General features: G+C 45.4%; 1 protein-coding gene across 3 annotated transcripts; it reads left to right on the forward strand.

The window, feature by feature from the left end:
• The first annotated feature begins 42,662 nt into the window (after positions 1 to 42,662).
• On the forward strand, positions 42,663 to 100,212 carry FMOD (fibromodulin). Of its 3 annotated transcripts, none has more exons than XM_044286774.1 (3): positions 42,663 to 42,740; positions 56,932 to 57,874; positions 98,484 to 100,212. In XM_044286774.1, the coding sequence occupies exons 2-3, from the start codon at positions 56,941 to 56,943 to the stop codon at positions 98,633 to 98,635; spliced, it is 1,086 nt and encodes a 361-aa protein (XP_044142709.1). In that variant the 5' UTR covers positions 42,663 to 42,740; positions 56,932 to 56,940; the 3' UTR covers positions 98,636 to 100,212. The 3 variants fall into 3 exon arrangements, with proteins under 3 accessions (XP_044142709.1, XP_044142710.1, XP_044142708.1); XM_044286775.1 differs by lacking the exon at positions 42,663 to 42,740 and adding an exon at positions 56,106 to 56,200; XM_044286773.1 differs by lacking the exon at positions 42,663 to 42,740 and adding an exon at positions 56,152 to 56,470.
• Positions 100,213 to 144,179: the final 43,967 nt, after the last annotated feature.

A 144,179-nucleotide genomic window follows, 5' to 3' on the forward strand; every position in this document is an offset into this window, starting at 1 on the left:
AATGGTAAAATGAAAATAAAAATAGGATTGAATGAGGAAGTTCCCTGGAGTACAATAATATATGTTTAAGGGGAGGTAGTTAATGTCTAATCTGCACAAGGGATGGACAGGTCCTGTGGGATCCATGCCTGGTTCATTTTTATGAACATCAGCTTGTCCACATTGGCTGTAGACAGGCGGCTGCGTTTGTCTGTAATGACGCCCCCTGCCGTGCTGAATACACGTTCAGACAAAACGCTGGCCGCCGGGCAGGCCAGCACCTCCAAGGCATAAAAGGCTAGCTCTGGCCACGTGAACAGTTTGGAGACCCAGAAGTTGAATGAGGCCGAACCATCGGTCAGTACGTGGAGGGGTGTGCACACGTACTGTTCCACCATGTTAGTGAAATGTTGCCTCCTGCTAACACGTTGCGTATCAGGTGGTGGTGCAGTTAGCTGTGGCGTGTTGACAATACTTTTCCACATCTCTGCCATGCTAACCCTGCCCTCAGAGGAGCTGGCCGTGACACAGCTGCCTTGGCGACCTCTTGCTCCTCCTCTGCCTTGGCCTTGGGCTTCGACTTGTTCCCCTGTGACATTTGGGAATGCTCTCAGTAGCGCATCTACCAACGCATCTTCCTATCACGCCCCAGTGCAGGAAGTAAGGTGGGCACATTGTCTTTGTACCGTGGATCCAGCAGGGTGGCAACCCAGTAGTCCGCACATGTTAAAATGTGGGCAACTCTGCTGTCGTTGCGCAGGCACTGCAGCATGTAGTCGCTCATGTGTGCCAGGCTGCCCAGGGGTAAGGACAAGCTGTCCTCTGTGGGAGGCGTATCGTCATCGTCCTGCCTTTCCCCCCAGCCACGCACCAGTGATGGGCCCGAGCTGCGTTGGGTGCCACGCCGCTGTGACCATGCTTCATCCTCATCCTCCTCCACCTCCTCCTCATCCTCGTCCTCCTCGTCCTCCAGTAGTGGGCCCTGGCTGGCCACATTTGTATTTGGCCTCTGCTGTTGCAAAAAACCTCCCTCTGAGTCACTTCGAAGAGACTGGCCTGAAAGTGCTAAAAATGACCCCTCTTCCTCCTCCTCCTGGGCCAGCTCCTCTTCTATCATCGCCCTAAGTGTTTTCTCAAGGAGACATAGAAGTGGTATTGTAACGCTGATAACGGCATCATCGTCACTGGCCATGTTGGTGGAGTACTCAAAACAGCGCAACAGCGCACACAGGTCTCGCATGGAGGCCCAGTCATTGGTGTGAAGTGGTGCTGTTCCGTAGTGCGACTGACCCGTGCGTGCTGCAGCTGAAACTCCACTATGGCCTGCTGCTGCTCGCACAGTCTGTCCGGCATGTGCAAGGTGGAGTTCCACCTGGTGGGCACGTCGCATATGAGGCGGTGAGTGGGAAGGCCGAAGTTACGCTGGAAGCGTGAACAGACGGCCCGCACTTTATGCAGCAGCTCTGACATGTCGGGGTAGTTGTGAATGAACTTCTGCACCACCAAATTCAGCACATGCGCCAAGCAAGGGATGTGCGTCAAACTGGCTAGTCCCAGAGCTGCAACGAGATTTCGCCCATTATCGCACACCACCAGGCCGGGCTTGAGGCTCATCGGCAGCAACCACTCGTCGGTCTGTTGTTCTATACCCCGCCACAACTCCTGTGCGGTGTGGGGCCTGTCCCCCAAACTTATAAGTTTCAGAATGGCCTGCTGACGTTTACCCCGGGCTGTGCTGAAGTTGGTGGTGAAGGTGTGTGGCTGACTGAATGAGCAGGTGGAAGAAGAGGAGGAGGAAGCTGAGTAGGAGGAGGTGGCAACAGGAGGCAAAGAATGCCCTGCGATCCTTGGCGGCAGAAGGACGTGCGCCAAACAGCTCTCCGCCTGGGGCCCAGCTGCCACTACATTTACCCAGTGTGCAGTTAGGGAGATATAGCGTCCCTGGCCGTGCTTACTGGTCCACGTATCTGTGGTTATGTGGACCTTGCCACAGATGGCGTTGCGCAGTGCACACTTGATTTTATCGGATACTTGGTTGTGCAGGGAAGGCACGGCTCTCTTGGAGAAGTAGTGCCGGCTAGGAACAACATACTGTGGGACAGCAAGCGACATGAGCTGTTTGAAGCTGTCTGTGTCCACCAGCCTAAATGACAGCATTTCATAGGCCAGTAGTTTAGAAATGCTGGCATTCAGGGCCAGGGATCGAGGGTGGCTAGGTGGGAATTTACGCTTTCTCTCAAATGTATGTGAGATGGAGAGCTGAACGCTGCCGTGTGACATGGTTGAGATGCTTGGTGACGGAGGTGGTGGTGTTGGTGGTACATCCCCTGTTTGCTGGGCGGCAGGTGCCAACGTTCCTCCAGAGGCGGAGGAAGAGGCCGAGGCGGTAGCAGCAGAAGAGGCCGAGGCGGCAGCAGCAGAAGAGGTAGCAGGGGGAGCCTGAGTGACTTCCTTGTTTTTAAGGTGTTTACTCCACTGCAGTTCATGCTTTGCATGCAGGTGCCTGGTCATGCAGGTTGTGCTAAGGTTCAGAACTTTAATGCCTCGCTTCAGGCTCTGATGGCACAGCATGCAAACCACTCGGGTCTTGTCGTCAGCACATTGTTTGAAGAAGTGCCATGCCAGGGAACTCCTTGAAGCTGCCTTTGGGGTGCTCGGTCCCAGATGGCGGCGGTCAGTAGCAGGCGGAGTCTCTTGGCGGCGGGTGTTCTGCTTTTGCCCACTGCTCCCTCTTTTGCTACGCTGTTTGCTCGGTCTCACCACTGCCTCTTCCTCCGAACTGTGAAAGTCAGTGGCACGACCTTCATTCCATGTGGGGTCTAGGACCTCATCGTCCCCTGCATCGTCTTCCACCCAGTCTTGATCCCTGACCTCCTGTTCAGTCTGCACACTGCAGAAAGACGCAGCAGTTGGCACCTGTGTTTCGTCATCATCAGAGACTTGCTGAGGTGGTATTCCCATGTCCTCATCATCAGGAAACATAATTGGTTGTGCGTCAGTGCATTCTATGTCTTCCACTGCTGGGGAAGGGCTAGGTGGATGCCCTTGGGAAACCCTGCCAGCGGAGTCTTCAAACAGCATAAGAGACTGCTGCATAACTTGAGGCTCAGTTTCCCTGATATGCATGGGGGGGATGTGACAGACTGATGGGGTTGGTTTTCAGGCGCCATCTGTGCGCTTTCTGCAGAAGACTGGGTGGGAGATAATGTGAACGTGCTGGATCCACTGTCGGCCACCCAATTGACTAATGCCTGTACCTGCTCAGGCCTTACCATCCTTAGAACGGCATTGGGCCCCACCATATATCGCTGTAAATTCTGGCGGCTACTGGGACCTGAGGTAGTTGGTACACTAGGACGTGTCGATGTGGCAGAACGGCCACGTCCTCTCCCAGCACCAGCGGGTCCACTAACACCACCACGACCATGTCCACGTCCGCGTCCCTTACTAGATGTTTTGCTCATTGTTATCGTTCACCACAACAACAAAAATATTATTTGGCCCAATGTATTGAATTCAAATTCAGGCCTTTTTTTACAGACACCTAACACTATCTGGCTATCTATTTAGGTACCGTATTACACTAATACAGGCACAGCAGTAACCACAGCTTTAGCTGACTATGAATTTGAGGCCTAGTATTTAGGCGCTGGGTGACAGGTATACGTTTTACGGACAGAATTAGACTGGGATATGCACAGTAGCGTGTGTGTGAAGTTATTCAGAATGACCCTATGTGCACCTTGAATATTATATACCCTTTTATTGATAGATTTCAAATAGCTCTGATACAGCAGAAACAATTAAATTAGGAAATTGCTAAATTGGGAATTGTATTTCAACCCAGAACAAAAAATGTGCTTTGACGGACACTAAATAACTTGACCAGCCACACCAGTAACGACAGATTTAGCTGGATATAAACTTGAGGCCTAGTATTTAGGTGTTGGGTGACAGGTATACGTTTACTCACAGAATTAGACTGGGATATGGCCAACAAATAACCACACTATTGATGGTTAAATGCACTTGGTGTGACAGCTTGACCAACCACACTACTGAGGGTTAAATGCACTTGGTGACAGGCGCAGCTTGCCCCTGATGTAGTATATGGCCAAAACATAAACAGACTATTGCTGGTTAAATGCACTTGGTGTGACAGCTTCACCCTGATGTAGGATTTAGCCAAAAAACAACCACACCATTGAGGGTTACATGCACTTGGTGGCAGCTTGTGCTGGCGCACCACAAGACACAAAATGGCCGCCGATCACCCCAGAAAAAAGTGACTGAAAAACGCTCTGGGCAGCCTAAAAACAGTGAGCAATTCAATAGCAGCAGTTCAATCATCCACAGCTGCAGATCGATCACTGGATGGAGTCCTTTTGGAGGAGTTAATCAGCCTAATCTCGCCCTACTGTCGCAGCTGCAACCTCTCCCTACGCTAATCAGAGCAGAGTGACGGGCGGCGCTATGTGACTCCAGCTTAAATAGAGGCTGGGTCACATGGTGCTCTGGCCAATCACAGCCATGCCAATAGTAGGCATGGCTGTGACGGCCTCTTGGGGCAAGTAGTATGATGCTTGTTGATTGGCTGCTTTGCAGCCTTTCAAAAAGCGCCAAGAAAGCGACGAACACCGAACCCGGACTTTTACGAAAATGTCCGGGTTCGGGTCCGTGTCACGGACACCCCAAAATTCGGTACGAACCCGAACTATACAGTTCGGGTTCGCTTATCCCTATTTATAAGTGGTTATTCCCTTGGTTATCTGGCTTACAAATGAACTACATAATTTATGGTATACAAGCTATGTTAACAGGAGACGGTATACAGAGTATTTAAGACATGAATCGGCACTGTGTTAATTCAACTCGCACAAAAATTTTTTGTCTGTCACACTGAACCGTTTCCTGCGTGCTTTTCTGATTTGTTTCCTGGAACTTCTCTTACTATATCACACCACAATACGGGTATTACTCACAGTCGGGGGTAGTCTGATGAGACCGGACACTGAAGGCGAGCGAGCGAATCAAATGCAAAACCTGCAAGTGGAAAAATTAAGACAAAATTGTAAAATATATGCACACAACCGTTTTTCTTTTAAGGAAGGTCCGCAAAAACGGGGTCCGTAGGTCCGTTATCCGTGTCCATTTTTTCTTCCGTGGGTATTCCTTGATTTTTGGAGGATCCACGAACATGAAGAAAAAATCGTTTTGGTGTCCGCCTGGCCATGCGGACCCAAACGGATCCGTCCTGACTTACAATGCAAGTCAATGGGGACGGATCCGTTTGATGTTGACACAATATGGTGCCATTGCAAACTGATCCGTCCCCCATTGACTTTCAGTGTAAAGTCAGGAGTCCCTTTTATACCATCAGATCTGAGTTTTCTCCAATCCGATGGTATATTTTAACTTGAAGCGTCCCCATCACCATGGGAACGCCTCTATGTTAGAATATACTGTCTGATATGAGTTAGATCATGAAACTCAGATCTGACAGTATATTCTAACACAGAGGTGTTCCCATGGTGATGGTGACGCTTCAAGTTAGAATATACTAAGAACTGTGTACATGACTGCCCCCTGCTGCCTGGCAGCACCCGATCTCTTATAGGGGGCTGTGATCAGCACAATTAACCCCTCAGGTGCTGCACCTGAAGGGGTTAATTGTGCGTATCATAGCCCCCTGTAAGAGATCAGGGGCTGCCAGGCAGCAGGGGGCAAACCCCCCTCCCTCCCCAGTTTGTATTTCATTGGTGGCCAGTGCGGGACCCCCCATTGAAAGTCAATGGGTCCACAGAAAATCACGGAAAACAGAAGAACGGCCACGGATGCACACAATGGTCGTGTGCATGAGGCCTTAATAATGTCACACCACAATACGGGTATTACTCACAGTCGGGGGTAGTCTGATGAGACCGGACACTGAAGGCTGTATCAACATTATATGGGTACAACTTAGGACAGTGTGTTCTATAGTACAATGCAGTAGTATGTTAGGTATAGCAAAATGTTATACATAGCACAGCATATTCACTTTACATATGCAAAACACAGCTGTTTGGGTTAGGCTACTTTCAGACCTACATTTGGGGATCCGTTGGAAGGGTCTCACAAGCGGCCCCAAACTGATCCGTTCAGCCTCAATGCATTCCCAATGGATGTGGATCCATTCAGAATGCATAGGTTTGGCTCTGTACGCCTCCGTTTCCGTTCTAGAGGTGGACACCAGAACGCTGCTTGCAGCGTTCTGGTGTCCGCATGGCAATGTGTTGCCAAACTGATCCGTCCTGACTTACAATATACGTCAATGGGGACGGACCATTTGCATTGACACAAAATGGTGCAATTGCAAACGTATCCGTTCCCCATTGACTTTCAATGTAACTCTGGACTAATTTGTGTTGGGATTTTTTTTTCTCCTAATACAATACGAAGGGATCCGTTGAAAACGGATGCATTTGATTGTATTTTCAGTGCGGATCCGTCTGTACAAATACAGGACGGATCCGCACCAATCACCAGTATGAAAGTAGCCTAACACAATATTATCAAAAGCTAGCCAACATCAGACAGGGAGAAAACAATGAAACCAGATAACAGACTCCGATCTGTCTCCCTAATTATGTACAGAGGATGGAGTCTGTTTACTGGTTTCATTGTTTCCCCCGTCTGGTGTATTATGATGACCATCATGTGATAACAATGTTTAATGATTAAGTACCTGCACTACAGGGCGTAATCTATAAACCACTGTCCCAGTAAAAGTTAAATGCACAAAGCTAAAGATAACGGAATTTAAAAATACAATGCTACTTTATACTAGATCAAACCGAAATGCAATTTATGTCTGCCTAAACACAGCTTATACAAACATCAAAAAGCTGCAAATAACATAGCACACATATGACTAAGGTTTAATGTATTATTTAAACACTCTAATTCAAAAGGGCACGGAATGGGCAGCACTCACCCAATATGCTGCACACACCGCCTGGATGGAGAAATGCCCCCCCAAAATGCTGCACACACCATCTGGATGGAGAAATGCCCCCTAAAATGCTGCACACATTCCCTGGATGAAGCAAAGCCCCCCAAAATGGTGCACACACCGCCTGGATGGAGAGATGCCCCCCAATATGCTGCACACACCGCCTGAATGGAGAAATGCCCCCCAATATTCTGCACACACCGCCTGGATGGAGAAATGCCCCCCAATATGCTGCACACACCGCCTGGATGGAGAAATGCCCCCCAATATGCTACACACACTCCCTGGATGAAGCAAATCCCCCCCAATATGCTGCACACACCATCTGGATGGAGAAATGCCCCCCAATATGCTGTGCACACTCCCTGGATGAAGCAAAGCCCCCCAATATGCTGCATACACCATCTGGATAGAGAAATGCCCCCCAAAATGCGGCACACACTCCCTGGATGAAGCAAAGCCCCCCCAATATGCTGCACACACCATCTGGATGGAGAAATGCCACCCAAAATGCTGCACACACTTCCTGGATGAAGAAAAGCCCCCCAATATGCTGCACACACCGCCTGGATGGAGAAATGCCCCCCAATATGCTGCACACACTCCCTGGATGAAGCAAAGCCCCCCAAAATGCTGCCCACACTCCCTGGATGGAAAAATGCCCCCCAAAGTACTGCACACACCGCCTGGATGGAAAAATGCCCCCCAAAGTACTGCACACACCGCCTGGATGAAGAAATGCCCCCCAAAATGCTGCACACAGCGCCTGGATGGAGAAATGCCCCCCAATATGCTGCACACACCGCCTGGATGGAGAAATGACCCCCAATATGCTGCACACACCATCTGGAAGGAGAAGTGCTCCCCAATATGCTACACACCTGGTGGAGTACACAATGCCCCCCCAAATATGCTGCAACCCCCTTTGAAGCATTGCCCCCCTAAATGCTGGACACAACACCTGAATTAAACATTGCCCCCCAATATGCTGCAACCAACCCCCTTTCCCCCCTAAATGCTGCACACAACACCTGAATTAAACAATGCCCCCCAATATGCTGCAACCAACCCCCTTGCCCCTCTAAATGCTGCACACAACACCTGAATTAAACATTGCCCCCCAATATTCTGCAACCAATCCCCTTCTAGGAGCAGGGAGAGACTGACCTGATCCTGCCAGAAGCCAGCCAGCAATTAATGTAATGCACTCTGTGTAGTGGTATATGTTAGAAAATCTGCGCGTGCACAGTGTCAGGGTAAGGAGATTTTTTACATGTCAAAAGACTGTAAAATCTCCTTAACACTGACGGCGCATGCGCGGCTGGGTGCACGCGCGGTATTCTCGCGCGCACCCAGGAATCAGCGCGCACTGTATCATGAGTTCACTAAGTTCCTGGTCGCCCGTTGTACTGTGCAAGCACAGAGGCGCACACCCCTGACACACCCCCGGAAGTCACGTGGGGTAAGTTTTTTTTTCAAGGTAAGGTTTTTTTTCAGAACACCGGCTGTGGGGAGCTACAGTTCATTGAGGGAATCAAGAGTTACAACATGTACTGTGACATACTGAAGCAGAGCATGATCCCCTTCCTTTGGAAACTATGCTGCAGGGCAGAATTCTAACATGATGACCCCAAAAACACCTCCAAGACAACTGCTGCCTTGCTAAAGAAACTAAGGGTAAAGGTGCTGGACTGGCCAAGCCTGTCTCCAGAACTAAAACCTATTGAGCATCTGTGGGGCACCCTCACACAGAAGGTGGAGGAGCACAAGGTCTCTAACATCCACCAGCTCTGTGATGTCATCATGGAGGAGTGGAAGAGGATTCCTGTGGCAAACTTTGAGACTCTAGTGAAGTCCATGCCCAAGAGAGTTAAGGCACAGCTGGAAAATAACAGTGGCCACACAAAATACTGACACTTTGGGAACATTCTGGCCATTTTCGTTTATGGGTGTACTCACTTTTGTTGCCAGCGCTTTAGACATTAATGGCTGTGTGTTATGTTATTTTGAAGGTATACTGGTATACAAGCTGTACACTGACTGCTTTGCATTGTATCAAAGTGTCATATCTTTAGTGTTGTCCCATGAAAAGATATAATAACATATTTACAAAAATGTGTGGGGTGTACTCACTTTTGTGAGATACTGTATATATTCAGCAGGCTGAATTCAGCCTGCTTTTGTGGGAGGGGCGTAGGGGGCCCCGCCGCCCAGCTCACCTGGTGCTCGTCCTCTCTCGCCTTTCGTTGGTAGGAGGAGTTGCACCAGTCATTTTTTCACTTCCGGCCAAGCTGCCCCCACGTGTGGCGATTCTGTGCACCAGAACCCGCCGCTTCTTAGGTAAGCTGCCCCCTCTGGTTTTTCTTTTCACCCGCCTCCAGGTTCTGTCCTGTCCACGCCGCAGCCGTTACACCGCACCCGGCCGGTCCTCTGCCTCTCCCGCCGCTTCCGCCTGCCGTCATGCGCTCCTGCGTGAAGCGCATGACGTGACCGCCGCGCGGTGAGCCGTAAGTCTTCGGGGGGCCGTCAGCACTGTCCCGCTGTGCTCCCTGTACCTCGGAGCCATTGCAGTTCATTTCCCCGGGTCCCCAGCATTGTCCCCCATAGATCCCCCTCCGACGTGACATGCAGGAGACTGTGATGTTCATGACATACCGCCATGTGGTGATTCCCGGCGGCGCCAGAGCCGCCCCATGCTGGGCCGCCCGCATCGAGCTCCCTCATGAACATCTGGAACCATGTCTCCACAATGCTTCTCCGGTTTCTGTGTGGTAGATTCTCAAACAGAAGCAGCAGCGGGCTCGACACTGGGGTGATGACGCTGGGGGCACCACTTCCCCCGATGTAGCAGAGCTGGGTGTTCCACACACACAGCTCTGCCATGCCCAGCAGCTTAAACTGTTAGCTGCACTAGCCTGCATCCATTTATGGTGCCGCATTTGCCGGGTTGTCTGGGGTCGTGGGTGCCGGCGGCTCCTCGGGGGCCCACGCTCATCCATAACTCGCACTTGTCCTACGGCCGCTCCGCCAGCACCGCATGCAATCCGTGGATGGGCGGGGTGCTGCTCGAGGAGGGCGCCTGTTTCTCACAACCCACGAGAACCCCTTTTGGTGCGACATTGGTTCCGCGGTTGGTAGTTGCGCAAAGGGTCATGGGTGCTACACAGCGTATCTAACTGCCTCAATAAACGGTTGCATTCCTTCCCATTTACCCTGCTGCCAGGTGGCAGTTCAGAGTTGTCAGATCCTCACATCAGCTCCGGACCCTTGCCCGGGCATCCACTGTTGCGGCTAGCATCCTCATTGCTGCTGTCACTCATTCCGGCCGAGTGGTGGCTGCCATGCTTCTGTGATAGGGGAAAGTCTAGCGGCTTGAAGGTTCCGCCACAGCCGCAATAAGTTAAAAAAATAAAAAGTTTTGAAAAAAAATAAAAGAAATCAGGTTTTCAACGCATCCTTCGTCCATACTCTCTTGTCAGCAGGAACGCCCTGCCTTCTTCACATTTCTTTCCTCTCACTTTCTCGTACTTCAATCCCACCCGCCTGCCTCGCTCAGGTACCACCTCCTCCCGCCCTATTTGTCAGTGGTCTTTCCCTCGTTTCACCACAGGTACGCCATGTATTCCCTCCTTTCCATTTGTCGTTTCTATTTCCTGTGTCCTATCCCTCTCTCTTTGTCTTCTCCTCGGGTCACACAACCCATGTCGTTTCACGCTGGTGCGCCGCATCATGCATTCTCACACCAACCTACTGGCCTGGTACGCCCAGGCCCCACGTTTCCCAACAGTCATCCTTACCATGTACGCCCTGGACTATTTCTTGCCCTTGTTCACATATTTCCGGCTCCGGCCCCCAGGATCACTCTGGTACACGTTTCACTCAGCAGACCCTGTGTTGCTAGTCTTTCCAATTTGCGCATTCCCCACGCCGTGGCCGCCTCCGCAGCAGTCACATGTTCATTTCTGTCACCAGCACTATCATACCCCCCCCCCCCCCAGATTTCGGCTCCCCAGATCTTGGATTAGACAGGCACATATCAGTGGCCCAGTCTCTCATCCGCAAGTCTCTGTCCGAGAACTCCAGAACTCCACCAGGAATGAGTGACAGCAGCACATTCAAGGTTTTTTCTCACCTTCATCCTAGGGGCAACCCGAGCGAAGTCACATTCATCATGGCTTTCCTGGCATACTGCCACAAAGACCTACACCTTTCGTACAGCACCATCAGGTTGTATTTGTTGGGGGTCCAGCATCACCTCAGGATCTGTCATCCAGACAGCAACTCCATTTTTTCCTCCAATGCCATAAAAGCCACATTGCGGGGTATTCAGAAGAGCTCAAACAAGTCCGAACCCTCCAGGCAACCCATCTCAGGGGACTTGTTCAAGAAAATCTCATCCTCCCTAGACGGCAGTCCTTTTGGCCCATTCTGAAGCAGCATTCTCAAAGCTGCCCTCTATCTAAGTTTCTACGGCTTTCTCCGGCCCGGGGAATTTACCAGCACCTCACCTCACAATACAGGCCCCGTACTAAGCCAACTCACCCGCAGACATGAGAGTTTAATCTTCACCTTACCCATTTTCCAAAACCTCACAAATAGGGCCCCCTGTATGCATTGAATATTTCCCTACTACCAACCCTTGGTGCCCTGTGATTGTCCTCAACAGGTTACTAACTACCCTGGGGCGAACGGGCTCCAGCCAGCCCTCTCCTTCCTTTCCCTTCACGACCAGTTTCGTCCTTGCAGTTCATCAAACACATGCACAGCCTCGGATCAGGTTTAGGGTTCGACCCCCGGGCCATCTCGGGCCATTTATTCCGGATCGGAGCCGCCTCTGCCGCATCCAAACACGGGGTCCCGGCTCATATCATATGAATGGGTCGATGGAAGTCATCTTGTTTCTCACAATACATCCCGCATTCAAAAGCCGAAATCGCCAGAGCTTTCTCCGACTTAGTACTGTAATGCTACCATCTACAATAAAAGGGTTGTATCATAACCATTTCCTACTTGCATTTTCTGCCCCCTTTATTTGGCCTACTCTCGTCACGTGGCTAAAGGCACACCACTAGCCACCTAGTTAGATTAGGTTCAGACTCACATACCAGGCTTCGCGCCGTAGCCAGGACCACAAATTCAGCAGGCTGAATTCAGCCTGCTTTTGTGGGAGGGGCGTAGGGGGCTTCTTAAGCCCTGCCGCCCAGCTCACCCGGTGCTCGTCCTCTCTCGCCCCTCCCTCCCGGCCCTTCTTCATACATCTCCCTCAGGGTATGCCCCCTTTATTTGGCCTACCCTCGTCACGTGGCTAGCCACCTAGTTAGATTAGGTTCAGACTCATATACCAGGCTTCGCGCCATAGCCAGGACCACAAATATATACTCACCTAAAGAATTATTAGGAACACCATACTAATACAGTGTTGGACCCCTTTTGCTTTCAGAACTGCCTTAATTCTATGTGGCATTGATTCAACAAGGTGCTGATAGCATTCTTTAGAAATGTTGGCCCATATTGATAGGATAGCATCTTGCAGTTGATGGAGATTTGAGGGATGCACATCCAGGGCACAAAGCTCTCGTTCCACCACATCCCAAAGATGCTCTATTGGGTTGAGAAGTAGCCATCAGAGGATGGGTACATGATGGTCATGAGGGATGGCCAAATTCGGACTCTACCATTTGAATGTCTCAACAGAAATCGAGACTCATCAGACCAGGGAACATTTTTCCAGTCAATTTTGGTGAGCTTGTGCAAATTGTAGCCTCTTTTTCCTATTTGTAGTAGAGATGAGTGGTACCCGGTGGGGTCTTTTGCTGTTGTAGCCCATCTGCCTCAAGGTTATGCGTGTTGTGGCTTCACAAATGCTTTGCTGCATACCTTGGTTGTAACGAGTAGTTATTTCAGTCAACGTTGCTCTTCTATCTCCTCTGACCTCTAGCATCAACAAGGCATTTTCGCCCACAGGACTGCCGCATACTGCATGTTATTCCCTTTTCACACCATTCTTTGTAAACCCTAGAAATGGTTGTGCGTGAAAATCCCAGTAACTGAGCAGATTGTGAAATACTCAGACCGGCCCGTCTGGCACCAACAACCATGCCACGCTCAAAATTGCTTAAATCACCTCACTTTTCCATTCTGACATTTGGAGTTCAGGAGATTGTCTTGACCAGGACCACAACCCTACATGCATTGAAGCAACTGCCATGTGATTGGTTGACTAGATAATCGCATTAATGAGAAATAGAACAGGTGTTCCTAATAATTCTTTAGGTGAGTGTGTATATATATATATATATATATATATATATATATAATACCACAAATAGTGCAGCAGCACAGTCAGATGTTGTGCACTGGGTGCAAAATTTCCTCAGAGAGGCTGGCTTCTCCTCCAAGATATATATTCAACGAATGAAGAGGCAGCACTTCCAGTTTTTGGTGACAGGGTGACGACCCCAAACTTTATTCCCAGCAACGTTTCAGCCTTCTCAATGAGGCCTTTGTCAAGCTACAACAGTGCTAAACTGTGGGGTCTATATACCCACAATTCATTACAAATTCAGTGCAATCAGTGAAACCACATGTTAACAATAAAATAAAATCACATGACCATCAAACATCACATTATCACATGACTTTTTGTGTACATTCAATATCTGTATTAAAAGGATAAAACTATCATAAAACCCTTATGACAACAATCAATAGTGTAGATCATACATCCTAGGCATTATACAATTTATACAAAGTGATCTGATGTACTGTGTTCTTGTCCCTTATTATCTGACAACCAATATAACATATCATATGAACATAAAAGTGCTCTATACACTAAGGGTTAAAATCACCAGTTCATAATACAGCTGTATCTTATTACACTTTAAAAACTCATGGGACCAACCGTCATGGAACAGCCGAGTGCGCCTGCTTCAGCGTCTCCCCATCTGCCAAGCTCATGCGCCGCGCAGTGCGTCCCTCGTCCACCTCCCTACGTGGCCGCGTCATCACGCACGCACCCTGGACCGCACCGTCGCCCAGTGGAACGCATCACGAGTACAGCGGCCCCGGGGGAAGGGAAAGAGTAGACACATGCCCGGACAGCATCACCAAGGCGTCAAGGGGGCGTGTGAGTGGCCATGGTAACGCAGTGTGGTATAATAACAAAGGGGAAAGAAGAGGCAACAAAGCAGCCACACATTGCACAATTACCAGACCGACCTCTATCAAGATATGTAAATGTACCCAGGGAACGCACCCACCAGACATCGGTAAAAAACCGAAGTGGTTATGTTAGCGGAAATTGAGACTTTGTGAGAAAAAAATAAAAAAAAATCAATTTCCGCTAACTTATGCCAAAAATGTTTTTTCTATGAACTCGCCATGCCCCTCATTGAATACCTTGGGGTGTCTTCTTTCCAAAATGGGGTCACATGTGGGGTATTTATACTGCCCTGGCTTTTTAGGGGCCCTAAAGCGTGAGAAGAAGTCTGGGATCCAAATGTCTAAAAATGCCCTCCTAAAAGGAATTTGGGCACCTTTGCGCATCTAGGCTGCAAAAAAGTGTCACACATGTGGTATCGCCGTACTCAGGAGAAGTTGGGGAATGTGTTTTGGGGTGTCATTTTACATATACCCATGCTGGGTGAGATAAATATCTTGGTCAAATGCCAACTTTGTATAAAAAAAATGGGAAATGTTGTCTTTTGCCAAGATATTTCTCTCACCCAGCATGGGTATATGTAAAATGACACCCCAAAACACATTCCCCAACTTATCCTGAGTACGGCGATACCAGATGTGTGACACTTTTTTGCAGCCTAGGTGGGCAAAGGGGCACACATTCCAAAGAGCACCTTTCGGATTTCGCAGGCCATTTTTTACAGATTTTGATTTCACACTACTTCTCACGCATATGGTCCCCTAAATTGCCAGGGCAGTATAACTACCCCACAAGTGACCCCATTTTGGAAAGAAGACACCCCAAGGTATTCCGTGAGGGGCATGGCGAGTTCCTAGAATTTTTTATTTTTTGTCACAAGTTAGCGGAAAATGATGATTTTTTTATTTTTATTTTTTTCCTTACAAAGTTTCATAATCCACTAACTTGCGACAAAAAATAAAAAATTCTAGGAACTCGCCATGCCCCTCATGGAGTACCTTGGGGTGTCTTCTTTCCAAAATGGGGTCACTTGTGGCGTAGTTATACTGCCCTGGCAATTTAGGGGCCCATATGCGTGAGAAGTAGTTTGAAATCAAAATCTGTAAAAAATGGCTGGTGAAATCCTAAAGGTGCTCTTTGGAATGTGTGCCCCTTTGCCCACCTAGGCTGCCAAAAAGTGTCACACATCTGGTATCGCCGTACTCAGGAGAAGTTGGGGAATGTGTTTTGGGGTGTCATTTTACATATACCCATGCTGGGTGAGAGAAATATCTTGGCAAAAGACAACATTTTCCATTGTTTTATACAAAGTTGGCATTTGACCAAGATATTTATCTCACCCAGCATGGGTATATGTAAAATGACACACCAAAACACATTCCCCAACTTCTCCCGAGTACGGCGATACCAGATGTGTGACACTTTTTTGCAGCCTAGGTGGGCAAAGGGGCACACATTCCAAAGTGCACCTTTCGGATTTCGCAGGCCGTTTTTTACACATTTTGATTTCACACTACTTCTCACGCATATGGTCCCCTAAATTGCCAGGGCAGTATAACTACGCCACAAGTGACCCCATTTTGGAAAGAAGACACCCCAAGGTATTTCGTGAGGGGCATGGCGAGTTCCTAGAATTTTTTATTTTTTGTCACAAGTTAGTGGAATATGAGACTTTGTAAGAAAAAAATAAAATAAAAAATAAATCATCATTTTCCGCTAACTTGTGACAAAAAATAAAAACTTCTATGAGCTCACTATGCCCATCAGCGAATACCTTAGGGTGTCTACTTTCCGAAATGGGGTTATTTGTGGGGTTTTTATACTGTTTGGGCATTGTAGAACCTCAGGAAACATGACAGGTGCTCAGAAAGTCAGAGCTGTCTCAAAAAGCGGAAATTCACATTTTTGTACCATAGTTTGTAAACGCTATAACTTTTACCCAAACCATTTTTTTTTTACCCAAACATCTTTTTTTATCAAAGACATGTAGAACAATAAATTTTGCGAAAAATTTATATATGGATGTCGTTTTTTTTTGCAAAATTTTACAACTGAAAGTGAAAAATGTCATTTTTTTGCAAAAAAATCGTTAAATTTCAATTAATAACAAAAAAAGTAAAAATGTCAGCAGCAATGAAATACCACCAAATGAAAGCTCTATTAGTGAGAAGAAAAGGAGGTAAAATTCATTTGGGTGGTAAGTTGCATGACTGAGCAATAAACTGCTAAAGTTGTGGAGTGCCGATTTGTAAAAAAGGGCCTGGTCACTAGGGGGGTATAAACCTGTGGTCCTTAAGTGGTTAAATAGCGCTGAAATATTCCACAGTGCTTTACAGACATAAGCATCAACCTGTCCCCAATGGGCTCACAATCTAAGGTCCCTATCAGTATGTCTTTGGAATGTGGGAGGAAACCAACGGAAATACGAAGCTTACTTACATTTAGTGATTACTAAATAAATTAGGCTTTTGCTGTTATTCCAGTGTCCTGCTATATAGAGATGTATCTGTAGATACCAGGTGATACATCAGTACTCTTTACTTGATATACAGCCTATTTGTGTTGGACTTTATGTTGGGGGATAAATGTAAACTTCTGCTCTTTAACTCTCAATATCGGTATGGGTGATATATGCCATCACTGAGTGCCTATACTGTTAAGGAGCACATTTGTTCGCTAAATATTTAAATGAGTGCTAATCATTGTCTATTTGGTACTTACCTGTGGGTCTTTTGTTCCTTTTGCCCTCACACACAAGATACTATTTCATTATGTTGCCTCCTTCTCTGTATTATGCACCATTATTATTATGACTGACTGTATATTGTTGTATATATTATATATTTTAGGCTGTGACCAAGGTACGTGATGGACTGAAACATTGGTGTCACGTCTTAGAGTACCTAAATAAAGAAATACTATTGTCATTTATTTGACACAAGCACCATGGTTTTCCTATCTACCATCTATACTACTTAGGCTACTTTCACACTAGCATTAATATTTTCCGGCATTGAGATCTGTCATAGGGTCTCAATACCGTTAAAAAACGCTTCTGTTTTGTCCCCAATCATTTGTCAATGGGTACGAAACTTAACTGAACAGAACAGAATGCTCCAAAATGCATTCAGTTCCATTCTCATACCGGAGAGCACCCTCAGCATGCTGCGGTTGGCTTTCCATCCTGGCATGCGGAGCAAGACCATGACCCACAATGCAAGTCAATTGCGACGGATCCGTTTTCAATGACACAATCTGACACAATAGAAGATGGATCTGTCTTGTGTATGTTAAAGATAATACATAATCCATACAATACTAAATCTATACTGGCTCACTATTCTGGACAATTTGCAGTCGATTAAACTACCGATATCCTCCTTTTGGGAGGTGAATCTTCCCTCTGCTAATATCAATACAGTATGGGATGCCTTGAAAGCATATTTGAGGGGGGTCTTCATAAGTGAGATTGCCGCAGTAAAGAGAACATTTAGAAAGAAAGAGGAGGAACTGGGTAAGATCGCTGCACTCACAGCTGAGCGATACGCTAGCCATCCCACTGAGCACAATAGGCAAGAGATGCAGAAGGCTAGCTGCTCCTTGGAGAAATACGTAACAGAGAAAGCAAATCATAGGGTATTCTTCAAGGGGCTCAATTATTTCATCGAGTCTGGACGCCCGGGCAAGCTTCTAGCTAGAATAATTTCACAACAAGATAAGAAAAAACAATCTATTATCCCGATCCGTAATGCAGAGGGCGAAACCATAACAGATCCAGAGGGAATTGGGAATATTTTTCTACAATATTTTGCTCAGATATATAGATCCTCCCCTGGACTGTCGTCTGAACTGGTGATGTGGTTCCTGGAGAAAATTCCACTTTCTATGTTAAATGAAGCTCAAAAAGAATATCTGGAGGAGGAGCTCTCTCTTACTGAGCTGCATGAGGCCCTTGGGTCCGTTTCGGGGAACTCATCGCCAGGAGCAGATGGCCTTCCATATGAGGTCTATCGCAAGTACAGTGAGGTGATCCTCCCCCAGCTGCTGGAGGTTTTCTCCCAAGCAGCACAGGGAGGGAGATTACCACACTCTATGATGGAGGCCCTTATTGTTCTAATTCTAAAAAAGGATAAAGACCCGGCAGAATTGAGCTCCTATAGACCAATCTCCTTATTAAATACAGACGCTAAGTTACTATCAAAAGTCCTGGCTAGGAGGCTCTCGCGGGTTATCCCTACAATTATTCATCCGGATCAAAACGGCTTTATGCTAAACAGGGGCACCCATCACAATTTGCACAGGCTATTTATGAATATTCAATCCCCGGGGCGTGGCGCCCGCTCCATCCTGTCGTTGGATGCTACTAAAGCCTTCGACAGGGTGGAGTGGATTTTTCTTTGGGAGGTAATGAAAAAAATGGGTTTTGGCCCAAGATTTATGGCAATGGTCCGGCTACTCTATAACTCCCCAGTTGCCAGGATTAGGATCAATGACTCGATGACAGAGAGCTTTATTCTGGGAAGAGGCACCCGCCAAGGCTGTCCCCTTTCCCCCCTTTTATTCAATATTTATATCGAACTCTTAGCGGCCATGATACGACATGATCCGGAGGTGGCTGGCTTTGGCATAATGGGGAAGCATGACCGCGTGTCCCTTTACGCAGATGATATTCTGGTTTTTATTCATCAAACAAATACCACCCTCCCTCGCATAATGGACCTGGTTGGTCACTTCTCCAACTTATCTGGACTTGAGATTAACTGGGAGAAGACCATACTTCTCCCTATAGACGAGCTGCAAGGTGAATTTAATAATCAGTTAACAATCTCTGACTCAATAAAGTACCTGGGGATAACAGTTTCCGCCAAACCTCAGGAATATTTACAACTTAACCTGATCCCTTTGTTGATGAAGTTAAGACAAAAATTAAGATATCGCAAAAAATCCTGCTAGCAAGAGCGGATAGAATTTCATTAATAAAAATGGTAGTGCTACCCCAGGTTCTTTATGTCCTGCGCAACTCGCCTATATGGATTACAGACAAGCACTTTAGATTGATAGAGTGGATGCTCAATGACTTACTATGGGGGAGGAAGCGTGTGAGACTGAAGGTACTTTATTTCTCCATGCCCTATAGTCGGGGAGGTCTTAATCTTCCATACTTTAGGGGCTATTTTGTGGCCTCCCAACTTCAACTTCACCGTACTGGAATCCGATTACCTATTAAATATACTGAGCGGGTACACACTTTTCTGCAGAATGGCTACAAAGACCTGGTCGGTCATAAGGGGTTGGTGCGGAGTTAAGGCATCGCTTATCTGCACCCCACTATGGCACAACCCGAAACTTCTTAATCTAAACGACTTAAGTTGCCGTCAGTATTGGAGGACTAAAAATGTGCAGTACTTACATCAAGTAGTCAGTAGTGGACAAATTTTGCCCCTTATGGAATTAAGGGCAAATTTAGGTGAGGTGGCCTGGTTTGCATATTTTCAATTGAGGTCAGCACTTTGAATAGCCACCTCTTTATTATAGACACTCCTTTATTTTTACAGGATTTAATCTGTAAGAAAACTGTCACGAGAATTAAACTATCTCATTGTTATAGACACTTAATGGATAATTTTTTTCTGGATGTTCTTTCTCCAGGACAGAGAGCCTGGTCTTCTCTTCTTTCAGAGGTGGGTCCCCCAAACTGGGAGAATATAGGGGAAAGTTTAAAATTGGTTTCACACAATTCTAACCACATTGTTGTACAATTTAATATTCTGCACAAAATTTATGCGACACCTATATGGTTATACAGAAGAGGACTCAGGGCCTCCTCTGACTGCACCCGCTGTGGCGATCCCGGGGCAGATCATCTACATCTGTTCTGGGACTGCCCAATGGTGAGTAGGTACTGGAGCCAGGTCCAAAAGAATCTGGCGCATAAACTTAAAATTGTTGTTCCTTTGTCCCCTAGGATATGGGTCCTGGGAGATTTATCTGAGGTTAATCATCAACCCATAAAAAGTAATTTGTTGATTAAGGTGATGTTCTTGGCGAGGCTCCTGATTTCTAGATCCTGGTTTTGCTCTTCTGCCCCAGATTGTAAGAACTGGCTGGGCCTGGTGGAGAAAGTGAAAAGCTACGAGAAGATCCTGTACAAACAAAGAGGATCCTACTTAAAGTGGAATAGTCTATGGAAAGATTGGGATACGGCTAATTAATTAGGATCCCTTTTTTTTTTTTTTCTTCTTTTTTCCCTGCAAGGTGGGGGGGGGGGGGGGGGTTGGTGGGGAGAGATGGGGAAAATGCTATCTGTCTGGTTTTTCTGCATGTATTCTATAGATGTAGAATGTGAAGGTACATCTGAGTACAGGAGGGTCTCTAGGACTGGCGGAGGGGGGGGCCTCACCGCATTAAATAATGGTGGGATGGGCAGGGGACTGTGGCTTGGAACACGGGGGCGTCCGGGCACCGGGCGCGGCTCGGGGTACAGCTCTTCCCGTCGGACACGGGGTTCGATTGCGGGTAGGGAAGTGTCACTGTGATGGCTCGCCATTATGTGTTCCTTTAAGGAGACAGAGCGGGTCTTTGGCTCTGCCTTCCGTTCACATTCTTCTCAACTGCCGGTGACTGCCGAGTGATACTCGATTTGAGTTCGCTGCTGCACGAAATATCCACGTGAATAAACGTGAGGCACGGCGAATCATGGTCCGGATATTCAATTCAATCATATGGGGATGAGGCAGTAAAATATGTGAGTGGATGTTCCACCACTGTGATAAAAGACTGCTGGACCCCCCTTTCCGGTACTTGCTGCATCAAATGCCCATGATTAAAGATCGCTGTAGGATCGCCTCTTAGGCAGTATGGGAATATCAAGCGATCAGCCACATGGGTGCCAATCTTCCCGCTCGTACCTACCCGTACCTACGCGCTCGCTGCTTGGCGGCTGACTGGACTTCAGGCCCCTTATCCCTGTAGTCTATACAGAATGCGGGCAAAAGGGACTTTTTTTTTTGTCCATCTGCTTTAGTAAGCTTTTGATGTTGGGTGAGTCCCGTCACCCTCCCCAGTAGGAGACCTCCATTTGATTTTCAAATGTCGACACTATTATGTATACTTGTATGAAATTATTGTCAATCATGTTCACAGATTATAATTGGCGGACTTATGGACTTTATAATATTAATTATGCAATATGTATTTAAGTTTTTTTACTATAATAAATAAAAAAATAAAAATAAAAAAAATAATACAATTGGATCCGTTCATAACTGATGCAGATTGTTGTATTATCAGTAATGGAAGCGTTTTTGCTGAACCCTGCTGGATCCAGCAAAAACGCTAGTGTGAAAGTAGCCTTAGACAGACTGACCATGTGTTAAAAGGGTACACCCTATAGTTGGGCATTGTAGTGCAATATTGAGAGTGAGAATGTTTTGTGAAACAGACTTTGCACCCCTATGCCGAATTGGGAAGTATTCTCCGAGACGCATTTATTGTACAGCCTATACCCTTATATACAGCCGTAGAAAAACTGAGCATGTAAGCTGGAAACACTGAATTTACTTTTGCAGGTGCCTGTGTGCTATATGCTCACATTGTGTTGGTAAAGTACAGTGGACTTGTTACCCCAAAAACCGGCCTCATCATTGCCTTGCATCAACAACCAGCACTGCCACATAATCACTCCTCCCCAGTACTCTAAGGGAGCTTAGCCTAGCCACTCCCTGTTTTCCCAGTGATGCCTTGCTCATAGTGTGCTCAGCCTCTGAGCCATTTTCTGAGCTTTATTGTTGGCATAATTCTTTTTAAAAGGCTTCTTGATTAACACCCCTGGGTGTCTGATGCGTAAGCTGTAAGTGGAGAAAGTCAAATTCAACAAGTCACTCCCGTGTGCATAGAGGTTACTCTACACAGGTGTGTGATTGCATATAGCTGACTTTCGAAACGCCACAGTAAAAGAATTGCCTTAGTACTCTCCTTCTCTTGCTAAAGATAGAATATTCCACTCCTCCAAGTAATAAGACATCATCATTAGTCTCCTGCTTGCTGCAGTGGAGGGTAATTGCACCACTTGTGTAAGACCTTTTCATCATATCCTGCTCTGCACTGCATTCACTGAGGATAGCAGAAGCTTCTAGCAATTGCAGTTTTCATACAGGCAAGGAACTGCATTCAGCCCTGTTTCTGAGGCAAATATTATCTGCCTGCTATCAATTTACAGGGCAGAACCCATCATATTGATACATTGCAAGGCTCAAATCAAACACCACCTGCAGTAGGAGGTCATGTGACTGTTTTTCTGGCACCCGGAAAACATTGTAAGCTATTAAAAGACTGAACTAACCACTAGAGGTAGAAGCTGTGTTACAAATGGAAATGGAAGACACAGCTAAAAGGATTTCCAAGCCATCATTAAAAATGAAAGAGGCCCTCCTAACTAACAAAATTGAGATATGCAATAACTTATCCAGTTTGTGGAAATAGACTAAACAATGTATAAATGCAGCACATGGATCAGGCTATAATGAAGATCAATTAAAGGCCATGTGTACAAAATTGAATAAGACCTATGAAAGTTATAAGAGACTGTCTAAAAATATTCATCCTTGAATTAAAGACCCACACTGCACTTAATGATGAAAGATATAGCAGATTTGTGTCAGGAGAAGATATCACAACAATATGAAACTGCGTCCCGCCATTCTAACTTTTCAAGGCACTCCAAGGCTTCATCCAGTTCCATTGAAATCTATTGCTCAGTCCTTATGGCTAAGGTTTCACTCACAGCACTCTTCGCTGAGTAACTCACTGGTGTTAGCACGCGCAAAAGCTGAAGCAGCAAAGGTACAAGCTCACTGCATTAGAAAAGGAAGCAGTCATTAAGGCACAAGTCGCAGAGATACAAACCCAATCTCAAGCTAACCAAGCAGCTATACAGGCTCAAGCGCACGCGACCAATGCCAAGGCCGAAGCTGAGTTGGAGGTCCTTCAGAAGGAAAGGGAAGAAGCAGTAGCCATGGCTGAACTCAGAGTTCTAGAAGAAGCTGCTGAAGAAATAGCTTATCATCCTATGTCCAAAATATCTAATGACTCAGAAAGGCATACCCTGCAATTCGTCCTAAAGCAAAGCAAAGCAAAGTCAATGCATGTGCACTGGAAGATTCGGCCTCTGCATGCCAGCCTGCTGAACTCATGCGAGTAGAAAAAGAGGCAGCCGATAACTTTACTGTTGACCCCAGTCCAGTGGACATTTCTCTTTCTTTCAAACCTCTGGCACCTTACCCAGTATTTCAGGTGCCATTAGAGACCAAGCCGCTTCAAGCTCATCAAATCACATTAAACCATCCTGAGACTAGTCGCTTAGCGACCAAGACGCTGGCGCCCAGACTACCAGATGTGAAGCCTTCACTTGCGCTCAACCCAGATTCCATCTTTCAACCCCCAAACTCCAGCGAGGGAGAAGTTCCCATCGCCATGATGCATGGAGGAAATGATGCATCAGAAATCGCTTAGTACCTCAACCTCAGGGACCTCATCAGTACTAGCCTTACGAACGATGATCGCCCAGAAAATGATTGAAGTTGGAAGGCCACCTTCAAGACAAAAGTTCAAACCCTTGGTGTTCCGCCTATGCAAGAACTTGACTTACAAATTAGATGGCTAGGTCCATGTTCTCAAACTGTGTTAAGGGACTCATAACCGTTCATATCTACGAACCAGTCAAAGGCCTTTGTCTCGCATGGGAAAGATTAGAGCAAACATACTGCGGCTCGGAAGTAGTTGAACTTACCTCATTTAAACGACTATACGAATTATCCAATACAGATCGCCAAGGATTCCAGGAATTAAGCAACCTTCTTGAAGTTTGAAATCGTCAAGGGAGACCCGCAGCTACCAGGTCTCAGCTTTCTTGATACCTTCCATGGTGTGGGCCTGATCGTGGAGAAATTAACCCTCAATTTTCAAGATCAATGGGCAACAGCAGGTTCAAAATACAAGGAGCAACATTGAGTTCCCTTTCCACCATTTTCATTCTTCTGTGAGTTCATCAAGGACTTAGCTAGAGCCAAAAACGATCCAAGCTTCAACACTTTGGGGACCAACATCTTTGGCTCTACTAAACAGAGACACAAAACTTTCAGTCCCAGACAGAGAAACCCTAAAGGTTTAATTTCTGTAAAAAAGACAGGGGTTGTGCCCACTAATAACCCAGTCGCTTTCATTGGAAAAGAAAGCCCTAAGGAACCCGATCATCATTGCCCTATCTATGATAAACCATATCCTTTAAGGAAGTGCCGTGTCTTCATAGGAAAGCCCTTTGAGAAACATAAGGAGTTCCTAAGGAGTCGTAATATCTGCTTCAGATGCTGTGCATCCACTGAGCATTTCGCCAGAGACTGTGAGGTTCCAGTCAAGTGTTCTGAATGTAATAGTGATCTACATGTGTCCATTGTTCACCCGGGACCAATCAGGCGGAACCTAGAACCAGTTAGCTTGCGCAAGCCCCATTCCTATCAAGGCAGGGAGAGTCATGGCGGGGAGAGTGCCGACCGACCAACCAACCACTACCATCACACCCATATACACAGACGTATGCGGAGAAGGACTTGTGTGCGGTAAGTCTTGTTCCAAGATTTGCCTCGTGGATGTGTTTCCTTCTGCACAACCAGAGAAGACCATAAGAATGTATGCTATTCTAGATGACCAAAGTAATTGTTCCCTAGCTAGCCCTAAGTTCTTTGATCTGTTCAGGATAGAGGGATAAACTACACCCTACACCCTAGGAACATGCTCTGGTCTTGTGACAACCTCAAAAAGAAGAGCTAATGATTTCACCTTGAAGCCCATCAAAGGAGATAAGAAACTCTCTCTTCCAGCCCTTATTGAGTGTGACGAATTGCCGGACGCAAGGGATGAGATTCCCACACCTGAAGCCACTTAGCATGACCCTCAACTTAGCATCACCCTCATCTCAGGAACATAGCCAGAGAGATTCCTCCCCTTGATAACCATGCCGTGATCTTACTCCTGCTAAGTAGAGACATTCTTGAGGCTCATAAAGGTCCTTGAACTTCGCAATGGCCCTTTCACCGCTCCATATGCCTAGAAACTTACAGTGGGTTGGGTCATCGTGGGGGATGTATGTCTGGACTGAACCCACAGACTCTGCCAAGTACACTCCTTCAGAACTGACGTATTAAGAGGGGGACAAACTTCTTACTTCAGGCAGTGTCCCAACCACTACTATGTGCAAGAGAGCCCCAAGCTGAAAACCAAGACATCCAGAGAGACAGACCCCTTCGTTAGCCAGGAAGAATTAAATAATGAAATTGGGGAAATGGTTTTCCAAGTTACTGCTAAGGATAATACATTAGCTCCTTCAGCGGAAGATAAGGAATTTGTTACCCTCATGGACAGAGAGTTCTTCAAGGATAATACCAAAAGTTGGGTAGCACCTCTGCCCTTTCGATATCCAAGAGTGACCCTTCCAAACAACCGTAAACAAGCAGAATCCAGATTTACCTCGCTAAAAAGATCATTCAAGATTAAACCAGAAATGAAGGAACATTTTCAAGGATAATACCAAAAGTTGGGTAGCACCTCTGCCCTTTCGATATCCAAGAGTGACCTTTCCAAACAACCGCAAACAAGCAGAATCCAGATTTACCTCGCTAAAAAGATCATTCAAGATTAAACCAGAAATGAAGGAACATTTTGTTGCATTTATGCAGAAGATACTTGACAACCGACATGCAGAACTAGAACCATCTTTGGATCATGAAGCAGTAAGATGGTACCTACCATTCTTTGGAGTTTACTATCCACGGAAGCCAGGACAAATCAGGGTGTTCTTCAACTCTAGTGCACAGTGGAAGTACCAGGAGCTGCTGGAGACACAGACGGGCCCTATCCAAGGTTCTGAAGCCTGGGGGCCCCAGTGTGTGTGAATATGACCCGGGGTGTTCGGGCAACAGAGCCTCATGTTACAGCCCGACCCCCCTGCAAAGCCCTGCAAATATACATTAGACCCTGCAGAACATGATGGAAGAGACGGTATCTGGAGTATATTTCCACAGTCCTGGCTCCTGGACGCAGGTCCCCCAAATACGTCATCGATCATTCCAATCTTTCCACAGACATGGAGTTTGACCCCATGGTGAACTACTCCGCCAGGCTTCTCAGCAAGGAAAAACCTGACAAGGCGACCAAAAGAAGCTGGGCTCATAGTCAAGGAGAAGACCATACAGGCTATAAAAGAAGTAGAACCCATAATCAAGATGAAGGCTAAACAGCTTCTACTGAAATAAGTAGGACCTATAGTCCGGGTGAAGGCCATGCAGCCTCTTCTAAAAGGAGTAGAACATCTAAGATAATGGTGGAAGCTAAATGTTCTTCTGATCCTGAATCCCCAAATATTTTAATGCCAGCCACCTTATTGACCCCAAAAATAGGGAATATTCCTGTGCGATCTGGCATTTTCAAAGAGCACAACTTTTATTTTTGGTGGAAGCAGGTAAAACATCTCGCCAGTCAGTTCTGGAAAAGGTGGAGAAGAGAGTATCTCTGCTTCTTGTAAGAACGCAGAAGGTGGCAAGAACCAAGGTCTAATTTAAAGGAAGGAGATTTTGTTCTGTTAAGAGACAAACAAGTTGATCATCTCAACTGGCCTACTGGACTTATTACTAAAGTCGTTTCCAGTTCAGATGGGAAGGTTTGTAAGGTGTAAGAACCACAAGAGGTGGAGTAATCAAGACCTTCTTCCACCCTGTTACAAAAGTTGTGCTACTCATGCCTGCAGAACTTCCAAGTTGATATCCCTTCTACTAAAGATGCTCAACAAGATGCTCAACTAAGACTGTTTCCAGTACCAGCTCTATGGCCCGAACTGAAGACTTATCCTATTTTGATTTGAATAATGTTCATTCCATGTTTCCTTTTCAGGCAGATGGACATTATTTGCATCTGCAAGCTATTTTTTTTATACAATTCCATTGTATGCATATACAGTTGCAAGAAAAAGTATGTGAACCCTTTCGAATGATATGGATTTCTGCACCAATTGGTCATAAAATGTGATCTGATCTTCATCTAAGTCACAACAATAGACGATCACAGTCTGATCAAACTAATAACACACAAAGAATTAAATGTTACCATGTTTTTATTGAACACACCATGTAAACATTCACAGTGCAGGTGGAAAAAGTATGTGAACCCTTGGATTTGCTAACTGGTTGAACCTCCTTTGGCAGCAATAACTTAAACCAAACGTTTCCTGTAGTTGCAGATCAGACATGCACAACGGTCAGGAGTAATTCTTGACCATTCCTCTTTCAGGAATGTTTCAGTTCAGCAATATTCTTGGGCTGTCTGGTGTGAATCGCTTTCTTGAGGTTATGCCACAGCATCTCAATTGGGTTGAGGTCAGGACTCTGACTGGGCCACTCCAGAAGGCATATTTTCTTCTGTTTAAGCCATTCTGTTGTTGATTTACTTCTATGCTTTGGGTCGTTGTTCTGTTGCAATACCCATCTTCTGTTGAGCTTCAGCTGGTGGACAGATGGCCTTAAGTTCTCCTGCAAAATGTCTTGATAAACTTGGGAATTCATTTTTCCTTTGATAATAGCAATCTGTCCAGGCCCTGACGCAGAAAAGCAGCCCCAAACCATTATGCCCCCACCACCATACTTCACAGTTGGGATGAGGTTTTGATGTTGGTGTGCTGTGTCTCTTTCTCCACGCATAGTGTTGTGTGTTTTTTCCAAACAACTCAACTTTGGTTTTATCTGTCCACAGAATATTTTGCCAGTACTGGTGTGGAACATCCAGGTGCTCTTGTGCAAACTGTAAACATGCAGCAATGTTTTTTTTTTGGACAGCAGTGGCTTCCTCTATGGTATCCTCCCATGAAATCCATTCTTGTTTAGTGTTTTACGTATCGTAGATTCGCTAACAGGGATGTTAGTATATGCCAGAGACTTTTGTAAGTCTTTAGCTGACACTCTAGGATTCTTCTTCACCTCATTGAGCAGTCTGTGCTGTGCTCTTGCAGTCATCTTTACAGGACGGCCACTCCTAAAAAGAATAGCAGCAGTGCTGAACTTTCTTCATTTATAGACAATTTGTCTTACCGTGGACTGATGAACAACAAGGCCTTTGGAGATAGTTTTATAACCCTTTCCAACTTTATGCAAGTCAACAATTCTTAATCGTAGGTCTTCTGAGAGCTCTTTTATGCGAGGCATCATTCACATCAGGCAATGCTTCTTGTGAAAAGCAAACCCAGAAATGGTGTGTGTTTTTTATAGGGCAGAGCTGCTCTAACCAACACCTCCAATCTCATCTCATTGATTGGACTCCAGTTGGCTGACACCTCACTCCCATTAGCTCTTGGAGATGTCATTAGTCTAGGGGTTTACATACTTTTTCCACCTGCACTGAGAATGTTTACATGGTGTTTTCAATAAAAACATGGTAACATTTAATTCTTTGTGTGTTATTAGTTTAAGCAGACTGTGATTGTCTATTGTTGTGACTTAGATGAAGATCAGATCACATTTTATGACCAATTTGTGTAGAAATCCATATCATTCCAAAGGGTTCACATACTTTTTTTTCTTGCAACTGTATATAGTAGTATCTACTGATAGCATTCCATTATCTTGCATTGTGTATTGGTATGCTCCTCTCCCACCCACCCCCCTGTTTTCAGGTTGCTAGTTAGTTTAGCCTTGGCACTCCCTGTTTCCCAGTGATGTTTTGCTCATAGTCTGCTCAGCTTCTGAGTAGCAGCATCCATTTTCTGAGCTAGAAGTTTATTGTTGTCATAATTCTTTTACCAGCTGGATTACCCTGCAACATCTTGTAATACAATCTCTGGATTAAAAGGCTACTTGATTAACCCCTGGGTGTCTGATGTGTAAGCTGTAAGTAGAGAAAGTTAAATACAATTCCCGTGCCCATAGAGGTTGCTCTACACAGGTGCGTGATTGTATATAGCTGACTTTCAAAACGCCACACTCTCCATGATACTATATTTCAGAAAGAAATAGAAAAGCAAATGGTGGCTCTCTCACTGTACCACTTCTGGATTGGTGCAAAACCCCTCAGCACTCCCAATTGCTGGTGTGTAATAGTGGTTTAAAACTTGAATAGGGGGTCACTCAAATATCAGGCAAACACACGATATTAAGTATCCACACTAAACTTTATAATTGTGCATAAAAACTACAATAACAAATGCAATTTAAAACATGTCATAAAACACATACAAAAATAAGTAAATATAAACCGCTAGATCCCAATATCTGTAGGTGCTATGACCGTAATGGATGACAGATCAAATGTTTAATCCGAGTAAATGTATCATTTTAAAGGAAAAATACGTTGATTCAAATTTTCACGGTGTCAACAAATCCCAAAAAAGTTGGGACAAGTAGCAATAAGAGGCTGGAAAAAGTAAATTTGAGCATAACAAAGAGCTCGAAGACCAATTAACACTAATTAGGTCAATTGGCAACATGACTGGGTATAAAAAGAGCTTCTCAGAGTGGCAGTGTCTCTCAGAAGCCAAGATGGGTAGAGGATCACCAATTCCCACAATGTTGCGCAGAAAGATAGTGGAGCAATATCAGAAAGGTGTTACCCGGCGAAAAAATTGCAAAGACTTTGCATCTATCATCATCAACTGTGCATAACATCATCCGAAGATTCAGAGAATCTGGAACAATCTCTGTGCGTAAGGGTCAAGGCCGTAAAACCATACTGGATGCCCGTGATCTCCGGGCCCTTAAAAGACACTGCACCACAAACAGGAATGCTACTGTAAAGGAAATCACAGAATGGGCTCAGGAATACTTCCAGAAACCATTGTCAGTGAACACAATCCACCGTGTCATCCGCCGTTGCCAGCTGAAACTCTACAGTGCAAAGAAGAAGCCATTTCTAAGCAAGATCCACAAGCTCAGGCGTTTTCACTGGGCCAGGGAGAATTTAAAATGGAGTGTGGCAAAATGGAAGACTGTTCTGTGGTCAGACGAGTCACGATTTAAAGTTATTTTTGGAAATCTGGGACGCCATGTCATCTGGACCAAAGAGGACAAGGACAACCCAAGTTGTTATCAACGCTCAGTTCAGAAGCCTGCATCTCTGATGGTATGGGGTTGCATGAGTGCATGTGGCATGGGCAGCTTGCATGTCTGGAAAGGCACCAATGCAGAAAAATATATTTAGGTTCTAGAACAACATATGCTCCCATCCAGATGTCATCTCTTTCAGGGAAGACCCTGCATTTTTCAAAAAGATAATGCCAGACCACATTCTGCATCAATCACAACATCATGGCTGCGTAGGAGAAGGATCCGGGTACTGAAATGTCCAGTCTGCAGTCCAGATCTTTCACCTATAGAGAACATTTGGCGCATCATAAAGAGGAAGGTGCAACAAAGAAGGCCCAAGACGATTGAACAGTTAGAGGCCTGTATTAGACAAGAATGAGAGAGCATTCCTATTTCTAAACTTGAGAAACTGGTCTCCTCGGTCCCCAGACGTCTGTTGAGTATTGTAAGAAGAAGGGGAGATGCCACACAGTGGTGAAAATGGCCTTGTCCCAACTTTTTGGGGATTTGTTGACACCATAAAATTCTGATTCAACATATTTTTCCCTTAAAATGGTACATTTTCTCAGTTTAAACTTTTGTTCTGTGATTTATGTTCTATTCTGAATAAAATATTAGAAGTTGGCACCTCCACATTGCATTCAGTTTTTATTCACGATTTGTATAGTGTCCCAACTTTTTTTGAATCCGGTTTGTACAAGGAATTGGCACTCCAATACACCCTTTATTACACATAAAGGAGGGCATCATACACACCCTTGAAAAAGTATGATTGATGGCCTGCTGGTGACCCGTAAAAACAGTAGGGGTGAGGGCCTGCTGCTGATCTGACCATGGAGAAAATTATGGGCGAGGGCCTGCTGCTGAGCTGACAATCCAAAAAATTTATGGTTGCAGGTCTGCTACTGAGCTGACTCTCTAAAACATTAGGAGCGAGTGCCTGCTGCTGATCTGACCATGGAAAAAATTTAGGGGCGAGGGCCTGCTGGTGACCAGACCATCTAAAACATTATGGGCGAGGGCCTGCTGCTAAGCTGATTATCTAAAACATTAGGGGTGAGGGCTTGCTGCCGAGCTGACCTTCTAAAACATTATGGGGGAGGGCCTGCTGCTGAGCTGACCATCTAAAACATTAGGGATGAGGGTCTGCTGCTGAGCTGACCCTCTAAAACATTAGGAGAAAGGGCAGCCTAATAATCATGCTGATATGATGGAGGAGGACGACGAGAAAAGGAAGATTGAACCATATACACTTCTTTGTGGTGTAAGGGTTGCATGTGAATACAGTGTATTTAATGCACCATAAAAGCCACATTTAAAATGCCTTTGTGTTCAGCCACTTTCCTCTGGTGAAGTAGAGAAGTCAGGGGCAATCCAGGTCTTGTTCATTTTGATAAGAGTCAACCTGTCAGCATTTTCAGTTGACAGTTGGATGCGCTTATCAGTTATTATACCCGCTCTGACAAAATGCTAGCATCAGGGCAGGCCAGCACCTCCAAGGCGTAGAACACCCAAGCTTGGACACCCAATAGTTGTAAGGCACAGGGGAATCTTTGAGGATGCTGACACTGTCTGCTACATACTCCTTCACCATCTAACAAAACTTATTTCTCCTTGTGACACTAGGCCGCGCATCAGGGTGAGGTTGCTGGTGGGGTGTCATGAAACTGTCCCAGGCCTCGGAGAGTGTTGCTTTTCCTCTGTTGGAACTGGTGTGTGTTCCCCTCGTCTCCCCTCCTCGGTTGCCCAAAGAACTATGTACTCTGCTGCCAGCGTTGTCAGCTGGAAATTTTTTAAATTTTTTGCCACAAGGACCTTCTGGTATTGCACCATTTTGCTAGTCCTCTCCACCACAGTAATGAGAGATGAGAAGTTCTTTTTGTGGGGTGTCGAGAAGGGTGAACAACCAGTAATCGGTGTTGGCCAAATTGCATATAACGCGAGGGTCACGGGAAAGGCAGCATAACATAAAGTCAGCCATGTGTGCCAGAGTCCCAACACACAAGACTTCGCTGTCCTCATCAGGAGGATGACTCTCAATCTCCTCATCCTCTTCCTCCTCTTTGGCCCATCCACGCTGAACAGATTGAATGAACCTGCTGTGGGTACTACCTACTGTAGCGGAGGCAACCGTCTCCTGACTCCTCCTCTTAATCATTCAATTCATGCTGAGAAGATGAACTGAGGGTCGTCTAGCTATCACCCTGTGTACTGTCTTCCCCCATTTCCACCTCTTCCACATGCAAAGTGTCCTCCTTCATTGTGAGCAGCGAGTATTTCAGTAGACACAGAAGTGGAATGGCTAAGCTGATAATAGCGGCATCATCTGTGTTGATTCCTCAAAGTTGCATAAAACCTCACAGTGGTCAGACATCCATACCCACTCGTCGCTTATGAAGAGTGGAAGCTGACTGGAAAGGCGACGACCATGTTGAAGCTGGTATTCCACTACTGCCCTCTGCTGCTCACAAAGCCTGGCCAACATGTGTAATGTGGAGTTCCAGCACATGCTTACCTCGCACAACAGTCAGTGAGCTGGTAATTGCAAGTGCTGCTGCAGAGTTGCCAGATCGACGGCAGCTGTAGATGACTTTCGAAAATGGGCAGACACGCGGCTCACCTTCACCAGTAGCTCAGGCAAATTGGGGTAGGTTTTGAGAAACCGCTGAACCACTAAGTTGAACACGTGGGCTAGGTATGGTATGTGTGTGAGCTTGCCGAGCTCCAAAGCCGCCATCAAGTTACGGACATTATTAGACACAACCATGCCTGGTTGTAGGTTGAGTGGCGAGAGCCACAGCTCAGTCTGGTCCATTATATCCTGCCACAGCTCTGCGGCGGTGTGCTGTTTGTCACCTAAACATATTTGTTTAAGCATGGCCTGTTGCTGCTTTTTAACTGCAGTGCTACACTGCTTCCAGCTACTGACTGATGGCTGACTGGTGCTGCAAGATGATAATTCAGAGGTGGAAGTGGAGGAGGAGGTGGAGGAAGAGAAGGGGGGGTTGCAGCCACTAATGTAGGTGGTGGCGGAAATCCTGATGGAAGTAGGGCCCGCAATGCTTGGCGTCAGTAGCACCTATACCATGCCAGAGTACGACTCACTCCCATCCTCTACAACATTCACCCAGTGTGCCGTCAGTGAAACATAGCATCCCTGGCCACAAGCACTTGTCCATGTGTCAGTCATTTAGTGGACTTTTCCAATAACTGCGTTGGTCAGGGCACGGGTGATGTTACGGGACACATGCTGGTGTAAGGCGGGGATGGCACACCAGGCAAAATAGTGGCGGCTGGGGATTGAGTAACGAGGGACGGCTGCCACCATCAGGCTGCGGAAAGCCTCAGTGTTTACAAGCCTAAATGGAAAAATTTCCAGGGCCAGCAATTTGGAGAGGTGCACATTTAGTGCTATGGCCTGTAGGTGGGTGGCTGGTTATTTGCGTTTTCGTTCAAAGAACTGGGGTATGGACATGTACTTAAGTGGATGTGCTAGCTGATGGTGCTTGGCAAGGTCCAGGTGTAGGGCGGGAGGCATCCGGGCCTGCGTCTTGGACAAGGGATTGGCCAGCACGTAACACAGGGGAAGAGGAGGCAGTGGTGTGATCTGCAGACACTGATTGTGGACCATGGTGTTCGGACCACCTATTAGGGTGCTTTGATGCCATGAGGCAGATCATGCTGGTGGTGGTGAGGTTGCTAATGTTCATGTCCCTGCTCATTTTGGTACAGTACAGGTTGCAAATGACAATTCTTTTATCGTCCGCACTTTCCTCAAAAAAGCACCAGACAGTGGAAGACCTAGCCCTTGGCAATGGAGATTGCCGCAAGGGGGTGCTTCGGGGAACAGTTGCAGGCCTGTTAGCTGTGGCCCGCCTTCTCTCTTTTGCCACCCCACTGCCTCTTCCAGCCTGTTGTGATGCTGAAGATCCCTCCCCCTCTGTACTGCTGTCTTTGCTCGGTTTGCAACCTTCCTAGGTTGGGTCAGTGATTTCATTGTCCACCACCTCCTCTTCCACTTCCTCCCTCTGGTCATCCTCCTGACTTGTTGACCTAACAACAACTTCACTTATTGACAACTGTGTCTCATCCTCTTAAGACACTAATTGCCGTTCCCCACCGTCATCTTCTTGTGGTGACTGGTGTGACTTCGGGAGTGGTGTCCTGCACAGCCCTGCAAACTGGGAAATGAAGCTAGGTATTGTGGATGAGTGTTTTTCTTTTGCTCTGGCAGCAGGCATAGTTTCACCGTGCCCAGGGCCATGATGGCCATATAAAACTAAATAAACCAACACTCTACCTAGGGCATCATATAATCATCGAGGGAGTGATCGGCCTTTCTATGGGAAGAAAATTCAGAATATAGAGAGGCCGTGCGATGTCAGACGGGCGGCGCATGCGCCGTCCGTACTATAAGACATGTGCGTCATTATCAGCCGCCCATAAGAAGCCCCGCATTCGGACACGTTAACGCACCCGCTCCAATCTCGTTACAAGTCACCGTTGGTCACTAGCTTGGGCACCGCCCAGACATCACATGATCGGCCTGGTCAGGTCCTAAAACAAATCATACCATTGATGTCATTGTCATGTCTCCATACAGCTTCTCATAAATGTGTGCTAATTAATTCATATAGGGTTTGTCCTGTATTAAAACATGGTCAATTAGCGCCATCTTCTGACCACTTCCATATTGTTCTCTGTGTATGTTCAGCCTCTTTTGTTACTCCTCCCCTTTGTGACCTCACTTATCTACAAGAAGGGGTGTAGTTTCTAGAAGTTGCCATGTTCCTTCACATGCTCTGCTGTACAAGATTATCTAAACTTCTACTATAGGCTGCATAGCTGGTAAGGCATTATTTCTTGCTGTTCTTTCATGCCTATGTGATTATTACTAGCTATAGACATGCATTATGTGTATTTCTGTGTAGGCAGCTAGTTAGCAGTTCAGATGTAAAGTAAGGGCCTAGTCAGCTACCCTTGCAGACATGTTGTATGCTGTTCTATGATATGTATATTTGCAGTTCATGTACTTATTGCATTCTTTATATTACTGGTTCACAGTTTCACACCAACTTACTTCCACTCATTAAAGCTACAGATCATTACCTGGTCTCAATTTACTGAGTAGTAGGAGGGTGTTTATCTGCCTGCCAAGTCCATATACACCCCAGGGGTACACGTGGTAACGAGGACAGGACAGTGAAACGGCTGCGACCTGGCGAGTGGGAAATAAGATACAGACTTCAGAGGCCGCTATCCCACCACGCAGCTACCTGCATATGAGAACACAGCAGTCTCCTCACAGTCAAGATCCTGAACAGCAGCATCATGTCACAAAGCCAAACTTCTTACAAGACAAGGTCTAAGGCCAGTCGCTCTGCAAGGTCCTCAGCAGTCAGCAATGCCACCGCCATTGCACGTGCAGAAGCGGAGGCAGCAAAAGCACGCGCTGCCTTTGCAGAGCAAGAGATGCAACTAAAGCTACATCAAGCGACATTTGAAGCTGAGAAGGCAAGTCAGCAAGCAGCACTGGAGAAGCTCTCAGCGCAGAAGGAAGCTGCTGCAGCCATTGCCAAAGCAGAGGCCCTGGAAGCACTCTTTTACCCAGACGACGAAAGATGCAGCGGTCCAGCCAACCTAGATCTCATCCTTCAAGATTCCCTGCAGCGCACTTCAGAGTATGTCCATCGACATTCCAGAATGATCGACACTCTCCAGCCGACAGAAGATCTTCAACAAGACCTCATCTACGGATTTCATCGAACTCGCCTCACAGCAAACCCAGAAGTCCAGGATAAGTCTCTAACCCGCAGGCCAGAGGACAATCCAGGAAATGAACTAAGTAGGGACCACCCGCCTTCTCATCAGGAGTTCCAGCCTGCGCATAATGTTCCAGAAACATCCTTTTTTGTGCCTAGAAGGTATGATACAGTCCAACCTAAAAGAGAGACTACTGACAGGAATGATTATACACCATTTTCTCACTATCGCAACACACTGCCAGCTTACTCTCCTCCTGATCAAACCAGCATGGACATTGTTAAGTTCCTCACAAGGCGTGAGCTGGTTGCCAAGGGACTTGGGAAGTTTGATGATCACCCTGAGAGTTATAGGGCCTGGCGTTTTTCCTTTAAAGGGATTCTGTCACCAGTTTTTGACCCCCCACATTCAAAAATATGGTTATGTGCATGGTGCCCTTGTAATTCCTAATGTGGTCTTATAAACTAAATCTGTGTGCTCATTTAGTGTAAAAAACATTTTATCTAACCTGTCATTCATCAGATTAAGGTGCCCAGGAGGACGCTCATGTCTCCAAGATGGCGCCCGCCGCCGCCGCCGTTCGTGCCCAGCTCCTCCTTTGCTTTCTGAAGCGATGTGCCAAGCTCCTCCTTTGCTTTCTGAAGCGATGTGCCCAGCTCCTTCTTTGTAGTCCTGCTCCAACGGTCTTCAATCTGCCCAAGGGGTGGCGTTTCACCTCTCTTGCGCCCAGCCAGCCTCCCCCAACTGCCACTTTGAAGCGCAGCCCAGCTCATGAATATTCAGTTTGCTGGGCGGCTTCTGCGGTCCCCGCTCTGAAGCGCTGCGCTTAACAGTGCCCGGCGCATGCGCCGGATCTTGTGGAGTCCGGTACAGTAAGCGCCGCCCAGCTCATCAATATTCACTTCGCTGGGCGGCGCTTACTGTCCCCGACTTCACAAGATCCGGCGCATGCGCAGGGCACTGTTCAGCGCAGCGCTTCAGAGCGGGGACCGCAGAAGCCGCCCAGCAAACTGAATATTCATGAGCTGGGCGGCGCTTCAAAGCGGCTGTTGGGGGGAGGCTGGCTGGGCGCAAGAGAGGTGAAACGCCGCCCCTTGGGCAGATTGAAGACCGTTGGAGCAGGACTGCAAAGGAGGAGCTGGGCACATCGCTTCAGAAAGCAAAGGAGGAGCTGGGCACATCGCTTCAGAAAGCAAAGGAGGAGCTGGGCACGAACGGCGGCGGGCGGCATCTTGGAGACATGAGCGTCCTCCTGGGCACCTTAATCTGATGAATGACAGGTTAGATAAAACGTTTTTTACACTAAATGAGCACACAGATTTAGCTTATAAGACCACATTAGGAATCACAAGGGCACCATGCACATAACCATACTTTTGAATGTGGGGGTCAAAAACTGGTGACAGAATCCCTTTAAGAACACAATCAAAGACGTTGGACTATCCACCAGTGAAGAGATAGACCTCTTAGCTAAGTGGCTAGGGACGGCATCTGCTGAGCATGTAAAAAGAAACAAGTCCATTAATATAAGAAACCCAGATATCGGACTAAAAATGGTTTGGGACAGACTTGACGAATGTTATGGTTCAGCAGAGGCAATAGAAAACTCTTTCTTTAAAAGGATAGAAGATTTCCCTAGAATAGCTCCTAAAGGCTTCCAGAAACTTAGGGAACTTAGTGGCTTATTAATGGAACTACAAGTAGCCAAATCTGAAGGTGATCTGTCGGGACTCACATTATTTGACACTGCCAGGGGTGTTAACCTCATAGTACAAAATTTAACCCCCGGCTTACAAAATGAGTGGGTCAAATGTAGTTCTAACTATAAGAAAAAACACAATGTTTCATTTCCTCCATTTTCTGTGTTTGTAGACTTCATACGTGACCAGGCTAAGATAAGAAATGATCCTAGTTTTGATTTTACACTGGCATGTACTTCTGTTCCAGGTCTTCCTTCAGGTAGAGCTTCAGTGGCGGTTCACAAGACTGAACTGTTCCCTTCAGACTCTCTCCACAGGTCTGCTGGTTCCTACCATGCAACAAACAAAGTTAGAAACCCTGGTAAGCAGTGTCCTATACACCGAAAACCACATTCTCTCCTGACATGTAGGGGCTTTAGAGAAAAACCCATCGAGGAGTGTAAAGCCTTCCTTAGAGAAAATAACATCTGCTACAAGTGCTGTTCTTCAACCACTAATTTAGCCAAAGACTGCAAGGTTAGTGAAAAGTGTAAAGAATGTGATAGCATTACATCCTGGACCAGCTCCATGGACTTTACAACACGCTTACAATACTGTTCAGCATGGTGGAGAGGAGGGTAACACTGCTGTCGCTACCCTGGAGGTCACTCCACAGTGCACTGAGATCTGCAAAGGATCCATAAGTGGAAGATCCTGTTCCAAAATATGTCTAGTCCGAGTCTACCCAACAGGACAAAGAGACAAAGCAGTCAAAATGTATGCCATTCTAGATGACCAGAGCAATAGGTCTCTAGCCACCTCAACCTATTTTGACATATTCAACATTAAAAGCCCCAGCTTCCCATACTCACTAAGGACTTGTGCGGGATTTGTGGAGACGGCGGGGAGAAGAGCATCCGGTTTCCAAGTTGAAGCGATGAACGGCGAGATCAGCTTGCCCTTACCAACTCTAATAGATCAAATTCCTGATCACAGATTTGAAATTCCTACTCCAGATGTTGCAATGCATCATGCACACCTAAAGCATATAGCCCACCTGATCCCAGGACTTGACCCACAGGCTAAGATAATATTGCTACTCGGGAGAGACATTCTACGAATCCATAAAGTGAGATAGCACATAAATGGTCCTGGCAACGCTCCTTATGCTCAAAGGCTGGATCTAGGATGGGTCTTAATAGGAGAAGTCTTCCTTGGGAGTGTGCACAAGCCAGAGTCAGTTCATAATATGTTTACAAGCACACTAGCCAGTGAACGCCCCTCACTTTTCCAACCATGTGTCAGCAACTTCCTCATAAAGGGGCTACCGTGTGCTTCCCATCTACCTTGTTCCTTTACAGATGTCTCTAGTGACAGCGACCAAGACCACTTAGGATGCACTGTCTTCTAAAGGACAGAAGATGACAATCAGGTGGCACTATCTATCGAAGACAAGCTGTTCTTGGAAATAATGGAACAAGATTTCGTGAAGGACAGAACTAACAGTTGGGTTGCGCCTCTTCCCTTCAGAACTCCAAGGCCACGCCTACCTAACAACAAGGTACAAGTACTTAAACGTTTCTCTTCTCTTAGACGTAACTTCCAAAGAAGGCCAGAGATGAGAGAACACTTCTTTTCTTTCATGCAGAGAATATTTGAGAACAATCATGTAGAGATTGCACCACCCCTTGAAGCTCATGAAGAATGCTGGCACCTCCCAATTTTCGGAGTATATCATCCCAAAAAACCAGGTCAGATCAGAGTCGTGTTTGACTCTAGTGCTAAATATGAAAGCATCTCCTTAAACGATGTACTCCTGACTGGCCCTGACCTAAATAACAAACTGCTAGGGGTACTCCTCCGTTTCCACAAGGATTCTGTCGGTCTTATTGCGGATATCCAACAGATGTTTCACTGCTTCCTTGTTAGAGAGAAGGATAGAAACTTCCTCAGATTCTTCTGGTTTAAAGACAATGACCCTTTAAAAGATGTCATAGAGTACCGCATGAGAGTACACATTTTCGGGAACAGCCCCTCACCTGCTGTTGCTATTTACGGGCTCAGACGTTCTGCTCAGGAAGGAGAAAGAGAATATGGGTCAGATACAAGACAGTTTGTAGAAAAAGACTTCTATGTAGATGACTGTTTGAAATCTTTACCTTCCAGTGATTCTGCAATCAGTCTCCTCAAAAGAGCCCAGGACATGCTCGCCTGTTCCAATTTGAGACTCCACAAGATTGCTTCAAACAGCAAAGAGGTTATGGAAGCCTTCCCTACTGAAGACCATTCCAATGACCTAAGAGATTTGGACCTGGGGTCAGATACTTTACCTGTCCAACGCAGCCTTGGACTTCTATGGGACTTGAAATCCGATACCTTCACCTTTCAAGTTAGCAAGGAAGAAAAGCCTTTCACCCGCAGAGGCGTCCTGTCTGCAATCAACAGCCTGTATGATCCTTTGGGTTTTGTAGCTCCTGTCACTATCCAAGGTAAGGCCTTGCTTAGAGATTTAGAGATTTCTACTGACTGGGATGTTCCATTATCCCCTGAAAAGAAGAATATGTGGGTAGAATGGAGAAACTCCCTGACATCTCTGTCTAGCCTTAATGTCTCACGCCCATATGCTCCTGTGCCATCTACTGATGTCCAAGACCATACACTCTGCGTATTTTCTGATGCTTCTGTTAAAGCTATATCTGCTGTAGCTTATCTCAGAACCGTGGACACTAACGGACAATACCACGTTGGGTTTATCATGGGCAAGGCAAAACTCGCACCACAACCTGAACACACTATACCCAGACTTGAACTTTGTGCTGCAGTCTTGGCCGTCGAGATGGCCGAGCTAATCACATCTGAGATAGACATTGATCTTAAAAAGGTTGAATTCTACACAGACAGCAAGGTGGTCTTGGGTCATTATCTATAATGAATCCAGACGATTCTATGTTTATGTCAATAACAGAGTGCTTCGGATTAGGAAATCCACCTGTCCAGAACAATGGCATTATGTGCCTACCGACAATAATCCTGCAGACCATGCTACAAGAGCTGTTGCAGCAAGTCGTCTCAAAAACACAACCTGGCTCACTGGTCCTGCATTCTTACGTAATCCAGGTTCAGCTGTTCACCAGAACAACATATGCGAACTAGTGGACGAAGACTCGGACATTGAGATCCGTCCCAAAGTGTCTGCACTTCACACAGTGACATCATTCGACTCCGTTGGTTCTCATCGCTTTAAAAGATTCTCTACTTGGAAATCGCTTGTACGAGCCATTACCTGTCTAGCCCACATAGCTCGTGCTTTTAAAGAGACCAATTGTAATGATGTTAGGCAGTGTAAAGGCTGGCACCACTGCCAAGAGGTTTACACTGTGACAGAATTCCAGCAGTCAAAGAAAATCATTATTTATACCATACAACATGAAGTTAAAGACTGACTGCATCACCAACCATAAGTCTATCCCTAAAAGTAGCTCTTTAAAAAAGCTTGACCCATTCCTGGACGAGGACGGTCTACTGAGAGTCGGAGGTAGTCTTAAACAAGCAAGTCTCGAGCTCAAGGAAAGAAACCCTCTGATAATTCCTGGGAATCATCACGTTACTACTTTGATTGTACAATACTATCACATCCAAGTGAAGCACCAAGGAAGACTGTTTACGGAAGGAGCTCTACATACTGCTGGATTGTGGATAGTTGGGGCGAAGAGACGTGTGAGTAGCATTATCTTCAAATGCGTCATGTGTCGTAAACTTCGTGGTATGTTACAGACACAGAAAATGGCAAATCTACCTGTTGATAGACTCAGTATGGATCCTCCTTTCACCAACGTTGGATTTGATGTATTTGGACCCTGGTCTGCCACAACACGTCAAACTAGAGGAGGCCAAGCAAACAGCAAACACTGGGCAGTCTTATTCACGTGTATGACCATCAGAGCTGTTCACATTGAAGTCATCGAATCGATGGATACCTCAAGCTTTATCAACGCTCTTAGACGTTTTATTGCAATCAGGGGTCCTGTAAAGCACATTCGCTCTGACAGAGGATCCAATTTTGTTGGAGCAGCTAAATAACTACAGATCTCCTCCAATATTGATGGCAAGAGTGTGGAGAGATACCTGAGAGACCAGGATTGCACTTGGACTTTTAACCCACCTCACTCCTCTCATATGGGTGGAGCTTGGGAGAGGATGATTGGTATAGCCCGCAGAATCCTGGATTCCATCTTCTTACAAGTAGGAACTGCTAGACTCACTCACGAGAGCCTTGTAACCTTCATGGCTGAAGTCACAGTCATCATCAATGCTAGACCTTTGACTCCAGTTCTGAGCGATCCAGAGGAACCATTCCTTCTCACTCCTGCAACCCTCCTTACCCAGAAGATTGGGAAAGTGAGTACTCCTCCTGGTGAGTTCAGCACCAAAGATCCTTATAAACATCAATGGAGACAAGTACTGTGCCTTGCCAATACATTTTGGGACAGGTGGAAGAAACAGTACATATCCACTTTACAACCACGGACCAAATGGCAAACTGTCAGGCCCAACCTGAAACTTGGGGATGTTTTTCTTCTAAAGGACAGTCAGTTGCAAAGAAATGAGTGGCCCCTAGGACTTGTCACAAAGACATTTCCAAGCGAGGATGGGAATGTCCGTAAAGTGGAAGTAAAGGTCTGCAGCTCACAAGAGACCAAGCTGTTCCTTAGACCAGTGTGTGAACTCATTCTCCTGTTATCTCCTGATGACTGATAGTGGTATTAATCAATACCAGATGGGGAGTGTCATGTCTCCATACAGCTTCTCATAAATGTGTGCTAATTAATTCATATAGGGTTTGTCCTGTATTAAAACATGGTCAATTAGCGCCATCTTCTGACCACTTCCATATTGTTCTCTGTGTATGTTCAGCCTCTTTTGTTACTCCTCCCCTTTGTGACCTCACTTATCTACAAGAAGGGGTGTAGTTTCTAGAAGTTGCCATGTTCCTTCACATGCTCTGCTGTACAAGATTATCTAAACTTCTACTATAGGCTGCATAGCCGGTAAGGCATTATTTCTTGCTGTTCTTTCATGCCTATGTGATTATTACTAGCTATAGACATGCATTATGTGTATTTCTGTGTAGGCAGCTAGTTAGCAGTTCAGATGTAAAGTAAGGGCCTAGTCAGCTACCCTTGCAGACATGTTGTATGCTGTTCTATGATATGTATATTTGCAGTTCATGTACTTATTGCATTCTTTATGTTACTGGTTCACAGTTTCACACCAACTTACTTCCGCTCATTAAAGCTACAGATCATTACCTGGTCTCAATTTACTGAGTAGTAGGAGGGTGTTTATCTGCCTGCCAAGTCCATATACACCCCAGGGGTACACGTGGTAACGAGGACAGGACAGTCATTGATCGCTAATATTATAAACAAGCCCCAATTGATAAATATGTGAAGTATAATACAATATACTGTATATCCTGAATATAGTATAAAGATGAGTCATTAAAAAGATATATAATATATGTATATATGTATCAATAAAAAAAATTGTGTAAAAACAAGCAATATATGGTCCAACGGACCGTGTATTATATTATAAAACCAAAGACGTGTAAAATGAATCATATACAATGCATATGTCACATCCATATGTGAGACATTCTGTATATATATACTTCACTAAATAGATATCAATATATATCAATACGAATATAAAGAGTACATGGTGAAAAAGTTGGAGAATGGTAAGTGATTGGCCAAAATGGGCCAAGTGCGTGCGATGGTGAAACTAAACGTGCTAATAAATGTGACATGCCGTGCTCAGTGCAAGTGAACAAACGTGAACATGCAAAAGGTTCGAAAAGGTAAGTATCCTGCGAAGCTATCATGCAACAAGTCCTAAGTAATGATAAGAAGAGAATCAGTCTATTACAGACATATCCATGATGTAGTGGGCCTGGTTGTATAAATTAATGTTTCGGAGTTAGTTCCGGATGTAATATATACAATGGGCAACTGTGTGTTGTCTTCTGAAGCACACACAAAGATTACAGGTCCTGAGTGTCAATCAATCTAAAATCAAAGGGGAAAATGAAGAAAAGACAAAAAAGAGAGAGAAATATGTAAATAACACATAATATTATAAACACAAGCGTGTACTTAGACAATAGGCTGTTAAAATTCTCACTACAGAAACACCTCCATGAATCAAAGAGAGTGTAATTAAAATAAGAATCGCTCATGACTCGTTTAGCTTATACAACCGACCTAAAACAATACTACTCCTAGATTTTTAGAAAGGGAGCAAAACTAAGACCCTCATTTAAGCCCAGTGGAGTGACTGTATTTAGTCTAAAAATCCACTTGGCTTCCCTCTGGGCCAGTAGCCTTTTCCAATTACCACCTCTCCTTCCGATGAAAATCCTGTCTATACCTCTTACCCGTAGTAACAATCCGTCATATCCATGGTGAACTTTAAAATGTCGGGGTATGGTCTTTAGGTACGACATATTCTCTTCTTCTTTTGCTACATTGACCCCCAGTACGTGTTCTCTGGTGCGTTTTTTCAGTTCCTTTGATGTCATACCTACATGCCCAACTCCCACTGATTCTCTGACCAGCGCCATCAGTAAAAGTTGTAGTCCGTTCAATGTTCAGGCAGGCAACACAGTTGCCACATGGGAGACAGCCCCATTTTGGTCCTTTTGACCCAAATAGTTTATTTGGATTCCTACCTTGATGGTGACTGTGCACCAGAATATCTCTCAAGTTCTTTTCGTGTCTATAGGTCACTGAAGGGTGATCCGGTATATAGTTACGCAGGATGTGATCAGTACGAAGGATATTCCAGAGACCAATTGACCCTGCCCGGAGTTGTAGTTCGTAATAGCACGTACAATGTCGCTCTTATTGTCTTTATGTTTTTTGTGGGTTTTTTGTAAGAGAGCATCCCTATTTGATTGCTTCACCCGTATGTATCCTCAATGGGATTTCACTGTTGCCCCTGGCTCTGAACCAACTATGGAGATCTGCTGATGGTTTTTGTCTCTGCAGAACTTTAAATTCTCGGTAGAACACAGAGTAGGCCACTTACAGGGAAATGCGGATGCCCTGTCCCGGGTACACTGTCTGGCGTGTGTTCACCCCCTCAGGGTTGAACAAAGGGGGGGGTTATATGACACATTTAGGGGTTTTGTCTTTGAAGGCAGGTATTTTCCTCCCAACATGTGCGGCTGGGCTGGTTTCCAGCAAGGTAAGGTCAAATACCGGACTGCAGTTAACCGCCTCCGGACCGCCTAACGCAGGATCGCGTTCCGGAGACGGCTGAGTCAGGCATAATCACGCATCTACGCGTCATCTCACAAGACGCAAGATTTCCTGTGAACGCGCACACACAGGCGCGCGCGTTCACAGGAACTGCAGGTAAGCGAGTGGATCTACAGCCTGCCAGCGGCGATCGTTAGCTGGCAGGCTGTAGATGCGATTTTTTAACCCCTAAAAGGTATATAAGACGCTGTTTTGATAACAGTGTCTGATATACCTGCTACCTGTGCAACACGCCAGACCTGCAGGGTATAGACGAAGTGAGGTCACGGTTATGGGCAATCGAGGGTTACTCACTGTATTGGAGAACCCTGGGCAGGCGCGTGGCAGTGAAGGAGAGGTAGACACGGTTCCTCTGGGGCACACTCTGTATATAGGGACCAGGCCTGATGGTGGATGAGGTGCCCTGGATGTTACAGGTATTTTGAGTGCCTGGGGCAAGGTCCCTGTTGTATTCGTGACGCCAGTGCCTTTGGACGGTGGCACGCCGGTTAGTAGTTGGAATGATGGAGGTACACAAGTAGAATAGTGAACCAAACGTAACTTTACTGAACAATCCAACTTTGTACAGCAGGTAGTAGTACAGTCTTTCGATCACAGTTCCACAAGTAGGCTTATTCACACAATGGCAGGTAATATTTATGTAAGATACGCAGAGGGTAAATTCACAAGCACTCAGCAGTAGGTTGTACCTTTCCTCAGAATCAATGTACACTGTCCTTTTCTAGAACTCCTGCTCTGGCTTTATATCCCAAGGCCCAGATGCCTAAAGGGTGGCTTAAATCCTTGGTTACTATCTTCCTCAGGTATTGGATTCTTGCTCTCCTTTCTATTTGCATCTGCCCATCAGGGTTACTTAGCTTACCCTGGATCGCCCTCTCTTGTAAAGTGGATGACTGTGGGTTTCTCCCAGGAGGTTGGGTCCTGCAACTGGGGTGTCTCTACTGAGCTAATCATAGCCTCAGGAGCTTCAGGTGGACGAAGTAACTCCTCTAGTCCCCTGGAATGAACTAACTCTTCCCTGTCTGGGCCTTCCTATATATAACTAGGGCTCTCCAGCTCCCTCTAACGTCTGGGAGGCTAAATTACACCCTGACAGGCCTGACACCCAGATAATACAGGGAAAACAAGCACATGACATTTAATGCAATGCAACACATTAACCTGTGCAGTGCCCACCTTTACCTAGTGGGACACTACATACCCCCACGCTATAACGTTGCCCGTCCTCGGGCGCATCATGGAGGGTCCGCCCATCTGGAAGCGGCAACCTGAAAGACAGATGAGAACATGCATATACAGTATTCACCACGTTAACAATATCACAGTTGATAAATACACTGAAAGGAGTGGTGACAAGGGGCGTCGTCTATAGTACCCTGCAAAACTGAGAAAGCTTCTCACCTCTTTCACAGTCGTAGGAGTAGGCCACTTACGGACAGCAGCAAGTTTGTCAGGTCAGGCTGTACTCCTTCGGCACTGACAATGTGCCCGAGATATTTGACGGCTGGTTTCAGCAGGTGGAACTTGGATGGCTTGATTTTGAGGCTATATTTAGTAAGAACTTGAAACACCTCACCCAGGTGCTTTAGATGGTCCTCATACGTCTTGGAGTATATAATGACGTCATCCAGGTATAATAGTACCGTCTCAAAATTCCTATGGCCTAAACAACGTTCCATCAGCCTCTGGAACGTTCCTGGAGCATTACACAGTCCAAATGGCATATAATTGAATTCAAACAGGCCCATAGGTTGTAGTGAAAGCAGTCTTTTCTCGTTAAGTCCAAGGTGGAGATATAGGCTGATGACCCCAGGGCAGTCAAGGACTCCTCAATGCGTGGCAATGGATATGCATCTTTGTAGGTGATTTGATTAATTTTCCTGTAATTCACGCAGAACCTTATGCTGCCATCTTTTTTTCGAACAAGTACTAGGGGCGCAGCCCAGGGACTATGGCTGTCCCGGATTATATTAGAGTCTTTCATCTCTTGTATCATCTCTTTCACAGACTGATAGGTAGTAGGTGGTATGGGTCTGTGCCTCTCCTTAATAGGAGGGTGAGAGCCAGTGGGTATGGTGTGTTGGATTACACTGACCTCTCCATAGTCTTATTTAGTGTTTGCTGAAAGCCTGGGTGGCTCCTTCACCAGCTTCAGGACTCCCTCTATTTGCTCCTTTGGGGTGGATTCGTCCCCCACATGTAGTTCTTCCCACCAGGAGGCCGTTGGGGTGCTGCTGTTCTGCGCGGTCTGGAACGCCTCTGCGGCAGGCAGACGGATCACATCCTGGAAAGACACCTGGAAAAGCTGAGCAACGGGGTAGTGTTTAAAGAGAGTAACGGGATGATCACCAAAGTTGATTAAACAAACAGGCACTTTACCTTGAGACACGGTCACCATGCTCTTGGCTGTTTGTACGAAAGGATGATCCTTAATAGGAATAAGTTCCACTAGGGCTTGATAGTCCTGGCCCTGGATCCCTAATACAGCACGGCACCACAGGATGATCTGGGAATTTGGAGGCAAAACCACCGGCCGGTTATCCCGGATCCGGACAGTGCAAATTTCTCCTTTCTTGTTGGCGAACCTTTGTTGAGCGCACAGCACACTAATGGTTTTCTGAATAACTCTTCTGGAAGCAGGTGAGGCGGATGATATGGTTTGATTCAATGCTTCAAGCACTTCGGAGTAACAATTTTTAAGAACATTAGTCCCTAAGATCACAGGGTGTCCTCCTTTACCTCTGGCTCGTACCACAATCACGCCTTGCTGTGGCAGGGTGGCTTCTCCCACCTGAAGAGTAGGTTCCCAATACCCATGCACTTTCACTGGCTTACCGTTGCTAGCGATGATATCTAGCCAGGACTCTGGTGGCTGGGTGAGGAGACTTGGATCCCAGAACTTGTCGAAGGCAGGCCGTTGAATGGTGGTGACCTGTGACCCAGTGTCCAACAGGGCTTCAAAGGGTATCCCGTTGATACATATATTAATTTTCGGACGGGATCCTACATACTTAGGCATCCAGTTTGGATCCTTTGGACCTACTGTTCTACCTCCCGAGGGGCGGTCCTCTGCCTCAGGGGTTACCCGTTTAACTGCCAGCACATTGATTCAGTATGTCCATATTTCTTGCAGTGATGGCAGACAGGCTGTTTTCTACTTCTGGGCCGGTACTTCGGTCGCCCATCAGGCTCTTTTGGATACACATCTCCATATGCAAGTGGGAGCCTTGGAGGAAAAGGACCTTCATCTTCTAGTAACAACGGTCTCTCCCACTCTATCTTTTTGCACACCTTCTCTAGACTTAGAGTAAGATAGTTCACTTGCTCCATTAGTGCTGCCACTACATCCGTGACTGGAGCTTGGATGGCTTGACCGACTCCTGCAGACCCCACATTAACAGTCTTTGGCTGACAAGCCTGGGGTTCAGGGAAGGTTGCTGGCCCTGGAGCAGGGTTCTGGCCTAGTATGCTGATGGCCAATTCTTTAAAATCCAAGAATGTACAGTGAGGGTGTTGAGCTGACAACATCCGTAGCTGGCCCTTTAAATGTTCAGTACTTATGCCTGCAATGAATTGCTCTCTAAGAGTCCGGTCCTGGTCCTCAGCTTCTTTAGGATCCACTTGGACTACAGCTCTCAGCGTCTCCTGTAAGGACAGGGCAAAATCACGGAGCGACTCTCCAGGCTGCTGCTTTCTGCTGAAGAAACGCATTTTAACTTCTGACACCGTTCTGGCTTCAAATGTGGTGCCCAAACGTTCAAAGATCTGTTCCAGGCTATTTTTCTCAGAACGGGGCCATGACATTACTTCCCTGCGGGCAGCCCCTTCTAACTGAGCTAAGAGGATCTCCATTTGCTGCTCAGCATTGATGGGATAAAGCCGGAACAAAGCCAGTATCTGTTCCCTAAAGTCTTTTAACTTGTGGGCTTCCCCTGAATAACGTGGGAACCAGGGGGCCCCGAAATAGTACGGCATGGTTAGCGGCATCAGGCTTGGCGGTGCCGCGACAGCAGGGGCCCCAGAGTCGGCTGCGGGTACTTCAGCAGGCACGACTGGGGCTGCCTGTGCAATTTCCTCGACTGCGGACATGGCGTTGCTAGGTGGGTATGGCCCTTTAAATGTAGCGGAGCGGACCGGAGCGGCAATGGCAGTAACTTTAACTTTTTTTTTCAGACAAGTCGTTGGTGACTAGCGGGGGTCCCTCCGGTACCCTGGCAGGGGTCGGGAAGCTCCCGGTAAGGTAAGCGGAGAAGCCGGCAAAAGTTTTTGAAGTCGGTACTTACTCCGGTGGTGCTCGCTCCAAGTCTCGCGAGATGCGCAGCTACGGGTGTCGGACGTCCTGCGTACCACGTCAGCAGGTAGGCGCGGCCTCTCGTAGCTCCAGGACTCAGGTAGGCGGGGTTGTTCTTCATGGTTGGCTGGGCGATGGCTCCGCCTGATTCTTTTCGCGCCAAAGTCCTCTTTTTCGCACCAAACAGCTCCACGAGGCGCACTTGTAATCCGATCAGATTAAGTGGGCAATATGGCTGTCTATTCACTGACAGCAAGCGGTGACTCAAATCGGCAGAAAATAGTCCATACAATGCAATCTTCACACCGCAATTATTACAGTTCACTTTGGGCCAGCAATTTTCAATAAAACAATTGGGGCATGTCACTTTAAGACAATTTACAGCACACAGTTTTTTTAAGTCCGCTATGGCGCAGGAATATTCGTATCCTGTTCGTGACGCCAATTTATGCAACACGCTAGACCTGCAGGGTATAGACGAAGTGAGGTCACGGTTATGGGCAATCGAGGGTTACTCACTGTATTGGAGAACCCTGGGCAGGCGCGTGGCAGTGAAGGAGAGGTAGACACGGTTCCTCTGGGGCACACTCTGTATATAGGGACCAGGCCTGATGGTGGATGTTACAGGTATTTTGAGTGCCTGGGGCAAGGTCCCTGTTGTATTCGTGACGCCAGTGCCTTTGGACGGTGGCACGCCGGTTAGTAGTTGGAATGATGGAGGTACACAAGTAGAATAGTGAACCAAACGTAACTTTACTGAACAATCCAACTTTGTACAGCAGGTAGTAGTACAGTCTTTCGATCACAGTTCCACAAGTAGGCTTATTCACACAATGGCAGGTAATATTTATGCAAGATACGCAGAGGGTAAATTCACAAGCACTCAGCAGTAGGTTGTACCTTTCCTCAGAATCAATGTACACTGTCCTTTTCTAGAACTCCTGCTCTGGCTTTATATCCCAAGGCCCGGATGCCTAAAGGGTGGCTTAAATCCTTGGTTACTATCTTCCTCAGGTATTGGATTCTTGCTCTCCTTTCTATTTGCATCTGCCCATCAGGGTTACTTAGCTTACCCTGGATCGCCCTCTCTTGTAAAGTGGATGACTGTGGGTTTCTCCCAGGAGGTTGGGTCCTGCAACTGGGGTGTCTCTACTGAGCTAATCATAGCCTCAGGAGCTTCAGGTGGACGAAGTAACTCCTCTAGTCCCCTGGAATGAACTAACTCTTCCCTGTCTGGGCCTTCCTATATATAACTAGGGCTCTCCAGCTCCCTCTAACGTCTGGGAGGCTAAATTACACCCTGACAGGCCTGACACCCAGATAATACAGGGAAAACAAGCACATGACATTTAATGCAATGCAACACATTAACCTGTGCAGTGCCCACCTTTACCTAGTGGGACACTACACCTGGTCCTCTGGTGGTCCCTTTTGCTTGGATCGACCACCAGAGGACAAAGGCAGCTCTGTAAAGTAGCACCAAACACCACTACACTACTAACCCCTTATTAACCCCCTGATCACCACGCATAGACTCCCTGATCACCCCCCTGTAAGGCTCCCTGCAAGGATGCACGGATCCATGGATCGGATCCGCAAAACACATACGGATGTCTGGATGGAGCCTTACAGGGGGGTGATTAATGACAGGGGGGTGATCACCCCATATAGACTCCCTGATCACCCCCCTGTCATTGATCAACGCCCTGTAAGGCTCCATTCAGACGTCCGTATGTGTTTTACGGATCCACGGATCCATGGATCGGATCCACAAAACACATACGGAGGTCTGAATGGAGCCTTACAGGGGGGTGATTAATGACAGGGGGGGTGATCACCCCATATAGACTCCCTGATCACCCCCTGTCATTGGTCCTTCCCCTGTAAGGCTCCATTCAGAGGTCCGTATGTGTTTTGCGGATCCACGGGTCCATGGATCGGACCCTCAAAACACATACGGACGTCTGAATGGAGCCTTACAGGGGGTTATCAATGACAGGGTGGTGATCACCCCATATATAGACTCCCTGATCATCCCCCTGTCATTGATCACCCCCCTGTAAGGCTCCATTCAGACATTTTTTAGGCACAAGTTAGCAGAAATGTTATTTTTATTTTCTTACAAAGTCTCATATTCCACTAACTTGTGACAAAAAATAAAATCTCACATGAACTCACCATACCCCTCACAGAATCCAAATGTGTAATTTTTTTTTTTACATTTATATTCCAGACTTCTTCTCACGCTTTAGGGCCCCTAAAATGTCAGGGCAGTATAAATACCCCACAAGTGACCCCATTTCGGAAAGTAGACACCCCAAGGTATTCGCTGAGGGGCATATTGAGTCCATGAAAGATTTAACTTTTTGTCACAAGTTAGCGGAAAGGGAGACTTTGAGCAAAAAAAATAATATATATATATATATATATCAATTTCCGCTAACTTGTGACAAAGAAAAAAACTTCTATGAACTCGCCATGCCCCTCATGGAATACCTTGGGGTGTCTTCTTTCCAAAATGGGGTCACATGTGGGGTATTTATACTGGCCTGGCATTTTAGGGGCCCTAAAGAGTGAGAAGAAGGCTGGAACCCAAATGTCTAAAAATGCCCTCCTGAAAGGAATTTGGGCCCCTTTGCCCACCTAGGCTGCAAAAAAGTGTCACACATGTGGTATCGCCATACTCAGGAGAAGTAGGGCAATGTGTTTTGGGATGTCTCTTTACATATACCCATGCTGGGTCTCTATAATGACAACTTTGTATAAAAAAAATGGGAACAGTTGTCTTTTAGAGAGATATTTCTCTCACCCTGCATGGGTACATGTAAAAAGACACCCTTCTTCTGAGTACGGCGAAACCACATGTGTGACACTTTTTTGCAGCCTAGGTGGGCAAAGGGGCCCAAATTCAAAAGAACACCTTTAGGATTTTACAGGGCATTTTTAACACATTTGGATTTCAAACTACTTCTCACGCATTAGGTACCCTAAAATGCCAGGGCAGTATAACTACCCAACAAGTGACCCAATTTTGGAAATAAGACACCCCAAGGTATTTCGTGATGGGCATAGTGAGATCATGGAAGTTTTTATTTTTTGTCACAAGTTAGTGGAATATGAGACTTTGTAAGGAAAAAAAAATAAAAAAATCATTTTCCGCTAACTTGTGATAAAAAATAAAAAGTTCTATGAACTCACTATGCCCATCAGTGAATACCTTAGGGTGTCTACTTTCCGAAATGGGGTCATTTGTGGGGTGTTTGTACTGTCTAGCCATTGTAGAACCTCAGGAAACATGACAGGTGCTCAGAAAGTCAGAGCTGCTTCAAAATGCGGAAATTCACATTTTTGCACCATAGTTTGTAAACGCTATAACTTTTGCGCAAACCAATAAATATACACTTATTGCATTTTTTTTTATAAAAGACATGTAGAACAATACATTTAGAGAAAAATGTATATAGAAATTTCGTTCAAAAAAATAATACAACTGAAAGTGAAAAATGTCATTTTTTTGCAAAAAAATCTGTAAATTTAAATTAATAACAAAAAAAGTAAAAATGTCAGCAGCAATGAAATACCACCAAATAAAATCTCTATTAGTGAGAAGAAAGGGAGGTAAAATTCATTTGGGTGGTAAGTTGCATGACCGAGCAATAAACCGTGAAAGTAGTGAAGTGCAGAATTGTAAAAAGTGGTCTGATCATTAAGAGGGTTTAAGCTAGGGGAGCTGAGGTGGTTAAGTGCCGGTCTGGGTTTTGGCAGCACCTGGCTGTTCTTAAATAGGCAGCTCGGCTTAGCAGCTGAATCTCTGTGTTGGGATCTGAGGTTTTGTGCCGGACTGAAGGGCTGAGACCCATGTGCAGGAACAGGCCCCCTAAAGCCTGCTGTGGACTACTGGAGGCAGAACTGTCAACAAGGTGACTTGTGCCATATGAACTTTCCATTGTGTGTGAATTAACACCAAAGACTGCAAGGTGACATGTTGTTCTGTGCAAATTAAACTTTCCATTTGTTTGTGAATTAACACCAAAGACTGCAAAGTGATGTGTTGTTTTGTGCAAATTGAACTTTCCATTTGTATGTGAATTAACACCAAAGACTGAAAAGTGACGTGCTGTTTTATGCAACTGCCGCAAGTGCGAATAAACACAGACGTTTGAGTTAAGAACTTGTATTTTGCCTCTGTACTGAGTCCGCTTACCCTATCTACCAGAGCGAAACCCCACAATGCCAAAAAGGGCTTTAGAACATATAACTGTACCGATGAAAGGAAAATATGCCCTTACTTTTTTCCACTTATACACTCCACAAAACACTTTAGCACTGTAAGGTACCTGTAAAAGGTAGTGTCCGAAGTGGAAATAGTGTGCTTGAGATCCAGGCAAAGCGTCGTCAGGCGAATAGTTCAGAATCAAAATCCGGAGAAGAGTCAGGCAGGCTAAGGTCATTCACGAACTGGCGGCAAGGTACAAAATCAGCAGGCTGTAGAATAGTCGGGATATCAGGCAGGAGTTCAATACAAGGAAGATCACTGAAGTCAAAACACCCAGGGAAGAAATCCAAATAAACGGGCACTGAGTGATGACCTCACTTCCTATTTAAAGGCTGTCCAGATTGAGAATTGTCCACAGCTGGCAGCAGGTGGAGCTAGAGAGTATGATGTAGTGTTGTACACAGTAAGGACATTCCCAAAGTCTAGATCTCTTCTGTAGCACAACAGGTAAGGCTATGGTTTAAGAGACCAGGAAGATCCCAGTTCGAATACAACCCGGGTCATGACAAGCACATATAACTGCACCGTTTAACGGCAAATAATATATATTTTGTGCCACTAATACACACCAAAAAGAGCTTTAGGACATATAACTGCACAGCTGAACGGCAAATATATATACTTTTTGCCACTAATACACACCAAAAAGGGCTGTAATTTTCTTACTTTACCACACAACGGCAAATACTTTTTTTTGTGCCACTAATGCAAAACCTAAAAGCCAAAAAGGGCTTTAGAACATATAACTACACCGCTGATCGGCAAATAATATATATTTTTTTGCCACTAATACACGCCAAAAAGGGCTTTAGAACATATGACTGCACCGCTCAATGGCAAATAGGCCCTTATTTTTTTCCACTTATATATGCCATAAAAGGCTTTAGAGCATATAACTACACCGATGAACAGCAAATAATATATATTTTTTTGCCACTAATACACATCAAAAAGGGCTTTAGAACGTATAACTGCACTGCTGAACGGCAAATAATATATATATTTTTTGCCACTAATACACACCAAAAAGGGCTTTAGAACATATAACTGCACCACTGAATGGCAAATATATTTTTGTTTGCCACTAATACACGCCAAAAAGGGCTGTAATTTTCTCACTTCACCACACAATGGCTAATAAGCCTTTTTCCCCCCACTAATACAAGCCAATAAATGCTTTAGAACATATAACTACACCGCACAAGGGCAAATAAGACGTAATAAACCCTGTCAATGGCTGTATCAAACAGCACTTGCACCCCAATAACAAGAACAATTTGCTGGAATTAAAGAGCTGCATAATGGCAATTTGGATCTGTAGTCAATGCAGCAAGGTGAAATAGGATTGTTCCTATTACACAGGGTGTAAACTCCCCTACTGAACATTCTTTTGCTTCAATATTGTGAAATGATTCCTCCCTATCCTTTCCCTGAACTTCTATACAGCAAAATAAAAATTTTAAAGTCTTTTCAACCACTGTCCCTAATGCCTGCTGACATCTCACCCTGCACTAAGTACACTGGAAAATGGCTGAATCCAAGATGGTTGAGGCTATTTATAGGGCTGTGACATCACAGTGGCTGGCTGCTTATTGGCTGCATGCATGGCATTGTGGGTGATCCCTAGTTTCCAGAGTTCTTTGCGTCATGTCCTAACATGTGCAGCAGCCATTTCCTAAAATTCGGATCAAACTTCACTTCGTCAACTTGGATTCGCTCACCAATCTAATCACATGAGACTTTGCATCTGAAGTTGCTGATTGAGCCACGAAAAGGACTCCACCTCAGGAGAGAACTTAAGTCATCCACCCCCTTTGAAAACCAATGACTAAATTACATACAGGATGCCAAAGAAAAAACTAGCAATTATAACTTAGAATGGGGGGGATGGGAATGGGTAGCTGAAACATAAAACCATGCTGGAGGCTTCATGAGAACAATGAGAATTCAGGGAGTTGCATAGTTTTCTTTATTACAAAGTGGTGATAGGTCCTCTTGAAATTATTTTGGGGTCTTGATATTTTTTGTTAAAAATGGATAAGCATAGCCATGACTTGGTTAGGACAGAAGCCACATTTCTAATGCGAGCAAAGCCAAAATGTGCTACAGTGCCTCTAGTGTAGTGAATAATGTGCCCATACTGATTTTACAGCCCTATAAATAGCCTCAACCATCTTGGATTCAGCCATTTTCCAGTGTACTTAGTGCAGGGAGAGACAGCAGTCTGGAAAAAAGCTAAATAAATTCATAATAAATGTGCCACTTTTTAGAAAATAATTTTGACTTCATATTATAAAAGTGAAATTGGAAAAATACTGGTAAAAGTTCAAAAGGCTGCAGCAGAGTCCTTGCTACTGACTAAACAGTATAAGCAATCTTTAGCATGCAGGCATTTCAAGAGGGCCTTATTGCATGAGAATAACTTTGGCAGAACAGTTAAGGGCAGGATACAAGGAGGAGTTATACAGAAGTTACAACTGAAGGTTGTAATTGGCAAGAGACTGAGGAAAACTTCCATTTTCATCCCAGGTCTCAATTTCCATAAACACATCAGAAGAACACAGGGAAGGAGCTCATCAGAAAAGAGAGAGAGAGAGAGAGACAGACAGACAGAAGGTAAGGGAAAAAAGAATACAGTTAAGTGAGAGGGGAAACATTTTTATTTTACTAGGCAGAAAATAGTGTGGAGGGGAGACCAGGGGGTTACAAAGAAGAAAAAAAGAAATTTGCTTGGTGACCTGAGAAAGACACATCCTTTTCTTGGACTCATATGCACTACTGTACTCTAAGAAGTATTTAAATTAAACTCTGCAGCGCATTTTAAGACTCAGCTTGCCACCCAACCTTCCTGGATATTGGACTGAAGCACCAGAAAGGACACACAAGGTAAATACATTATCAGATATTTAATTAGAATAGAATAATGTGTTTATTGTTTAAATTGCAAGCATCCAGGGTTGTAAATCAATTAGAAGATATGTAGTTACAAATGTATAAGTCTAAGTTATAGTTTAAAGTTGCAGTAAAACACAAAATATTGCTTATGGTCATAAATAGTGTAAATCATAAAAGAAAACATGATACAGTAGGAAGTGCTTAACTCACATTCTTTCAACTACATAATCCACAATACAAACTTTAAATATGTTATATTAAGTTTGCAAGTCCCACGTATCCTATTGATCTCTACTAATCTCACAGGTAAATTTATATTTGTCTTCTTTACATTAAGCAGGAAGTATATGCATTCCCAGTTAAAAGCATTGCAAAGTCTCAGTACAATTCTTTACATTCTGAAACACTGTAAGAATGTCTGCATCAATTAAAGCTTTTCTTTCCTCCCTAAGGTTTCCACAATGAAGTTTCTTGCCATAATTCTTATGGTCTCCCTCTGTGATGTCTCATGGACACAGTATTATGAATATGATTCTCATTGGTGGATTGCTTATTTGCACAGTCAGCAGTACAGTTATGGTCCCTCCTATGGTCCCTCCTATGATTATGATCCAGATCCCCCAAGGCCATCTGTCAGTGACTGTCCACCAGAGTGTGAATGCCCCCCAAGTTTTCCCGCTGCTTTGTATTGTGATGGACGCAACCTGAAATATTTACCTTATGTTCCTTCTCGCATTAAATATGCCTATTTCCAGAACAACCAAATTACTGCTATTCCAGATGGTGCATTTGATAATGCCACTGGACTGGTGTGGGTGGCTCTGCATGGGAATCAGATTTTAAGTGATAAAGTTGGCAGAAAGATTTTCTCCAAGCTTCGGGGGTTGGAGAGACTTTATATGCAAAACAATAATTTAACCCGCATTCCTAGTGGCTTGCCACGCTCACTCCGTGAACTACATCTCTCTGCTAATCAAATAAACCGGGTTCCTGCTAATGCCTTGGAAGGTTTGGAAAATCTAACTGCTCTGTATCTTCATGAAAACCAGATTCAAGATGTGGGACACTCAATGAGAGGTCTGAAGTCTTTGGTGCATTTGGACCTTAGCAACAATCAGCTTCGTAAACTACCAGATTCCCTTCCAGACTCTATTGAGCAGATATATTTAGAATACAATCAACTGAGTACTGTGTCAAGTGATTACTTCAAGGCTTACCCAAAATTACAATATGTTAGAATATCACATAACAGACTTACTAGTGATGGGTTGCCTGGAAACACATTTAATACCAGTAGCCTTGTGGAGCTAGACCTATCTTATAACCAACTCCACCGTATACCACCAGTTAGTACCAGCTTGCAGCATTTGTACTTGCAAGGGAACCAGATTGCAGGTGAGAAAATGATATGCTGTATATACAATACTTATGACTATGTTTTGCATGTATATGACTGCACTTTAACAAAGCTTAAAGGAATTATCCAGGAAAAAATATTTATGACTTGTCCTTAGGATAGGTCATCAGAATCAGATCTGCGGGGGTGCGACATCCGGGATCCCTGCCGATCAGCTGTTAGGGGAGACCATGAGCACTGCAGCCTCTTCCTAGGCCAGTAACATCACTGAACATCGGTCACAGGGTGAGAACAGCATCTCCCTGAAACAGCTGAGTGGAGGGGATGCTGGGACTTGGACCCCTGCTGATTTGATAATGACAGGGGGCATAACTACCATAGCGGCAGACCATGCGACTGCTATGGGGCACAGGGCAAGAGGGGGCCCAGTTTGGATCATCCCCTCTTTAACTGGGAGTGAAAACTTGGTCAGGACTCTACCCTCTAAAGGCACAACTTTTAGCAAATGAAGCAGTGTTAAAAATGGCCCAAGGGTCAGTGAAAGGGGTTTAGGCGGAAACCCTTCTGTCCTGTGTGGGGGGCCTGGTTTGATCCTTGCTATAGGGCCCTTACTTCTCTATGTACTCCACTGGATAATGATGACCTATCCAGAGGAAATAAGTTCTGCGAATTAAGTACTGTTGACCTACTTTATCCTCAGGTCATCATTATCTAATTGTTAGAGGTCTGGCTACTGGCAGCCCCACCATTTGTGTTTCATGAGGCCCTCTTGATGCTATACCAGGTATAGCAGCTGTGTTTGATTTTGCATATCAATTCACTTGAATAGGGCTAAGCTGCACAAAGGCTATGTGGACGATAGATATAACATCACAGCTCCCAAAGAAGCCACAATGATTGGTTCAACTCTGTAGCTTCTTCCAACAGCTGATTGGTGGGGGTGCCAGGCGTCATATATTGATGACCTATTCTGAGGATAGGTTATCAATATTTACAGATTTACTGACAACTCATCTGATGCTAAATTTGGGTTAAGTACGGATGTAGAAGCAGAGATAACTCAAAACCTCAAAACCTGAAGGCTTTTCAGAATATTACATGCTTCATTCAAATAAGCACAATGGGCCAGATTACTGGTTTTGTCTAAAATGTAAACCTAGGCAATCTAAAGATGCACCACAGTATGCACTATGATAAATTTGGTGTGTGGTCTTACACAAACTATTGGTTGGCTTACTTTACACCAAAATATTGTGTCAACATTTTGGATTATGTTGAAACATCTTTAAGTCAGAGGTCCATATTAAGCTGGAAAATCAAAGCAGGTGATCATTTAGGTGAATTAATTTAATATATTTGTATAATATGAGATATTACATTGTAAGACAAAAATGCACTAATTGGATGCAAAATACAACAGAATTCAGACAATGTTCTTTATACAACGTCTCCAGATTCTTGTTTTTATACCCAGTAACAATTACATTTTTTTTATAGATACAGAGGATCTGACCCACTCTTTTGTCTCTAAGGCTACTTTCACACTTGCGTTCGGGGCTCCGCTTGTGAGTTCCGTTTGAAGGCTCTCACAAGCGTCTCCCTGAACGGATCCGTCCAGCCCTAATGCATTCTGAGTGGATACGGATCCACTCAGAATGCATCAGTCTGGCACCGTTTGTCCTCCGCTCCGCTCAGCAGGCGGACACCTGAACGCTGCTTGCAGCGTTCGGGTGTCCGCCTGGCCGTGCGGAGGCAAACGGATCCGTCCAGACTTACAATGTAAGTCAATGGGGACGGATCCGTTTGAAGTTGACACAGTATGGCTCAATTTTCAAACGGATCCGTCCCCCATTGACTTTCAATGTAAAGTCAAAACGGATCCGTTTGCACTATCATGAAAAAAAAATAAAATAAAAAAAAAAAAAAAAAATTTAATTTTTTTTTTGTTCATGGTAATGCAAACGGATCCGTTCTGAACGGAGCCACCGTCTGCATTAATATGAGCGGATCCGTTCAGAACGGATCCGATCGAACGCTAGTGTGAAAGTAGCCTAAAATACATACTATGTGTATTATTTGGTTAGCTTGGGTTCCTTCTGCCAAATGCAATTGTAGCTTGCAGAAAGAAGTTCTATTCCATTAATCATATGCATAACATGATTTATAGTATATGGTTGCCTATTTTTCATAAATGCTAGTACAGCTCTGATTTTTAAACATTTTTGCATTCTGGCATCAGTATCAGTAGGGTCATTGAGAGCTGCTAACATTTATAAGTGCCTAAATGTCACAACGTTCATACTTTTTCATCACCAGCATTAACTGGCTGCATTGCTTTTCTACCACATTCTAAGGGCACTGATGCATGGATTTGAGCACGAGTACTAAATACTATTTTGTAGACGCAGCAATGTGGTAGGAGTGCTGCCCGTTTTTTGATTCTCTATATACATATAAATATATACCAGCAGTGATTATACCACACACATAAATATATACCAGCAGGGGATATACCACACACAAAAATATATACCAGCAGTGGATACACCACACATAAATATATAACAGCAGTGGATATGTACTCAGGAGCAGTGATGGCCAGTTCGCCGTGTTCGCCCGCGATCTAAAATCACAAGTCCGGCGAAGCACAGGTAAGTCCTTACCTGTGCCTGTGCCGCGAGCCGGTCTGAAACAAATGCGGTCACCCGGAGCAGGCAGTTCCGAGAACAGCCCGATGAAGGCCCCCGGTGGCTGTTCTCGGAACTGCATGCTGCCGGTGACTGCATTTCTTTCAGACCGGACTTACCTGTGCCTCGCCGGACTTGTGATTTAAGATAGCAGCCCGCCTGTGTTCGCGGGCGAACACTGGGAAATGGCCATCACTGCTCAGGAGTGCGATTCAAATTTTTAACAACTTACATATAAACGTGCAGCCAGCCAGTCGCAGGGGCAACACGTGAGGTGCACAGTGGACTGATGAGGGGCCAAATTATATAGGTAGTAATAATGAGGTAGACAGTGGTAAGATGAAACTCACAACTTTTACTTTGGATGTCTTTTAGTTGCAGTAGTATAAATATGCAGTCTCTAGATGCTACAGAGTTAATTCTGCAAATCCACTGTTTTAGGCTTGTCAGGTTTCTGGGTTTTGGAGCAGTGGGTTACTTCTACCTCAGTGTAACTTCTGGTGAGGTGGCCGGAAGCTATGGTATCCTTCACCTAAATTATCCCAAAGGTCCTTTATGCCTGGATGACAGCTTTTATCCTTTGGATGAATTTAAATCTGTCCTTCTCTCTTGTCCCTTTCTGGACTAAGACTTCTTTTTAGAGCTGAAGTGCTGGATCTGCACCTTTTCACTCTTTGATCTCCACACTGACCTGTGGTCTCAGATTTTGCAGATACATGAATGCAAAGTTATACATGACAACCTAATGCTCTAAATAATATAAAAAAAAGTTATTTTAAGCAGTGCCCACACACACACGTAGTGGGACGCTGCATACGCCCATAGTAAAATATAAGTCGACCTCGACACATTCTTGACTCAATGTTGTATCGTCCTGAAAGATATAAAAAAGGAAAATCATGCATGCATAGGGAAATAATGCCATAACTCACATTCTTGTACTTCTTGTACCTATGAATAAAATGGGTTAGGCAAGTATATCTCAGGCAACAACGAAATGCATCAAATGGGGTAACACATTATTTTCTGCATACTACTATTATACCGGCAATTAAAATAGTCCATAAGGAAGAGGAAAACACAAATAAATATCTCAGGAGGCTCACAGGGTATGAGTCCGTTCCCTGGGCACAATGGAATAGCACGGAGGCTCAGGTACGTCAAAGTCTATCTCCGGGTTGTTGTTTTTCTTGGGCATGTCCCATGCGTTGTTGAACAATTCTTCTGCACGTTAATCAAACACCTTTGGTGTTCAGTCACCCAATCAGTCTTTGGTAGGGGGTTGATTGCATCAGGCACTTGTACGCCTAAAGTGTGGTCAGCAGGTAAGGTACCTTGTCGGCCAAACATAAGGTAGTAGTGTGTATACCCAGTAGAACAATGGATAGTGTTGTTGTAGGTATACATCAACTGAGGCAATAAAGTAGGTCAATCATTTCTTGTAGCAGGTGGGACTGCTCTTAACATTTCAATAAGAGTTTGGTTCATCTTCTCACAAAGTACATTCCCTTGGGAATGGTATGCTGTGGTCCTGATTTTCTGACAATTCTGAAAAGTACATAGTTCCTTGAAAAGTTGTGATTCGTAGGCAGATCCTTGATCTGTGAGGATTCTCTCTGGACATCCATATGGTAACAAGTTTCCAGAAAGCATCTGCAGTTGTTCTTGTGGTCAAGTCTTTTACAGGCACAGCTACAACAAACTTTGTGTAGTGGTCAATTATGGTCATAGCATAGGTATAACCTGAGCTACCTGGTTCAAATTTCACATGGTCGATTGCGATTTCTAAAGGTGTTTGGCTCACAATGGCATGTAAGGGAGCTCTTTGGCCATGTTTCTTACATTTTCCAACAGCATAGGTCGAACATTCTCGATGCCACTTCTCAATATCTCCTCTCATTCCGATCCAATAAAATCTTCTTCGGATGGTGGCTTCTGTTTTCTGCATGCCAAAGTGTCCTGATTGGTCATGGTACATTTCTAAAATGATCCTTGCATAACTGAGTGGTATTAGGATCTGGTATAGATGATCCCATGTAACTGGGTCTAGAGTTCTTCTTAGTAGTAGGCATTTTTGTAGAAAGAGGTGTTTTCTATGTCTCCATAATTTGGACAACTCTAAGTCTGCACTCTTTTGGCAAATTCTTTCTGGGGTTCTTCCACTGGTGAAGAAATCTTGTAATTCTCCTAACACTCTTATTTCATTCTGTAGTTTTATCTATCTTTCGTTGTCTACATGAGATTTTGGATCCACCTGCAGTTGAGAATTGGAAACCTTTTTCCCTCTTACAGAGATGAGGTCTTGATGGGCAAAGTTGTTATACAAGGATGGCATTTCCACTTCTTCACAAATGTCTTCTTGTGAAGTAGGGTCTTCCTTGGTTGGCAGACGGGATAATGCATCCGCATTTTCGTTTACTTTTCCTGTTCTGTACTTTGCAGGAAAATTATAGTTAGCAAGGCATGAGGCCCACCTTTGCTCCAACGCTCCTAACTTGGTGGTGTTAAGATGTGCTAGTGGATTGTTATCAGTGAAGGCCACGAATGGTGTTGCAACAAGGTAGTCTTTAAATTTTTCTGTAACAGCCCACACGAGTGCGAGAAATTCCAACTTAAAGGAACTGTAGTTTTGGTCGTTCTTTTCACTACCTCTAAGAGATCTACTACCGTAGGAGATTACTCTTTCTTTTCCTTCTTTTACTTGTGACAAAACAGTAAGGCTTTTCTTACTTGCGTCTGTGTAAAGATGGAATGGCTGTTGATAATCCGGGTAACCCAAGATTGGTGGTTCAGTTAATTTCTTCTTCAGGAGCTGGAAGGCAATTTCTCTTTCAGTGTTCCATTCCACTGGTATGGGAGTCTTCTTGTATTTTTTAGGATACCCTAGCCATAGTCAGTAGAATGTTTACTGAAGGCACGGTGATGTTCTTTCACGACTTGCAATACTCCTTCTATTTGGTGTTCTGGTGTGGTGGCATCTCCCACATGAAGTTCTTTCAACCAGGTTTTTTTTAAGTTTTGGCCCTGAAGGGGGTGTTTCTTGAGATCTGTGGTCACGCTGATGATGTCTTGGAAGGTGATTTGAATCAGCTGTGCAATGGGACGGTACTTGGCTAAGGTTGCATTGTGATTACTCAAGTTGAGGAGACAAATAGGCACTTTACCTTCAGTGACGGTTACCAGGCTTCTTGCAGCTCTGACTAAAGGATAGTCTTCCAAAACAACTGGTTCCACCAAGGCTTGGTAGTCTTGACCTTGAATTCCGACTACAGCTCAGCACCATAGGATAGTTTTAGTGTTGGGCTTGAGAATCACTGGTTGATTGTCTTGGATACGGACACAGCAAATTTCTCCTCTTTCATTGGCAAATTTCTGTTGCACACTTAGCACACGGATGGTTTGTTGGATTACCTTCTTAGAAGCAAAAGAAGCAGTAGGCACTGACTGGTGTAAAGCTTCCAACATTTCAACATAGCAATTCCTAAGGACATTCATGCCTAGGACTATAGGAGGGTTGTTATTGTTTTTCTTTACTTGCACTACAATGATGCCTTGTTGGGACAGGATGGTTCTTCCTATTTGAATGGTAGGTTCCCAGTAACCCAGTATTGGTACCGGTTTGCCATTGCTGGCTATGAGACTGAGCCAGGATTCTGGTGGCTGGGTAAGTTGATTTTGGTCCCAGTATTTCTCAAATGCTGTTTGTTGTATGGTAGTAACTTGGGATCCTGTGTCAACTAGGGCAACAAAAGGAACTCCATTTATCTGGAGAGTCACTTCTGGACGGGATACATATCTTGGCATCCAATAAGGATCTTCTGGACCTACTGATCTACCTCCCGAGGGGTGGTCCCTGACCTCGGGGGTCGCCTGTTTAACTGCCAGCAGGTGGCTTCAGTGTGACCTGGTTTGTGACAGTATGTACATATAGGACACTTAGAGGTACTAGTGCGGTCAGGTGGCGTCCGCCTGAATTTCTGGAATAAGTCTCTTTGTAATCAGGAGAGAAGAGCCTTCTGGATACAGGTTTCTCATCCTCTATCAATAGTGGCTTTTCCCATTGTTCCAATTTTTTATGAACTTTCTCCAGACTTTTAGTTAGGAATTAGACTTGCTGAGGAAGGGCAGCAACTGCGTCAGGAATTGCGGCTTGAGTTGCCTGACTGACGACAGGTAAAGGTTTGACAGGGGTGACCGGCTGTGTTACGGTCACTACAGTGTATCCAACAGGTTCAACACGTTACGGTCACTACAGTGGATCCAACAGGTGAATTTTTCCCAGTATACTGATAGCTACTTCTTTAAAATCTAGGAAAGCAGCACTTGGATGCTGGGCGGCTAACATTCTTAGTTGGCTCTTTAAATTGTCTGTATTAACACCTTCAATAAACTGCTCTTTCAGGGTTTCATCCTGATTCTCTGCCTCACGGGGGTCTACTTGTACAACAGCTCTAAGGGCTTCTTGTAAACATAATGCAAAGTCTCTGAGTGACTCACCCGTTTGCTGTTTCTTACTGAAGAACCTCATCTTGACCTCGGACACGACACGTCCTGGGTTCAAAGGTGGTGTAAAGACGTTCAAATATCTATTCCAGCGTCCTCCTTTCTGAGCTTGGCTAGTATTTCACTTCTCTGAGAGCGGCTCCTTCTAACTGCACAAGAAGAATCTCCATCTGCTGTTCTGAGGATACAGGGTACAATCTGAACACAGCAACCATTTTTTCTTTAAAATCCCTTAAAGTGTGAATTTCACAGAATAACGTGGGAACCAGGGGGGCCCAAAGTAATAAGGCCTAGTTAAAGGCATTAAACTTGGTGCTGCAGCAGTTGGCATTGCGCTAGGACCGGCTGTGGCTGCCGCAGGGGGTCCACGGGGGTTAGCCTGCACATTATCCTCTTGCACAGACATGCTGACAATAGTTTGATTACAATCAGATAAGTTATTTGTGGCCTACAATACTTTTGTGTTAACGTTGCTATGGGCGACCCCTACCTTGCGGTGTATGGCCCTTTAAATGTTGATGCTGGCTAAATGCAACACTCAGGCAGCGCTTATTTGAGTTTTTTATAGTGCTCCTGGCTAGCGATGCTTCACTCTGAAGTGAAAATAATACAATACAGTCCGCAGTAGTTACTTGGGGCAGACAGGCAATGCGATGTGATCCGGCAGCTTGCCGATGTAAATCTTGCGATACCTTCAGGGATGCAAGCACGTCACACCGTCCTCCCGTGCGCAGTGTTTTCCTTTGATGAGGACACAAGCAGAGGGGGCGGCGCTGTGCTCGTATACAGGGCACGCCTCTCAGAATCCACACAGTACAGTGAGGATGGTCTTAAACCAGACAACTTTGCATAAAGGGTCGGTACACTGGTTTCCCGCTCTACAGGGGGTGTTGCCAACTTGCACAGTGATGGTGCAGTATTATTTTTTTAATCGGAGCTCCGGCGGCCATATTAGTTGAACAGTAACAGTCTATTCACTGACAGCAAGCAGTTATAGTGACACAGAAATGTGGAAATTTCTCACTTTTGACGCTGCGATTTTGATGCTGGGGATTATTATAGCACCTCCATATACTTCCCAATCAGTTTGAACAGCTCAGGACCCCAAAACAGCGCACAATAAGCAAAAGTCTCTCAATTACTCAAAGGGGCTTATTCACATGCGACAGTATCTCAAATATGGCGCAAGGGTAAATATCCTGTTCGTGACACCAATAAAAAGTTATGCAGCCAGCCAGTCGCAGGGGCAGCGTGAGGTGCACGGTGGACCGATGAGGGGCCAAATGATATAACACAGTTCATCAGTTTACTCACAGTTAGCAGATAGCCTCCCTGGGCTGGCAGCACAGTGTTGAGGTGGACAGCACGAAATCCTCCGGGGCATGCTCTGCGGTAGGAAGCATCAGCCAAGATGGTGGTTGAGGTGCCCTTGATGTTAGGGGTGCTTAGGGTGCTATTTGTGGCTGAGTCCCTTAATGGTTTTTGTCGTCACGCCAGTACCGTTAATGGTGGTACAACCATAGGTAGTAATAATGAGGTAGACAGTGGTAAGATGCAACTCACAGTTGCAGTAATACAAATATGCAGTCTCTAGATGCTACAGAGTTAATTCTGCAAATCCACTGTTTTAGGCCTCTTTCACACTTGCGTTGTCCGGATGCGGCGTGTACTCCACTTGCCGGAATTACACGCCGGATCCGGAAAAACGCAAGTGTACTGAAAGCATTTGAAGACGGATCCGTCTTCAAAATGCTTTCAGTGTTACTATGGCACCCAGGACGCTATTAAAGTCCTGGTTGCCATAGTAGGAGCGGGGAGCGGGGGAGCAGCATACTTACCATCCGTGCGGCTCCCGGGGCGCTCCAGAATGACGTCAGAGCGCCTCATGCGCATGCGATCACGTCATCCATGCTCCTGGGGCACCCTGACGTCGCTCTGGAGCGCCCCGGGAGCCGCATGGATGGTAAGTATGCTGCTCCCCCGCTCCCCACTACACTTTACCATGGCTGCCAGGACTTTAGCATCCCGGCAGCCATGGTAACCACTCTAAAAAAGCTAAACGTCGGATCCGGCAATGCGCCGAAACGACGTTTAGCTTAAGGCCGGATCCGGATCAATGCCTTTCAATGGGCATTCATTCCGGATCCGGCCTTGCGGCAAGTCTTCAGTTTTTTTGGCCGGAGCAAAAAGCGCAGCATGCTGCTGTATTTTCTCCAGCCAAAAAACGTTCCGTTCCGGAACTGAAGACATCCTGATGCATCCTGAACGGCTTTCACTCCATTCAGAATGCATTAGGATAATTCTGATCAGGATTCTTCCGGCATAGAGCCCCGACGACTGAACTCTATGCCGGAAGACAATAACGAAGGTGTGAAAGAGCCCTTAGGCTTGTCAGGTTTCTGGGTTTTGGAGCAGTGGCAGTGGCGTAGCTACAGGGGTCGCAGCGGTCGCAATTGCGACCGGGCCCCTGACCCAGGGGGGCCCACGGGCCCCCCCACCGCCTCCTATTCAAAATCCAGGCCAGGGCCCGCCCCGGGGGCAGTGTGCACGGCGCAGAGCAGGCTGTTGGCCGGGCGGCTCGCTCATGTGTCTGTCATGTCAGAGGCGCGGCCTTGAGTGAGGTCTGACTGAGGGAGGAGGAGCCGAAGGCGTGGTTTCCGCGCATCTCCGGCTCCCAGTCAGACACACTCAGAAGCAGGCGGCAGTGCGGAAGTGCGGTGGCTGGCGGTGAGGTGAGTTAACTGTCTAGTGGTGACACTGACAGTCCAGACAGTGTCTCTCTACTCTGAGTCCTGATCCACACGACCTTGAACCTGCAGCTTGTGCTCATTGTTGATGTTTTCAGTGCTCAGTGAAGCAGAAAATACCACATTGAGGCAAATAAAAGCTAAATTGCTGCCCATAAAGCCAAGGACCAAAGCAGAGCTGATTCTGTCAACGCAGCAGAGCTTGGTGTTCTCATCTAAATGAACATCATGACAATGTAACCAGCGGCTTTATATAAGAGAGCAGACAAGCTACAGTATCATAAGAAGAAGACAATCTCAACTCTGCTACATCTGCTCTTCCTACTGAGTATAAACGTAAACCGGCATAAACAAAGCAAACAAGTGCTGGTCCTTCCTGTCCTGGGATAGGGGGTGTAGTAGTGGGGACCGGCTTACGTGGCTTACTGTTTTCAGTATGCCACTGGCCTTAGAGGTGAGGACCCATTTTTGGTGACCAAATGCTACATTTTGCACCCATAAGGTACAATTTCTGGAAGGGTTAGAAAATGTGTCTGAAGGTGCTCATACCAAAGTGATGGTGGAAGTGAGGAGAAGGTGTAAGTGCCTCAAACCTCGGCCAAGTCTGTAGCAGAGGATGTGTTCATAAGAGGCCTGTGGGGAGCATTAATATCATAGAGACTTGGGAGTGCGGCTTGTATCAGCACAATGACTACCATCACATGTAACAGGAACCTCAGAGTGCAGATCGCCACCTCTGATAGAGCGCACCAAATGGACTTAATGGATCTCTTCACCCTGAAAATTACCCGATGCTTCCCTCACAAGGGGTGACCCCATCCCTAAAAGCTTCTCTGGAAGAAATGCCTCTCCAAAGAGTTCAGCAATCTGCAAAGATCATCGATCCAGTGCAAAAACTCAATAATTAAGAGAGAGAAGAGAGAGCGGCACAGAGGAATAATCTGACTAAAATGTCTTCTATCTTAAGTAGAAGCACAGGAAGCTAGAAGTGAATGTGTAATATATATATATATATATATATATATACACACAGTGCTGCCCATAATTATTCATACCCCTGGCAAATTTAGACTTAGTTACTTTTATTTAACCAGCAAGTAATTTTTTGACAGGAAATGACATAGGTGTCTCCCAAGAGATAATAAGACGATGTTGTCGTTGAGAATCCTGCAGGGAAGGGGTCAGGTCAAGAATTTGGTATGAGGGGGGTTGGGGGTGCCGTTTCAATTTTTGCCTCCCTGGTCATAAAGCACTGAGGGAAGGGGGGCCCAAGCTAAAATCTTGCACCAGGGCCCATGAGACTTTAGCTACGCCCCTGAGCAGTGGGTTACTTCTATGTCAGTGGAACTTCTGGTGAGGTGGCCGGAGGCTATGGTATCCTTCACCTAAATTATCCCAAAGGTCCTTTATGCCTGGATGACGGCTTTTATCCTTTGGATGAATTTAAATCTGTCCTTCTCTCTTGTCCCTTTCTGGACTAAGACTTATTTTAAGAGCTGAAGTGCTGGATCTGCATCTTTTCACTCTCTGATCTCCACACTGACCTGTGGTCTCACTCTATTCAACTCTCATCAGCCTCATCTAATCTGATCTCCACTCCTCTGTCTCACTAGGCCTGACCTGAATATGTATAAGACCTGAGCTTTATCCCCATCTAGTCGTGGGATGTATAAATTACACCTTATAGGCCTGTTAACAGGGATTTTGCAGATACATAAATGCAAAATTATACATGACAACCTAATGCTCTAAAATATTATAAAAAAGTGTTTTTAAGCAGTGCCCACACACACGTAGTGGGAGGCTGCACATGCGCCATATATATGCAACACACATACTGTACACATAAATACCACCGAACTTTTAAAAAGCCTAAGGAGCTTAACTATCAGCGGAAAGCAAAGCGTGCCACAACAAGTTTTTTTTTAAATAGTAGGCCACACCTTTAACTCCACCCAATGTCTATCTGTACTTGGTCCAATCCTGCCTAGTCTCCATTGTGCCCCCCCACACACACACACACACAGTAGTAATGCCAGATCCGTGATGGTTGGGAGGTATGCATATCTAAACAAACTATGTAGACACTGCACTCATATAAATACATCACATATACACTATACTGTACACCCATATATGATACACCATAAAGTATATAAATTACAGATAGGCTATACTTACAGTAGATATACTTACAGTATATAAATTTTATACACATTTGTACCTATCACTAAAGACATTTGAAAACACAATTTATTTAGAGATGAGCGAATCGAAGCTGACAAAGTGGTATTCGATCCGAATTTCAGGAAAAATTTGATTCACACTGAAGCCGAATTTCCTCGCGATTCGTGGTAACGAATCATATTTGTTCCTAAAATGGCTGCTGCAGGTGTAAGGGCATGGAACAAGGAACTCTGGGAAGGCGGGATCACCAATAATGCCATACATTCAGCCAATAAGCAGCCAGCCAGCGCTGTGAAGTCACAGCCCTATAAATAGCCTCAGCCATCTTGGATTCTGTTATTTTCCAGTGTGCTTAGTGCAGGGACGTTGTTAGAAAATACTTTATTGTGCTGAAAAAAAGATCTACAAGTTCAGGGAAAGATTATTCAAGGTGTAGGGAAAGGATAGGGAGGCATCATCCATGCTATAAAAGGAGAACAATAATAATAAGAACAATCCTAATACATCTTGCTGCACTGACTGGGCACTCAAATTGCCATTATACAGGGAGTGCAGAATTATTAGGCAAGTTGTATTTTTGAGGATTAATTTTATTATTGAACAACAACCATGTTCTCAATGAACCCAAAAAACTAATTAATATCAAAGCTGGATATTTTTGGAAGTAGTTTTTAGTTTGTTTTTAGTTTTAGCTATTTTAGGGAGATATCTGTGTGTGCAGGTGACTATTACTGTGCATAATTATTAGGCAACTTAACAAAAAACAAATATATACCCATTTCAATTATTTATTTTTACCAGTGAAACCAATATAACATCTCAACATTCACAAATATACATTTCTGACATTCAAAAACAAAACAAAAACAAATCAGTGACCAATATAGCCACCTTTCTTTGCAAGGACACTCAAAAGCCTGCCATCCATGGATTCTGTCAGTGTTTTGATCTGTTCACCATCAACATTGCGTGCAGCAGCAACCACAGCCTCCCAGACACTGTTCAGAGAGGTGTACTGTTTTCCCTCCTTGTAAATCTCACATTTGATGATGGACCACAGGTTCTCAATGGGGTTCAGATCAGGTGAGCAAGGAGGCCATGTCATTAGATTTTCTTCTTTTATACCCTTTCTTGCCAGCCACGTTGTGGAGTACTTGGACGCGTGTGATGGAGCATTGTCCTGCATGAAAATCATGTTTTTCTTACCTTGCAGACTTCTTCCTGTACCACTGCTTGAAGAAGGTGTCTTCCAGAAACTGGCAGTAGGACTGGGAGTTGAGCTTGACTCCATCCTCAACCCAAAAAGGCCCCACAAGCTCATCTTTGATGATACCAGCCCAAACCAGTACTCCACCTCCACCTTGCTGGCATCTGAGTCGGACTGGAGCTCTCTGCCCTTTACCAATCCAGCCATCTGGCCCATCAAGACTCACTCTCATTTCATCAGTCCATAAAACCTTACAAAAATCAGTCTTGAGATATTTCTTGGCCCAGTCTTGACGTTTCCGCTTTTGTGTCTTGTTCAGTGGTGGTCGTCTTTCAGCCTTTCTTACCTTGGCCATGTCTCTGAGTATTGCACACCTTGTGCTTTTGGGCACTCCAGTGATGTTGCAGCTCTGAAATATGGCCAAACTGGTGGCAAGTGGCATCTTGGCAGCTGCACGCTTGACTTTTCTCAGTTCATGGGCAGTTATTTTGCGCCTTGGTTTTTCCACACGCTTCTTGCGACCCTGTTGACTATTTTGAATGAAACGCTTGATTGTTCGATGATCACGCTTCAGAAGCTTTGCAATTTTAAGAGTGCTGCATCCCTCTGCAAGATATCTCACTATTTTTGACTTTTCTGAGCCTGCCAAGTCCTTCTTTTGACCCATTTTGCCAAAGGAAAGGATGTTGTCTAATAATTATGCACACCTGATATAGGGTGTTGATGTCATTAAACCACACCCCTTCTCATTACAGAGATGCACATCACCTAATATGCTTAACTGGTAGTAGGCTTTCGAGCCTATACAGCTTGGAGTAAGACAACATGCATAAAGAGGATGATGTGGTCAAAATACTCATTTGCCTAATAATTCTGCACGTAGTGTACAGCTCTGTAATTCTATTTAACCATTCTTGTTATTGGGGTGCTACAGCCATTAACAGGGTTTATTACAAGGAAATATTTCTACGTCTTATTTGCCTTTGCGCAGTGCAGTTATCTGTTCTAAAGCATTTTTTGGCTTGTATTAGTAGGAAGAAAAGGCCTTATTAGCCTTTGTGCGGTGAAGTGCTAAAATTACAGCACTATTTGTCGTGCACTAGTGGCAAAAGTAAAATATATTTGCCGTTCAGCGGTGCAGTTATATGTTCTAAAGCCTTTTGTGTCGTTTATTAGTGGAAAAAGAAAAAATATATTTGCCGTTCAGCGGTGCAGTTATATGTTCTAAAGCATTTAGTGGCTTGTATTAGTGGAAAAAATATATATAACTGCAATGCTGAACAGCAAATATATATATATATGTTCTAAAGCCCTTTGTGGCGTGTATTAGTGGAGAAAGAAAAACTATATTTGCCGTTCAGTGTTGCAGTTACAGTCAGGTCCATAAATATTGGGACATTGACACAATTCTAACATTTTCTGCTCTATACACCACCACAATGGATTTGAAATGAAACGAAAAAGATGTACTTTAACTGCAGACTGTCCGCTTTAATTTGAGAGGATTTACATCCAAATCAGGTGAACGGTGTAGGAATTACAACAGTTTGCATATGTGCCTCCCAGTTGTTAAGGGACCAAAAGTAATGGGACAATTGGCTTCTCAGCTGTTCCATGGCCAGGTGTGTGTTATTCCCACATTATCCCAATTACAATGAGCAGATAAAAGGTCCAGAGTTCATTTCAAGTGTGCTATTTGCATTTCGAATCTGTTGCTGTCTACTCTCAAGATGAGATCCAAAGAGCTGTCACTATCAATGAAGCAAGCCATCATTAGGCTGAAAAAACAAAACAAACCCATGAGAGAGGTAGCAAAAACATTAGGCGCTAGCAAAACAACTGTTTGGAACATTCTTAAAAAGAAGGAACGCACTGGTGTGCTCAGCAACACCAAAATACCCGGAAGACCAAGGAAAACAACTGTGGTGGATGACCAAAGAATCCTTTCCCTGGTGGAGAAAACACCCTTCATAACAGTTGGTCAGATCAAGAACACTCTCCAGGAGGTAGGTGTATGTGTGTCAAAATCAACAATCAAGAGAAGACTTCACCAGAGTGAATACAGAGGGTTCACCACAAGATGTAAACCATTGCTGAGCCTTAAAAACAGGAAGGCCAGATTAGAGTTTGCCAAAGACATCTAAAAAGCCTTTACAGTTCTGGAACAACATCCTATGGACAGATGAAACCAAGATCAACTTGTACCAGAGTAATGGGAAGAGAAGAGTATGGAGAAGGAAAGGAACTGCTCATGATCCTAAGCATACCACCACATCAGTGAAGCATGGTGGTGGGAGTGTCATGGCGTGGGCATGTATGGCTGCCAATGGAACTGGTTCTCTTGTATTTATTGATGATGTGACTGCTGACAAAAGCAGCAGGATGAATTCTGAAGTGTTTCAGGCAATATTATCTGCTCATATTCAGCCAAATGCTTCAAAACTCATTGGACGGCGCTTCACAGTGCAGATGGACAATGACCCAACGTATACTGCAAAAGCAACCAAAGAGTTTTTTTAAGGGAAAGAAGTGGAATGTTATGCAATGGCCAAGTCAATCACTGACCTGAACCCAATTGAGCATGCATTTCACTTGCTGAAGACAAAACTGAAGGGAAAATGCCCCAAGAACAAGCAGGAACTGAAAACCGTTGCAGTAGAGGCCTGGCAGAGCATCACCAGGGATGAAACCCAGCGTCTGGTGATGTCTATGTGACTGCAAAGGATTTGCAACAAGTATTAAAAAGTGAAAGTTTGATTTATGATTATTATTATGTCCCATTACTTTTGGTCCCTTAACAAGTGGGAGGCACATATGCAAACCAGTGTGTTTCTTCTTTTTAAGAATGTTTCAAACAGTTGTTTTGCCAACGCCTAATGGGTTTGTTTTGTTTTTTCAGCCTAATGATGGCTTGCTTCACTGATAGTTACTGACTGACAGCTCTTTGGATCTCATCTTGAGAGTTGACAGCAACAGATTCCAAATGCAAATAGCACACTTGAAATTAACTCTGGACCTTTTATCTGCTCATTGTAATTGGGATAATGTGGGAATAACGCACACCTGGCCATGGACCAGCTGAGAAGCCAATTATCCCATTACTTTTGGTCCCTTAACAACTGGGAGGCACATATGCAAACTGTTGTAATTCCTATACCGTTCGCCTGATTTGGATGTAAATCCCCTCAAATTAAAGCTGACAGTCTGCAGTTAAAGCACATATTGTTTGTTTCATTTCAAATCCATTGTGGTGGTGTATAGAACCAAAAATGATAGAATTGTTTTGATGTCCCAATATTTCTGGACCTGACTGTATATGTTCTAAAGCCTTTTGTGGTGTGTATTAGTGGAAAAATAAAAAATATATTTTCTGTTCAGCGGTGCAGTTATAGGTTTTAAAGCCCTTTTTTTGTATATATTAGTTGGGGGGGAGGGTTTATTAGCCGTTGCGTGGTAAAGTGAAAAAAATTACAGACTTTTTTGGGGTGTTTTAATTTTCTTGTAATTTATTTATTTGATCTAACAGTATGTCAGACAGAGAAGTGCCAGGCCCTGCACAGGGGAGTGGCAGAGGCCTAAATGCTTCTGGCGCAGAAAGAGGTCGCAACAGATTAAGGGGCCATGGCAGCAGGGGTCACTTTGAGAGACCTGAGCTCCCAGTGTCAACCCAGCAGTTCTTGAATGGTTGACTCGATTTTCGACTTTGTCCCAAGTGACATCAGACACCACTAGTCAAGAGTCAGTGGGTTTGTCAGACACAAACCTTAGTTGGCATGGCCCGGGAGCAGGCCCGGTGCCCTCACCTGTCCTCAACCTGCCTCTTATTTTGCGCCTTGGTTTTTCCACACGCTTCTTGCGACCCTGTTGACTATTTTGAATGAAACGCTTGATTGTTCGATGATCATGCTTCAGAAGCTTTGCAATTTTAAGAGTGCTGCATCCCTCTGCAAGATATCTCACTATTTTTGACTTTTCTGAGCCTGCCAAGTCCTTCTTTTGACCCATTTTGCCAAAGGAAAGGAAGTTGCCTAATAATTATGCACACCTGATATAGGGTGTTGATGTCATTAACTTTGTCCCAAGTGACATCAGACACCACTAGTCAAGAGTCAGTGGGTTTGTCAGACACAAACCTTAGTTGGCATGGCCCGGGAGCAGGCCCGGTGCCCTCACCTGTCCTCAACCTGCCTCTGTAATTTTCTGGTTCCCTCAGCCAGAGAAGTATTATATGCTGTGGGCTCATCTCCACTATAGAGCAAGGTAGAGCTACAAGAGGACAGTCAGCAGCTACTGGCCAGCCAAGGCGGGCGAGAAGTGACAAGGAGAGTGGCATGGGAGCTGATGTTGAGAGTGTTAAGGTTCCTGGCTCAGAGACCGTTGAGGAGGACATAAAGGACGTGCAGACAGTACTCGTTGATGATGTAGCCAATCGCAATTGGGAGCCGTGACGAAGGGGCTTAATCATCATCGGTGGCAGTTTGCCCGTGAGGCAGCAGTGAAGCCAGCAAGTCACTAGTGTTGCAGTAGGCAGGGTGGCAGCAGTGGGAGGTCGGGAGCCAAACGTACCCGGGTAAACCACCTGCTTCGCAGTAGCCTACCTGCCTGAGAAGTAGTGGTGCATTGGTTCATAGAGGCAGCGGTGGTATCAGTCAGTCAGTGCGTAGTGTTGGGAGTAAAATCACCTACTCAGTGGTGTGGCAGTTTTTTGTTAAGCTGCCAAAGTAGGTGAACATAGCCATATGTAGAATCTGTGGGCAGAAAGTGAAGTGTGGCCAGGGTGTAAATGTTGGCACCACAGCCCTGCGTCAACATAAGCAGCGTCACAGTAAAATGGCCTGGGAGAACTGTGGCTCTGATGTGGTGGTCCACAGCAAGGCTCCACCACCACAGCCGAAGGGAGCTGTCTGTTCTTCCCATCATCTGCTGGTCCCGATGCTCCTGCCCCTCACCCTCCTACTCCTCATCAGTCATTCCATCAACAATCGATCACCGGAGCGATTGCCAAGAGACAACAGTATGCTTGCACTCATCCAATGGCGCAGAAGCTGAACGTGCGCCTGTCCAAGTTGCTGGTGCTGCAGTCCCTCCCTTTCCAAGTGGTGGACTCTGCACCTTTCAGAGAACTGATGGCTTGTGCCGAGCCAAGGTGTAGAGTCCCAAGCCATCATTTATTTGCCAAAAAAGCTGTATCAGCCCTGCACATGTAGAACAGAAGGCGGGCCAGTCCTTGGGCCTGTCAGTGTCTGCAAAAGTGCACAGCAGCGCCTATGTGTGGAGGTGTAATAACGGTTAGGGACAATACATGTCCTTTACAGCCCACTGGGTCAATGTGGTTCCTGCACAGCCACACCAGCTACTTGGCCAGGTGATGTCGCTTCTGCCTCCACGTTCTCACGCTGTTGGTCCTGCAACAATGTCCACCTCTGCCTCCTCATCTTCCACGTGTACTCAGGCTTCACTGCAGGGACAATTCACGCTGTTATACACCTTGTTTGCCTGGGTGAACGGAGTCACACAGGGGAGGGACTGCTCCGGTTCCTTCATCAAGAAATTGAATCCTGTCTTTATCCACGAAACTCAAAATCGGAACCATGGTGACCGACCAGGGGAAGAACATGGTGTCGGTGCTGCGTCAAGGAGGGATGAGCCATGCACCCTGCATGGCACACGTGTTCAATCTGTTATCAAGCGGTTCCTGAAGACATCCTAAAAATGGCAAGGGAACTTTGCATGCACTTCAGCCACCGCAAAGCACACCCTCCTTGAGATGCAGCGGCAGAACGGCATCCCCCAACATAAGCTGATTTGCTATGTTTCCACCCATTGGAATTCCACCCTCCATATGTTGGACTGACGCTACGAACAGAGAAAGGCCATAAACAATTTATTAATGATCCAAGCGGACAGGAGTACTCCCTTGTGTAACTTTGATGTCAGCCAGTGGCAGCTCATGAGTGACAACTGACGATTGCTCGGTCCCTTTGAGGAGGCCACGTTATTTGTCAGTCACCAGGACCACGGGATGAACAACATCATTCCACTGCTTCATATCCTGGAACAGATGCTGGTAAATCTGTCTGGTTAGGAGAATGGAGACGTGGTGCCTAGATCTCGCTGCCACATGAGCCCTGTAGGGGCTGAACTGCAGAAGGAGGAGGAGGAAATTGGAGCACAAGCAATGTGTAGCAAAATGGCTGGTTTTTATACACAGATGACAGGAGAGGAGGAGCAGGAGCAGCCAGAGGAGCTACAGGGTGATGAAGAAGACGAGGCAGGACCCAAAGACAATGTGGCAATCCTTGCACCGGCCCTACATGGGTGTCCATGCATTCACTTACCTTGTGTCTTTGTGATGATGTTGAGAAGGTCCTTGTTTCTTCTGGTAGGGTATAGTTTAAGCTGGATAAGGAGTTTCTCCTTATAGTTGACCGCGTTGGTCTCCAAATGGCAAGAGCTGGAATGACACAGGAAGGCATCTTACAAATTCAGCCACACTCACTATCCACCAAGCATGGGTGTTCCATCCCTAAAAAACAAGTACCAGCAAACAAGCAGCAGCCTGGAACCCATGTAGACTGACCCATGGCAGTCACATGCAGAGCTGCACACAGACTTGACATCCTCCCTCCACAGAAACCAGGAGCCCTCTCACAAAGTTGCATTTTTTTTAAGACCATCACACATCTGTTTTAAGACCAATGGTAGTCTATGGGGTTATTCACATGGCAGTTTTTTGACTGTGAAAAACAGACGTAAAAAAAAATAGAACATGTTCTATCTTGTCCGTTTTTAAATGACAGACTGCCCCCATATAATTGAATGGATCTAAAGGAATCAGTGAAATAAACGTCCATTAAAAATGTTCATTTTTAGTCTACTTTCAGACTTGCAGCACTGTGATGCGGTGGGCAGTTCCGCCGCCGGATCCGCCTCTGACTGAAAGCATTTGTGAGACGGATCCGGATGCGGATCCGTCTCACAAATGCATTGCAAGGACGGATCCGTCTCTCCTCCTGTCATGCGGACAGACGGATCCGTCTTGTAAATTTTTTCACATTTTTACCAGTCTGAGCATGCGCAGGCCGGAAGGACGGATCCGGCAATCCGGTATTCTGAATGCCAGATCCGGCGCTAATACATTCCTATGGGAAAAAATGCCGGCATTCAGGCAAGTCTTCAGTTTTTTTTCGCCGGAGAGAAAACCGTAGAATGCTGCGGTTTTCTCTTTTGCCTGATCAGTCAAAACGACTGAACTGAAGACATCCTGATGCAAACTGAACAGATTACTCTCCATTCAGAATGCATGGGGATAAAACTGATCAGTTATTTTCCGGTATAGAGCCCCTGTGACGGAACTCTATGCCGGAAAAGAAAAACGCAAGTGTTAAAGTACCCTTAGGCCTCTTTCACACTTGCGTTGTCCGGATCCGGCGTGTACTCCACTTGCCGGAATTACACGCCGGATCCGGAAAAACGCAAGTGTACTGAAAGCAAGTGTACTGATCCATCTTCAAAATGCTTTCAGTGTTACCATGGCACCCAGGACGCTATTAACCCCTTAAGGACCAGGCTCATTTTCACCTTAAGGACCAGGCCATTTTTTGCAAATCTGACCAGTGTCACTTTAAGTGCTGATAACTTTAAAACGCTTTTACTTATACAGGCCATTCTGAGATTGTTTTTTCATCACATATTGTACTTCATGACACTGGTAAAATAAAGTCAAAAAAATTAATTTTTTTGCATAATAAAATACCTAATTTACCAAAAATTTGGAAAAATTTGCAAATTTCAAAGTTTCAGTTTCTCTACTTCTGTAATACATAGTAATACCCCCAAAAATTGTGATGACTTAACATTCCCCATATGTCTACTTCATGTTTGAATTATTTTGGGAATGATATTTTATTTTTTGGGGATGTTACAAGGCTTAGAAGTTTAGAAGCAAATCTTGACATTTTTCAGAAATTTACAAAAACCCAATTTTTAGGGACCACTACAGCTCTGAAGTCACTTTGCGAGGCTTACATAATAGAAACCGCCCAAAAATGACCCCATTCTATAAACTACACCCCTCAAGGTATTCAAAACTGATTTTACAAACTCCGTTAACCCTTTAGGTGTTGCACAAGAGTTATTGGCAAATGGGGATGAAATTTGAGAATTTCATTTTTTTGCCTAATTTTCCATTTTAACCAATTTTTTCCACTAACAAAGCAAGGGTTAACAGCCAAACAAGACTGTATCTTTATTGCCCTGACTCTGCCGTTTACAGAAACACCCCATATGTGGCCGTAAACTACTGTACGGCCACACAGCGGGGCGTAGAGTGAAAGGTGCGCCGTATGGTTTTTGGAAGCCAGATTTTGCTGGACAGTTTTTTTGACACCATGTCCCATTTGAAGCCCTCTGATGCACCCCTAGAGTAGAAACTCCATAAAAGTGACCCCCATCTAAGAAACTACACCCCTCAAGGTATTCAAAACTGATTTTACAAACTTCGTTAACCCTTTAGGTGTTGCACAAGAGTTATTGGCAAATGGGGATGAAATTTGAGAATTTCATTTTTTTGCCTAATTTTCCATTTTAACCCATTTTTTCCACTAACAAAGCAAGGGTTAACAGCCAAACAAGACTGTATCTTTATTGCCCTGACTCTGCCGTTTACAGACACACCCCATATGTGGCCGTAAACTACTGTACGGCCACACAGCGGGGCGTAGAGTGAAAGGTGCGCCGTATGGTTTTTGGAAGCCAGATTTTGCTGGACAGTTTTTTTTACACCATATCCCATTTGAAGCCCCCCTGATGCACCCCTAGAGTAGAAACTCCATAAAAGTGACCCCATCTAAGAAACTACATCCCTCAAGGTATTCAAAACTGATTTTACAAACTTTGTTAACCCTTTAGGTGTTGCACAAGATTTAATGGAAAATAGAGATACAATTTCAAAATTTCACTTTTTTGGCAGATTTTCCATTTTAATATTTTTTTTCCAGTTACAAAGCAAGGGTTAACAGCCAAACAAAACTCATTATTTATGGCCCTGATTCTGTAGTTTACAGAAACACCCCATATGTGGTCGTAAACCACTGTACGGGCACACGGCAGGGCGCAGAAGGAAAGGAATGCCATACGGTTTTTGGAAGGCAGATTTTGCTGGACTGGTTTTTTGACACCATGTCCCATTTGAAGCCCCCCTGATGCACCCCTAGAGTAGAAACTCCAAAAAAGTGACCCCATTTTAGAAAGTACGGAATAGGGTGGCAGTATTGTTGGTACTAGTTCAGGGTAGATATGATTTTTGGTTGCTCTATATTACACTTTTTGTGCGGCAAGGTAACAAGAAATAGCTTTTTTGGCACGTTTTTTTTTTTTGTTATTTACAACATTCATCTGACAGGTTAGATCATGTGGTAATTTTATAGAGCAGGTTGTCACGGACGCAGCGATACCTAATATGTATACAGTTTTTTTTTATTTATGTAAGTTTTATACAATAACTTCATTTTTAAAACCAAAAAATTGTTTAGTGTCTCCATAGTCTGAGAGCCATAGTTTTTTCAGTTTTTGGGCGATTATCTTAAGTAGGGTCTAATTTTTTGCGGGATGAGATGACAGTTTGATTGGCACTATTTTGGGGTGCATATGACTTTTTGATCACTTGCTGTTACACTTTTTGTGACGTAAGATGGCAAAAAATAGCTTTTTTTACACTGTTTTTTTTTTTTTTTTTACGGTGGTCACCTGAGGGGTTAGGTCATGTGATATTTATATAGAGCCGGTCGATACGGACGCGGCAATACCTAATATGTATACTTTATTTTTATTTATGTAGGTTTTACACAATGATTTTATTTTTGAAACAAAAAAAATGATGTTTTAGTGTTTCCATAGTCTAAGAGCCATAGTTTTTTCAGTTTTTGGGCGATTATCTTGAGTAGGGTCTCATTTTTTGCGGGATGAGATGACGGTTTGATTGGTACTATTTTGGCGTACATGCGACTTTTTTGATTACTTTTATTACCTTTTTTGGGAAGTAAGGTGGGCAAAATTTCAATTTTCTCATAGTTTTTATTTTTTTATTTTTATGGCGTTCACTGTGCAGGGAAAGTAACATGGCCGTTTTATAGATCAGGTCGTTACGGACGCGGCGATACCTAATATGTGTAGTTTATTTTATTTTTTTAATTTTTATTCAGTGATAAATGTTTTTTGTTTTTATCTTAACTTTTTTCACTTATTCTTTTTATTTTTTGACCCAGACCCACTTGGTTCTTGAAGATCCAGTGGGTCTGATGTCTGTAAAATACAGTACAGAACCCCTATAGGTTTCTGTACTGTATTTTACTTACACTGAACAGATCTATGCTTTCAGCACAGATCTGTTCAGCACCATGGACAGCAGGACGCCTGAGCAGGCGTCCTGTTGCCATGGGAACCTTCCCCGTCTGCTCAGTTATGGTCAGAACTTCGCAGACGGGGAAGGGTGAGGACGGGGCTTCGGGGGGCTCTCTGGGGGCTCTCTCCCTCTCCATCGGGGGGCTGCAAAGGCACAGCAGCCCCCCGATCGGAGAGGGATGGAGCTCCCTCTTACTGTTAACCTTTTCCATACAGCGGTCCGTACGGACCGCTGTATGGAAAGGGTTAAACGGCTGACATCGCATCAACGATGTCAGTCGTTTATGCCAGGGTGCCAGCAATGTGCTGGCACCCTGGTATACCCACTGTACACCAACGATTAAGCAATAGGAGGCGGGCGGGGGATCGCGATCCCGCCTGCCGCACCGCCCGCCTCCCGCAACACCCCCACCGCCTGCGACACCCCCCCTGCACCACCCGCCGCCATCAAATCATGCAGGGGTGCAGGGGGGGGTGTACTATATTGATTTTAGGCACTCTAAAGTTTCTGATCCCCGCGGTCAGGGACCGCGGGGATCAGAAACTGCAAAAAGCGCAGCAAACCGCAGGTCTGAATTGACCTGCGGTTTTCTGCGATCGTCGCTGCGGGGGGGTCAAATGACCCCCCCCCCCCCCCCTGCATTGTTACAGGATGCCGGCTGAATGATTTCAGCCGGCATCCCGTTCCGATTAACCCCCGCGGCGCCGGCATCGCTATTTAAAGCCATGACGTACCGGTACGTCATGTGTCCTTAAGGACTCGGGAAACATGCCGTACCGGTACGTCATGTGTCCTTAAGGGGTTAAAGTCCTGGTTGCCATAGTAGGAGCGGGGAGCGGGGGAGCGGTATACTTACAGTCCGCGCGGCTCCCGGGGCGCTCCAGAATGACGTCAGAGCGCCCCATGCGCATGGATGACGTGCCATGCAATCACGTCATCCATGTGCGTGGGGCGCCCTGACGTCACTCTGGAGCGCCCCGGGAGCCGCACGGACGGTAAGTATTCTGCTCCCCCGCTCCCCACTACACTTTACCATGGCTGCCAGGACTTTAGCATCTTGGCAGCCATGGTAACCATTCAGAAAAAGCTAAACGTCGGATCCGGCAATGCGCCGAAACAACGTTTAGCTTAAGGCCGGATCCGGATCAATGCCTTTCAATGGGCATTCATTCCGGATCCGGCCTTGCGGAAAGTCTTCAGGATTTTTGGCCGGAGCAAAAAGCACAGCATGCTGCGGTATTTTCTCCGGCCAAAAAACTTTCCGTTCGGGAATTAAAGACATCCTGATGCATCCTGAACAGATTTCACTCCATTCAGAATGCATTAGGATAAAACTGATCAGGATTCTTCCGGCATAGAGCCCTGATGACGGAACTCAATGCCGGAAGAAAAGAACGCAGGTGTGAAAGAGCTCTTAACTGACTTTTTTTTTTACAGTCGTGTGCATAAAGCCTTAGTCCCCAGGCTAGGTGGCCACACAAACAGGGCAGAGGGCATCATTAAAGTGAGGTACATGGCTCCTGCATCCCAGCAAGGCTGGAGACATACCGCCCCTAAACTCAGTCAGAAAGGTCTATAAAGAGCACCTAGTGACCACACACCCAGACCTAGACCACTAACCCCATCAGAATTAAACAGGGAGGGGAGCCCGCATGAATACTGAAGTGAAAGCACAGGCTGCAGTACTGGACGTTGCTCCTAGCAACCAGCATTCCGGCGATTGAACAGCCTGACTTATCTGTCCCACCGCTAGTTTACACGTGACGTGCCTCTGGACTGACGCTCCATAACCATTGACTATAATGGGGGTGGTGGCTGAGTTCCGGCGGCAGTACGGCAGCGCACAGTAAGAGGCCGCCAGAACTCCACCACCCCCCCCATTATAGTCAATGGGGATGGATCGTCAGTCTGGGGGCACATGTAAATCACCGGCAGGATCCGACAGCCTGCCCTGCCGCAGGTGGCAGTCAGGGTTCTGGTGAAGGATGACCAGAGACAGTACTGACTCTAGGATGCCATCTTCTGCCCATCTCTGCTGTCCATACCAGCCCGGCCCCAGCGTAGGCCTGGTATAGAGATGGGCAGATGGCATCCCTGAGGCAGTACTGTCTCAGTGCCTCTCTACCATTATCCTGCCACATCAGAACCATGAATGCCAGACTGCCATGCCACCTATTTGGCCTGGCAGAGATCTGGCACTTCACTCATTGATTTATTACCATTATTATTGCATGCTCATTCTGGCTCAGACAGTGGTGCACACTGTAAACCCACCAGCTGAGCCACCATCCCCCCACACACAGACTCAGGGACAAGGAGGGAGGTGGTCATCATGGTGACATTGACATGGCCACCTAACTTAATCACTACTAGTGCCACTAACTCAGCCTCAGCGGCGTGGGGCAGCAGCTGCCTGGCTCCCTTTCTACCTCTGCTCTGTAGTCTCAGTCTGGACTCTAGACTCCTCTAGGGCCTCTAGGGCGGCTCACTGGCACAGGGCTCACTCAGACTCAGGGCCGGCTGACTGGTCAGTCTGACTCAACAGTTCTCTCTCTGAAGTCTGGAGTCTGACACACATGACACACTGACTGGACTCAGTCTTTATCTTCTGCCGCCGCTTCCTGCTCCTGGCAATCTTCTACTGGCTTCTGCTGGCTCCCACGCTCCGCACTGTGTTTCCCGTCTGGAAAGTCTTCCCTATCTTCCTTGAGCCATAACTTTTTTTATTTTTCTGTTAACCTATCCATTTGAGGGCTTATTTTTTGCAGGAAAAGTTGTACTTTAATATAGCACACAATGTAGTGGGAAGCAGGCAAAAAATTCCATATAGGGTGGAATTGTAAAAAAAAAAACACAATTCCTCCACCATTTTACGGGTTTTGCTCCTATGGCATTCCCTTTGCGGCAAAACTGAAATGTGCCCTTTATTCTCTGTCGTTGTAGGAATACAATGACAGTATGGCAGGGGAGGAGCCAAGGCAGGTGGTGGGATATGCCAGGGGTGGATAGTGGGCGGAGCTAGAGAGCCCAATTCAGATTCTTGCTATGGAGCCCAATGATTTCTATGTACGCCGCTGATAGAAGACATGCAAATATTCCGTTCACATGTCATCTCTGTTTTGGATACACTCCAGTTTTTTTGGGCATTAGCAATACTGATAGATTACTGACCAAATGCTGACCGAGTGAAGGCGGAGGCTCCACAGACAGGATCCGTTTTTTGTGGGTTATTGTTCTGTTGGATAAGAAGAAGGGCAAAATAATCAGTGATATCAACATAAACTTACTGCTGACACCCTATTCACTCTGTCAGGGGGGTTCTACTTGTATAAGCATTTAATAGAACAGGTTCTGTAGACATCTAGGTGGAATCAGTTGACAACGGTATAAAAGGAGTATGCTTGTTCTTGATGCTAGCATCGACCTGTGAGGCTGAGTTCATACTTGAGTTATTTGGTCAGTTTTGGCCCCATGACTGCCTAATGAGTGAAGTGTGCAGTGATTCTAAGAGCAATGCCACGACATACTGACTCACAGTATTATTTCACTACCAGAGCAGACTCCTTATGCATGTTACTGCAAGGCACAGTGTTCTACACCACTATAAAGGATCTCTGCAGCAAGGAAATAGACATTTTTTAACAAAATTCACCGCAAATAAATTTGTATTGAACCAAATTTTTTATTTTTATTCGGCAAACTGGCAGAATCAATTTTTTTTTTAATTTGCTCATATCTAATTATATTCAGTGCTATTAAACATACAGAATACAGTGCCACATACCTTTTACATCCAGTGAAATCTCCTCTGATGTCGTCCGTCTCTTTCCTCATTTTCTCCTTTCAGACCAGACCGCCATAATGATTTTTCATCTCTCGTCTCAGCAGTTTGATAAAAAGACATCTAAGGTTCCTACTTTTACATCATCTTCCTACCTTCTGAACGCCTCATCCTGACACCTCCAATACTGTGTCTGCTGTTCTCCCCAACACTATACTCCAAAAACAATGTCCGTGAAAATACTGGTACCAGACAGATAGTGCCCTCAATACTGTGCCCGCTGTGCTCCCTAATACTTTACTACAAAAAATGTACACCTGAAAATACTAGTACCAGACAGATAGTGCCCTCAATACTGTGCCTGCTGTGCTCCCCAATACTATCCAGCAGAAACAGATAAACCCCCTGATAATTCCAATACCACACAGATAGTGCCCTTCAATAATTATTAGCACACACTGTCCTAAAATAACTGAGCACAGCAAATAGTGCCCCTGACACTAATAGTGTAAACATTATGTCCACCAATTACTACTGGAGGGCTATGGGAAACATACTATTATGGGCACTTTGGGAGCATTATTACTTCTGCCATGTGATTATTTGGCCTTTCTTACCAGAATCAGCAGGTTTGGCTGACATTTATTTAATATGTATGTCTAGCTTTATTGAAACAAAGCCGTAGACCAAAATAAGCACCAGCAACATATTGATGTGATCTACCAGAAGTTCACAGATAAGCGTGGAGTAGATTAGAAACCCGGGCTGCTTTTTAATTCAACACTATGGACAATGTAGTATACTGGACAGTGGGGGGAGTTGAGTTATGATACTTCCACCAGAGCTTGTCATCTGTTTGCTCTGTACCTCTCAATAAAAATCTTTTGCTGGAGGTTCTGTGGCTATGACTGTTAATGATTTCGGGGGTTTGTTGCCATCTCTTTTATTAAGCATCTTAGTCTGTCTATGTTTTAGGAGGTCCTGCAGCAATCACTTGTTAGTGGACACTCTGATGATATTTTTAAGAGGGAGCCTTAGATACACTGCTAATGAGGACATTCTGAAGACATTCTTAATGGGGATATTCAGATGACAGGTGACACCAATAGTGCGGGGAACTCTTGTGGCAACAGATACAGAGCTTTCTATATTATTCTATGTACTCTAGACCTAAATCACACATAAATAGTGCAAACATTCTTTTTCATTGAAGAATTACATTTACTGTGTACTATTACCTTGCTGATTTTTAGGTTGCATCATGTAGTGCAGTGTTAGGGACTGCTGAAAAGTAGCTGAAACTATTTTTTAAACCACAATGGCTAATTGGGGTCAAAGCACAACAGTTGCCCGCCATGTTGTTCCCTGAAGAGCTGGTTTTACCCGGCGAAACACATTGGAGGAAATAGGCCTCAGATGTTATTAGGGTTTCTTAGAGAAGATCCAAGGTTCCAGCTGGCTGGGGGGGGGGGCGCTTTTCTCATGCAGGTGCTTTGACTACAGCCAATTTGAGGTGCTTCCCTTCACTAGACTAGGGTGCAATAGGGTAAGCATACACAGGCTAAAAGCCAATATTGGTGTCTATGATATCACCAGCCGCTATAGAGACTACTGTTGTGCATTAACCCCAATTAGCTGCCGTGATCTCGACCTAGACCTGACAGTTAACCCTTGATGATCTTTAAGCACGAATGATGACTTTATTTTGAAATTTTTAAATGTCTAAGTAAAAGTTAAGTTTTATGATACTTTGAAAGGAGGCCCCATGTTCAAAATACTCTCTACTCCCTGGGCTAATTATTGACAGTTTAGCACTAGTTACTAGTTAATTAAATATTTATTTTATAAACCACATTTATTTTAATTTGGAAGAAAATTTTCCTAGAAATGAAGACGATCATCATGTATTCAACAATAGCGAGTGTGCTGGTCATAGACGTGATAATCATTAACGTTCTAAATGGTTATGATCATTGTTACGTATGGAATGCTGTATTCCAGCATTCCGTCACCACAATTTTTCTCTATGCTAGTTTAAAAAAAACGATTCCTGATTAAAAGCAATGGAGACTTGCGATTGGAGTACTGACCCTATGTGTGAACAGGTTAAATTAGAACATATGTTTCTAAGAGGAAAAAATGCTCTCTGTTCACACTGCATTTTATGGGCTATGTCTGCAAGGATACATTTGGTCATGAAAAACCTCTGACATGATGCCCAGGACAGGAACCAGGAACACCTATAGAGAGCTTAAAAAGGGGGGTGGGGGACACCCTACCACCTCAGTTCATGTTTAATGTCCTGTGGTGGATAGGAGAATCTAAGAGCTTATCTTGTGCTGCAGAGCATCAATCCAAAGTTATGCTTAGAGGTTACCTGGTACAGCATGTCTCCACTAAGACTTGCCTTATAAGTCTGGGTAGTGTTTCTGGCTCTTTCCTGGCCACAAAGGAAGTCTAGTGGGTGCAGCACGTCATATCCGGGTGTTTTACTTTGCCGGTCCCCCTTTGTTTTATATCCTGCTTCTAAACGGGGTAGGGGCCACATATTTCTGTAGGGGTTACAGCTGGAAGTGAGGATCCACTTCGTGGGTAACTGGCAGCAGCAACAGATGGCCAAAACAACGAAGGACTCCTGTCCTGGAAAGGGTTAATCCACTTTATTAGGGTCCCTTGGCAAAATAAATCAAATCAATGGCCTAGCAGGCCAATTCACAGGGGCAAGTCAAATCCACTTGGCATCTCAGTGATAATGCTCCCTGGGTCCATTTGTAGACTGGGCCTGTACTGAGGATCAACAGGCGGATGTGCCCACAACACAGTATTGGGGGGCAACTGCAGCATGAATGGACCCCTAATAGGTATTGGCCCCATAGGCCTAGGGGTAATCAGGGTTGCTGACCGCACCGGTGCAGGCATGGCAATTGGAGGTTGCTGCACTGGCCTGGGTACCACTGCTGCAAGTGGTCCGGTGGGTTCCTGGACGACTGGCTCTGTGCGCCGGTGCACAGCGTAGGAAGACCTCACCGCAGATGCTGACACTAAAGAGGGCCGGCTGGAAGGGACAGGTACTCTCACCTCAGACCCGGAGGCGTCCGAGTCCTTAAGTCCTTTCTCTTTCAGGTCAGGTGGAGTCTGGATCCTGGCGGAGGCAATCTGGCGCAGCTCCCGTAGTTTCTTCTCCAGCCGCACGATCTGGTCGTTCAGGCTTTCGGAGTCGGGATCGCTGTCCTCCGCTGTCGCCGCCGGCACTTGTACAGGAGTTGGCGCATCCTGCGCAGCCGCTGCAGGTTCAGGTGAGGCGTCCGCTTTTCTTCCTCTCCTAATGTTGTCCAGGGCAGCACAGAATCTCTTGGCATCTTGCAGTTCACGGACAGTCTTTTCCCTGCGAGGCAGCTCAGGTGAGGGCCATGGGCTTACCCTCTTCTCCACCACTGTAGGTTGCCAAAAGACGTTCGGGCCAATGAAGGAGCCCCGTTCTTGGAAGGCATGATGGGCCGGTTCTGGAGAGCACACAGGTTCGCGCTCGCAGCCAGGGTGGTCCTCATCAAGGTCCCAGTCCTCAGTTTTCTTTTTAGGACGGGACACGGCAGTGGCGTAGGGGCCTCGCAGGCTCTCGGCAGGGGTGAACTCTACTTCCTCTTCCTCGCGGAGGTTATGCAGATGCTCTGGGAGGTAACTCCGCTTGACGGACCTCCGATTCACGTATAAGTCTCTGCCAGTAATATAGTCTTTAATGAAACCGAAGCCTCGGTCCTTGTCAAAGGCCACAACCAACCCCATTCTCCTTTCCAGGCGGGGTTGGGTGTCAGTGTGGCACTCATGAACGGTCTTTGCCAGTTCTTCATAATATATTTTGGTCTTGGTAGTTTTCTTTATTGCGGCCTCCCGAATCTCTGCCATCAACGCTGACCACTTGAATGAGGGCTGGAAAAAGTCTCTCCAGGAGCCATAGTAGGTCTCCGGTTGCGTCCTCGGTGGCGGGCAGGTGGGTCTCTCCGGTCCCGGAGAGTAGGCCGGTGGAGCGTCCTCTTGCTCTACACCAATACAGTTCATTTGTAAAAGATCAGGCGCAGACATCCCAGCAGAGCAGTCTTCACTCTTCAACATGCTCGATCCTTCTCTGGAGAGCGACAGGGTAGCGCCAACAATTGCAGACAGATCCTCCCATTGCACTGGGAGGCCGCCCCCCAGGTACTCCAGTATGGGGGAGGCGGAGTCCATTTCTGCAGACATGTAAATTTCCAGACAGGGCGGTGGCGCGGTCGTCGAGCTTTTCCCGCACTTTTCAGCAGAAGGCGCCAATTTTTACCGCCAATTCAGTATGAAGATGACGCAGCAAACAAATCCAGACAAGCTAAGCGGCCATCTTTGTGCAAAATCGCTGTCTATTCACTGACAGCAAGCAGTGGCTTAAATAAGCAGAAAACAGTCCATACAATACAATCTTCACACCGCAATTATCACAGTTCACTTTGGCCCAGCAATTTTCAATAAAGCAATTAGGGCTTGTCACTTTAAGGCAATTAACAGCACACAGTTTTTATATCCGCAATAGCGCAGGAATGTTCGTATCCTGTTCGTGACGCCAATTAAGCAACACACCAGACCTGCAGGGTATAGCGACAGTGAGGTCACGGTATGGGCAATCGAGGGTTACTCACTTTCTGGAGGACCCTGGGCAGGCATGTAGCAGTGAATGAGAGGCAGACACAAATTCCTCTGGGGAACACTCTGGGTGTAGAGACCTGGCCTGATGTTGGGTGAGGTGCCCTGATTGTTGCAGGTGTTTAAAGTGCCTGAGGCAAGGTCCCTTTAAGGTTCGTGACGCCAGTGCCTGTAACGGTGGCACACCGGTTTTCAGTAGCAATAAGTGAGGTACACGGATGATATGGTGAACCAAACGTTGTTTTACTTGGTGAAAACAGTCCAACTTTATACATACAGTACAGAAGAGGTTAATGCAGTCCTTTACAGTTCCAAAAGCACAGCAGGTTTATCACATCAGGTTTCAATCTTGCAAGATACTTGGAGGGTATATAATTAATGCTTGGCAGTTCTATGCTGCTCTATCCCCACAGCTATTCTAGCTGGCTGGATCCCAAGGCCCGGATGCCTATTCGCTGGCTTAAATCCTTGGTATGAATTCCTTCCTCCAGTATTGGCACTTGCTTAAGGTTACAATACCTTTGCTTCCTATGCTGTCTCTCTGCTTCAGGTGACAGGTGACTGCGGGTTGCTCCCAGGAGGTTCTGTCCTACTACTGGGGTATCTCAACTGAGCTATGCTTAGCCTCAGGAGCTTCAGGCTGACGAGGTAACTCCTCTAGTCCCCTGGAATACACTACGGTCTCCAAGCAGGCTGTACTCCATCTAGCCCCTTGGTGCAGCTAGGAACCAGGACTATCCAGCTGCATGTCAGGAGGAGGCCCTCAGCATATCTCGGGCTGGTGTCTTCTCACTTCTGTCTCCACAGACTCCTGACTATGACCTCCCCCTCCCTGTCTGGGCCTGGACATTTATACTAGGGGTTCCCTATCTCCCTCTAGTGTCTGGGAGGCTAAATTACACCCCACTAGGCCTGCAAAGCATATGACAGGAGAAACATTGCATGTAAAAACACACAGTAAATTACATGAAATGCATAGATCAATACAATAGCACTGTCCCTTGTGAACAGAAGTACACGCTACCCAATTGACCCTTGTGTAGTGCCCACTCCTACCTAGTGGGACACTACACTTTCCTTGCATAGAGCCCTGCTGTCACCCTTTCTGAGTGGTTGCCCAAGTGGGGACCTAGGGAAGTGTCTCTTTTTGCATACAGTGCCACAACCTTTATAACTTAGGAACTTTAATAGTGGAATGCTGGTATAATAGTTATCGACATAGAGGTGGTAACCCTGCTCTAGCAGTGAGTGAAGTAAGTCCCACACTATTTTCCCACTAACTTCTAAGACGGGGAGGCATTCTGGGAATTCAGTTTGTATGTCCTTCCCTTCTTAAACACAGAACTTGTGGGTGTACGCAGAGGTACTCTCGCACAACTTATACATTTTAATATCATGCCTTGCCCTCTTGCTGGGCAGGTATTGCTGGATTTTTACCCTCCCTTTAAAATGTATAAGGGGCTCGTCTATACTGATGATTTTTTGGGGGGGGGTGTACCTCAGCAAACTTGGTGCTACAGTGGTCAAGGACTGGCCTAATTTTAAATCTTAAGTAATTTTGGAGTGGGCATTGTTCATGTACAAATTTCAGAATTGCTTTGAATTGTTTCTGGGTCATGGCCATAATGTAAATTGGACTGTGGTACAAAACATCTGTACTACAATACTGTCTAATTTCATCATTTTTTTTTACAAGGCCCATATGTAGCACAAGTCCCCAAAATGTCCTCATCTCTGCTAGGGTCCACCTCAGGGGTTGAGCAAATAGACGGTATGGGATTCTGGGCACTAAAATGCACAACCACAATGAAATTTACTAAACCTTCAGAGAAAAATACTTTGCAATTATAAACGGTGACAGTTTTTTGTTGCATTTATACATGTATGGCGCAGGTTGAGATATTTCTTCCTGCATATATAGATGGCTTTGGGGTTAATCTGTCACCACAATTCTAGACTGTTATCTGCAGTAAATCATGAGTACTGCACAGGACTCTAGATCGCCACTTTTTTATTTTACTACTGCCCCCCATTCACCTTCTGTCAGCTTTCAAAGTCACACTCAAATACACATTCTGGACTGCTCTGCCCTGCTAACACAATAAGGAGGGCGTCAGTGTGCATGCGCAGCAGTCTAAACAGTGGATTACAGCACAGCTTTAAAGGGGTTGTCTGGTGTCCTATACTGGTGACTTATGCTTAGGATAGGTCATCAATATGAGATAGATGGGAGCCCGACTCTCAGCACCCCTGCCGATCATCTGTTTGAAGAGAATACAACCTCATGTGAGTGCTGCTTTCTTGTCACTGTATACCTGCTCAACATTGACATTGGAGTGTTGAGCAGGTGTAATTACAGAAATAATGATTAGTAATGACTAGTTCCTCAAAGTCATTAACCCCTTCAGTACAGAGACACTTTTCACCTTAAAGGGGTTATCCAATACTATAAACTGCCCCACTATATGCCTAGCTCCTCACAGGGAATATACTTCCAGTGTTTTCATCGGCACACAGGGGAGTGGTGGTGTGGGGACCTGAAGCGGCGCAGGGAGCGGGGTAAGTATATTTACTGTGAGGGGCCCAGCATTTGGGGGGTGGGGGACAGTTTATAGTATTGGATAACCCCTTTAAATCCCAGGATAATTTTTGACAATCTGACATGTGTCACTTTATGTTGCAATGACTTTGAAATGCTTTTATTTACTGTAGTTTACAATTTCAGTTAGCTTTGTCTGCGATTGCATTCAGTTGTTCCGTTTTGATGTGTTTTTCACGCTTGATAAAAAACTGAAGGTTTACAAACAACATTTCTTAGCAACCATCAGTGAAAAACGCATTGCATCCGCACCTGCTTGCGCATGCAATGTGTTTTTCACTGAAGACCCATTCACTTGTATGGGGCCAGGAATGTGTGAAAAACTGAGAATATAGAACATGCTGCAGAATATAGAACTGGTGCGTGAAAAAACGCTCATGTACACAGACCTATTGAAATGAATGGATCAGGATTCAGTGTGGGTGCTATGCGTTCACGTCACACATTGCACGCGCGTGGAAAACTTGTGTGCCTAAGCGTTTTACGGAATTTGGAAACACTTGGCTGTTAAAATGAAAAATGTAATTTCTTCCAATAAAATGTTGCTTTAGCTCCAATTTTTTTTTTACAAAGGGTAACAGAAGAAAATACTTTTTGGTACTTTATTTGGTTTGCAGAGTGCTGTTGCATTGTATTTTTTTTCTGTGTGTTTTCAGCCATAGAAAAGTGCACCTGCGCATTGGGATGTGCTGAATGACCCGCTTTTTTTTAACAGAAGAAAATGCACCCCATTTTCTCCTGAATACGGCATACCTAATACGTCTACTTTTCTATTTCCCCTATTTTTACAATTTTTTTAACTAAATTTTGTGAAAAGGATGCTTTTTTTTACTAGAAACTAATTTTTTTATTTTGTAAAACAATTTTTTTTAAACTTTTTTTACTTTATTTTTTTGTCCCACTCTGGGAATTCAACTTTTGGGTGTCTGATCCCCTGTACAATGCATTACAATACTTCTGTATTGTAATGCATTGAATGTAAGAGTATTACACAGTGTAATACACTTACAACCTTCTTGCCTGTGAGATCCAGGGGGCTGGATCTCACAGGCACACACAGATGGCAGCCACAATGCCTTCACAGCCATCGGGTCTTCACCACAGCAGTGTGGGGACCCGATGGGCACGGGGACCCAAAAGTGATACCGCAGGTGCAACAGTCAGCGCTAACCACAGCACAGCTAGGGTAAATGCACCAGCATCAGTGTTTTCACTGATGCCAGCGCATACAGTAGGGGCCCGGCTATCCGCGACTGCTGGACCCCTGCCAATGATCAGGCACGTGCAGATCCTGCGCCCTCCCAATCAGTGTGCCGTAGCTGTACACTGCTGGAATTTAAGGCACAGTTCCCAGCGCCATACAACTACAGCGCTGGTATCCTACAAGTTAAAGAACTGCTGCAAAAAAATGTTTTTCTCTGATGTTAGAAAGGTATATGATGTAATCTGTAGCAAATGTAATCTTCTTACCAGTGACTTGTACTAGTATTTGTGAGCTATCTCCTCTCTTCTGCTTCTCTGCTGTGTGTGACTAGCAATCAGACTCTCCAAATAACACAGCATCTTATGTGTCGACAGGAAGTCCGTTTCTCTGTGTATTCCTATGAAAGCCTCAATATCAGTCTCATAGGAATGAATAGAGAAGTAACTGGCTTCCTGTCCTGTCAGTTGGAGATCAGAGTGTTGGTCACATTAGGCTACTTTCACACTAGCGTTCGGGCGGATCCGTTCTGAACGGATCCGCTCATAATAATGCAGACGGAGGCTCCGTTCAGAACGGATCCGTCTGCATTATTTTTAGCATAGAACAGCTAAGTGTGAAAATAGCCTAGTACGGATCCGTCCAGACTTTCAATGTAAAGTCAATGGGGGACGGATCCGCTTGAAGATTGAGCCACATTGTGGCATCTTCAAACGGATCCGTCCCCATTGACTTACATTGAAAGTCTGGACGGATCCGCACGGATCCGCACGCCTCCGCACGGCCAGGCGGACATCCGAACGCTGCAAGCAGCGTTCAGCTGTCCGCCTGTCCGTGCGGAGGCGAACGGAGCGGAGGCTGAACGCCGCCAGACTGATGCAGTCTGAGCGGATCCGCCTCCATTCAGACTGCATCAGGGCTGGACGGCTGCGTTCGGGTCCGCTCGTGAGCTCCTTCAAACGGAGCTCACGAACGGAAACCCGAACGCTAGTGTGAAAGCAGCCTTACACAGCTAAAAATTAGAAGAGAGGTGATAGCTCACAAATACAGTCACTGATGAGAAGATTACATTCACTACAGATTTCATCATGCACCTTTCTAACAGGTCAGAGAATAAAACATTTTTGTGTGAGTGCTACTTTAAGCAAATAAAATATAATAAAGCTTGTGGCCTTAATGGTATAATTTCTAATTATTTCAATATCACAAGATGACTTATTTCTCCCTGTCTAACTGCCTACAGAAGAACAATGTGCATCCTGTTGACTATAGCCTGGTGCCTGGTGCATAGAGCATTTACTTTATATACAGAAGTGGAGTGTACAATTTCCATAATAGTTTTTAAGTAGAAATGCTAGTTCGACTGCTGGCCTCTTGGCATCTGCTGCCCTCTTCTTGGCTGCCAAAAAATGTTGGTGTGGCATCACAGATTTGCCTTGTTCCACTACACCCCTGAAAATCATATTTTTCAGGAACTGTAAATACCCACGTATTCTCCAGGCTGTTCAAAGATCATGTGGGACCAGATTTACAGGTTATGGATGGATACTGACAGGCCTTTAAAACTTTCACTCTTGGACATGGTCTGTTCCACCCCATCTTAATCCTGTACCCCTCAGCTGGGAATTACAGACTAGTGTTGAATATTCAAATTGTGAATTTTTATCGAGAATATTGCCACTTCGAGAATTCATGAATATCTAGAATATAGTGCTATAGCTTCGTAATCACGAATATTCTAGATTTCTTTTCATCAGTACCCATGATCCCTCACTGCTTCTTGCTTGTGGGCCAATGAAAGGCTGCAATATCTTTGACTTTAAGAGTAGTGTTTGCAAAATTTTTATTGCAATCGAGAAAAAAATGACTGGAGATCACGAATTCTCGAATTCGTGAATATTTGACGAATATTTGCCCAAATATTCCTGAAATATAGTAAATTCGAATATTGCCCCTGCCGCACACCACAGTTAGGCCTCTTGCACACGACCGTATGGCTTTTTCAGTATTTTGCAATCTGCAAAAAACAGATCCGCAAAAAATATGGATGACATTCTTGTGCATTCTGTTTTAGCCCCTGATAGAACAGTACTTTCCTTGTCCGTTATGCGTACAATAATAGGACATGTTCTATCCTTAAACGGAACAATGGAACTACGGAAACGGAAGGCATACGAAGTACCATCCGTTTTTTTTTTTTTTTTTTTGCGGATCCATTGAAACTACAACTCCCATTCTGCATTTTAGTAAAGAGAAAAGTTTATATTCTACAAATAGCCTGGTTACTGACTCAAGCATCATACACTGACCATTGTATCTACATCTCCAGCCTTGCACCCACACTAAACCCAAAACACCAAAGGCATCCCAACTACCATCAGGCAGGAGCCCCAACATTAGGGTGTGCCCTCCCATCACTCCCCTGGCCCTAGGGTGCATCGGTGTGTCTATTGCCATTGTAAACTATTATTACAGTTAAAGCCACTAGCACTTCCACCCCCCACTCCTCCAGGCTTGTGGCAAGGGCATTTGGACTCAAATTTTGGTGAACAGGCAAGAATAATAAATAAATCAAAAGTAAGGTTTTATGGGATATTTTTAAGTTGATACAAGATCAAATACAATATTTTTTTATTGGAGTTTAAACATATCATGCAGATCAGAAGTACTGATAATGTTATACCTCAGAACAGATTGTAATGAATAATACTGGCCAAATCAAGGACCAGATACAAACAAGCGAGATTAGTGCATACAACATTGATTGAATTCTTTCCAAATAGCTTCATTTTGTTACTTCAGATTCCTTTAAATAACCGTCCCAAAAAGAAGTTATGGCTTTAAAAGCCACGTGTACAAAAAAAAATCTAAACAGAAAAAATTAAAATGTGTCTGGTCATGAAGGGGGGTTGAGGGGCAATGGCCAGTCTTACATAGTTAAGTACATAGGTTGAATAAAGACACAGTCTTATCAAGTGCACCCTTTCTCGACCTGATTAGAAAGGCCCAACAGAAGCCATAGGGGCTTTCCTCATGTGTGTATTCCCCACATTATCAATTAATTTAGTCACACAAACCTAACTTTGAATAAATGATTATTAGGGTACTTTCACAATAGCGGCAGGGGACTCCGGCAGGCTGTTCCGGCGGGTGAACAGCCTGTCGGATCTGTCCTGCCACTAGTTCACGTGTGCCCCCGGACTGCCGCTCTGTCCCCATTGACTATAATGGGCTCGAAGTTCCGGTGGCAGCACGGCAGCGCACGCCGAGAGGAAGCCGGACTAAAAATACTGCATGCAGTATGCTGCCTCTCGGCGTGCATTGCATTGCTGCCACCGGAACTCTGCCCCCACCCCCATTATAGTCAATGGGGACAGAGCGGCAGTCTGGGGGCACATGTGAATCAGCGGCAGGACGGATCCAACAGGCTGTTCACCCGCCGGAACAGCCTGCTGAAGTCCCCTGCCACTAGTGTGAAACTAGCCTTACTCACTAGAATATTGACCAATGAGACCAAGAAAAAAAGGTTGAAACTCAAAGGGGTATTCTCATCCTTAGGATATGCTATAAATGTCAGACAGGGGAAGGTCCGATCTCTAGAACCCATTCCTATCTTCAGAACAGGGCCCCTAAAGTGAAGGAGTGCCCACCATGCATGCATGGCTTGGTACTGCCAGAGAGAGCTGAGTCAGTTATTTTCTTTTTCCTTTCTTCTCCTTTCACTTTGGGGACTGTATAGAGTTTCAATTTCCAAGATACTGTATGTAGGCTAATACAATATAAGGTCTTATGGTGTTTTATGGAAAAGTCTTCTTGGTATATACTAACTAATCTACCCTGGGTTTTGGGTATAGTGGTTAGATGGCCGCTAGCACATCCGCAATACTCAGTCCCCATAGCTCTGTGTGCTTTTATTGTGTAAAAAAAAGATTTTATACATATGCAAATTAACCTGAGATGAGTCAGAGCTTGAAAATATGACTCTTCTCTGGTCACACAAGTAAGATATGACTCTTTTATGTTAATTTGTATAAAAGGCAAGAAGTACAAAAATTCATAATACTTATTGAATTTGTCTGCAAATGAAATTAAAAGTGTAATTTATATGTTTAGGGTAACACAATGAACATTTAGAAACGCTCAGTGAGGGTAGCATAGTAGAGATGACAGGTTCCCTTTACAGGGCTTTTGTGGTCCTTTTATTTGATGGCCTAATACCCTGCACTCCTGTGATCAGCTGTGTTATCACCAGCGCCAGAAGTCAATGCCAGAACTACAGCTTCGTCCACTGAGCTGGCTACTATCGCGCTGCTCCCATTGAAGTGAATGGGAGCAGAGCTGTTGTACCCAGCTCTGTTCACAACACACAATGGACAGAGCTGTTGTACCAGCGTCAGAGCTGCTGCAGAATATCTGATTGGTGGGTTTGAAAGGTGTTGGATCCCTGCCAATCAGATACTAAAGAAAGGCTATCACTACGACTGGACCAGAAAACCCCTTTAATGTACAATCTACCATATTTCTAAATTTGTCATTTCTATGCATGTTATTACGATTAAAGAGTCTTTATTGGCAACAAATTGTTACAATAAATGCTGTGAAACAAAATCTGTATGCTGTCCATATCTTGACTTGTATAATAATTTTGTTTTGTTTTGCCTCCAGAATTTACAATCAAAAGTTTCTGCACGCATGTGGACATCACCTCCTTTTCCCAGCTGCAAATTTTACGTTTGGATGGTAATGAGATCCAAAGCAATAATATTCCACCAGATACCCCCTTATGTCTGCGAAATGCTGATATTATCAATATGTAGTTGGCAAAGAGAAGATATGACATATATGCTTTATTCATTTCTTCTCTTTGCTCACAAGTCTCTCATTACTGGAAGTGAAGCATGGAATATTACATTAAAGGCAGAATTTATAGTTTTCAGACTGACTAATAATGCATCGCTAATAAGCTAACAGAGTTGTTGTTAGATTACTTACACCACTCTGAAGATACTCTAAACTCGATTGTAATATCGTTGTGCACAGAACAAGCTGATGTAATAATGTAATAATTACAATGTCTTAAAGGAGTTGTCTCACCTCGAACATTGGTGGCATATTGCTAGGCAATGGGGGTAATTTATAAACCTGAAATACACGTATATTAGACAAATTGTAAGGTGCAGATTGCGATGCAACGGTTAGTTGCGCCTCAATCTGTGACTTTTCCCCACTTACACCAGGTCTAGAAAATGGTTTAGGCTTAGAAAATGGCCTAAATATAAAGCAGCTCAGAAGCTGTCTTACATTTAGAACTAGGCCGGGAATGTAGATAATAGACACGCGGCACTCACCAGGGTAGATGCTTCATGGATGCTTTATTTGCCGTTCAGCAGGGTAGCGTGGGGTGCACAGGCTGGGGAGCGGACAGGCCCCGGTGTGATTATGCGGTGACGGCCGTTTCGCGCTAGGTCGCGCTTCCTCGGACCGCTTACATTTAGAACTATTACTGGATGTGCCAAAATTATGTAAAAGGTATTCTGAGACTTTTTTATTTCACTTTCCAATCCTTGTTGAGATTAACATCTTTTGCACTGATACCTATAAAAAGCTGTACTTCTGGTTAAATAATATGCTCATGGAGCTTCCCTTCGTACAACCCACAATGAACGTGTCTGTCATCAGTGATGACGTTCATGGCCTGCCCTGCTCTCCATAACCACAGTGCATGTGTGAGAATGAATCTAGCGCTGTAGATACAATACTATCTCACACCCTAACCAGGCTTTCTGTTGTATGCACTACAGCGCTAGCGGGAGATTCATTCTCACACGTGTGCAGGGGTCAGGCCATGAATGTGTCATCACTGATGACTGACACGTTCATTGTGGGTTGTCACCAGGTTAGGATCACATGCACAATGTACAGCCAAGAAACACTTTTAGTAAGTATCAATAGAAAAGATGTTAGTCTCAACAAGGGGAGAACATGAAATAAAGAAAAATTGTAATACCCCTTTAAGTCTCTGCTTTTTGTAAGTTCGGTTGTACGTAGGAGAAGTGTTATTCGTGCCTGACAGCTATCTCTGTATACTCATTTAGACAGAGAATACTATAAGTCACTGGTAACAGCCAATTTGGCCGTCTTGAGCTCAAAGAGCAGAGATTTAAATAAATACAATTACAAATGTTATACAATCTTTTCCCACAAAACTCTATATCAATCTGTTCTGTAGCATGCTGCCTGCACATTGCACTTCTTTTGATGATGACAGGTTCTCTTTAACCAGTGGTGGGCTGCATACAATAAAAGGTATAAATGATGGTCAGTCAGTGTTTTCTAGGCTGTATTCACACAAAACAGAACTACATAAAGCTATTAGAGCTTAATAAGGAGGGCATTAACCCCCCCCCCCCCCCCCCCAAAAAAAAATTAAATAAAAAAAAAAAAAGATTGAGCCTTTTCATAACAGGCCCTCTAAAACTTAAAGGTGTTGTCCCATCTTAATATTTATGGCATATTCTTAGTATATGCCACAAATATCAGATAGGAGTGGGTCCCAGAGGTGGGACTTGTACCTATCTCCAGAATAGGGCCCCTAATGCAAAGGCAGAGTAGCTGTGCATATGTGACCACCCTCCATTCACCACTATGGGAGCTCCAAAAATAGCCAAGCACTGTTTTGACTATTCCAGCAGTCCCAGAACGGCAAATACATAAGACACGAAACACAAGCACGGTGTGCTCTGCTTTTCTTTGGAGGTTTGGTTCTTGGGATAGGAGTGGGACCTGTGTCTATCTCACATTTGTGGCATATACTGTCAATAAGCCATGCATTTTAAGACAGAAAAAAACATGTAATCTTTATTGATCCATGTTAAAATTATAACAGTGATATATGGGTCCACAGAATAGTGCATTATGCAAAATGTCAAAAATATTGGTGTGCTTGGAACATGTCTTAGCACTATATATGAATCTGTTGGAGGCTGAATGTGCAAATCCCCATCTCTACACTTGCATTGTAGCCTTAAGACACAATACTGCTAAAATTGATATGGATACACAAGCCAGGTGTCCCTCCAAAATGTTTGAGCTGCAGCATCCTCAGGGGCTCAGGATATAAGGAGAGCTAGTGCATTTTAACTCACTGTTCTAAATCATTGTTATCATTTTAACAAGGATCAAAAAGGTTGTTTTACAGGTTCTCTCTTTTTGTTCTTGATGCCAAAATTGTGTTTTCCAATAAACGTTATATCGTGAACAGAGTGTACGATGTGAGATAAAATAATATGTAGCTTTTATTAATCTCTTTTAAAATGAGTGAGACAGTGTTACTAAAATTCTTGCACACGCACTGTGCTGAAAGAAGGGGTGTCAGGTCTATTGCCATTTTATATGAAGAAGCTCTGCCACTGCACTGATCGCTCCCTGATGAACCATTGTATTATGGGGAAACACGTCAGATAGAACTTGCAGTCAGCTATTAGAGGAAGGGATATACAGATCAGGCCCAAGGTTCCAGCAGCTGGGGGTCGCTCTTTTCAGGGCAAGTGCTCCGACTACAGCCAGTTAGCCAATCTCCCCACTCAAGACTAGAGTTAGGGTCAGAGACAATTAGGCTAAGCTGTACAGGAGTAATATCTGTTGATCTCGCCAAGAAGCTACTCCCATCATAAAACCGCCTAGCCCCCACTAGGGCAATAGACCTGACACCCCTTCTTTCGGCAAAGAGCCATACGCACAAAAGTGCGCGTGCAAGAATTTTAGTAACACTGTCTCACTCATTTCAAAAGAGATTAATAAAAGCTATGTATTATTTTATCTTACAGAGTACACTCAGTTCACGATATAACGATTATTTGAGACTACTGAGCTAACAGATAGTCTGTCAAGAAAAGACAGTCTATCCTACATTGAATATTTTCAAAATTGTGTTCTATTTCATTTTCATTTCCTTCCCCGGGCTGCTGTACTATCAACATACAAATTATTACTATTACATAAGCCTATGTTCACAATGTGTTTACAGTGTATGTTTAATGTATATGTTAAATGTGTCTGTACTAGTCTTCAAAACTCAAAGTATAAGATAACAGCATCAATATCTTTTTCACTGTACTGAATTGTGGGGTTAATTACACTTTCACAGAAAAAGAGATCATGCACAAACATTCTATGCAGTTTATGGCACACAGATGCATATGTCAGTGCTATATGATTGGCAACTTCTCCTAGTGTATGAGACCGCAAACACAGTGTGAACAGAGACTAAGGCGGTCATTTATTAAGACCGGCGTTTTAGACGCTGGTCTTAATATTCCCTATAGCTGGCGTTGGATCTTCCGGCCTCTACATAACTTCGGCAGATTCACCGCCACTTCTAAATGTAGACTGAAGACAGACTAAATGTAAGATGTCTTACATTTAGACCATTTTCTATGCCTAAACTAGGTGTAGAAAATAGCAAATGAGACGGTCCAGTCAGCCTGTCCCCTTCCCTGCCTATGCCATGCCCACTTTCTTAGACCTGGCAAGAGCGGGGAAAGTCGCAGATTGCAATCTGCACCAGAAATAAGCCTAATAGAGGTGTATTTCTGGTTAGTACATGACCCCTTAAATCTTTTAGGTGTTTCTCTACAATGTTATATCAGATTTTGGTTTTGTGATGTTCCAAAAAAATACCATTTCATTTTGTGGGGGACCTGTTTGCCACAAATGTATTAAAAGTTCAAAACATACTGAACCTAAAACATGTTTACTTCCTGCTTTTTTTTGCTATACTAAGCTTTGTATATCTTTCCAGGGCTTATGTACATATAACAATTTCAATAAAAATGCTTTTATTCATTCATACATTGACTTCTTGCTACATGCTTGCACATTTTAAACAGTACATTGAATAATGCAATTGTATAGGTATATCTAAGTAGAAGATTTCAGATAGTTTCAGTAACTTTTAATGCTCTGTTATTTCCAAAATGACAATATCAAGCACCACAAATGAACTGAATGTGACTAGGTCATAGACTAGACCCCCTCAACCAGAAGAAAAAAAAGACAACAATGATAACTGGAGAGTTGCAACCTCTTCACCACAATACTTGACACAGAAATGTCTATAAACATATGACTGTGTCTGGTACTACTGCCCAGTCCATGCAGGTGAATATAAATATGTCATTTTGTCTCGCAAAGCAGCAAAGGATTTGCTACCAAATGATGAAAAAACTTAAGTGCATATATACAAATTTCCACTCATTGACAAAAAATAAATAAAAAATAACGTACCAAGAAGGAGTTGTTGGAATCGGATGAAACTTTCTATATGTGAATGTAATGATGATGTAAGTAATTACAATATCAGAGTGAAAGGATTGGATTATTGGGGGAAAATGTTTAAAGGAGGCTCTAGTACCCTGTTGGGCTCCCTCTAGCCTGAATAGAAGGTGAGATATGGTGTGGCATGAAGGCATACAGGTTCCATATGGTATCCTGTGGCACATTTACCCACAGATATTGAAGCTGGTTATGTTGATTATGCACACTAATAGGTTTCCAAAGCTGATTGGTGATTAATCTGGTGATGGGACAAGCCAAGGAAATGTTGCAGTTTGGTGGAGACATTCCTGAGAAACAAACTTGAGTGTGGGCGAGCATTATCCTGCTAAATAATGCCAGTTGCTATGAGAGGTAACCCATGTGGCCGCCAGATGTCCTGCACTTATTGCTGAGCTATTAGTATCCCTCGTATCACTACTAGGGGTAACCAACTGTTGCAAGTGATGGTTCCCCGGATCATCACATCAGCAGTTGGTACAGCTTGTCACTCTACAGCAAAGGCAGTATTGAAGTTCTCACCACAAGAACTCTATACTAAAAGCCCAACCATCGTGGGATCACAAGCAGAACCTGGATTTGTTGCTAAAGACCAGTTCCAGTCTGTAGCAGTCCATGTTTCTCGTTCATAACACTACTGCTAACAAAGGCAACAATGGCTGGCTGTCAATAGCAGGACATGAAATAGGTGCTTTAACCCCTTAAGGACACAGCCATATTTCAGCTTAAGGACCAGGCAATTTTTTGCAAATCTGACCAGTGTCACTTTAAAAGCTGATAACTTTAAAACGCTTTGATTTATCCAGACCATTCTGAGATTGTTTTTTCATCACATATTGTACTTTATGACACTGGTAAAATGAAGTAAAAAAAAAACAACATTTTTATTTATAAAAAAATTACCTAATTTACCAAAATTTTTTTAAAAAATAGCAAATTTACAAGTTTCAATTTTTCTACTTCTATAATACACAGTAATACCTCCAAAATAGTTATTACTTTACATTTCCCATATGTCTAATTCATGTTTGGATCATTTTGGGAATGATATTTTATATTTTGGGGATGTTACAAGGCTTAGAAGTTTAGAAGCAAATCTAGAAATTTTCAAAAACCCAATTTTTAGGGACCAGTTCAGGTCTGAAGTCACTTTGTGAGGCTCACATAATAGAAACCACCCAAAAATGACCCCATTCTAGAAACTACACCCATCAAGGTATTCTAAACTGATTTTACAAATGTTGTTAACCCTTTAGATGTTGCACAAGAGTTATTGGCAAATGGATATTAAATTTGAGAATTTCTATTTTATGGCAAATTTTAAATTTTAATCCATTTTTTCCAGTAACAAAGCAAGGGTTAATAGCCAAACAAAATGCTATAATTATTGCCCCAATTCTGTAGTGTGCAGAAACACCCCATATGTGGCCGTAAACTACTGTACAGGCACACGGTAGGGCGTAGAGGGAAAGGTGCGCCATACGGTTTTTGGAAGGCAGATTTTGCTGGACTGGTTTATTTACACCATGTCCCATTTGAAGCCCCCCTGATGCACCCTTAGAATAGAAACTCCATAAAAATGACACCATATAAGAAACTACACCCCTCAAGGTATTCAAAACTGGTTTTACAAACTTTGTTAACCCTTTAGGTGTTGCACAAGAGTTATTGGCAAATGGGGATGAAATTTCAGAATTTACATTTTTTGGCAAATTTTTCATTTTAACCCATTTTTTTCACTAACAAAGCAAGGGTTAACAGCCAAACAAGACTGTATTTTTATTGCCCATTTACAGAAACACCCCCACCGTGTCCTGTTTCAACCCCCCTGATGCACCCCTGGAGTAGAAACTACTTAAAAGTGACCCCATTTTGGAAACTACGGGATAAGGTAGCAGTTTAGTTGGGACTATTTTTAGGGTACATATGATTTTTGGTTGCTCTATATTTCATTTTTGTGAGGTAAGGTTACCAGAAATTGAAATTCTGAAATGTTATCTCCATTTGCCATTAACTGTTGAGAAACACCTAAAGGGTTAATAAAGTTTGTAAAATCAGTTTTGAATACCTTGAGGGGTGTAGTTTCTTAGATGGGTCACCTTTAGGGAGTTTCTACTCTAGGGGTGCATCAGGGGGGCTTCAAATGGGACATGGTGTCAATAAATAAGGCCATCAAAATCGTCCTTCCAGAAACCATGTCGGTCCTTTCCTTTTGCACCCTGCCTTTTAGTGATACAGCGGTTTACGACCACAAATGTGGCGTTTCTGTAATTCACTTCAATGGGTCCGCAATTCCGGAATCGTGGAACGGCCGCACGGAACGGGACCCCTCGGAAGCACTACGGAGTGCTTCCGTGGGGTTACGTCCCGTACTTCCGTTCCTCAAAAAGATAGAACATGTCCTATCTTTTAGCGGAACGGGCGGATCGCGGACCCATTAAAGTGAATGGGTCTGCGATCCGATGCGGCTGACCTACGGCCGTCGATCTTGCATTGCGGTCCGCTATTTGCGGGGCACAGCAGGGGCACGGGTCACACACGTTCGTGTGAACTAGGCCTTAATCTCGGGGGTTAGGTCATTTAGCTCATTAGGAATTTTTATAGAGGAGATTCTTACGGACGTAGCGATACCTAATAAGTCAACTTCTTTGCAATTCTTTAGGTTTTAGACTGTATTATCCTTTTCGATACCCCAATTTTTTTTTTGGGTATCTCTAAAATCTAAGAGTCATATTTTTTGTTTGTTTTTTAGCAGATTGTATTAGGTAGGCGATAATTTTTTCCGGGCACTATTTTGGGGGCTATATGACTTTTTGATCGCTTGCTATTAAACTTTTTGTTATCTAAGGTGACAAAAAAAAAATGTTTTTTTGCACCTTTTTAAAAAAAAATTGGGACCGTGTTAATCTGGCATATTTTTATAGAGGAGATTATTACCGACGCTGCGATACCTAATTTGTATACTTTTTTAAAATTATTTTAGTTACAAACTTTTTGAACAAATTGTTTTTGGTGTCTCAAGTCTGAGAACCATAGTTTTTATTGATTGTCAGTGGCTAAATGGAATTAAAATTGGGGAAGGGGATTATACATTTTGTATTCCATGGAAATGTGGTACTCCCTGAAGCAACCATCAATGCAGCATACATTGAGTAGTGGTGTCCTTCCGTATCACCCCCCTGTGACACACGGTACCTCGCACAGGGACAGGGTTGATGCCGTTACCGTGAATTGTGGACAGTACAAGCACATCCCTCTTGTTCTTATATCTGACCAGCAGCAGGTTTCCAGTGGTAAGGGCACGGGTTTCACCCCTGGGGATAGGTACCTGGAGGGGGTGGGCGGGGAAACTGCGTTGATTTTTCCGCACGGTCCCACAAGGAAGGTGGATCTGGCGGCGAGGGACCTGAACAAGGGGATACTAGTATAAAAGTTATCCACGTAAAGGTGGTAACTAGAGTTGAGCGAACCCGAACTGTAAAGTTTGGGTTTGTACGGAACTTTAGGTTTTTCGGCACCCGGACCCGAACCCGTACATTTAAGTAAAAGTTTGGGTTCGGTGTTCTGCGATTTTTATGGCACTTTTTGAAAGGCCATCACAGCCATGCCTACTATTGGCATGGCTGTGATTGACAAACTGCAGCATGTGACCCAGCCTCATTTAAGCTGGAGTCACGTAGCGCCGCCCGTCACTCTGCTCCGCCCGTCACTCTGCTCGGATTAGTGTAGGAATAGGCTGCAGCTGCTGTGAGAGAGAGATCAGTAAGGAATCTTATGAAGAACTGCTTCTTTACTCAGCGATCTACTGCAAATGTGTTTTGTGGGTGCAGTGCACAATTGTTTTAAGCCTGCCCTGAGCCAACTACCACTAAAAATGAACTTTTTTCCTTCAGTTAGTCAATATTGATACATAACGGCAGACATTTTATGCAACGAAAGTGCACCAGCACATGCTATCTGCATGTCTGCAAGTCCAGAAATACTGCTTTGAGACACTGGGGTTAAAAAAAAAAACTTTGTTTCATATAGTGCACATCTAGGATTATCGCTGCATAAGTGACTGTGAAATTTAGGCCACAAATACGGCTTTCTCATACTGGGGCATACTGGGGCGAGAAAAAAAACATCTGTTTCATATAGTGCACATCTAGGATTATAGGTACATAAGAACTGTTCATTTTAGGCCAGAAATACAGCTTTTGCTTACTGGGGTTAAAAAACCCTCTGATATACTGCACATCTGGGATTAGACGTGCAAAAGTTACTGTGAATTTTAGGCCACAAATACGGCTTTTTGCTTACTGGGGTTAAAAAACCCTCTGATATACTGCACATTTGGGATTAGACATGCATAAGTTACTGTGAAATTTAGACCACAAATATCGCTGTCATATAGAGTAATAAAATAAATATTGTGCAATACCCTATCAGGGTTTTTATTGGGGGTTAATTATTTTTAACAGACTTAACCACTTTTTACTTTGCTTGGTGAACGCTAACTATGAGGCAAACATCTAATAAAGGACGCGGTCATGGTCGTGGTGGAGCCTCTGGTGCAGGGAGAGGACGTGGCCGTTCTGCCACAGCTACACGTCCTACTGAACTTGCTACTAGGGATGAGCGAACCCGAACTGTATAGTTACATTTTCGTAAAAGTCCGGATTCGGGTTCAGTGTTCGGCGCTTTCTTGGCGCTGTTTGAAAGGCTGCAAAGCAGCCAATCAACAAGCGTCATACTACTTGCCCCAAGAGGCTATCACAGCCATGCCTACTATTGGCATGGCTGTGATTGGCCAGTGCAGCATGTGACCCAGCCTCTATTTAAGCTAGATTCACGTAGCGCCGCCCGTCACTCTGCTCTGATCAGTATAGGGAGAGGTTGCAGCAGCGACGTTAAGGCGAGATTAGGCAGTGATTAACTCCTCCAAAAGACTTCATTCAGTGATCGATCTGCAGCTGTGGATGATTGAACTGCTGCTATTCAATTGCTCACTGTTTTTAGGCTGCCCAGAGCGTTTTTCATTCACTTTTTTCTGGAGTGATCGGCGGCCATTTTGTGTCTTGTGGTGCGCCAGCACAAGCTGCCACCAAGTACATTTAAGTACACTCAATAGTGTGGTTGTTTTTTGGCTATATCCTACATCAGGGTAGGGCTGTCACACCAAGTGCATTTAACCATCAATAGTGTGGTTATTTTTTGGCCATATACTACATCAGGGGCAAGCTGTCACCAAGTGCATTTAACCCTCAATAGTGTGGTTGTTTTTTTGGCTATATCCTACATCAGGGTGAAGCTGTCAAACCAAGTGTATTTAACCATCAATAGTGTGGTTATTTTTTGGCCATATACTACATCAGGGGCAAGCTGTCACCAAGTGCATTTAACCCTCAATAGTGTGGTTGTTTTTTGGCTATATCCTACATCAGGGTGAAGCTGTCACACCAAGTGCATTTAACCATCAATAGTGTGGTTATTTTTTGGCCATATACTACATCAGGGGCAAGCTGTCACCAAGTGCATTTAACCCTCAATAGTGTGGTTGTTTTTTGGCTATATCCTACATCAGGGTGAAGCTGTCACACCAAGTGCATTTAACCATCAATAGTGTGGTTATTTTTTGGCCATATCCTACATCAGGGTGAAGCTGTCACCAAGTGCATTTAACCCTCAATTGTGTGGTTGTTTTTTGGCTATATCCTACATCAGGGTGAAGCTGTCACACCAAGTGCATTTAACCATCAATAGTGTGGTTATTTTTTGGCCATATCCCAGTCTAATTCTGACTGTAAATGTATAACTGTCACCCAGCGCCTAAATAATAGGCCTTAAATTTATAGTCAGCTAAATCTGTGGTTATTGCTGTAGCTGGGCAAGTTATTTAGTGTCCGTCAAAGCACAGTTTTTGTTCTGGGTTTAAATACAATTCCCAATTTAGCAATTCTCTAAATTAGTGGTTTCTGCTGTATCAGGCCTACTTTAAATTTATCCCTAAAAGGGTATATTAGATTCAAGGTGTACATAGGGTCATTCTCAATAACTTCACACACACGCTACTGTGCATATCCCAGTCTAATTCTGTCTGTAAACATATACCTGTCACCCAGCGCCTAAATAATAGGCCTCAAATTTAGTCAGCTAAATCTGTGGTTACTGCTGTGCCTGTATTAGTGTAATACAGTACCTAAATAGATAGCCAGATAGTGTTAGGTGTCTGTAAAAAAAAGGCCTGAATTTGAATTCAATACATTGGGCCAAATAATATTTTTGTTGTTGTGGTGAACGATAACAATGAGGAAAACATCTAGTAAAGGACGCGGACGCGGACATGGTCGTGGTGGTGTTAGTGGACCCACTGGTTCTGGGAGAGGACGTGGCCGTTCTGCCACAGCCATACGTCCTAGTGTACCAACTACCTAAGGTCCCAGTAGCCGCCATAATTTACAGCGATATTTGGTGGGCCCCAATGCCGTTCTAAGGATGGTAAGGCCTGAGCAGGTACAGGCATTAGTCAATTGAGTGGTCGACAGTGGATCCAGCACGTTCACATTATCTCCCACCCAGTCTTCTGCAGAAAGCGCACAGATGGCGCCTGAAAACCAAGCCCATCAGTCTGTCATATCACCCCCATGCATAGCAGGGAAACTGTCTGAGCCTCAAGTTTTGCAGCAGTCTCTTATGCTGTTTGAAGACTCCGCTGGCAGGGTTTCCTAAGGGCATCCACCTAGCCTTTCCCCAGCGGTGGAAGACATAGAATGCACTGACGCACAACCACTTATGTTTCCTGATGATGAGGACATGGGAATACCACCTTAGCATGTCTCTGATGATGACGAAACACAGGTGCCAACTGCTGCGTCTTTCTGCAGTGTGCAGACTGAACAGGAGGTCAGGGATCAAGACTGGGTGGAAGACGATGCAGGGGATGATGAGGTCCTAGACCGCCGCCATCTGGGACCGAGCACCCCAAAGGCAGCTTCAAGGAGTTCCCTGGCATGGCACTTCTTCAAACAATGTGCTGACGACAAGACCCGAGTGGTTTGCACGCTGTGCCATCAGAGCCTGAAGCGAGGCATTAACGTTCTGAACCTTAGCACAACCTCCATGACCAGGCACCTGCATGCAAAGCATGAACTGCAGTGGAGAAAACACCTTAAAAACAAGGAAGTCACTCAGGCTCCCCCTGCTACCTCTTCTGCTGCTGCCGCCTCGGCCTCTTCTTCTGCTGCCGCCTCGGCCTCTTGTGCTGCTGCCGCCTCGGCCTCTTCCTCCGCCTCTGGAGGAACGTTGGCCCTTGCCGCCCAGGAAACGGGATGTACCACCAACACCACCACCACCGCCGTCACCAAGCATCTCAACCATGTCACACTGCAGCGTTCAGCTCTCCATCTCACAAACATTTGAGAGAAAGCGTAAATTCCCACCTAGCCACCCTCAATCCCTGGCCCTGAATGCCAGCATTTCTAAAGTACTGGCCTATGAAATGCTGTCATTTAGGCTGGTGGACACAGACAGCTTCAAACAGCTCATGTCGCTTGCTGTCCCACAGTAAGTTGTTCCCAGCCGGCACTACTTCTCCAAGAGAGCCGTGCCTTCCCTGCACAACCAAGTATCTGATAAAATCAAGTGTGCACTGCGCAACGCCATCTGTGGCAAGGTCCACCTAACCACAGATACGTGGACCAGTAAGCACGGCCAGGGATGTTATATCTCCCTAACTGCACACTGGGTAAATGTAGTGGCAGCTGGGCCCCAGGCGGAGAGCTGTTTGGCGCACGTCCTTCCGCCGCCAAGGATCGCAGGGCAACATTCTTTGCCTCCTGTTGCCACCTCCTCCTACTCAGCTTCCTCCTCCTCTTCTTCCACCTGCTCATCCAGTCAGCCACACACCTTCACCACCAACTTCAGCACAGCCCGGGGTAAACGTCAGCAGGCCATTCTGAAACTCATATGTTTGGGGGACAGGCTCCACACCGCACAGGAGTTGTGGCAGGGTATAGAACAACAGACCGACGAGTGGTTGCTGCCGGTGAGCCTCAAGCCCGGCCTGGTGGTGTGCGATAATGGGCGAAATCTCGTTGCAGCTCTGGGACTAGCCGGTTTGACGCACATCCCTTGCTTGGCGCATGTGCTGAATTTGGTGGTGCAGAAGTTCATTCACAACTACCCCGACATGTCAGAGCTGCTGCATAAAGTGCAGGCCGTCTGATCGCGCTTCTGGCGTTCACATCCTGCCGCTGCTTGCCTGTCTGCGCTACAGCGTAACTTCGGCCTTCCCGCTCACCGCCTCATATGCGACGTGCCAACCAGGTGGAACTACACCTTGCACATGCTGGACAGACTGTGCGAGCAGCAGCAGGCCATAGTGGAGTTTCAGCTGCAGCACGCACGGGTCAGTCGCACTGCGGAACAGCACCACTTCACCACCAATGACTGGGCCTCCATGCGAGACATAGAAACATAGAAACATAGAATGTGTCGGCAGATAAGAACCATTTGGCCCATCTAGTCTGCCCAATATATCTGAATCCTATGAATAGCCCCGGCCCTATCTTATATGAAGGATGGCCTTATGCCTATCCCATGCATGCTTAAACTCCTTCACTGTATTTGCAGCTACCACTTCTGCAGGAAGGCTATTCCATGCATCCACTACCCTCTCAGTAAAGTAATACTTCCTTATATTACTTTTAAACCTTTGCCCCTCTAATTTAAAACTGTGTCCTCTTGTGGTAGTTTTTCTTCTTTTAAATATGCTCTCCTCCTTTACCGAGTTGATTCCCTTTATGTATTTAAAAGTTTCTATCATATCCCCTCGGTCTCTTCTTTCTTCCAAGCTATACATGTTAAGGTCTTTTAACCTTTCCTGGTAAGTTTTATCCTGCAATCCATGGACCAGTTTAGTAGCTCTTCTCTGAACTCTCTCTAGAGTATCTATATCCTTCTGGAGATATGGCCTCCAGTACTGCGCACAATACTCCAAGTGAGGTCTCACCAGTGTTCTGTACAGCGGCATAAGCACTTCACTCTTTCTACTGCTTATACCTCTCCCTATACACCCAAGCATTCTGCTTGCATTTCGTGCTGCTTTATTACATTGTCTTCCCACCTTTAAGTCTTCTGAAATAATTACTCCTAAATCCCTTTCCTCAGATACTGAGGTCAGGACTGTGTCGAATATTCTATATTCTGCCCTTGGGTTTTTACGCCCCAGGTGCATTATCTTGCACTTATCCACATTAAATTTCAGTTGCCAGAGTTCTGACCATTCTTCTAGTTTTCCTAAGTCCTTTTCCATTTGGCGTTTCCCTCCAGGAACATCAACCCTGTTACATATCTTTGTGTCATCAGCAAAAAGACAAACCTTACCATCGAGGCCTTTTGCAATATCACTTATGAAGATATTAAACAAAATTGGTCCCAGTACAGATCCCTGTGGAATCCCACTGGTAACATGACCTTGTTTTGAATGTTCTCCATTGACTACAACCCTCTGTTGTCTGTCCCTCAGCCACTGCCTAATCCACTCAACAATATTGGAGTTCATGCTCAATGACTGCAGTTTATTGATAAGTCTTCTATGTGGGACAGTGTCAAAAGCCTTACTAAAATCCAGATAAGCGACCTGTGTGCCCTGTTGCGCTGTTTCAAGCACTCCACCAACATGGCTAGTGGCGATGACGCCGTTATCAGCGTTACAATAACACTTCTATGTCTCCTTGAGAAAACACTTAGGGCGATGATGGAAGAGGAGGTGGCCCAGGAGGAGGAGGAAGAAGAGGGGTCATTTTTAGCACTTTCAGGCCAGTCTCTTCGAAGTGACTCAGAGGGAGGTTTTTTGCAACAGCAGAGGCCAGGTACAAATGTGGCCAGCCAGGGCCCACTACTGAAGGACGAGGAGGACGAGGATGAGGAGGAGGTGGAGGAGGATGAGGATGAAGCATGGTCACAGCGGGGTGGCACCCAACGCAGCTCGGGCCCATCACTGGTGCGTGGCTGGGGGGAAACGCAGGACGATGACGATACACCTCCCACAGCTTGTCCTTACCCCTGACGATACGCCTCCCACATCTTGTCCTTACCCCTGGGCAGCCTGGCACACATGAGCGACTACATGCTGCAGTGCCTGCGCAGCGACAGCAGAGTTGCCCACATTTTAACCTGTGCGGACTACTGGGTTGCCACCCTGCTGGTTCCACGGTACAAAGACAATGTGCCCACCTTACTTCCTGCCATGGAGCGTGATAGGAAGATGTGCGAGTACAAGCGCACGTTGGTAGACGCGCTACTGATAGCATTCCCAAATGTCACAGGGGAACAAGTGGAAGCCCAAGGCCAAGGCAGAGGAGGAGCAAGAGGTTGCCAAGGCAGCTGTGTCACGGCCAGCTCCTCTGAGGGCAGGGTTAGCATGTCAGAGATGTGGAAAAGTTTTGTCAACACTCCACAGCTAACTGCACCACCACCTGATACGCAACGTGTTAGCAGGAGGCAACATTTCACTAACATGGTGGAACAGTACGTGTGCACACCCCTCCACGTACTGACTGATGGTTCGGCCCCATTCAACTTCTGGGTCTCTAAATTGTCCACGTGGCCAGAGCTAGCCTTTTATGCCTTGGAGGTGCTGGCCTGCCCGGCGGCCAGCGTTTTGTCTGAACGTGTATTCAGCATGGCAGGGGGCGTCATTACAGACAAACGCAGCCGCCTGTCTACAGCCAATGTGGACAAGCTGACGTTCATAAAAATGAACCAGGCATGGATTCCACAGGACCTGTCCATCCCTTGTGCAGATTAGACATTAACTACCTCCCCTTAACCATATATTATTGTACTCCAGGGCACTTCCTCATTCAATCCTATTTTTATTTTCATTTTACCATTATATTGCGAGGCAACCCAAAGTTGAATGAACCTCTCCTCTGTCTGGGTGCCTGGGCCTAAATATATGCCAATGGACTGTTCCAATGTTGGGTGACGTGAAGCCTGATTCTCTGCTATGACATGCAGAATGATTCTCTGCTGACATGAAGCCAGATTCTCTGTTACGGGACCTCTCTCCTCTGCCTGGGTGCCTGGGCCTAAATATATGACAATGGACTGTTACAGTAGTGGTTGACGTGAAGCCTGATTCTCTGCTATGACATGCAAACTGATTCTCTGCTGACATGAAGCCAGATTCTCTGTTACGGGACCTCTCTCCTCTGCCTGGGTGCCTGGGCCTAAATATATGACAATGGACTGTTACAGTGGTGGCTGACGTGAAGCCTGATTCTCTGCTACGACATGCAGACTGATTCTCTGCTGACATGAAGCCATATTCTCTGTAACGGGACCTCTCTCCTCTGCCTGGGTGCCTGGGCCTAAATATATGACAATGGACTGTTACAGTAGTGGTTGACGTGAAGCCTGATTCTCTGCTATGACATGCAAACTGATTCTCTGCTGACATGAAGCCAGATTCTCTGTTACGGACCTCTCTCCTCTGCCTGGGTGCCTGGGCCTAAATATATGCCAATGGACTGTTACAGTGGCGGCTGACGTGAAGCCTGATTCTCTGCTATGACATGCAAACTGATTCTCTGCTGACATGAAGCCAGATTCTCTGTTACGGGACCTCTCTCCTCTGCCTGGGTGCCTGGGCCTAAATATATGCCAATGGACTGTTCCAATGTTGGCTGACGTGAAGCCTGATTCTCTGCTATGACATGCAGACTGATTCTCTGCTGACATGAAGCCAGATTCTCTGTTACGGGACCTCTCTCCTCTGCCTGGGTGCCTGGGCCTAAATATATGCCAATGGACTGTTCCAATGTTGGCTGACGTGAAGCCTGATTCTCTGCTATGACATGCAGACTGATTCTCTGCTGACATGAAGCCAGATTCTCTGTTACGGGACCTCTCTCCTCTGCCTGGGTGCCTGGGCCTAAATATATGACAATGGACTGTTACAGTGGTGGCTGACGTGAAGCCTGATTCTCTGCTATGACATGCAGACTGATTCTCTGCTGACATGAAGCCAGATTCTCTGTTGCGGGACCTCTCTCCTCTGCCTGGGTGCCTGGGCCTAAATATATGACAATGGACTGTTCCAATGTTGGGTGACGTGAAGCCTGATTCTCTGCTATGACAAGCAGACTGATTCTCTGCTGACATGAAGCCAGATTCTCTGTTACGGGACCTCTCTCCTCTGCCTGGGTGCCTGGGCCTAAATATATGCCAATGGACTGTTCCAATGTTGGCTGATGTGAAGCCTGATTCTCTGCTATGACATGCAGACTGATTCTCTGCTGACATGAAGCCAGATTCTCTGTTACGGGACCTCTCTCCTCTGCCTGGGTGCCTGGGCCTAAATATATGACAATGGACTGTTACAGTGGTGGCTGACGTGAAGCCTGATTCTCTGCTATGACATGCAGACTGATTCTCTGCTGACATGAAGCCAGATTCTCTGTTGCGGGACCTCTCTCCTCTGCCTGGGTCTAAATATATGACAATGGACTGTTCCAATGTTGGGTGACGTGAAGCCTGATTCTCTGCTATGACATGCAGACTGATTCTCTGCTGACATGAAGCCAGATTCTCTGTTACGGGACCTCTCTCCTCTGCCTGGGTGCCTAGGCCTAAATATATGACAATGGACTGTTACAGTGGTGGCTGACGTGAAGCCTGATTCTCTGCTATGACATGCAAACCGATTCTCTGCTGACATGAAGCCAGATTCTCTGTTACGGGACCTCTCTCCTCTGCCTGGGTGCCTGGGCCTAAATATTTGCCAATGGACTGTTCCAATGTTGGCTGACGTGAAGCCTGATTCTCTGCTATGACATGCACACTGATTCTCTGCTGACATGAAGCCAGATTCTCTGTTACGGGACCTCTCTCCTCTGCCTGGGTGCCTGGGCCTAAATATATGACAATGGACTGTTACAGTGGTGGCTGACGTGAAGCCTGATTCTCTGCTATGACATGCAGACTGATTCTCTGCTGACATGAAGCCAGATTCTCTGTTACAGGACCTCTCTCCTCTGCCTAGGTGCCTGGGCCTAAATATATGCCAATGGACTGTTCCAATGTTGGGTGACGTGAAGCCTGATTCTCTGCTGACATGAAGCCAGATTCTCTGTTACGGGAACTCTCTCCTCTGCCTGGGTGCCTGGCCCTAAATATATGACAATGGATTGTTACAGTGGTGGGTGACGTGAAGCCAGATTCTCTGCTATGGGACCTCTCTCCAATTGATATTGGTTAATTTTTATTTATTTTATTTTTATTTTTATTCATTTCCCTATCCACATTTGTTTGCAGGGGATTTACCTAAATGTTGCTGTTTTTTGCAGCCCTCTAGCTATTTCCTGGGCTGTTTTACAGCTTTTTTAGTGCCGAAAAGTTTGGGTCCCCATTGACTTCAATGGGGTTCGGGTTCGCGACAAAGTTCGGGTCGGGTTCGGATCCCGAACCCGAACATTTCCGTGAAGTTCGTCCGAACTTCTCGAACCCGAACATCCAGGTGTTCGCTCAACTCTATTCATAATGTGTTCCATAAATCTCTACTTAAAAAATATTTTGAACCGGTAGTTCCATCGAAAGCCTCGCCTCTGCTGGTTCTTATTAATGATGCGGTGTCTAAAATTGTGGATGTCAGGAAGGTGCGTAATTCCTTGCAGTACCTGATTCATTGGAAGGGGTATGGACCTGAAGAGAGATCTTGGGTACCTGCCAGGGAGGTTAATGCTCATAGACTTGTTTGAAAATTTCATTTAGAACTCCCTGAAAGGCCATCGCCTGAAGTCTTGGGTCCGGTGGCCCCTCGTAAAAGGGGGGGTTGAGGGTACTGTAACGGGGTGCCGAAGACCCACTCGTTCTCCCATCAGCCGCAGACCTGCTGCTTAGCTTCGGAGCGAGGATCTGTGTTTGACCTATTTCCCAGGACAGCTTTGCTAGCTGGGAGGCTCCCTGCTCCTAGGTCTGCCTTGAGCGCCGAGCACGTCACATGACCCCCACTATAAATACAGGCATCCTGCTGGCCACAGGTTGCCTGTTAATTTAGGTTCCTGGCGTTTGTTGGATATCTGTATACTTACCTGATCCTGTTCCCTGACGATCCTTTGCCTGCTCCTCCTGCACTGTGCATTCTCCTGGTATTTTGACCCCGGCTTACACCTGACTATTCTTTGCGGACTCCTTTGGTACTTCTCGACTCTCCTGGTATTTATGACCCCGGCTTCTTCTGACCATTCTTTGCTTATCACTCTGTACTGCGTTGTCCTCTTGGTTTTGACCCGGTCCGTTCCCTATCCGTTATTTGTCTTGTCTGTCCTTCCCGCATGTATACTAAGTTAGGGACTGCCGTCCAGTTGTCCCCTGTCATCAGGACTCGTGAGGCAAGTAGACAGGGCCAGGGGTGAGGGTGGAGCCCAGTGGTCACTATCCTCCCCCTTGTGTCTGTGTGTACATGACCGTTACACAAGCATTCCGCAAAATTTCGGAACGGATGTGGACCCATTTTACGGACGTGCAAATGGATCCTTTAGGTCCATTTACACGTCCATAAAATGGGTCCGCATCCTTTCAGCAATTTTGCTGAAATTTGAAAATGAATGGGTCTGCACTGTGGCTCCGGTAAAAGATAGAACATTTACTAACAATAGGCATTTATATTATGGTTGTGGCCATGTGCAGTCAGTAAAATGCAGAACGCATATGGCCATTGTCCATGTTTTTCGGATCCACAATTTACGGATCCAAAAAACCATAACGGATGTGTGAATGGACCATTAAAAATATGTATTTGACATGTATTTGACATACCGGCTGCTGTCAGTTCTGGCTGATTTAGGTCGAGCTATGTGTAGGACTTATACTACCCCGTTACACTAACAGAGAAATATTACAAAAACCAAAATACACATTATAACTCTATAAACTATTTATATATCATAGAAAAAAAATTTAAGGCAACTTTTCCAATAGCAGGAGTATCTCCTTCACCCCCTTCATGGCCTGGCGGTCAGGGGCGGGCTGGGCCGGGGGGCAGGGAGGCAATTGCCCCCCAGGCCGCCCTAAATAAACTGCCACTGGGCCGCCTGTCTAAAAAAAAAAAATTTTTTTTTTTTTTTATTCTTCAGGGCCGCACCGCCGATCACCACAGGCGGCGCGGCCCTGGATGTAATTGCGGCCGTGCTGTGGGGCAGGGGAGGGAGAGGCGTGTCCCTCCCCTGTTCTTCTGATAGGCCGCAGGCACTATCAGAGGCCGGCTCAGGCAGCGCGATGACATCATTATCATCGCGACGCCTGAGCCGGCAGCACACACACACAGCAGGGACACAGGCCAGAAGAGGCTTGCATCGCTGCTGATGGAGGTAAGTATATTTTTTTCTTCTTCTTTGCGGGGGGCTGGCACTATGGGGGGGAGATCTGGCACTATGGGGGGGAGATCTGGCACTATGGGGGGGAGATCTGGCACTATGGGGGGGAGATCTGGCACTATGGGGGGAGATCTGGCCCTATGGGGGGGATCTGGCCCTATGGGGGGGATTTGGCACTATGGGGGAGAGATCTGGCACTATGGGGGGGAGATCTGGCACTATGGGGGGAGATCTGGCACTATGGGGGGAGATCTGGCACTATGGGGGGGAGATCTGGCCCTATGGGGGGGAGATCTGGCCCTATGGGGGGGGGGATCTGGCCCTATGGGGGGAGATCTGGCCCTATGGGGGGGGATCTGGCACTATGGGGGGAGATATGGCACTATGGGGGGCACTATAGGGGGAGCTGGCACTATGGGGGCACTATAGGGGGAGCTGGCACTATGGGGGCACTATAGGGGGAGCTGGCACTATGGGGGCACTATAGGGGGAGCTGCCACTATGGGGGCACTATAGGGGGAGCTGGCACTATGGGGGGACTATAGGGGGAGCTGGCACTATGGGGGGGACTATAGGGGGAGCTGGCACTATGGGGGGGACTATAGGGGGATCTGGCACTATGGGGGGGACTATAGGGGGAGCTGGCACTATGGGGGGGCACTATAGGGGGAGCTGGCACTATTGGGAGAGCTGACACTATGGGGGGGCTGGCACTATTGGAGGAGCTGGCACTGTGGGGGCATTTCTTACTGGCACATTATGGGGGGGGCACCATGGGGGAGAGGAGCACTATGGGGGTAACTGGGGGCTATAAAGGGGCTTTTTTTATTATTGGCACATTCTGGGGGGCACTATAGGGGAGAGCAGCACTATGGGGCATCTGGTGCTACTATAGGGGCATTATTTGGGGGCACTATGGGGAAGTGGGGGCTCTAAAGGGACCTTTTGTATTGGAACATTATGGGGGGCACTATGGCATTTGGTGGCACTAAGGGGGCATTTTTTACTGGCACATTATGGAAGGCACTATAGGGGAGAGCGGCACTATGGGGGAGTGGAGCACTATTGGGGCATATGGTGGCACTAAGAAGGGGCATTTTTTTACTGGTACATTGTGGGGGAGAGGAGCACTATAGGGGCATCTGCTGGGGGCACTAAGGGGCATTTTTTTACTGGCATATTATGGGGACACTATGGGGAAGGGGGAGAGGAGCAGTATGAGGGCATTTACTGGGGCACTATATAGGGGTATTTTATACTGGCATACATTATGGGGACATTAGCTCAACTGCGGGCACTAAGCGGGGTATTTCATGTACTGTCATATTATAGGGAAAATTAGTACTACTAGGGGGTATTATGGGGAGCTTTACTACTACTAGGGGCTATGAAGAACATGATTACTAGGGCACTATAGGGGCATTATTACTACTATGTGTGCTCTGGCAGAGAATTATTTCTATTGGTGGGATTTTGGGGAGCACTGTTACTTTGGGGGAACCCTGGCATAGTATCAGCTTAGCACAATTATTTTTGGGGGACATTATCTTTATACTATTAGTGTCTGGGCGCAGTTATTTTTTAGAGCACTGTGTGCCAATAATTGTTTAAGGGAGCACTATCTGTGTGGTAGTAGTATTTCCAGGCGGACTGTTTCTGCAGTATAGTATTGGGGGTGGCAGGAAACTAATGTCTGTTTCTCAATCTCTGCAGAGAAGGGAGATGGCAGAAGAATCACCATGGCGGTCTGGTCTGAATGGAGAAGATGAGGAAAGAGAACGTCTACAACAAAGGTGACATCACAGGATGTAAGAGGTATGTGGCGCTATGTAGGAGAGAAGATGCTCCGGCTCCTCCTCCTGCCATTTGCAGAAGGAGGATTCAGAACTGGGTGAGGATGACGAAAGGGGGCAGCAGGCCACGGGCGGGTGACAGATGGTGGGGGGAACCACAGGCCTTGAGCAGGATCAGGGTAGGGAGGAGAGCGGAGGAGCTTCCTGGCTGTAGCTTGTTAAATAAGCAGGCAGTGCAGCCAGGACGGCCTCCCCTCTCCGTATGATGTGTAGAGACAGGCCGCAACTATAGAATGTCAGCTGTACAGTGTGTGTTGGGAGTGGCCTATTATATGTAGGAGGGGCTTTTAATGATGGGCGGGGCTAAAAATGGGCCACTTGTCTAGATTTGCCCCCCAGGACTAAGGCTGCCAGTCCTCCCCTGCTGGCGGTGCCCCTCCTCCATGGCCTTCATCCGCTCCTGAATAACCCGCATATCCTGGCGGTGCTCCTTCAGCATTTTTGCCACATTAGCCTTCAATGTCTTCATTACTGTTGGTAAAAAAAAAATAATATATGAACATTATTTACAATTTCTTATTAAACCTTTAAGGACCGGTCAATTTTTCTCCTTTGTGCCAAGGCCATTTTTTGCTAATCAGAGATGTGTCACTTTATGTGGTAATAACTTTAAAACACTTATACTTATCCAGGCCTTTCTGACATTGTTTTCTCGTCACATATTGTACTTCATGACAATGGTAAAATTAAGTCAAAATATTTCATTTATATTTATTAAAAAAATACCAAATTTACCAAAAATGTAAAAAATTTATCAAATTTCAAAATTTTAATGTCGCTACTTTTATAATAGATATTAATACCTCCTACATGTACGGCACTGGGCGTTAAGTCACATCCAGTAGCGCTAGGAATGTACGGTGCTAGGCGTTAAGGGGTTAAGGATGATAAAGTACACTATTGCACTACTTGATAAAGACTTCCTTAAGTCAAAACGTCGCTAAGGTTAGATGATGGGCTATTTCTATAGAGCAGGATTTTAAGGAGGTGACAATAAAAAATATGTCTACTTTTTAGGTTGTTTGGTTCAGTTTTACATAAACAAGCATTTTATTTTATTTTTTTATTTGTGGTATTTTGTGGTGCATATGACTTTTTGATTGCTTGCTATTTCACCTTTTTGTGATTAAAGTTGTCAAAAAAAGCCTTTTTTAAAGTTTTTATTTTTTGTTTTTAAAGGTGTCCACCTGAGGAGTTACTTTGTGTGATATTTTTATACAGCTGGTTGTTACAGATGCGGCAAGACCTAATATGTGTCTTTATTTTTAAGTTATTTCCGTTTTACACAATAAAAGCATTGTTGAAACAAAAACAATTAATGTTTTAGTGTCTCCATAGTTTGAGAGCCATATTTTCTTTTTTCAAATGAAATGACATATTGGTACTATTTTGGGGGGTATATGTCTTTTTGATAGCTTGTTGTTGCACTTTTAATCATGTAAGGTGACAAAATATTTATTATTTTTTCAAGTTTTTTATTTTTTTATTTTTACAGTGTTTACCTGAGGGGTTAGGTCATATGATATTTTTATAGAGACGGTCGTTATGTACATGGCGGTACTAAATAATGTCTGTTTTTCTATTTTTTTACTTTTTTTATTTTATTTTAAGTGTTTATACACATTGATGATTTAAATCTTAATACGTTAGTTAATTATATTTATGAAGATTACATAGTTTATTAGTTTGTGACATTTCACTAGAGTATAATTTTATTTTGTTTGATAGTGATAGTTTAATAGAGTTAAATATTATTTATTTGTTAATGGTTTTAATGTAGATTAACTCCTTAAGGACACAGCCTTAATTCACCTTAAGGACCAGGCCATTTTTTGCAAATCTGACGAGTGTCACTTTAACAACCTCCGTACCGCCTAACGCATGGATGCGTCCGGAAGGTGGTTGATCTACTCCTCCTGGACGCATCCGTGCATCATCTCGCGATAGCCGAGATTTCCTGTGAACGCGCGCACACAGGCGCGCGCGCTCACAGGAACGGAAGGTAAGCGAGTGGATCTCCAGTCTGCCAGAGGCGATCGCTCGCTGGCAGGCTGGAGATGTGATTTTTTTAACCCCTAACAGGTGTATTAGACGCTGTTTTGATAACAGCGTCTAATATACCTGCTACCTGGTCCTCTGGTGGTCCCTTTTGTTTGGATCGACCACCAGAGGACACAGGCAGCTCTGTAAAGTACCACAAAACACTACACTACACTACACCCCCGTCCACTTATTAACCCTTTATTAACCACTGATCACCCCTGATCACCCCATATAGACTCCCTGATCACCCCCCTGTCATTGATCACCCCCCTGTCATTGATCACCCCCCTGTAAGGCTCCATTCAGAGGTCCGTATGATTTTTACGGATCCACGGATACATGGATCGGATCCGCAAAACACATGCAGACCTCTGAATGGAGCCTTACAGGGGGGTGATCAATGACAGAGGGGTGATCACCCATATAGACTCCCTGATCACCTCCGTCATTGATCACCCCCTGTAAGGCTACATTCAGACTTCCGTATGATTTTTACGGATCCACTGATACATGGATCGGATCCGCAAAACACATGTGGACCTCTGAATGGAGCCTTACAGGGGGGTGATCAATGACAGAGGGGTGATCACCCATATAGACTCCCTGATCACCTCCGTCATTGATCACCCCCCTGTAAGGCTCCATTCAGACGTCCGTATGATTTTTACGGATCCACTGATACATGGATCGGATCCGCAAAACACATGCAGACGTCTGAATGGAGCCTTACAGGGGGGTGATCAATGACAAGGGGGTGATCACGCATATAGACTTCCTGATCACTTCCCTGTCATTGATCACCCCCCTGTTATTGATCACCCCCTGTAAGGCTCCATTCAGACGTCCGTATGATTTTTACGGATCCACTGATACATGGATCGGATCCGCAAAACACATGCGGACGTCTGAATGGAGCCTTACAGGGGGGTGATCAATGACAAGGGGGTGATCACGCATATAGACTTCCTGATCACTTCCCTGTCATTGATCACCCCCCTGTCATTGATCACCCCCCTGTCATTGATCACCCCTTGTAAGGCTCCATTCAGACGTCCGTATGATTTTTACGGATCCACTGATAAATGGATCGGATCCGCAAAACACATGCGGACGTCTGAATAGAGCCTTACAGGGGGGTGATCAATGACAAGGGGGTGATCACGCATATAGACTTCCTGATCACCCTTCTGTCATTGATCACCCCCCTGTAAGGCTCCATTCAGACGTCCGTATGCGTTTTGCGGATCCGATCCATGTATTCGTGGATCCGTAAAAAATCATACGGACGTCTGAATGGAGCCTTACAGAGGGGATGATCACCCATATAGACTCCCTGATCACCCCCCTGTCATTGAACACCCCCCTGTAAGGCTCCATTCAGACGTCCGTATGCGTTTTGCGGATCCGATCCATGTATCCGTGGATCCGTAAAAAATCATACGGATGTCTGAATGGAGCCTTACAGGGGGGTGATCACCCATATAGACTCCCTGATCACCCCCCTGTCATTGATCACCCTCCCTGTAAGGCTTCATTCAGACGTCCGTATGTGTTTTGCGGATCCGATCCATGTATCCGTGGATCCGTAAAAAATCATACGGATGTCTGAATGGAGCCTTACAGGGGGGTGATCAATGACAGGGGGGTGATCAATGACAGGGGGGTGATAACCCCATATAGACTCACTGATCACCCCCCTGTCATTGATCACCCCCTGTAAGGCTTCATTCAGACGTCCGTATGCGTTTTGCGGATCCGATCCATGTATCCGTGGATCCGTAAAAAATCATACGGACGTCTGAATGGAGCCTTACAGGGGGGTGATCAATGACAGGGGAGTGATCAATGACAGGGGGGTGATCACCCCATATAGACTCCCTGATCACCCCCCTGTCATTGATCACCCCCTGTAAGGCTCCATTCAGACATTTTTTTGGGCCCAAGTTAGCGGAAATTTTTTGTTTGTTTTTGTTTTTTCTTACTAAGTCTCATATTCCACTAACTTGTGTCAAAAAATAAAATCTCACATGAACTCACCATACCCCTCACGGAATCCAAATGCGTAAAATTTTTTAGACATTTATATTCCAGACTTCTTCTCACGCTTTAGGGCCCTAAAATGCCAGGGCCTTTAGGGCCCTAAAATTCTAGGGCCTTTAGGGCCCTAGAATTTGGGCACCTTTGCGCATCTAGGCTGCAAAAAAGTGTCACACATGTGGTATCGCCATACTCAGGAGAAGTTGGGGAAAAAAAGAAAAACATCATTTTCCGCTAACTTGTGACAAAAAATAAAAAATTCTAGGAACTCGCCATGCCCCTCACTGAATACCTTGGGGTGTCTTCTTTCCAAAATGGGGTCACTTGTGGCGTAGTTATACTGCCCTGGCAATTTAGGGGCCCAAATGTGTGAGAAGTACTTTGCAATCAAAATGTGTAAAAAATGGCCTGCAAAATCCGAAAGGTGCTCTTTGGAATGTGTGCCCCTTTGCCCACCTAGGCTGCAAAAAGGTGTGACACATCTGGTATCGCCGTACTCAGGAGAAGTTGGGGAATGTGTTTTGGGGTGTCATTTTACATATACCCATGCTGGGTGAGAAAAATATCTTGGTCAAATGCCAACTTTGTATAAAAAAATTGGAAAAGTTGTCTCTTGTCAAGTCAATCACCAAACCTGAATCCGATTGAGCATGCATTTCACTTGCTAAAGACAATACTGAAGGGAAAATGTCACAAGAACAAGCAGGAACTGAAGACCGTTGCAGTAGAGGCCTGGCAGAGCATCACTAGCGATGAAACCCAGTGTTTGGTGATGTCTATGCGTTCCAGACTTCAGGCTGTAATTGACTGCAAAGGATTTGCAACCAAGTATTAAAAAGTGAAAGTTTGATTTATGATTATTATTCTGTCCCATTACCTTTGGTCCCTTAACAAGTGGGAGGCACATATGCAAACTGTTGTAATTCCTGCACCGTTCACCTGATTTGGATGTAAATACCCTCAAATTAAAGCTGACAGTCTGTAGTTAAAGCACATCTTGTTTGTTTCATTTCAAATCCATTGTGGTGGTGTATAGAGCCAAAAATGTTAAAATTGTGTTGGTGTCCTAATATTTATGGACCTGACTGTATATATATACACAATACTACCACAGCTAGGTTGAGATGTTTGATGTAATTTGGTTAATTTGGGGTGTGTCCCACCAGGTACTAATTAATCAGTTGTAAAGGGGTGAAATACTTATTTGTATTACTGTATACACAGTACTTTCCAAAAGTATTCACCCCCCTTGACTTTTTGCTTATTTTGGTACATTACAGCCTTCTGTTTAAGGTTCAGTTAATCTGAATGTTATGTGATGGATCAGAACACAATAGTCTAAGTCGGTGAAGTGAAATGAGAAAAAAATAAAAATAAAATTATTGTTTAAGGATAGAAAACTGAAAATTGAAATGTGCGTATGTATCCAACCCCTTTGTCTGAAGCCCATAAAAAGCTCTTATATACCTATACCTATTACTTTCAGAATTCACATAATTAGTGAAATGATGTCCACCTGTGTGCAATCTAAGTGTCACATAATCTGTCATTATATACACACACCTATTTTGAAAGGGAAAATGTTGTTGAGAAGTACAAGTCAGGGTTAGGTTATAAAAAATATCCAAATCTTTGATAATCCCAAGGAGCACCATCAAATCTATCATAACCAAATGGAAGGAACATGGCACAACAGCAAACCTGCCAAGAGACGGACGCCCACCAAAACTCATGGACCGGGCAAGGAGGGCATTAATCCGAGAGGCAGCACAGAGACCTAAGGTGACCCTGGAGGAGCTGCAGAGTTCCACAGCAGAGACTGGAGTATCTGTACATAGGACGACAATAAGCCGTATGCTCCATAGAGTTGGGCTTTATGGCAGAATGGCCAGAAGAAAGTCATTACTTTCAGCTAAAAACAAAAAGTCACATTGTGAGTTTGCGAAAATGTATGAAGGAAGGTGCTCTGGTATGATAAGACTAAAATGGAATTTTTCGACAATCAAAGATAACGCTATGCCTGGCGCAAAGCCAGCACATCACCCAAAGAACACTATTAGATTTTTTTTCATTTTTAGCTGATCACCATATATTTACACCATATTTTATATTTACCACACGCTGCAAGCATTCTTTTACTTGATACTATACTGTTTTACTATATGGTCCTATTTATCAACCTTTTATCTAATAATATCATATTGAATAATAATTAGTAATATTATAAAATAAATCTGATATATATATGAAATACAGGTGGTGAGTGCCTGCTAACTATTACTATATAATTATTCAAAGTCAAGCGATTAGGTGAATCACTTTTGGAAGAGCACCATCACCACGGTGACAAGAGGAGTGAGCCACTATATTACAAAGCATTACTTGAAAATAATTTACTCCAGTAAACTGCAAAAAGTATTTAAGTCTTTGAAGTGGAAATATTAGATTTAGGCTGCCTGCACACAGGAGTGTTTTTTCACAACTACGGACCGTAAAAACCCGTCCTGCCGAGTGGACGAGCGCATGGCGTCATTTGTTGCTATGACGCCATGCGCTTCCGGCCACCGCCGCTGTACTGTGATACACTTGTATGATCTATACAAGTGTATTACTGTACAGCAGTGGTGGCAAGAAGAGCATGGCGTCATAGCAACCAATGACGCCAAGCGCTCGTCCACTCTGCAGGACAGCAGCCCAGGTTTTTACAGTCCGTAGTTATGAAAAAACACGCGCGTGTGCATGCGGCCTTACTGTTATGGTTGGAAGATGGGATTGTATTACGACTGTATGTGGGTGGGGTCTGAGCTATAAGATATTGTCCAGCTAAGCAGAGATGTACCTGTCTAGTGAGGTGACAGTACGGTATGGGGTGTACAGCTGGTTCTCCTCCCCGTGGTGCACCCTGGGTAACCCTAAATGAAGGAAAACACAAAATAAAGGAAAAAAACCTGTATACGGCGCCAGATCCCTCAGAGGAAGTCAGCTGCTTATTTTAGAATGGTCAAACGGGGGGTAGTTGAATGTTAAAAACAAGCGGTCGTCCCATTCACTATTATAAAATCACAAATGCTTGTGTAACCCAGCAGGGTTATTTTAGAATTAATAGTGATGATAGTACATTAAAATGGTACATTAAAAATGCCCCAGTGAGAACAAAGACATTTTTCAATAAAAGTTTTCTTTTTGAAAAAGATATTTTTAAAATAAAATTTTCAAGTAGAAATTTTCAAGTAAAAACTCACTTCACCCAGGAGGGGCAGGGTGGGATAAAGCACATAACACCCACTCTGCTTCCTCCAGCACCTGGGTCGCCTAATAGATCGTCTGGAAATAAACGGCAGTCACAGCTGGAATGTCTGGTAAATTTCCTCTTTATTAGCACAGGGTATGGGTAAGGGTAGGCTCAACACGTTTCGGGGTCACCAAGGATCCCCTTCATCAGGAGCATAAGTAAATCACATTAGTTTGCATGTATTTATACTGAAAAAGAGCGCCAAAAACCTGTTTGGAGGGCATCAGCAGCGGGGAGAGGAAGTGATGTCACTTCCGGTATGCGTTCCGTAGTGGAGCTAGGTTTTGGAAGAGTTCCAGTTTGCGTTCCAGCGTGGAACGCGCCGGAACCTGAATGGTGAGAAGACAGGCGCTGAGAAGGAAGTGACGTGATTTGAAGTTGTACTCCAGCTTAAAGCGCTTGGAGCAGCTGAGTAATGAGTTCTGGCTGTGACTGCCGTTAATTTCCAGACGATCTATTAGGCGACCCAGGCGCAGGAGGAAGCAGAATGGGTGTTATGTGCTTTATCCCACCCTGCCCCTCCTGGGTGAAGTGAGTTTTTACTTGAAAATTTCTACTTGAAAATTTTATTTTAAAAAGATCTTTTTCAAAAAGAAAACTTTTATTGAAAAATGTCTTTGTTCTCACGGGGGCATTTTTAATGTACCCTGCTGGGTTACACAAGCATTTGTGATTTCATAATAGTGAATGGGACGACCGCTTGTTTTTAACATTCAACTACCAGCCGTTTGACCATTCTAAAATTAGCAGCTGACTACCTCTGAGGGATCTGGCGCCGTATACAGGTTTTTTTCCTTTATTTTGTGTTTTCCTTCCTGTACCATGTCCACTTTAGATTAATTCTATCTGGACATTACACCTGTGGCAGCCTTCCACCTCCCCAACAACTAAATCCAACAAAATATATTAATAAATATATAGAAAAATAATAATATAAAAAAATAAATATATACCGAAATATAATCTGTACCCTAGATATATCATATCACCACCTAACGGTCCGTTCTCTTTGGCGCCCTGCCTGGATATCCCAGACTCTCTAGATACTAAGGAGTCTGTGACTAATCCCCTCTTCTTTTTTCCCTGTATCTCTGTCTTAACTCTAAATGAACCAGCAAATACTGGCGGTCTGAAAAAGAAAGCTTCTCCTGAGTCCTGACCAATAGGACACAAAATATAATCTAAAAACTGTGTGTGTGTATAGTGTGTGTCTATGTGTGTGCGGTATAGTGTGTGTGTGTGTGTGGTATATAGTGTGTGTGCGGTATACAGGTCCTTCTAAAAAAATTAGCATATTGTGATAAAGTTAATTATTTTCTGTAATGTACTGATAAACATTAGACTTTCATATATTTTAGATTCATTACACACCAGCTGAAGTAGTTCAAGCCTTTTATTGTTTTAATATTGATGATTTTAGCATACAGCTCATGAAAACCCAAATTTCCTATATAAAAAAATTTGCATATTTCATCCGACCACTAAAAGAAAAGTGTTTTTAATACAAAAAAAGTCAACCTTCAAATAATTATGTTCAGTTATGCACTCAATACTTGGTCGGGAATCCTTTTGCAGAAATGACTGCTTCAATGCGGTGTGGCATGGAGGCAATCAGCTTGTGGCACTGCTGAGGTGTTATGGAGGCCCAGGATGCTTCGATAGCGGCCTTAAGCTCATCCAGAGTGTTGGGTCTTGCGTCTCTCAACTTTCTCTTCCCAATATCCCACAGATTCTCTATGGGGTTCAGGTCAGGAGAGTTGGCAGGCCAATTGAGCACAGTAATACCATGATCAGTAAACCATTTACCAGTGGTTTTGGCACTGTGAGCAGGTGCCAGGTCGTGCTGAAAAATGAAATCTTCATCTCCATAAAGCTTTTCAGCAGATGGAAGCATGATGTGCTCCAAAAGAAGCGGTGGTGGTAGAAGCAGCCACAGCCTCAGGCCATAGCTGCCACTATCATCCAGCGGTCATGTTTTGACCAACAATACATCTGTACTGGAATGGTTGACTCATCTCAGGTGACAACAGATACACACAGCCACTAATTGGTGAGTTCCTCTGAAACCACACTTAGTTGGCATAGCCCAGGAACAACCTCTGTGCTCTCTCCTGTCCTGCAACTGTCTCTTTCTTTTTCTACTCGTACGGACAGTCAGCAGCTAAAGGTCTGCACAAACTGGAGGAGAGATCTGCTGCGTCCTCCCCTCATCAACTAGCAATGATGACAGTCGGGTGGGAGCACGTGTTGCGAGCAGTCAGGGACGTGACTATGAAACTGGTAAGGGTGATATAAGCGACGAACAGACATTAGTGGATGATGATGTAGCTGATCACACATGGGATCTGAGCGAAGAGGGAGCCTCATCATCAGGGGGTGAGAGTGGCAGGCCCATAAGACAGCAGCAGGGTGGCAGCATGCCGATGAGCCAGCAGGGTTAAATTTAGTGGGAGATCTAGAGCCAAACGTACCTGGGGTAGACCATCTGCTACTCAGGAGCCTACCTGTTAGGAAGCAACTAGCCATGCCCGGCTACAGGCAGTCAGAATGGAATGGTGGGAGGAAAAATGCCATACTCGGGTGTCACGGCTGAGGATGGGGGAAACCCTCAGCCATGCGATGACAGAAGATAATGGTCGCTGTTCGGCCAGGACAGAAATCAGGGAGCAGGTCACCTCCTAATACGTCCCTAATTCTGACCCTGACTCCTAGCTGTATGAGCCAACCCTGATGGTAGGAGGGCTCATACTCCGAAACCTAGGGTCCCTACTAGCCCTCGGGGTAACCCTGGACTAGGAGCAGGGTAAGACGACCTGTTCCTCCTAGACACGGACGAACAGGAGTCTCACTGGCCAAGCTGCAAGGAAAGGGGAACATATACAGCATATGGCAATGGCAGGTAAGTGAAACAAGTACTACACCTACCTGCCACAGACACACAGCCTGGAACCCATGTACAAGTACTGCTGTCCACAACAACACAAATGGACACAGCACACACTATACATCACACAGGAACCCAGGAAACCATAGCTGCAATAAACACAGAGACCATAGAAACATCTTCATAGCATCATACATAAACTTATGACCACAAGGGTGGCCCTCACTGGATAGATGGTATATGACCAGGAGGATGATTCCAGCAAAACACATGGCTGGAGTACCCCTCAGATACAGGCATCCAGCGGAAGCTAAATAGCCCAAGTAGCCACACTCACACACAGACACACCCAGTGTTTACACACTAGGAACGAAGTTAACCCTTCCAACACCAGGTAAGGGAAGAAGGCCACTTAAAGGGGAAGTGTACAAACAACATCACACTGCAACTGTTACCGCTGGCAACGACATGTGTGGCAACCATGTCCTGGGAGCCAGCCAGAAGGCCGAGACACTGCCACCACATGTACACAACACCACACATTGCCACGGGCAAGCGCAAGTGAAGAAAAGTGTCACAATGCACACCATAGGCAGTGACATCGGGAGTGTGGGAATTTTATATCAAGTCACTGGAGGACGTTAGCGTGGCGGCAAGCAGGATATGTGGGTAGAAGGTAAAGCGGCCCTGCGTCAACACATGGAGGATCACCATAAAGTGGCCGGGTAAAACCGTGCACTAATATAGTAGTACAGCCTGACGCAGCAAGTGCTGCATCTCCCAGCGGCCCGCTCGCCTTGTCCATCAATCAGGGCTCCTCACTAGAAGGAAGCTGTCATTCCTTCCCTTCGTCCATTGCTTATGATGCTCCTCCTCGTCACATGTTTCGGCAGCAATCGATCACTGAGGTGATTGCAAAAAGACAGCAATATTCATGCACTCATCCAATAGTGCAGAACCTGAATGTGCACCTTGCCAAGTTTCTGGTACTAAAATCCCTCCCTTTCCATATCGTGGACTCCGAACACTTTAGAGAACTGATGGCTTGTGCCCACCCAAAGTACTTCTCTAAAAAAGCTGTACCACCCCTGCACACGCATGTTGAGCTGAAGGTGGGCCAGTCCTTGAGCCTGTCGGTATCTGGTACAGTTCATGCCAGCACTAACATGTGGAGCTGCAACTATGGCCAAGAACAATATATCTTCTTTACAGCCCACTAGGTAAATGTGGTACCAGTCCAGGCACATCAGCAACTTGATCAGGTGATGGCAATGCCACCTCCGCATTCTAATCATAGGATTTCTGCACCAATGCCCTCCTCCAACTCCTCATCCTCCACCTGGTCCTCAGCCTCCACTGTGGGCACAGTTCAGAGTGTTCCTCCAGCATGGAATAGCTTTCCTGCAGAAGTGGTAGCTGCAAATACAGTGAAGGAGTTTAAGCATGCATGGGATAGGCATAAGGCCACCCTTCATATAATATAGGGCCAAGGGCTATTCATAGTATTCAGTATATTAGCAGACTAGATGGGCCAAATGGTTCTTATCTGCCGACACATTCTATGTTTCTATGTTTCTATTCCAGCTATGCAAAATGCAGTTCTGCACCCGGTCAGCCTGAGCAAATGTAGACACACCGGGGAGGAACTATTTCACATCATTAACCAATAAATCAAATCCTCGCTGTCTCCTTGCCAACTAGAAATATGAACCATGGTCACCAATAATGGAAAGAACATTTGGCCTCCGCTACCTCAGGGAGGGCTGACCCATGCGGCATGCATGGCACACATTTTTAATCTGGTTGTCACCCAGTTCCTGAAGTCTTGCACCCAACTGCAAGACATCTTTAAAATTTCAAGAAACTGTGCATGCACTTCAGCCACTCTTACCGTGCAAAACACACACTCCTTGAGCTGCAAAAACAGAATGGTGTACCCCTACATCACCTCATATGCGATGTTTCCACATGTTGGAACTCCACTCTTCACATGTTGGACAGACTGCATTAGTAGAGGAACCTCGTCACTGATTTCTTGATGATGCAGATGGACAGGACTACTCCCCGTTGTAACTTAGACATTAGACAGTGGCAGCTCATGCTCAGAGCTCAGGCTTTGAGTAGGCCTCTTTATTTGTCAGTCGTCAGGACTATGGGATGAATTATTCCACTTATTCACGTCCTGAAGGGGATGCTGATAAATCTGACTGAAGAGGCTACATCGCATGGCCACCTGAGCCCTGTGGAGGCTGAAATGGCACAGGAGGAGGAGAACATAAATGCCAAGGAATTCTATACAGAACTAGGTGGTTTATCTGCCCAAGTGACAGGAGAGGAGCATGAGGAGCTAGAGGACAACATCCAAGAAGACACAGATAACCCTGACAGACCGTGGCAGTATGAAGTGGAGATGGAGGCAGGAAGTCCCTTCGAGTCCCTTGCGCAAATGGTCATATTAATGCCGAGTTGCTTGCATAGTTAGAGAACAATGTGCAGGCGCCCCCTGCCATGGCTAGAAATAGAAAGTTCTAATAGTGCTAATATTATTAACTACAACACTAGGGCCAACAACACAACAACCTCATATTTATTTCCCCTCCTTTTTTTAAAATCATTTTTAATGTTTTTTACTTATGCATATACATATATATTTATGGATTGTGATAACATGTGCGGATGCATGCATGTACATGCTCGTTATGGGCATGTATATGTATACACTGATGGGGACATACAGTCGTGGCCAAAACTTTTGAGAATGACACAAATATTAGTTTTCACAAAGTTTGCTGCTAAACTGCTTTTAGATTTTTGTTTCAGTTGTTTCTGTGATGTAATGAAATATAATTACACGCACTTCATACATTTCAAAGGCTTTTATCGACAATTACATGACATTATGCAAAGAGTCAGTATTTGGAGTGTTGGCCCTTCTTTTTCAGGACCTCTGCCATTCGACTGGGCATGCTCTCAAACAACTTCTGGGCCAATTCCTGACTGATAGCAACCCATTCTTTCATAATCACTTCTTGGAGCTTGTCAGAATTAGTGTGTTTTTGTTTGTCCACCCGCCTCTTGAGGATTGACCACAAGTTCTCAATGGGATTAAGATCTGTGGAGTTTCCAGGCCATGGACCCAAAATGTCAACGTTTTGGTCCCCGAGCCACTTAGTTATTACTTTTGCCTTATGGCACAGTGCTCCATCGTGCTGGAAAATGCATTGTTCTTCGCCAAACTGTTGTTGGAAGAAGTTGCTGTTGGAGGGTGTTTTGGTACCATTCTTTAATCATGGCTGTGTTTTGGGTCAAAATTGAGAATGAGCCCACTCCCTTGGATGAGAAGAAACCCCATACATGAATGGTCTCAGGATGATTTACTGTTGGCATGACACAGGACTGATGGTAGCGCTCACCTTTTCTTCTCCGGACAAGCCTTTTTCCTGATGCCCCAAACAATCGGAAAGAGGCTTCATCGGAGAATATGACTTTGCCCCAGTCCTCAGCAGTCCATTCACCATATTTTCTGCAGAAGATCAATCTGTCCCTGATGTTTTTTTTGGAGAGAAGTGACTTCTTTGCTGCCCTTCTTGACACCAGTACATCTTCCAAAAGTCTTCGCCTCACTGTGCATGCAGATGCGCTCACACCTGCCTGCTGCCATTCCTGAGCAAGCTCTGCACTGGTGGCACTCCGATCCCGCAGCTGAATCCTCTCTAGGAGATGATCCTGGAGCTTGCTGGACTTTCTTTGACGCCCCTGAAGCCTTCTTAACAAGAATTGAACCTCTTTCCTTGAAGTTCTTGATGATCCTATAAATTGTTGATTGAGGTGCAATCTTGGTAGCCACAATATCCTTGCCTGTGAAGCCATTTTTATGCAACGCAATGATGGCTGCACGTGTTTCTTTGCAGGTCACCATGGTTAACATTAAAAGAACAATGATTTCAAGCATCACCCCCCTTTTAACAGGTGAAGTCTGCCATTTTAACTCAATCAGCCTGACATAATGATCTCCAGTAGAGTTGAGCGAACACCTGGATGTTCGGGTTCGAGAAGTTCGGCCGAACTTCCCGGAAATTTTCGGGTTTGGGATCCGAACTCGACCCGAACTTTGCCCCGAAGCCGAACCCCATTGAAGTCAATGGGGACCTGAACTTTTCGGCAATAAAAAGGCTGTAAAATAGCCTAGGAAAGGGATAGAGGGCTGTAAAAGGCAGCAAAATGTAGGTAAATCCCCTGCAAACAAATGTGGATAGGGAAATTAATAAAAAAAAAAAATATTAAAATTAACCAATATCAATTGGAGAGATGTCTCATGGCAGAGAATCGGGCTTCATGTCACCCACCACTGGAACAGGCCATTGTCAGATATTTAGGCCCCGGCACCCAGACAGAGGAGAGAGGTCCCATAGCAGAGAATCAGGCTTCAAGTCATAGCAGAGAATCAGGCTTCATGTCATAGCAGAGAATCAGGCTTCATGTCATAGCAGAGAATCTGGCTTCATGTCATAGCAGAGAATCTGGCTTCATGTCATAGCAGAGAATCTGGCTTCACGTCACCCACCACTGGAACAGGCCATTGTCAGATATTTAGACCCCGGCACCCAGACAGAGGAGAGAGGTCCCATAGCAGAGAATCAGGCTTCATGTCATAGCAGAGAATCAGGCTTCATGTCATAGCAGAAAATCAGGCTTCATGTCATAGCAGAAAATCAGGCTTCATGTCATAGCAGAGAATCAGGCTTCATGTCATAGCAGAGAATCAGGCTTCATGTCATAGCAGAGAATCAGGCTTCACGTCACCCACCACTGGAACAGGCCATTGTCAGATATTTAGGCCCCGGCAACCAGACAGAGGAGAGAGGTCCTATAGCAGAGAATCAGGCTTCATGTCATAGCAGAGAATCAGGCTTCAAGTCATAGCAGAGATTCAGGCTTCATGTCATAGCAGAGAATCAGGCCCCGGCACCCAGACAGAGGAGAGGTTCATTCAACTTTGGGTTGCCCCGCAATATAATGGTAAAATGAAAATAAAAAGAGGATTGAATGAGGAAGTGACCTGGAGTACAATAATATATGGTTAACGGGAGGTAGTTATAAATGTCTAATCTGCACAAGGGATGGACAGGTCCTGTGGGATCCATGCCTGGTTCATTTTTATGAACGTCAGCTTGTCCACATTGGCTGTAGACAGGCGGCTGCGTTTGTCTGTAATGACGCCCCCTGCCGTGCTGAATACACGTTCAGACAAAACGCTGGCCGCCGGGCAGGCCAGCACCTCCAAGGCATAAAAGGCTAGCTCTGGCCACGTGGACAATTTAGAGACCCAGAAGTTGAATGGGGCCGAACCATCAGTCAGTACGTGGAGGGGTGTGCACACGTACTGTTCCACCATGTTAGTGAAATGTTGCCTCCTGCTAACACGTTCCGTATCAGGTGGTGGTGCACTTAGCTGTGGCGTGTTGACGAAACTTTTCCACATCTCTGCCATGCTAACCCTGCCCTCAGAGGAGCTGCCCATGACACAGCTGCGTTGGCAACCTCTTGCTCCTCCTCTGCCTTCGCCTTGGGCTTCCACTTGTTCCCCTGTGACATTTGAGAATGCTCTCAGTAGCGCGTCTACCAATGTGCGCTTGTACTCGCACATCTTCCTATCACGCTCCAGTGCAGGAAGTAAGGTGGGCACATTGTCTTTGTACCGTGGATACAGCAGGGTGGCAACCCAGTAGTCCGCACACGTTAAAATGTGGGCAACTCTGCTGTCGTTGCACAGGCACTGCAGCATGTAGTCGCTCATGTGTGCCAGGCTGCCCAGAGGTAAGGACAAGCTGTCCTCTGTGGGAGGCGTATCGTCATCGTCCTGCGTCTCCCCCCAGCCACGCACCAGTGATGGGCCCGAGCTGCGTTGGGTGCCACCCCGCTGTGAACATGTTTTATCCTCATCCTCCTCAACCCCCTCCTCATCCTCGTCCTCCAGTAGTGGGCCCTAGCTGGCCACATTTGTACCTGGCCTCTGCTGTTGCAAAAAATCTCCCTCGGAGTCACTTCGAAGAGACTGGCCTGAAAGTGCTAAAATGACCCCTCTTCCTCCTCCTCCTCCTCCTGGGCCACCTCCTCTTCCATCATCGCCCTAAGTGTTTTCTCAAGGAGACATAGAAGTGGTATTGTAACGCTGATAACGGCGTCATCGCCACTGGCCATGTTGGTGGAGTACTCGGAACAGCGCAACAGGGCACACAGGTCTCGCATGGAGGCCCAGTCATTGGTGGTGAAGTGGTGCTGTTCCGCAGTGCGACTGACCCGTGCGTGCTGCAGCTGAAACTCCACTATGGCCTGCTGCTGCTCGCACAGTCTGTCCAGCATGTGCAAGGTGTAGTTCCACCTGGTGGGCACGTCGCATATGAGGCGGTGAGCGGGAAGGCCCAAGTTACGCTGCAGCGCAGACAGGCGAGCAGCGTCAGGATGTGAATGCCGGAAGCGCGAACAGACGGCCCGCACTTTATGCAGCAGCTCTGACATGTCGGGGTAGTTGTGAATGAACTTCTGCACCACCAAATTCAGCACATGCGCCAGACAAGGGATGTGCGTCAAATCGCACACCACCAGGCCGGGCTTGAGGCTCACCGGCAGCAACCACTTGTCAATCTGTTGTTCTATACCCCGCCACAACTCCTGTGCGGTGTGGGGCCTGTACCCCAAACATATGAGTTTCAGAATGGCCTGCTGACGTTTACCCCGGGCTGTGCTAAAGTTGGTGGTGAAGGTGTGTGGCTGACTGGATGAGCAGGTGGAAGAAGAGTAGGAGGAGGAGGCAACAGGAGGCAAAAGAATGTTGCCCTGCGATCCTTGGCGGCGGAAGGACGTGCGCCAAACAGCTCTCCGCCTGGGGCCCAGCCGCCACTACATGTACCCAGTGTGCAGTTAGGGAGATATAGCGTCCCTGGCCGTGCTTACTGGTCCACGTATCTGTGGTTAGGTGGACCTTGCCACAGATGGCGTTGCGCAGTGAACACTTGATTTTATCGGCTACTTGGTTGTGCAGGGAAGGCACGGCTCTCTTGGAGAAGTTGTGGCGGCTGGGAACAACATACTGTGGGACAGCAAGCGACATGAGCTGTTTGAAGCTGTCTGTGTCCACCAGCCTGAATGACAGCATTTCATAGGCCAGTAGTTTAGAAATGCTGGTATTCAGGGCCAGGGATCGAGGGTGGCTAGGTGGGAATTTACGCTTTCTCTCAAATGTTTGTGAGATGGAGAGCTGAACGCTGCCGTGTGACATGGTTGAGATGCTTGGTGACGGAGGTGGTGGTGTTGGTGGTATATCCTCTGTTTGCTGGGCGGCAGGTGCCTCCAGAGGTGGAGGAAGAGGCCGAGGCGGCAGCAGCAGAAGAGGCCGAGGCGGCAGCAGCAGAAGAAGGAGCAGGGGGAGCCTGAGTGAGTTCCTTGTGTTTAAGGTGTTTACTCCACTGCAGTTCATGCTTTGCATGCAGGTGCCTGGTCATGCAGGTTGTGCTAAGGTTCAGAACGTTAATGCCTCGCTTCAGGCTCTGATGGCACAGCGTGCAAACCACTCGGGTCTTGTCGTCAGCACATTGTTTGAAGAAGTGCCATGCCAGGGAACTCCTTGAAGCTGCCTTTGGGGTGCTCTGTCCCAGATGGCGGCGGTCAGTAGCAGGCGGAGTCTCTTGGCGGCGGGTGTTCTGCTTTGGCCCACTGCTCCCTCTTTTGCTACGCTGTTGGCTTGGTCTCACCACTGCCTCTTCCTCCGAACTCTGAAAGTCAGTGGCACGACCTTCATTCTATGTGGGGTCTAGGACCTCATCGTCCCCTGCATTGTCTTCCACCCAGTCTTCTTCCCTGACCTCCTGTTCAGTCTGCACACTGCAGAAAGACGCAGCAGTTGGCACCTGTTTTTCGTCATCATCAGAAACGTGCTGAGGTGGTATTCCCATGTCCTCATCATCAGGTAACATAAGTGGTTGTGCGTCAGTGCATGTCTTCCACCGCTGGGGAAGGGCTAGGTGGATGTCCTTGGGAAACCCTGCCAGCAGAGTCTTCAAACAGAATAAGAGACTGCTGCATAACATGAGGCTAAGACAATTTGTCTGATATGGATGGGGGTGATGTGACAGACTGATGGGCTTGGTTTTCAGGCGCCATCTGTGCGCTTTCTGCAGAAGACTGGGTGGGAGATAATGTGAACGTGCTGGATCCACTGTCGGCCACCCAATTGACTAATGCCAGTACCTCATCAGGCCTTACCATCCTTAGAACGGCATTGGGCCCCACCAAATATTGCTGTAAATTCTGGCGTCTACTGGGACCTGAGGTAGTTGGTTCACTAGGACGTGTGGCTGTGGAAGAACGGCCACGTCCTCTCCCAGCACCAGAGGGTCCACTAACACCACCACGACCATGTCCGCGTCCGCGTCCCTTACAAGATGTTTTCCTCATTGTTACCGTTCACCACAATAAGAAAAAAATTATTTGGCCCAATGTATTGAATTCAAATTCAGGCCTTTTTTTACAGACACCTAACACTATCTGGCTATCTATTTAGGTACCGTATTACACTAATACAGTCACAGCAGTAACGACAGATTTAGCTGAATATAAATTGTAGGCCTAGTATTTAGGCCCTGGATGACAGGTATACGTTTACGGACAGAATTAGACTTGGAAATGCACGGTAGCGTGTGAAGTTATTGAGGATGACCATATCCGCACCTTCAATCTAATATACCCTTTTATGGATAGATTTAAAGTTGGCCTGATACAGCAGAAACCACTGATTTAGGGAATTGCTAAGTTGGGAATTGTATTTCAACCCAGAACAAAAACTGTGCTTTGACGGACACTAAATAACTTGACCAGCCACAGCAGTAACGACAGATTTAGCTGAATATAAATTGTAGGCCTAGTATTTAGGCCCTGGATGACAGGTATACGTTTACGGACAGAATTAGACTTGGAAATGCACAGTAGCATGTGAAGTTATTGAGGATGACCATATCCGCGCCTTCAATCTAATATGCCCTTTTATGGATAGATGTAAAGTTGGCCTGATACAGCAGAAACCACTGATTTAGGGAATTGCTAAGTTGGGAATTGTATTTCAACCCAGAACAAAAACTGTGCTTTGACGGACACTAAATAACTTGACCAGCCACAGCAATAACCACAGCTTTAGCTGAATATAAATTGTAGGCCTAGTATTTAGGCCCTGGATGACAGGTATCCCTTTCATGAACAGAATTAGACTTGGAAATGCACGGTAGCGTGTGAAGTTATTGAGGGTGACCCTATCCGCACCTTCAATCTAATATACCCTTTTATGGATAGATTTAAAGTTGGCCTGATACAGCAGAAACCACTGATTTAGGGAATTGCTAAGTTGGGAATTGTATTTCAACCCAGAACAAAAACTGTGCTTTGGCGGACACTAAATAACTTGACCAGCCACAGTAGTAACAACAGATTTAGCTGAATATAAATTGTAGGCCTATTATTTAGGCGCAGGATGACAGGTATACGTTTACGGACAGAATTAGACTTGGAAATGCACGGTAGCGTGTGAAGTTATTGAGGATGACCCTATCCTCACCTTCAATCTAATATACCCTTTTATGGATAGATTTAAAGTTGGCCTGATACAGCAGAAACCACTGATTTAGGGAATTGCTAAGTTGGGAATTGTATTTCAACCCAGAACAAAAATATATCCTTTGCCAGACAGCAGACAGTATTACAATTGGCTAGCCACAGCTGAAACACCAGATTTAGGGTACTGCTATTTTGGCAATTGTATTTCACCCCTCAATAAAATAGCAAGCACAGCCAAGCCCCTGATGTAGGATATAGCAAAAAAAAAAACACTATTGATGGTTAAATGTATTTGGTGGCAACTTGTGCTGGCGCACCACGCGCCGATCACCCCAGAAAAAAGTGACAGAAAAACTCGCTCTGGGCAACCTAAAAACAGTGAGCAATTAAATAGCAGCAGTTGAACGATCCACAGCTGTAGATCGATCACTTCATTAAGTGTTTTTGCTGAGTAAATCCCTGCCTAATCTCGCCCTAACAACAGCAGCTGCATCCTCTCCCTACACTGATCAGAGCAGAGTGACGTGCGGCGCTACGTGACTCCAGCTTAAATAGAGGCTGGGTCACATGCTGCACTGGCCAATCACAGCCATGCCAATAGTAGGCATGGCTGTGATGGCCTCTTGGGGCAAGTAGTATGACGCTTGTTGATTGGCTGCTTTGCAGCCTTTCAAAAAGCGCCAAGAAAGCAACGAACACCGAACCCGGACTTTTACGAAAATTTTCGGGTTCGGGTCCGTGTCACGGACACCCCAAAATTCGGTACGAACCCGAACTATACAGTTCGGGTTCGCTCATCCCTAATCTCTAGCCTTGTGCTCATCAACATTCTCACCTGAGTTAACAAGACGATTACTGAAATGATCTGAGCAGGTCCTTTAAATACATTTTTTGGATTAAGTTAATTTTCATGGCAAAGAAGGACTATGCAATTCATCTGATCACTCTTCATAACATTCTAGAGTATATGCAAATTGCTATTATAAAAACTAAAGCAGCAACTTTTCCAATTTCCAATATTTATGTAATTCTCAAAACTTTTGGCCACGACTGTATATATCTTTTCCCTTACGTCCTACCAGCAGCACAGATGGGGTTAACTGCCCCTGTGGACTGGTAGGACCGGCGGAATTTTAATGAGCCCAAGAACCAATAAACGATCTTCAGCTCCCTGAAAGGGAGGAGATCACCCCCCAGCCCACCGTGTTTTTTTCTGTCCTTTGGACAGGTTGGACTGGCGTATCGCTCCTTCTGGGAGCTGAGAGTTAGGGGCTCCTTTTCTTCCGGTAAAGGATCGCCCCGTTTTTTTACATGGCTCTCTTTTTGCCTTTATTTCAGGCGGATTGCGGCGATTTTTTTATATACCTGGGGACCGCGGGGAGCGGGGTGTCCCCCTCCCCTCTCCTTTCAGTTTCTCCTGGTCTCCCGTTCCTCCCATCGCCACATGCGCGTGGCGCTATGGGCGCCGCCATCTTCCGGAAGTGACGCGCACTAGCTGCGCTACGTCACTTCCGGTTTTTTCGCAGCGCGGCTGAGGTTCTATCCTCACCCTCTTGATAAGAGTACTTCCCTATAGACATCCTGTGATCCAGGATGACCCGGGGCAGCTATCCAAAGCATGTTGAGCTAGTTTGTTTAGCTCTCTTATATCTTAGGAGACTTACGATTTGGGACCCGCCCAGGGGGCGGGGCTTCTTCCTTTTAAGCGCCCAGAGCCTGTCATTCAGTGCTCTGGTTGCATTGCTTTGACAAGCTAGCTCCAGAGTTCCCTGTGCCTTGTGATATCCTTATATTATTGCTTGACGTAGGTTTGTGTGTTCCTCTTCTGCAGCTCTATATTTCTCTAGTGCTGGTGGGCCCCCTTAAGGTCTCGTTTCTCCACCTCCAATTTTTTTGTAGGTGTTATGACCTGTCTTTTTTGTTTCCAATTACAGACTATGGCTTCCCCCAAGGATCTGGATCAGCAAAAAACTGGGGCCAATAGGAAGCATTTGGCGTGCTTTGATTGTAACACGCCCTTAGACGACGGCTGTCCCTACTGTAGGTGTGAGAGTTGTCGCACGGCATCCACGGAACCCACGATGCAGGAGATGTTTCAGTGGACAAAGACATACGTGGATGATTCCATTAAGGGAGTGGTGCGCTTATTGAATGAGAGGTTACCAGGACCCTCTCAGACTCCCATGGATGTGGCCGCTCCAGTCGCACCAGCCGAAAGACCCACCCCTTGTTCGGTGGGGTCTTCTTCTGAGGAAGAAGAAATCACTTCTTGCTTTTTCCCTCCAGAAAAGACGCAGAAGCTACTTAAGTCAATCAGGTCGGGGGACCATGATGTTGACATTGGGGAGTCCTCCGATCCCGCCGTACGGACACAGCGTGTCTTCAGAGCGGATGAGACCCTTCTCTCTGTGATGCGCACAGAATGGCGAAAGCCTGAGAAAGGCCCAGTTCTCACTAGAAAGTTTAAACTTATGTACCCGATGGCTAAACCCTTGGTGGAATCGTGGGGTTCCATTCCCAAGGTGGACATGGCTATAGCCAAGTTGTCCCGGCGCACTCTAGTCCCTGCAGATAATGGGTCTAGTCTGCAGGACCCTCTAGATCGGAGGGCAGAGTGCACCCTCAGAAGGAGTTATGCGGCGGCCGCTGCCTCCGCATCAACTTCGATTGCGGCCACTGAAGTAGCCACCTATCTACGCTCTAGGCTCAATCAGATCCAGACAGATGTGGACCAGAGCGTATCCAGGGATGATATCTTAGCAGCTTTCAAGTCAGCCAACCTGGCTATGGATTTCTTAGTCGACTCCACCCAGATGCAGTTGAAGCTGGCCGCCAAAACTATGGCCTTAGTTTCGGCTGCCCGCAGACCACTCTGGCTGAAACCTTGGGTCGCGGACAACGCGTCCAAGTTTAATCTTTGTGGGCTCCCCTTCGAACCAGACAGGCTGTTTGGGTCCGAATTGGATAAAATAATGGAGGGGCTCTCCGACAAAAAGGGGAAGAGCCTCCCCCAGCAGCCCTTTCGGGGACGCCCCAGGCAGGAAAAGAAGCGCGAAGGACGCCCGGGGCAGCAATCTAGGCGCAGAGATTGGGGGGGACCGTCTCGTAAATATTCGAGGCGCTCCCGTAAACCCGCTAAGGAGGCAAAACCCTCCTGACTATGGGCCTCGTCGAGGCTCTTGGATAAGCCCTGCTGTCCCTGCAGTGTCTCCTCTAGACTCCCCCAAACTCCCGGGGGGGGCCGTCTCTCCCATTTCAAAGACTCTTGGAGTCAGTTGATCGCAGACCCTTGGGTTCTGAACTTAGTCTCCGTCGGGTACCGGGTAGACTTTCTCTCTCTCCCCCCAGAGAGATTTGTCGCTACACGAAACTTCGGGCCGGCCAAACAAGTGGTCCTGGAATCTTACATCCAGGACTATATCTCCAAGGGAGCCCTAGAGGAGGTGCCGGCAGGGGAGAGAGGCCTAGGCATTTACTCACCAGTGTTCCTGGTTCCCAAAAAGACGGGAGACCTCCGGATTATCATCGATTTGAGATTTTTCAATCGATTTATAAGGAAAACAAGGTTTCGCATGGAAACCATAAGGTCAGTCGCCCATATCCTCAACCTCGGGGATGTCATGGCTACTCTGGACCTCAAAGATGCTTATCTTCACATTCCGATCCATTCCGCCTTCCGGAAATTTCTCAGGATCGCGGTCCAGATTTCAGGGGTTCGCAGGCACTTTCAGTTCACCGCGCTCCCCTTCGGAATCTCTTCTGCCCCCCTTATCTTCACCAAGGTGGTGGTATCGGTGGTGGCAGCATTGAGACTTCAAGGGCTGACTATTATTCCTTATCTGGACGATTGGCTTTTCATAGCCTCTTCAGTTCCGATCCTTACCCACCATCTTCAGGTCGCAATCTCCTTTCTTCTCTGCCTAGGCTGGATCATCAACTGGCAGAAGTCGAATG

This window comes from Bufo gargarizans, chromosome 3 (assembly GCF_014858855.1).
Source record: "Bufo gargarizans isolate SCDJY-AF-19 chromosome 3, ASM1485885v1, whole genome shotgun sequence".
NCBI classification, from domain to species: Eukaryota; Metazoa; Chordata; class Amphibia; order Anura; family Bufonidae; genus Bufo; species Bufo gargarizans.

Coding starts and splice junctions, on each gene's coding strand:
- FMOD (XM_044286774.1), top strand. CDS start 56,941: ATGAAGTTTCTTGCCATAATTCTTATGGTCTCCCTCTGTGATGTCTCA. Junction 57,875..98,483: donor GCAAGGGAACCAGATTGCAG/GTGAGAAAATGA, acceptor TTTTGCCTCCAG/AATTTACAATCAAAAGTTTC.